We start from the raw sequence: 127,814 nt of genomic DNA, 5'->3' as shown, positions 1-127,814 counted from the left end.
AAAACGAAAGGGGTAACACTGTCGTTTTTTTTTCGGGTCGAAATTTTGAATTTTGATATCTCAGCTCTGGAAGGGTCTAGATCATCCATTTTTGCACTCAGGTCTAAGTCTCACAGCCCTCTATCATAATCCAGAGTTTTGAGAAGATTGGAGAAACTTAATTTTTCGCACAAAAATGAAAAAAAAAACGAAAGGGGTAACACTGTCGTTTTTTTTTTCGGGTCGAAATTTTGAATTTTGATATCTCAGCTCTGGAAGGGTCTAGATCATCCATTTTTGCACTCAGGTCTAAGTCTCACAGCCCTCTATCACAATCCAGAGTTTTGAGAAGATTGGAGAAACTTAATTTTTCGCCCAAAAATGAAAAAAAACGAAAGGGGTAACACTGTCGTTTTTTTTTTCGGGTCGAAATTTTGAATTTTGATATCTCAGCTCTGGAAGGGTCTAGATCATCCATTTTTGCACTCAGGTCAAAGTCTCACAGTCCTCTATCATAATCCAGAGTTTTGAGAAGATTGGAGAAACTTAATTTTTCGCCCAAAAATGAAAAAAAAACGAAAGGGGTAACACTGTCGTTTTTTTTTCAGGTCGAAATTTTGAATTTTGATATCTCAGCTCTGGAAGGGTCTAGATCATCCATTTTTGCACTCAGGTCTAAGTCTCACAGCCCTCTATCATAATCCAGAGTTTTGAGAAGATTGGAGAAACTTAATTTTTCGCACAAAAATGAAAAAAAACGAAAGGGGTAACACTGTCGTTTTTTTTTTTCGGGTCGAAATTTTGAATTTTGATATCTCAGCTCTGGAAGGGTCTAGATCATCCATTTTTGCACTCAGGTCTAAGTCTCACAGCCCTCTATCATAATCCAGAGTTTTGAGAAGATTGGAGAAACTTAATTTTTCGCCCAAAAATGAAAAAAAAACGAAAGGGGTAACACTGTCGTTTTTTTTTTCGGGTCGAAATTTTGAATTTTGATATCTCAGCTCTGGAAGGGTCTAGATCATCCATTTTTGCACTCAGGTCAAAGTCTCACAGCCCTCTATCATAATCCAGAGTTTTGAGAAGATTGGAGAAACTTAATTTTTCGCCCAAAAATGAAAAAAAACGAAAGGGGTAACACTGTCGTTTTTTTTTCAGGTCGAAATTTTGAATTTTGATATCTCAGCTCTGGAAGGGTCTAGATCATCCATTTTTGCACTCAGGTCTAAGTCTCACAGCCCTCTATCATAATCCAGAGTTTTGAGAAGATTGGAGAAACTTAATTTTTCGCCCAAAAATGAAAAAAAACAAAAGGGGTAACACTGTCGTTTTTTTTTTCGGGTCGAAATTTTGAATTTTGATATCTCAGCTCTGGAAGGGTCTAGAGCCTCCATTTTTGCAATCAGGTCAAAGTCTCGCGGCCTTCTATCAGAATCAAGAGTTTTGAGAAGATTGGAGAAACTTAATTTTTCGCCCAAAAATGAAAAAAAACAAAAGGGGTAACACTGTCGTTTTTTTTTCGGGTCGAAATTTTGAATTTTGATATCTCAGCTCTGGAAGGGTCTAGAGCCTCCATTTTTGCACTCAGGTCTAAGTCTCACAGCCCTCTATCATAATCCAGAGTTTTGAGAAGATTGGAGAAACTTAATTTTTCGCCCAAAAATGAAAAAAAAATGAAAGGGGTAACACTGTCGTTTTTTTTTCAGGTCGAAATTTTGAATTTTGATATCTCAGCTCTGGAAGGGTCTAGAGCCTCCATTTTTGCACTCAGGTCAAAGTCTCGCGGCCTTCTATCAGAATCCAGAGTTTTGAGAAGATTGGAGAAACTTAATTTTTCGCCCAAAAATGAAAAAAAACGAAAGGGGTAACACTGTCGTTTTTTTTTCGGGTCGAAGTTTTGAATTTTGATATCTCAGCTCTGGAAGGGTCTAGATCATCCATTTTTGCACTCAGGTCAAAGTCTCGCGGCCTTCTATCATAATCCAGAGTTTTGAGAAGATTGGAGAAACTTACTTTTTCGCCCGAAAACAAAAAAAAACGAAAGGGGTAACACTGTCGTTTTTTTTTCGGGTCGAAATTTTGAATTTTGATATCTCAGCTCTGGAAGGGTCTAGATCATCCATTTTTGCACTCAGGTCTAAGTCTCACAGCCCTCTATCATAATCCAGAGTTTTGAGAAGATTGGAGAAACTTAATTTTTCGCACAAAAATGAAAAAAAACGAAAGGGGTAACACTGTCGTTTTTTTTTTTCGGGTCGAAATTTTGAATTTTGATATCTCAGCTCTGGAAGGGTCTAGATCATCCATTTTTGCACTCAGGTCTAAGTCTCACAGCCCTCTATCATAATCCAGAGTTTTGAGAATATTGGAGAAACTTAATTTTTCGCCCAAAAATGAAAAAAAAACGAAAGGGGTAACACTGTCGTTTTTTTTTTCGGGTCGAAATTTTGAATTTTGATATCTCAGCTCTGGAAGGGTCTAGATCATCCATTTTTGCACTCAGGTCTAAGTCTCACAGCCCTCTATCATAATCCAGAATTTTGAGAAGATTGGAGAAACTTAATTTTTCGCCCAAAAATGAAAAAAAAAAACGAAAGGGGTAACACTGTCTTTTTTTTTTCGGGTCAAAATTTTGAATTTTGATATCTCAGCTCTGGAAGGGTCTAGATCATCCATTTTTGCACTCAGGACAAAGTCTCACAGCCCTCTATCATAATCCAGAGTTTTGAGAAGATTGGAGAAACTTAATTTTTCGCCCAAAAATGAAAAAAAACGAAAGGGGTAACACTGTCGTTTTTTTTTCGGGTCGAAATTTTGAATTTTGATATCTCAGCTCTGGAAGGGTCTAGATCATCCATTTTTGCACTCAGGTCTAAGTCTCACAGCCCTCTATCATAATCCAGAGTTTTGAGAAGATTGGAGAAACTTAATTTTTCGCACAAAAATGAAAAAAAACGAAAGGGGTAACACTGTCGTTTTTTTTTTCGGGTCGAAATTTTGAATTTTGATATCTCAGCTCTGGAAGGGTCTAGATCATCCATTTTTGCACTCAGGTCTAAGTCTCACAGCCCTCTATCATAATCCAGAGTTTTGAGAAGATTGGAGAAACTTAATTTTTCGCCCAAAAATGAAAAAAAAACGAAAGGGGTAACACTGTCGTTTTTTTTTTCGGGTCGAAATTTTGAATTTTGATATCTCAGCTCTGGAAGGGTCTAGATCATCCATTTTTGCACTCAGGTCAAAGTCTCACAGTCCTCTATCATAATCCAGAGTTTTGAGAAGATTGGAGAAACTTAATTTTTCGCCCAAAAATGAAAAAAAAAACGAAAGGGGTAACACTGTCGTTTTTTTTTCAGGTCGAAATTTTGAATTTTGATATCTCAGCTCTGGAAGGGTCTAGATCATCCATTTTTGCACTCAGGTCTAAGTCTCACAGCCCTCTATCATAATCCAGAGTTTTGAGAAGATTGGAGAAACTTAATTTTTCGCACAAAAATGAAAAAAAACGAAAGGGGTAACACTGTCGTTTTTTTTTTTCGGGTCGAAATTTTGAATTTTGATATCTCAGCTCTGGAAGGGTCTAGATCATCCATTTTTGCACGCAGGTCTAAGTCTCACAGCCCTCTATCATAATCCAGAGTTTTGAGAAGATTGGAGAAACTTAATTTTTCGCCCAAAAATGAAAAAAAACGAAAGGGGTAACACTGTCGTTTTTTTTTCGGGTCGAAATTTTGAATTTTGATATCTCAGCTCTGGAAGGGTCTAGATCATCCATTTTTGCACTCAGGTCAAAGTCTCACAGCCCTCTATCATAATCCAGAGTTTTGAGAAGATTGGAGAAACTTAATTTTTCGCCCAAAAATGAAAAAAAACGAAAGGGGTAACACTGTCGTTTTTTTTTCAGGTCGAAATTTTGAATTTTGATATCTCAGCTCTGGAAGGGTCTAGATCATCCATTTTTGCACTCAGGTCTAAGTCTCACAGCCCTCTATCATAATCCAGAGTTTTGAGAAGATTGGAGAAACTTAATTTTTCGCCCAAAAATGAAAAAAAACAAAAGGGGTAACACTGTCGTTTTTTTTTTTCGGGTCGAAATTTTGAATTTTGATATCTCAGCTCTGGAAGGGTCTAGAGCCTCCATTTTTGCAATCAGGTCAAAGTCTCGCGGCCTTCTATCAGAATCAAGAGTTTTGAGAAGATTGGAGAAACTTAATTTTTCGCCCAAAAATGAAAAAAAAACGAAAGGGGTAACACTGTCGTTTTTTTTTCAGGTCGAAATTTTGAATTTTGATATCTCAGCTCTGGAAGGGTCTAGATCATCCATTTTTGCACTCAGGTCTAAGTCTCACAGCCCTCTATCATAATCCAGAGTTTTGAGAAGATTGGAGAAACTTAATTTTTCGCACAAAAATGAAAAAAAAAACGAAAGGGGTAACACTGTCGTTTTTTTTTCATGTCGAAATTTTGAATTTTGATATCTCAGCTCTGGAAGGGTCTAGATCATCCATTTTTGCACTCAGGTCAAAGTCTCACAGCCCTCTATCATAATCCAGAGTTTTGAGAAGATTGGAGAAACTTAATTTTTCGCCCAAAAATGAAAAAAAAAACGAAAGGGGTAACACTGTCGTTTTTTTTTCATGTCGAAATTTTGAATTTTGATATCTCAGCTCTGGAAGGGTCTAGATCATCCATTTTTGCACTCAGGTCTAAGTCTCACAGCCCTCTATCATAATCCAGAGTTTTGAGAAGATTGAAGAAACTTAATTTTTCGCCCAAAAATGAAAAAAAAACGAAAGGGGTAACACTGTCGTTTTTTTTTCGGGTCGAAATTTTGAATTTTGATATCTCAGCTCTGGAAGGGTCTAGATCATCCATTTTTGCACTCAGGTCAAAGTCTCACAGCCCTCTATCATAATCCAGAGTTTTGAGAAGATTGGAGAAACTTAATTTTTCGCCCAAAAATGAAAAAAAAAAACGAAAGGGTTAACACTGTCGTTTTTTTTTCGGGTCGAAATTTTGAATTTTGATATCTCAGCTCTGGAAGGGTCTAGATCATCCATTTTTGCACTCAGGTCTAAGTCTCACAGCCCTCTATCATAATCCAGAGTTTTGAGAAGATTGGAGAAACTTAATTTTTCGCCCAAAAATGAAAAAAAACGAAAGGGGTAACACTGTCGTTTTTTTTTTCGGGTCGAAATTTTGAATTTTGATATCTCAGCTCTGGAAGGGTCTAGAGCCTCCATTTTTGCAATCAGGTCAAAGTCTCGCGGCCTTCTATCAGAATCAAGAGTTTTGAGAAGATTGGAGAAACTTAATTTTTCGCCCAAAAATGAAAAAAAACAAAAGGGGTAACACTGTCGTTTTTTTTTCGGGTCGAAATTTTGAATTTTGATATCTCAGCTCTGGAAGGGTCTAGATCATCCATTTTTGCACTCAGGTCTAAGTCTCACAGCCCTCTATCATAATCCAGAGTTTTGAGAAGATTGGAGAAACTTAATTTTTCGCCCAAAAATGAAAAAAAAATGAAAGGGGTAACACTGTCGTTTTTTTTTCAGGTCGAAATTTTGAATTTTGATATCTCAGCTCTGGAAGGGTCTAGAGCCTCCATTTTTGCACTCAGGTCAAAGTCTCGCGGCCTTCTATCAGAATCCAGAGTTTTGAGAAGATTGGAGAAACTTAATTTTTCGCCCAAAAATGAAAAAAAACGAAAGGGGTAACACTGTCGTTTTTTTTTCGGGTCGAAGTTTTGAATTTTGATATCTCAGCTCTGGAAGGGTCTAGATCATCCATTTTTGCACTCAGGTCAAAGTCTCGCGGCCTTCTATCATAATCCAGAGTTTTGAGAAGATTGGAGAAACTTACTTTTTCGCCCGAAAACAAAAAAAAACGAAAGGGGTAACACTGTCGTTTTTTTTTCGGGTCGAAATTTTGAATTTTGATATCTCAGCTCTGGAAGGGTCTAGATCATCCATTTTTGCACTCAGGTCTAAGTCTCACAGCCCTCTATCATAATCCAGAGTTTTGAGAAGATTGGAGAAACTTAATTTTTCGCACAAAAATGAAAAAAAACGAAAGGGGTAACACTGTCGTTTTTTTTTTCGGGTCGAAATTTTGAATTTTGATATCTCAGCTCTGGAAGGGTCTAGATCATCCATTTTTGCACTCAGGTCTAAGTCTCACAGCCCTCTATCATAATCCAGAGTTTTGAGAATATTGGAGAAACTTAATTTTTCGCCCAAAAATGAAAAAAAAACGAAAGGGGTAACACTGTCGTTTTTTTTTTCGGGTCGAAATTTTGAATTTTGATATCTCAGCTCTGGAAGGGTCTAGATCATCCATTTTTGCACTCAGGACAAAGTCTCACAGCCCTCTATCATAATCCAGAGTTTTGAGAAGATTGGAGAAACTTAATTTTTCGCCCAAAAATGAAAAAAAACGAAAGGGGTAACACTGTCGTTTTTTTTTCGGGTCGAAATTTTGAATTTTGATATCTCAGCTCTGGAAGGGTCTAGATCATCCATTTTTGCACTCAGGTCTAAGTCTCACAGCCCTCTATCATAATCCAGAGTTTTGAGAAGATTGGAGAAACTTAATTTTTCGCACAAAAATGAAAAAAAACGAAAGGGGTAACACTGTCGTTTTTTTTTCGGGTCGAAATTTTGAATTTTGATATCTCAGCTCTGGAAGGGTCTAGATCATCCATTTTTGCACTCAGGTCTAAGTCTCACAGCCCTCTATCATAATCCAGAGTTTTGAGAAGATTGGAGAAACTTAATTTTTCGCCCAAAAATGAAAAAAAAACGAAAGGGGTAACACTGTCGTTTTTTTTTTCGGGTCGAAATTTTGAATTTTGATATCTCAGCTCTGGAAGGGTCTAGATCATCCATTTTTGCACTCAGGTCAAAGTCTCACAGTCCTCTATCATAATCCAGAGTTTTGAGAAGATTGGAGAAACTTAATTTTTCGCCCAAAAATGAAAAAAAAAACGAAAGGGGTAACACTGTCGTTTTTTTTTCAGGTCGAAATTTTGAATTTTGATATCTCAGCTCTGGAAGGGTCTAGATCATCCATTTTTGCACTCAGGTCTAAGTCTCACAGCCCTCTATCATAATCCAGAGTTTTGAGAAGATTGGAGAAACTTAATTTTTCGCACAAAAATGAAAAAAAACGAAAGGGGTAACACTGTCGTTTTTTTTTTCGGGTCGAAATTTTGAATTTTGATATCTCAGCTCTGGAAGGGTCTAGATCATCCATTTTTGCACTCAGGTCTAAGTCTCACAGCCCTCTATCATAATCCAGAGTTTTGAGAAGATTGGAGAAACTTAATTTTTCGCCCAAAAATGAAAAAAAACGAAAGGGGTAACACTGTCGTTTTTTTTTTCGGGTCGAAATTTTGAATTTTGATATCTCAGCTCTGGAAGGGTCTAGATCATCCATTTTTGCACTCAGGTCAAAGTCTCACAGCCCTCTATCATAATCCAGAGTTTTGAGAAGATTGGAGAAACTTAATTTTTCGCCCAAAAATGAAAAAAAACGAAAGGGGTAACACTGTCGTTTTTTTTTCAGGTCGAAATTTTGAATTTTGATATCTCAGCTCTGGAAGGGTCTAGATCATCCATTTTTGCACTCAGGTCTAAGTCTCACAGCCCTCTATCATAATCCAGAGTTTTGAGAAGATTGGAGAAACTTAATTTTTCGCCCAAAAATGAAAAAAAACAAAAGGGGTAACACTGTCGTTTTTTTTTTTCGGGTCGAAATTTTGAATTTTGATAGCTCAGCTCTGGAAGGGTCTAGAGCCTCCATTTTTGCAATCAGGTCAAAGTCTCGCGGCCTTCTATCAGAATCAAGAGTTTTGAGAAGATTGGAGAAACTTAATTTTTCGCCCAAAAACGAAAAAAAACAAAAGGGGTAACACTGTCGTTTTTTTTTCGGGTCGAAATTTTGAATTTTGATATCTCAGCTCTGGAAGGGTCTAGATCATCCATTTTTGCACTCAGGTCTAAGTCTCACAGCCCTCTATCATAATCCAGAGTTTTGAGAAGATTGGAGAAACTTAATTTTTCGCCCAAAAATGAAAAAAAAATGAAAGGGGTAACACTGTCGTTTTTTTTTCAGGTCGAAATTTTGAATTTTGATATCTCAGCTCTGGAAGGGTCTAGAGCCTCCATTTTTGCACTCAGGTCAAAGTCTCGCGGCCTTCTATCAGAATCCAGAGTTTTGAGAAGATTGGAGAAACTTAATTTTTCGCCCAAAAATGAAAAAAAACGAAAGGGGTAACACTGTCGTTTTTTTTTCGGGTCGAAGTTTTGAATTTTGATATCTCAGCTCTGGAAGGGTCTAGATCATCCATTTTTGCACTCAGGTCAAAGTCTCGCGGCCTTCTATCATAATCCAGAGTTTTGAGAAGATTGGAGAAACTTACTTTTTCGCCCGAAAACAAAAAAAAACGAAAGGGGTAACACTGTCGTTTTTTTTTCGGGTCGAAATTTTGAATTTTGATATCTCAGCTCTGGAAGGGTCTAGATCATCCATTTTTGCACTCAGGTCTAAGTCTCACAGCCCTCTATCATAATCCAGAGTTTTGAGAAGATTGGAGAAACTTAATTTTTCGCACAAAAATGAAAAAAAACGAAAGGGGTAACACTGTCGTTTTTTTTTTCGGGTCGAAATTTTGAATTTTGATATCTCAGCTCTGGAAGGGTCTAGATCATCCATTTTTGCACTCAGGTCTAAGTCTCACAGCCCTCTATCATAATCCAGAGTTTTGAGAATATTGGAGAAACTTAATTTTTCGCCCAAAAATGAAAAAAAAAACGAAAGGGGTAACACTGTCGTTTTATTTTTCGGGTCGAAATTTTGAATTTTGATATCTCAGCTCTGGAAGGGTCTAGATCATCCATTTTTGCACTCAGGTCTAAGTCTCACAGCCCTCTATCATAATCCAGAATTTTGAGAAGATTGGAGAAACTTAATTTTTCGCCCAAAAATGAAAAAAAAAACGAAAGGGGTAACACTGTCTTTTTTTTTTCGGGTCAAAATTTTGAATTTTGATATCTCAGCTCTGGAAGGGTCTAGATCATCCATTTTTGCACTCAGGACAAAGTCTCACAGCCCTCTATCATAATCCAGAGTTTTTCGCCCAAAAATGAAAAAAAACAAAAGGGGTAACACTGTCGTTTTTTTTTTCGGGTCGAAATTTTGAATTTTGATATCTCAGCTCTGGAATGGTCTAGAGCCTCCATTTTTGCACTCAGGTCAAAGTCTCGCGGCCTTCTATCAGAATCCAGAGTTTTGAGAAGATTGGAGAAACTTAATTTTTCGCCCAAAAATGAAAAAAAACGAAAGGGGTAACACTGTCGTTTTTTTTTCGGGTCGAAATTTTGAATTTTGATATCTCAGCTCTGGAAGGGTCTAGAGCCTCCATTTTTGCACTCAGGTCAAAGTCTCGCGGCCTTCTATCAGAATCCAGAGTTTTGAGAAGATTGGAGAAACTTAATTTTTCGCCCAAAAATGAAAAAAAACGAAAGGGGTAACACTGTCGTTTTTTTTTCGGGTCGAAATTTTGAATTTTGATATCTCAGCTCTGGAAGGGTCTAGATCATCCATTTTTGCACTCAGGTCTAAGTCTCACAGCCCTCTATCAGAATCCAGAGTTTTGAGAAGATTGGGGATACTTAATTTTTCGTCCCCCCCCCCCAAAAAAAAACGTAAGGGGTAACACTGTCGTTTTTTTTCGGGTCGAAATTTTGATTTTCGATATCTCAGCTCTGGGAGGGTCAACAGCCTCCATTTTTGCATTTAGGTCTAAGTCTCATGGCCCTCTATCAGAATCCAGAGTTTTGAGAAGATTGGGGAAACTTAATTTTTCGCCCCCCAAAAAAAACGTAAGGGGTAACACTGTCGTTTTTTTTTCGGGTCGAAATTTTGAGTTTCGATATCTCAGCTCTGGAAGAGTCTACAGCCTCCATTTTTGCATTTAGGTCTAAGTCTCATGGCCCTCTATCAGAATCCAGAGTTTTGAGAAGATTGGGGAAACTTAATTTTTCGCCCCCCCCCCAAAAAAAACGTAAGGGGTAACACTGTCGTTTTTTTTTTCGGGTCGAAATTTTGAGTTTCGTTATCTCAGCTCTGGAAGGGTCTAGAACCTCCATTTTTGCACTCAGGTCTAAGTCTCATGGCCCTCTATCAGAATCCAGAGTTTTGAGAAGATTGGGGAAACTTAATTTTTTCGCCCAAAAAAAAAAAATGTAAGGGGTAACACTGTCGTTTTTTTTTCGGGTCGAAATTTTGATTTTCGATATCTCAGCTCTGGGAGGGTCTAGATCATCCATTTTTGCACTCAGGTCTAAGTCTCACAGCCCTCTATCATAATCCAGAGTTTTGAGAAGATTGGAGAAACTTAATTTTTCGCCCAAAAATAAAAAAAAACGAAAGGGGTAACACTGTCGTTTTTTTTTCGGGTCGAAATTTTGAATTTTGATATCTCAGCTCTGGAAGGGTCTAGAGCCTCCATTTTTGCACTCAGGTCAAAGTCTCGCGGCCTTCTATCATAATCCAGAGTTTTGAGAAGATTGGAGAAACGTAATTTTTCGCCCAAAAATGAAAAAAAAACGAAAGGGGTAACACTGTCGTTTTTTTTTCGGGTCGAAATTTTGAATTTTGATATCTCAGCTCTGGAAGGGTCTAGATCATCCATTTTTGCACTCAGGTCTAAGTCTCACAGCCCTCTATCATAATCCAGAGTTTTGAGAAGATTGGAGAAACTTAATTTTTCGCCCAAAAATGAAAAAAAAACAAAAGGGGTAACACTGTCGTTTTTTTTTTCGGGTCGAAATTTTGAATTTTTATATCTCAGCTCTGGAAGGGTCTAGAGCCTCCATTTTTGCACTCAGGTCAAAGTCTCGCGGCCTTCTATCAGAATCCAGAGTTTTGAGAAGATTGGAGAAACTTAATTTTTCGCCCAAAAATGAAAAAAAACGAAAGGGGTAACACTGTCGTTTTTTTTTCGGGTCGAAATTTTGAATTTTGATATCTCAGCTCTGGAAGGGTCTAGATCATCCATTTTTGCACTCAGGTCTAAGTCTCACAGCCCTCTATCATAATCCAGAGTTTTGAGAAGATTGGAGAAACTTAATTTTTCGCCCAAAAATGAAAAAAAAAAAAAAACGAAAGGGGTAACACTGTCGTTTTTTTTTCGGGTCGAAATTTTGAATTTTGATATCTCAGCTCTGGAAGGGTCTAGAGCCTCCATTTTTGCACTCAGGTCAAAGTCTCGCGGCCTTCTATCATAATCCAGAGTTTTGAGAAGATTGGAGAAACTTAATTTTTCGCCCAAAAATGAAAAAAAAACGAAAGGGGTAACACTGTCGTTTTTTTTCGGGTCGAAATTTTGAATTTTGATATCTCAGCTCTGGAAGGGTCTAGATCATCCATTTTTGCACTCAGGTCTAAGTCTCACAGCCCTCCATCATAATCCAGAGTTTTGAGAAGATTGGAGAAACTTAATTTTTCGCCCAAAAACAAAAAAAAACAAAAGGGGTAACACTGTCGTTTTTTTTTCGGGTCGAAATTTTGAATTTTGATATCTCAGCTCTGGAAGGGTCTAGAGCCTCCATTTTTGCACTCAGGTCAAAGTCTCGCGGCCTTCTATCAGAATCCAGAGTTTTGAGAAGATTGGAGAAACTTAATTTTTCGCCCAAAAATGAAAAAAAAACCGAAAGGGGTAACACTGTCGTTTTTTTTTCGGGTCGAAATTTTGAATTTTGATATCTCAGCTCTGGAAGGGTCTAGATCATCCATTTTTGCACTCAGGTCAAAGTCTCACAGCCCTCTATCATAATCCAGAGTTTTGAGAAGATTGGAGAAACTTAATTTTTCGCCCAAAAATGAAAAAAAAACGAAAGGGGTAACACTGTCGTTTTTTTTTCATGTCGAAATTTTGAATTTTGATATCTCAGCTCTGGAAGGGTCTAGATCATCCATTTTTGCACTCAGGTCTAAGTCTCACAGCCCTCTATCATAATCCAGAGTTTTGAGAAGATTGAAGAAACTTAATTTTTCGCCCAAAAATGAAAAAAAAACGAAAGGGGTAACACTGTCGTTTTTTTTTCGGGTCGAAATTTTGAATTTTGATATCTCAGCTCTGGAAGGGTCTAGATCATCCATTTTTGCACTCAGGTCAAAGTCTCACAGCCCTCTATCATAATCCAGAGTTTTGAGAAGATTGGAGAAACTTAATTTTTCGCCCAAAAATGAAAAAAAAAAACGAAAGGGGTAACACTGTCGTTTTTTTTTCGGGTCGAAATGTTGAATTTTGATATCTCAGCTCTGGAAGGGTCTAGATCATCCATTTTTGCACTCAGGTCTAAGTCTCACAGCCCTCTATCATAATCCAGAGTTTTGAGAAGATTGGAGAAACTTAATTTTTCGCCCAAAAATGAAAAAAAACAAAAGGGGTAACACTGTCGTTTTTTTTTCGGGTCGAAATTTTGAATTTTGATATCTCAGCTCTGGAAGGGTCTAGAGCCTCCATTTTTGCACTCAGGTCAAAGTCTCGCGGCCTTCTATCAGAATCCAGAGTTTTGAGAAGATTGGAGAAACTTAATTTTTCGGCCAAAAATGAAAAAAAAAACGAAAGGGGTAACACTGTCGTTTTTTTTTCGGGTCGAAATTTTGAATTTTGATATCTCAGCTCTGGAAGGGTCTAGATCATCCATTTTTGCACTCAGGTCTAAGTCTCACAGCCCTCTATCATAATCCAGAGTTTTGAGAAGATTGGAGAAACTTAATTTTTCGCCCAAAAATGAAAAAAAACGAAAGGGGTAACACTGTCGTTTTTTTTCGGGTCGAAATTTTGAATTTTGATATCTCAGCTCTGGAAGGGTCTAGAGCCTCCATTTTTGCACTCAGGTCAAAGTCTCGCGGCCTTCTATCATAATCCAGAGTTTTGAGAAGATTGGAGAAACTTAATTTTTCGCCCAAAAATGAAAAAAAACGAAAGGGGTAACACTGTCGTTTTTTTTTCGGGTCGAAATTTTTAATTTTGATATCTCAGCTCTGGAAGGGTCTAGATCATCCATTTTTGCACTCAGGTCAAAGTCTCGCGGCCTTCTATCAGAATCCAGAGTTTTGAGAAGATTGGAGAAACTTAATTTTTCGCCCAAAAATGAAAAAAAAACGAAAGGGGTAACACTGTCGTTTTTTTTTCGGGTCGAAATTTTGAATTTTGATATCTCAGCTCTGGAAGGGTCTAGATCATCCATTTTTGCACTCAGGTCAAAGTCTCACAGCCCTCTATCATAATCCAGAGTTTTGAGAAGATTGGAGAAACTTAATTTTTCGCCCAAAAATGAAAAAAAAAACGAAAGGGGTAACACTGTCGTTTTTTTTTCGGGTCGAAATTTTGAATTTTGATATCTCAGCTCTGGAAGGGTCTAGATCATCCATTTTTGCACTCAGGTCTAAGTCTCACAGCCCTCTATCATAATCCAGAGTTTTGAGAAGATTGGAGAAACTTAATTTTTCGCCCAAAAATGAAAAAAAAACGAAAGGGGTAACACTGTCGTTTTTTTTTCGGGTCGAAATTTTGAATTTTGATATCTCAGCTCTGGAAGGGTCTAGAGCCTCCATTTTTGCACTCAGGTCAAAGTCTCGCGGCCTTCTATCATAATCCAGAGTTTTGAGAAGATTGGAGAAACTTAATTTTTCGCCCAAAAATGAAAAAAAAACGAAAGGGGTAACACTGTCGTTTTTTTTTCGGGTCGAAATTTTTAATTTTGATATCTCAGCTCTGGAAGGGTCTAGATCATCCATTTTTGCACTCAGGTCTAAGTCTCACAGCCCTCTATCATAATCCAGAGTTTTGAGAAGATTGGAGAAACTTAATTTTTCGCCCAAAAATGAAAAAAAACAAAAGGGGTAACACTGTCGTTTTTTTTTCGGGTCGAAATTTTGAATTTTTATATCTCAGCTCTGGAAGGGTCTAGAGCCTCCATTTTTGCACTCAGGTCAAAGTCTCGCGGCCTTCTATCAGAATCCAGAGTTTTGAGAAGATTGGAGAAACTTAATTTTTCGCCCAAAAATGAAAAAAAACGAAAGGGGTAACACTGTCGTTTTTTTTTCGGGTCGAAATTTTGAATTTTGATATCTCAGCTCTGGAAGGGTCTAGATCATCCATTTTTGCACTCAGGTCAAAGTCTCACAGCCCTCTATCATAATCCAGAGTTTTGAGAAGATTGGAGAAACTTAATTTTTCGCCCAAAAATGAAAAAAAAAACGAAAGGGGTAACACTGTCGTTTTTTTTTCGGGTCGAAATTTTGAATTTTGATATCTCAGCTCTGGAAGGGTCTAGATCATCCATTTTTGCACTCAGGTCAAAGTCTCGCGGCCTTCTATCATAATCCAGAGTTTTGAGAAGATTGGAGAAACTTAATTTTTCGCCCAAAAATGAAAAAAAACGAAAGGGGTAACACTGTCGTTTTTTTTCGGGTCGAAATTTTGAATTTTGATATCTCAGCTCTGGAAGGGTCTAGATCATCCATTTTTGCACTCAGGTCTAAGTCTCACAGCCCTCTATCATAATCCAGAGTTTTGAGAAGATTGGAGAAACTTAATTTTTCGCCCAAAAATGAAAAAAAAACGAAAGGGGTAACACTGTCGTTTTTTTTTCGGGTCGAAATTTTTAATTTTGATATCTCAGCTCTGGAAGGGTCTAGATCATCCATTTTTGCACTCAGGTCTAAGTCTCACAGCCCTCTATCATAATCCAAAGTTTTGAGAAGATTGGAGAAACTTAATTTTTCGCCCAAAAATGAAAAAAAAAAACGAAAGGGGTAACACTGTTGTTTTTTTTTTCGGGTCGAAATTTTGAATTTTGATATCTCAGCTCTGGAAGGGTCTAGAGCCTCCATTTTTGCACTCAGGTCAAAGTCTCGCGGCCTTCTATCAGAATCCAGAGTTTTGAGAAGATTGGAGAAACTTAATTTTTCGCCCAAAAATGAAAAAAAAAACGAAATGGGTAACACTGTCGTTTTTTTTTTCGGGTCGAAATTTTGAATTTTGATATCTCAGCTCTGGAAGGGTCTAGATCATCCATTTTTGCACTCAGGTCAAAGTCTCAGAGCCCTCTATCATAATCCAGAGTTTTGAGAAGATTGGAGAAACTTAATTTTTCGCCCAAAAATGAAAAAAAAAAACGAAAGGGGTAACACTGTCGTTTTTTTTCGGGTCGAAATTTTGAATTTTGATATCTCAGCTCTGGAAGGGTCTAGATCATCCATTTTTGCACTCAGGTCTAAGTCTCACAGCCCTCTATCATAATCCAGAGTTTTGAGAAGATTGGAGAAACTTAATTTTTCGCCCAAAAATGAAAAAAAAAAACGAAAGGGGTAACACTGTCGTTTTTTTTTCGGGTCGAAATTTTGAATTTTGATATCTCAGCTCTGGAAGGGTCTAGATCATCCATTTTTGCACTCAGGTCTAAGTCTCACAGCCCTCGATCATATTCCAGAGTTTTGAGAAGATTGGAGAAACTTAATTTTTCGCCCAAAAATGAAAAAAAAAACGAAAGGGGTAACACTGTCGTTTTTTTTTCGGGTCGAAATTTTGAATTTTGATATCTCAGCTCTGGAAGGGTCTAGATCATCCATTTTTGCACTCAGGTCAAAGTCTCACAGCCCTCTATCATAATCCAGAGTTTTGAGAAGATTGGAGAAACTTAATTTTTCGCCCAAAAATGAAAAAAAACGAAAGGGGTAACACTGTCGTTTTTTTTTCGGGTCGAAATTTTGAATTTTGATATCTCAGCTCTGGAAGGGTCTAGATCATCCATTTTTGCACTCAGGTCAAAGTCTCGCGGCCTTCTATCATAATCCAGAGTTTTGAGAAGATTGGAGAAACTTAATTTTTCGCCCAAAAATGAAAAAAAAACGAAAGGGGTAACACTGTCGTTTTTTTTTCGGGTCGAAATTTTGAATTTTGATATCTCAGCTCTGGAAGGGTCTAGATCATCCATTTTTGCACTCAGGTCTAAGTCTCACAGCCCTCTATCATAATCCAGAGTTTTGAGAAGATTGGAGAAACTTAATTTTTCGCCCAAAAATGAAAAAAAACGAAAGGGGTAACACTGTCGTTTTTTTTTCGGGTCGAAATTTTGAATTTTGATATCTCAGCTCTGGAAGCGTCTAGATCATCCATTTTTGCACTCAGGTCTAAGTCTCACAGCCCTCTATCATAATCCAGAGTTTTGAGAAGATTGGAGAAACTTAATTTTTCGCCCAAAAATGAAAAAAAACGAAAGGGGTAACACTGTCGTTTTTTTTTTCGGGTCGAAATTTTGAATTTTGATATCTCAGCTCTGGAAGGGTCTAGAGCCTCCATTTTTGCACTCAGGTCAAAGTCTCGCGGCCTTCTATCATAATCCAGAGTTTTGAGAAGATTGGAGAAACTTAATTTTTCGCCCAAAAATGAAAAAAAAAACGAAAGGGGTAACACTGTCGTTTTTTTTTTCGGGTCGAAATTTTGAATTTTGATATCTCAGCTCTGGAAGGGTCTAGATCATCCATTTTTGCACTCAGGTCTAAGTCTCACAGCCCTCTATCATAATCCAGAGTTTTGAGAAGATTGGAGAAACTTAATTTTTCGCCCAAAAATGAAAAAAAACAAAAGGGGTAACACTGTCGTTTTTTTTTCGGGTCTAAATTTTGAATTTTGATATCTCAGCTCTGGAAGGGTCTAGAGCCTCCATTTTTGCATTTAGGTCAAAGTCTCGCGGCCTTCTATCAGAATCCAGAGTTTTGAGAAGATTGGAGAAACTTAATTTTTCGCCCAAAAATGAAAAAAAAACGAAAGGGGTAACACTGTCGTTTTTTTTTCGGGTCGAAATTTTGAATTTTGATATCTCAGCTCTGGAAGGGTCTAGATCATCCATTTTTGCACTCAGGTCAAAGTCTCACAGCCCTCTATCATAATCCAGAGTTTTGAGAAGATTGGAGAAACTTAATTTTTCGCCCAAAAATGAAAAAAAAACGAAAGGGGTAACACTGTCGTTTTTTTTTTCGGGTCGAAATTTTGAATTTTGATATCTCAGCTCTGGAAGGGTCTAGATCATCCATTTTTGCACTCAGGTCTAAGTCTCACAGCCCTCTATCATAATCCAGAGTTTTGAGAAGATTGGAGAAACTTAATTTTTCGCCCAAAAATGAAAAAAAAAACGAAAGGGGTAACACTGTCGTTTTTTTTTCGGGTCGAAATTTTGAATTTTGATATCTCAGCTCTGGAAGGGTCTAGATCATCCATTTTTGCACTCAGGTCAAAGTCTCACAGCCCTCTATCATAATCCAGAGTTTTGAGAAGATTGGAGAAACTTAATTTTTCGCCCAAAAATGAAAAAAAAAACGAAAGGGGTAACACTGTCGTTTTTTTTTCGGGTCGAATTTTTGAATTTTGATATCTCAGCTCTGGAAGGGTCTAGATCATCCATTTTTGCACTCAGGTCTAAGTCTCACAGCCCTCTATCATAATCCAGAATTTTGAGAAGATTGGAGAAACTTAATTTTTCGCCCAAAAAAAAAAACGTAATGGGTAACACTGTCGTTTTTTTTCGGGTCGAAATTTAGATTTTCGATATCTCAGCTCTGGAAGGGTCTAGAGCCCCCATTTTTGCACTCAGGTTTAAGTCTCATGGCCCTCTATCAGAATCTAGAGTTTTGCGAAAATTAGAGAAACTTAATTTTTCGCCCGAATAAAAACCCCGAAAGGGGTACCACTGTCGTTTTTTTTTTCGGGTCGAATTTTTGAGTTTCGATATCTCAGCTCTGGAAGGGTCTAGAGCCTCCATTTTTGCACTCAGATTTAAGTCTCATGGCCCTCTATCAGAATGTAGAGTTTTGAGAAGATTGGAGAAACTTAATTTTTCGCCCGAAAAAAAAAAACGAAAGGGGTACTACTGTCGTTTTTTTTTTCGGGTCGAATTTTTGAGTTTCAATATCTAAGCTCTGGAAGGGCCTAGAGCCTCAATTTTTGCATACAGGTTTAAGTCTTATGGCCCTCTATCAGAATCCAGAGTTTTGAGAAGATTGGAGAAACTTAATTTTTTGCCCGAAAAAAAAAGAAAAGGGTACCCTGTCTTTTTTTTTCGGGTCGAATTTTTGAGCTTCGATATCTCAGCTCAGGAAGGGTCTAGAGCCTCAATTTTTGCACTCAGGTTTAAGTCTCATGGCCCTCTATCAGAATCTAGAGTTTTGAGAAGATTGGAGAAACTTAATTTTTCGCCCGAAAAAAAAATCCGAAAGAGGTACCACTGTCCTTTTTTTTTCGGGTCGAATTTATGAGTTTTGATATCTCAGCTCTGGAAGGGTCTAGATCATCCATTTTTGCACTCAGGTCTAAGTCTCACAGCCCTCTATCATAATCCAGAGTTTTGAGAAGATTGGAGAAACTTAATTTTTCGCCCAAAAATGAAAAAAAACAAAAGGGGTAACACTGTCGTTTTTTTTTCGGGTCTAAATTTTGAATTTTGATATCTCAGCTCTGGAAGGGTCTAGAGCCTCCATTTTTGCATTTAGGTCAAAGTCTCGCGGCCTTCTATCAGAATCCAGAGTTTTGAGAAGATTGGAGAAACTTAATTTTTCGCCCAAAAATGAAAAAAAAAACGAAAGGGGTAACACTGTCGTTTTTTTTTCGGGTCGAAATTTTGAATTTTGATATCTCAGCTCTGGAAGGGTCTAGATCATCCATTTTTGCACTCAGGTCAAAGTCTCACAGCCCTCTATCATAATCCAGAGTTTTGAGAAGATTGGAGAAACTTAATTTTTCGCCCAAAAATGAAAAAAAACGAAAGGGGTAACACTGTCGTTTTTTTTTTCGGGTCGAAATTTTGAATTTTGATATCTCAGCTCTGGAAGGGTCTAGATCATCCATTTTTGCACTCAGGTCTAAGTCTCACAGCCCTCTATCATAATCCAGAGTTTTGAGAAGATTGGAGAAACTTAATTTTTCGCCCAAAAATGAAAAAAAAAACGAAAGGGGTAACACTGTCGTTTTTTTTTTCGGGTCGAAATTTTGAATTTTGATATCTCAGCTCTGGAAGGGTCTAGATCATCCATTTTTGCACTCAGGTCTAAGTCTCACAGCCCTCTATCATAATCCAGAGTTTTGAGAAGATTGAAGAAACTTAATTTTTCGCCCAAAAATGAAAAAAAAAAAAGGGGTAACACTGTCGTTTTTTTTTTCGGGTCGAAATTTTGAATTTTGATATCTCAGCTCTGGAAGGGTCTAGAGCCTCCATTTTTGCACTCAGGTCAAAGTCTCGCGGCCTTCTATCAGAATCCAGAGTTTTGAGAAGATTGGAGAAACTTAATTTTTCGCCCAAAAATGAAAAAAAAAACGAAAGGGGTAACACTGTCGTTTTTTTTTTCGGGTCGAAATTTTGAATTTTGATATCTCAGCTCTGGAAGGGTCTAGAGCCTCCATTTTTGCACTCAGGTCAAAGTCTCGCGGCCTTCTATCAGAATCCAGAGTTTTGAGAAGATTGGAGAAACTTAATTTTTCGCCCAAAAATGAAAAAAAACGAAAGGGGTAACACTGTCGTTTTTTTTTCGGGTCGAAATTTTGAATTTTGATATCTCAGCTCTGGAAGGGTCTAGATCATCCATTTTTGCACTCAGGTCAAAGTCTCACAGCCCTCTATCATAATCCAGAGTTTTGAGAAGATTGGAGAAACTTAATTTTTCGCCCAAAAATGAAAAAAAAACGAAAGGGGTAACACTGTCGTTTTTTTTTCGGGTCGAAATTTTGAATTTTGATATCTCAGCTCTGGAAGGGTCTAGATCATCCATTTTTGCACTCAGGTCTAAGTCTCACAGCCCTCTATCATAATCCAGAATTTTGAGAAGATTGGAGAAACTTAATTTTTCGCCCAAAAATGAAAAAAAACAAAAGGGGTAACACTGTCGTTTTTTTTTTCGGGTCGAAATTTAGAATTTTGATATCTCAGCTCTGGAAGGGTCTAGAGCCTCCATTTTTGCACTCAGGTCAAAGTCTCGCGGCCTTCTATCAGAATCCAGAGTTTTGAGAAGATTGGAGAAACTTAATTTTTCGCCCAAAAATGAAAAAAAACGAAAGGGGTAACATTGTCGTTTTTTTTTTTCGGGTCGAAATTTTGAATTTTGATATCTCAGCTCTGGAAGGGTCTAGATCATCCATTTTTGCACTCAGGTCTAAGTCTCACAGCCCTCTATCATAATCCAGAGTTTTGAGAAGATTGGAGAAACTTAATTTTTCGCCCAAAAATGAAAAAAAACAAAAGGGGTAACACTGTCGTTTTTTTTTCGGGTCGAAATTTTGAATTTTGATATCTCAGCTCTGGAAGGGTCTAGAGCCTCCATTTTTGCACTCAGGTCAAAGTCTCGCGGCCTTCTATCATAATCCAGAGTTTTGAGAAGATTGGAGAAACTTAATTTTTCGCCCAAAAATGAAAAAAAAACGAAAGGGGTAACACTGTCGTTTTTTTTCGGGTCGAAATTTTGAATTTTGATATCTCAGCTCTGGAAGGGTCTAGATCATCCATTTTTGCACTCAGGTCTAAGTCTCACAGCCCTCCATCATAATCCAGAGTTTTGAGAAGATTGGAGAAACTTAATTTTTCGCCCAAAAACAAAAAAAAACAAAAGGGGTAACACTGTCGTTTTTTTTTCGGGTCGAAATTTTGAATTTTGATATCTCAGCTCTGGAAGGGTCTAGAGCCTCCATTTTTGCACTCAGGTCAAAGTCTCGCGGCCTTCTATCAGAATCCAGAGTTTTGAGAAGATTGGAGAAACTTAATTTTTCGCCCAAAAATGAAAAAAAAACCGAAAGGGGTAACACTGTCGTTTTTTTTTCGGGTCGAAATTTTGAATTTTGATATCTCAGCTCTGGAAGGGTCTAGATCATCCATTTTTGCACTCAGGTCAAAGTCTCACAGCCCTCTATCATAATCCAGAGTTTTGAGAAGATTGGAGAAACTTAATTTTTCGCCCAAAAATGAAAAAAAAACGAAAGGGGTAACACTGTCGTTTTTTTTTCATGTCGAAATTTTGAATTTTGATATCTCAGCTCTGGAAGGGTCTAGATCATCCATTTTTGCACTCAGGTCTAAGTCTCACAGCCCTCTATCATAATCCAGAGTTTTGAGAAGATTGAAGAAACTTAATTTTTCGCCCAAAAATGAAAAAAAAACGAAAGGGGTAACACTGTCGTTTTTTTTTCGGGTCGAAATTTTGAATTTTGATATCTCAGCTCTGGAAGGGTCTAGATCATCCATTTTTGCACTCAGGTCAAAGTCTCACAGCCCTCTATCATAATCCAGAGTTTTGAGAAGATTGGAGAAACTTAATTTTTCGCCCAAAAATGAAAAAAAAAAACGAAAGGGGTAACACTGTCGTTTTTTTTTCGGGTCGAAATGTTGAATTTTGATATCTCAGCTCTGGAAGGGTCTAGATCATCCATTTTTGCACTCAGGTCTAAGTCTCACAGCCCTCTATCATAATCCAGAGTTTTGAGAAGATTGGAGAAACTTAATTTTTCGCCCAAAAATGAAAAAAAACAAAAGGGGTAACACTGTCGTTTTTTTTTCGGGTCGAAATTTTGAATTTTGATATCTCAGCTCTGGAAGGGTCTAGAGCCTCCATTTTTGCACTCAGGTCAAAGTCTCGCGGCCTTCTATCAGAATCCAGAGTTTTGAGAAGATTGGAGAAACTTAATTTTTCGGCCAAAAATGAAAAAAAAAACGAAAGGGGTAACACTGTCGTTTTTTTTTCGGGTCGAAATTTTGAATTTTGATATCTCAGCTCTGGAAGGGTCTAGATCATCCATTTTTGCACTCAGGTCTAAGTCTCACAGCCCTCTATCATAATCCAGAGTTTTGAGAAGATTGGAGAAACTTAATTTTTCGCCCAAAAATGAAAAAAAACGAAAGGGGTAACACTGTCGTTTTTTTTCGGGTCGAAATTTTGAATTTTGATATCTCAGCTCTGGAAGGGTCTAGAGCCTCCATTTTTGCACTCAGGTCAAAGTCTCGCGGCCTTCTATCATAATCCAGAGTTTTGAGAAGATTGGAGAAACTTAATTTTTCGCCCAAAAATGAAAAAAAACGAAAGGGGTAACACTGTCGTTTTTTTTTCGGGTCGAAATTTTTAATTTTGATATCTCAGCTCTGGAAGGGTCTAGATCATCCATTTTTGCACTCAGGTCAAAGTCTCGCGGCCTTCTATCAGAATCCAGAGTTTTGAGAAGATTGGAGAAACTTAATTTTTCGCCCAAAAATGAAAAAAAAACGAAAGGGGTAACACTGTCGTTTTTTTTTCGGGTCGAAATTTTGAATTTTGATATCTCAGCTCTGGAAGGGTCTAGATCATCCATTTTTGCACTCAGGTCAAAGTCTCACAGCCCTCTATCATAATCCAGAGTTTTGAGAAGATTGGAGAAACTTAATTTTTCGCCCAAAAATGAAAAAAAAAACGAAAGGGGTAACACTGTCGTTTTTTTTTCGGGTCGAAATTTTGAATTTTGATATCTCAGCTCTGGAAGGGTCTAGATCATCCATTTTTGCACTCAGGTCTAAGTCTCACAGCCCTCTATCATAATCCAGAGTTTTGAGAAGATTGGAGAAACTTAATTTTTCGCCCAAAAATGAAAAAAAAACGAAAGGGGTAACACTGTCGTTTTTTTTTCGGGTCGAAATTTTGAATTTTGATATCTCAGCTCTGGAAGGGTCTAGAGCCTCCATTTTTGCACTCAGGTCAAAGTCTCGCGGCCTTCTATCATAATCCAGAGTTTTGAGAAGATTGGAGAAACTTAATTTTTCGCCCAAAAATGAAAAAAAAACGAAAGGGGTAACACTGTCGTTTTTTTTTCGGGTCGAAATTTTTAATTTTGATATCTCAGCTCTGGAAGGGTCTAGATCATCCATTTTTGCACTCAGGTCTAAGTCTCACAGCCCTCTATCATAATCCAGAGTTTTGAGAAGATTGGAGAAACTTAATTTTTCGCCCAAAAATGAAAAAAAACAAAAGGGGTAACACTGTCGTTTTTTTTTCGGGTCGAAATTTTGAATTTTTATATCTCAGCTCTGGAAGGGTCTAGAGCCTCCATTTTTGCACTCAGGTCAAAGTCTCGCGGCCTTCTATCAGAATCCAGAGTTTTGAGAAGATTGGAGAAACTTAATTTTTCGCCCAAAAATGAAAAAAAACGAAAGGGGTAACACTGTCGTTTTTTTTTCGGGTCGAAATTTTGAATTTTGATATCTCAGCTCTGGAAGGGTCTAGATCATCCATTTTTGCACTCAGGTCAAAGTCTCACAGCCCTCTATCATAATCCAGAGTTTTGAGAAGATTGGAGAAACTTAATTTTTCGCCCAAAAATGAAAAAAAAAACGAAAGGGGTAACACTGTCGTTTTTTTTTCGGGTCGAAATTTTGAATTTTGATATCTCAGCTCTGGAAGGGTCTAGATCATCCATTTTTGCACTCAGGTCAAAGTCTCGCGGCCTTCTATCATAATCCAGAGTTTTGAGAAGATTGGAGAAACTTAATTTTTCGCCCAAAAATGAAAAAAAACGAAAGGGGTAACACTGTCGTTTTTTTTCGGGTCGAAATTTTGAATTTTGATATCTCAGCTCTGGAAGGGTCTAGATCATCCATTTTTGCACTCAGGTCTAAGTCTCACAGCCCTCTATCATAATCCAGAGTTTTGAGAAGATTGGAGAAACTTAATTTTTCGCCCAAAAATGAAAAAAAAACGAAAGGGGTAACACTGTCGTTTTTTTTTCGGGTCGAAATTTTTAATTTTGATATCTCAGCTCTGGAAGGGTCTAGATCATCCATTTTTGCACTCAGGTCTAAGTCTCACAGCCCTCTATCATAATCCAAAGTTTTGAGAAGATTGGAGAAACTTAATTTTTCGCCCAAAAATGAAAAAAAAAAACGAAAGGGGTAACACTGTTGTTTTTTTTTTCGGGTCGAAATTTTGAATTTTGATATCTCAGCTCTGGAAGGGTCTAGAGCCTCCATTTTTGCACTCAGGTCAAAGTCTCGCGGCCTTCTATCAGAATCCAGAGTTTTGAGAAGATTGGAGAAACTTAATTTTTCGCCCAAAAATGAAAAAAAAAACGAAATGGGTAACACTGTCGTTTTTTTTTTCGGGTCGAAATTTTGAATTTTGATATCTCAGCTCTGGAAGGGTCTAGATCATCCATTTTTGCACTCAGGTCAAAGTCTCAGAGCCCTCTATCATAATCCAGAGTTTTGAGAAGATTGGAGAAACTTAATTTTTCGCCCAAAAATGAAAAAAAAAAACGAAAGGGGTAACACTGTCGTTTTTTTTCGGGTCGAAATTTTGAATTTTGATATCTCAGCTCTGGAAGGGTCTAGATCATCCATTTTTGCACTCAGGTCTAAGTCTCACAGCCCTCTATCATAATCCAGAGTTTTGAGAAGATTGGAGAAACTTAATTTTTCGCCCAAAAATGAAAAAAAAAAACGAAAGGGGTAACACTGTCGTTTTTTTTTCGGGTCGAAATTTTGAATTTTGATATCTCAGCTCTGGAAGGGTCTAGATCATCCATTTTTGCACTCAGGTCTAAGTCTCACAGCCCTCGATCATATTCCAGAGTTTTGAGAAGATTGGAGAAACTTAATTTTTCGCCCAAAAATGAAAAAAAAAACGAAAGGGGTAACACTGTCGTTTTTTTTTCGGGTCGAAATTTTGAATTTTGATATCTCAGCTCTGGAAGGGTCTAGATCATCCATTTTTGCACTCAGGTCAAAGTCTCACAGCCCTCTATCATAATCCAGAGTTTTGAGAAGATTGGAGAAACTTAATTTTTCGCCCAAAAATGAAAAAAAACGAAAGGGGTAACACTGTCGTTTTTTTTTCGGGTCGAAATTTTGAATTTTGATATCTCAGCTCTGGAAGGGTCTAGATCATCCATTTTTGCACTCAGGTCAAAGTCTCGCGGCCTTCTATCATAATCCAGAGTTTTGAGAAGATTGGAGAAACTTAATTTTTCGCCCAAAAATGAAAAAAAAACGAAAGGGGTAACACTGTCGTTTTTTTTTCGGGTCGAAATTTTGAATTTTGATATCTCAGCTCTGGAAGGGTCTAGATCATCCATTTTTGCACTCAGGTCTAAGTCTCACAGCCCTCTATCATAATCCAGAGTTTTGAGAAGATTGGAGAAACTTAATTTTTCGCCCAAAAATGAAAAAAAACGAAAGGGGTAACACTGTCGTTTTTTTTTCGGGTCGAAATTTTGAATTTTGATATCTCAGCTCTGGAAGCGTCTAGATCATCCATTTTTGCACTCAGGTCTAAGTCTCACAGCCCTCTATCATAATCCAGAGTTTTGAGAAGATTGGAGAAACTTAATTTTTCGCCCAAAAATGAAAAAAAACGAAAGGGGTAACACTGTCGTTTTTTTTTTCGGGTCGAAATTTTGAATTTTGATATCTCAGCTCTGGAAGGGTCTAGAGCCTCCATTTTTGCACTCAGGTCAAAGTCTCGCGGCCTTCTATCATAATCCAGAGTTTTGAGAAGATTGGAGAAACTTAATTTTTCGCCCAAAAATGAAAAAACACGAAAGGGGTAACACTGTCGTTTTTTTTTTCGGGTCGAAATTTTGAATTTTGATATCTCAGCTCTGGAAGGGTCTAGATCATCCATTTTTGCACTCAGGTCTAAGTCTCACAGCCCTCTATCATAATCCAGAGTTTTGAGAAGATTGGAGAAACTTAATTTTTCGCCCAAAAATGAAAAAAAACAAAAGGGGTAACACTGTCGTTTTTTTTTCGGGTCTAAATTTTGAATTTTGATATCTCAGCTCTGGAAGGGTCTAGAGCCTCCATTTTTGCATTTAGGTCAAAGTCTCGCGGCCTTCTATCAGAATCCAGAGTTTTGAGAAGATTGGAGAAACTTAATTTTTCGCCCAAAAATGAAAAAAAAACGAAAGGGGTAACACTGTCGTTTTTTTTTCGGGTCGAAATTTTGAATTTTGATATCTCAGCTCTGGAAGGGTCTAGATCATCCATTTTTGCACTCAGGTCAAAGTCTCACAGCCCTCTATCATAATCCAGAGTTTTGAGAAGATTGGAGAAACTTAATTTTTCGCCCAAAAATGAAAAAAAAACGAAAGGGGTAACACTGTCGTTTTTTTTTTCGGGTCGAAATTTTGAATTTTGATATCTCAGCTCTGGAAGGGTCTAGATCATCCATTTTTGCACTCAGGTCTAAGTCTCACAGCCCTCTATCATAATCCAGAGTTTTGAGAAGATTGGAGAAACTTAATTTTTCGCCCAAAAATGAAAAAAAAAACGAAAGGGGTAACACTGTCGTTTTTTTTTCGGGTCGAAATTTTGAATTTTGATATCTCAGCTCTGGAAGGGTCTAGATCATCCATTTTTGCACTCAGGTCAAAGTCTCACAGCCCTCTATCATAATCCAGAGTTTTGAGAAGATTGGAGAAACTTAATTTTTCGCCCAAAAATGAAAAAAAAAACGAAAGGGGTAACACTGTCGTTTTTTTTTCGGGTCGAATTTTTGAATTTTGATATCTCAGCTCTGGAAGGGTCTAGATCATCCATTTTTGCACTCAGGTCTAAGTCTCACAGCCCTCTATCATAATCCAGAATTTTGAGAAGATTGGAGAAACTTAATTTTTCGCCCAAAAAAAAAAACGTAATGGGTAACACTGTCGTTTTTTTTCGGGTCGAAATTTAGATTTTCGATATCTCAGCTCTGGAAGGGTCTAGAGCCCCCATTTTTGCACTCAGGTTTAAGTCTCATGGCCCTCTATCAGAATCTAGAGTTTTGCGAAAATTAGAGAAACTTAATTTTTCGCCCGAATAAAAACCCCGAAAGGGGTACCACTGTCGTTTTTTTTTTCGGGTCGAATTTTTGAGTTTCGATATCTCAGCTCTGGAAGGGTCTAGAGCCTCCATTTTTGCACTCAGATTTAAGTCTCATGGCCCTCTATCAGAATGTAGAGTTTTGAGAAGATTGGAGAAACTTAATTTTTCGCCCGAAAAAAAAAAAACGAAAGGGGTACTACTGTCGTTTTTTTTTTCGGGTCGAATTTTTGAGTTTCAATATCTAAGCTCTGGAAGGGCCTAGAGCCTCAATTTTTGCATACAGGTTTAAGTCTTATGGCCCTCTATCAGAATCCAGAGTTTTGAGAAGATTGGAGAAACTTAATTTTTTGCCCGAAAAAAAAAGAAAAGGGTACCCTGTCTTTTTTTTTCGGGTCGAATTTTTGAGCTTCGATATCTCAGCTCAGGAAGGGTCTAGAGCCTCAATTTTTGCACTCAGGTTTAAGTCTCATGGCCCTCTATCAGAATCTAGAGTTTTGAGAAGATTGGAGAAACTTAATTTTTCGCCCGAAAAAAAAAATCCGAAAGAGGTACCACTGTCCTTTTTTTTTCGGGTCGAATTTATGAGTTTTGATATCTCAGCTCTGGAAGGGTCTAGATCATCCATTTTTGCACTCAGGTCTAAGTCTCACAGCCCTCTATCATAATCCAGAGTTTTGAGAAGATTGGAGAAACTTAATTTTTCGCCCAAAAATGAAAAAAAACAAAAGGGGTAACACTGTCGTTTTTTTTTCGGGTCTAAATTTTGAATTTTGATATCTCAGCTCTGGAAGGGTCTAGAGCCTCCATTTTTGCATTTAGGTCAAAGTCTCGCGGCCTTCTATCAGAATCCAGAGTTTTGAGAAGATTGGAGAAACTTAATTTTTCGCCCAAAAATGAAAAAAAAAACGAAAGGGGTAACACTGTCGTTTTTTTTTCGGGTCGAAATTTTGAATTTTGATATCTCAGCTCTGGAAGGGTCTAGATCATCCATTTTTGCACTCAGGTCAAAGTCTCACAGCCCTCTATCATAATCCAGAGTTTTGAGAAGATTGGAGAAACTTAATTTTTCGCCCAAAAATGAAAAAAAACGAAAGGGGTAACACTGTCGTTTTTTTTTTCGGGTCGAAATTTTGAATTTTGATATCTCAGCTCTGGAAGGGTCTAGATCATCCATTTTTGCACTCAGGTCTAAGTCTCACAGCCCTCTATCATAATCCAGAGTTTTGAGAAGATTGGAGAAACTTAATTTTTCGCCCAAAAATGAAAAAAAAAACGAAAGGGGTAACACTGTCGTTTTTTTTTTCGGGTCGAAATTTTGAATTTTGATATCTCAGCTCTGGAAGGGTCTAGATCATCCATTTTTGCACTCAGGTCTAAGTCTCACAGCCCTCTATCATAATCCAGAGTTTTGAGAAGATTGAAGAAACTTAATTTTTCGCCCAAAAATGAAAAAAAAAAAAAGGGGTAACACTGTCGTTTTTTTTTTCGGGTCGAAATTTTGAATTTTGATATCTCAGCTCTGGAAGGGTCTAGAGCCTCCATTTTTGCACTCAGGTCAAAGTCTCGCGGCCTTCTATCAGAATCCAGAGTTTTGAGAAGATTGGAGAAACTTAATTTTTCGCCCAAAAATGAAAAAAAAAACGAAAGGGGTAACACTGTCGTTTTTTTTTTCGGGTCGAAATTTTGAATTTTGATATCTCAGCTCTGGAAGGGTCTAGAGCCTCCATTTTTGCACTCAGGTCAAAGTCTCGCGGCCTTCTATCAGAATCCAGAGTTTTGAGAAGATTGGAGAAACTTAATTTTTCGCCCAAAAATGAAAAAAAACGAAAGGGGTAACACTGTCGTTTTTTTTTCGGGTCGAAATTTTGAATTTTGATATCTCAGCTCTGGAAGGGTCTAGATCATCCATTTTTGCACTCAGGTCAAAGTCTCACAGCCCTCTATCATAATCCAGAGTTTTGAGAAGATTGGAGAAACTTAATTTTTCGCCCAAAAATGAAAAAAAAACGAAAGGGGTAACACTGTCGTTTTTTTTTCGGGTCGAAATTTTGAATTTTGATATCTCAGCTCTGGAAGGGTCTAGATCATCCATTTTTGCACTCAGGTCTAAGTCTCACAGCCCTCTATCATAATCCAGAATTTTGAGAAGATTGGAGAAACTTAATTTTTCGCCCAAAAATGAAAAAAAACAAAAGGGGTAACACTGTCGTTTTTTTTTTCGGGTCGAAATTTAGAATTTTGATATCTCAGCTCTGGAAGGGTCTAGAGCCTCCATTTTTGCACTCAGGTCAAAGTCTCGCGGCCTTCTATCAGAATCCAGAGTTTTGAGAAGATTGGAGAAACTTAATTTTTCGCCCAAAAATGAAAAAAAACGAAAGGGGTAACATTGTCGTTTTTTTTTTTCGGGTCGAAATTTTGAATTTTGATATCTCAGCTCTGGAAGGGTCTAGATCATCCATTTTTGCACTCAGGTCTAAGTCTCACAGCCCTCTATCATAATCCAGAGTTTTGAGAAGATTGGAGAAACTTAATTTTTCGCCCAAAAATGAAAAAAAACAAAAGGGGTAACACTGTCGTTTTTTTTTCGGGTCGAAATTTTGAATTTTGATATCTCAGCTCTGGAAGGGTCTAGAGCCTCCATTTTTGCACTCAGGTCAAAGTCTCGCGGCCTTCTATCAGAATCCAGAGTTTTGAGAAGATTGGAGAAACTTAATTTTTCGCCCAAAAATGAAAAAAAAAAACGAAAGGGGTAACACTGTCGTTTTTTTTTCGGGTCGAAATTTTGAATTTTGATATCTCAGCTCTGGAAGGGTCTAGATCATCCATTTTTGCACTCAGGTCAAAGTCTCACAGCCCTCTATAATAATCCAGAGTTTTGAGAAGATTGGAGAAACTTAATTTTTCGCCCAAAAATGAAAAAAAAACGAAAGGGGTAACACTGTCGTTTTTTTTTCGGGTCGAAATTTTGAATTTTGATGTCTCAGCTCTGGAAGGGTCTAGATCATCCATTTTTGCACTCAGGTCAAAGTCTCGCGGCCTTCTATCATAATCCAGAGTTTTGAGAAGATTGGAGAAACTTAATTTTTCGCCCAAAAATGAAAAAAAAAAACGAAAGGGGTAACACTGTCGTTTTTTTTTCGGGTCGAAATTTTGAATTTTGATATCTCAGCTCTGGAAGGGTCTAGATCATCCATTTTTGCACTCAGGTCTAAGTCTCACAGCCCTCTATCATAATCCAGAGTTTTGAGAAGATTCGAGAAACTTAATTTTTCGCCCAAAAATGAAAAAAAAAAACGAAAGGGGTAACACTGTCGTTTTTTTTTCGGGTCGAAATTTTGAATTTTGATATCTCAGCTCTGGAAGGGTCTAGATCATCCATTTTTGCACTCAGGTCTAAGTCTCACAGCCCTCTATCATAATCCAGAGTTTTGAGAAGATTGGAGAAACTTAATTTTTCGCCCAAAAATGAAAAAAAAAACGAAAGGGGTAACACTGTCGTTTTTTTTCGGGTCGAAATTTTGAATTTTGATGTCTCAGCTCTGGAAGGGTCTAGATCATCCATTTTTGCACTCAGGTCAAAGTCTCGCGGCCTTCTATCATAATCCAGAGTTTTGAGAAGATTGGAGAAACTTAATTTTTCGCCCAAAAATGAAAAAAAACGAAAGGGGTAACACTGTCGTTTTTTTTTCGGGTCGAAATTTTGAATTTTGATATCTCAGCTCTGGAAGGGTCTAGATCATCCATTTTTGCACTCAGGTCTAAGTCTCACAGCCCTCTATCATAATCCAGAGTTTTGAGAAGATTGGAGAAACTTAATTTTTCGCCCAAAAATGAAAAAAAAAAAACGAAAGGGGTAACACTGTCGTTTTTTTTTCGGGTCGAAATTTTGAATTTTGATATCTCAGCTCTGGAAGGGTCTAGATCATCCATTTTTGCACTCAGGTCTAAGTCTCACAGCCCTCTATCATAATCCAGAGTTTTGAGAAGATTGGAGAAACTTAATTTTTCGCCCAAAAATGAAAAAAAAACGAAAGGGGTAACACTGTCGTTTTTTTTTCGGGTCGAAATTTTGAATTTTGATATCTCAGCTCTGGAAGGGTCTAGATCATCCATTTTTGCACTCAGGTCTAAGTCTCACAGCCCTCTCTCATAATCCAGAATTTTGAGAAGATTGGAGAAACTTAATTTTTCGCCCAAAAATGAAAAAAACCGAAAGGGGTAACACTGTCTTTTTTTTTCGGGTCAAAATTTTGAATTTTGATATCTCAGCTCTGGAAGGGTCTAGATCATCCATTTTTGCACTCAGGTCTAAGTCTCACAGCCCTCTATCATAATCCAGAGTTTTGAGAAGATTGGAGAAACTTAATTTTTCGCCCAAAAATGAAAAAAAACGAAAGGGGTAACCGAATTTTTTTTTCGGGTCGAAATTTTGAATTTTGATATCTCAGCTCTGGAAGGGTCTAGATCATCCATTTTTGCACTCAGGTCTAAGTCTCACAGCCCTCTATCATAATCCAGAGTTTTGAGAAGATTGGAGAAACTTAATTTTTCGCCCAAAAATGAAAAAAAAAACGAAAGGGGTAACACTGTCTTTTTTTTTTCGGGTCGAAATTTTGAATTTTGATATCTCAGCTCTGGAAGGGTCTAGATCATCCATTTTTGCACTCAGGTCAAAGTCTCACAGCCCTCTATCATAATCCAGAGTTTTGAGAAGATTGGAGAAACTAAATTTTTCGCCCAAAAATGAAAAAAAACGAAAGGGGTAACACTGTCGTTTTTTTTTTCCTGTCGAAATTTTGAATTTTGATATCTCAGCTCTGGAAGGGTCTAGAGCCTCCATTTTTGCACTCAGGTCTAAGTCTCACAGCCCTCTATCATAATCCAGAGTTTTGAGAAGATTGGAGAAACTTAATTTTTCGCCCAAAAATGAAAAAAAAACGAAAGGGGTAACACTGTCGTTTTTTTTTCGGGTCGAAATTTTGAATTTTGATATCTCAGCTCTGGAAGGGTCTAGAGCCTCCATTTTTGCACTCAGGTCAAAGTCTCGCGGCCTTCTATCAGAATCCAGAGTTTTGAGAAGATTGGAGAAACTTAATTTTTCGCCCAAAAAAAAAAACGTAATGGGTAACACTGTCGTTTTTTTTTCGGGTCGAAATTTAGATTTTCGATATCTCAGCTCTGGAAGGGTCTAGAGCCCCCATTTTTGCACTCAGGTTTAAGTCTCATGGCCCTCTATCAGAATCTAGAGTTTTGCGAAAATTAGAGAAACTTAATTTTTCGCCCGAATAAAAACCCCGAAAGGGGTACCACTGTCGTTTTTTTTTTCGGGTCGAATTTTTGAGTTTCGATATCTCAGCTCTGGAAGGGTCTAGAGCCTCCATTTTTGCACTCAGATTTAAGTCTCATGGCCCTCTATCAGAATGTAGAGTTTTGAGAAGATTGGAGAAACTTAATTTTTCGCCCGAAAAAAAAAAAACGAAAGGGGTACTACTGTCGTTTTTTTTTTCGGGTCGAATTTTTGAGTTTCAATATCTAAGCTCTGGAAGGGCCTAGAGCCTCAATTTTTGCATACAGGTTTAAGTCTTATGGCCCTCTATCAGAATCCAGAGTTTTGAGAAGATTGGAGAAACTTAATTTTTTGCCCGAAAAAAAAAAGAAAAGGGTACCGTCTTTTTTTTTCGGGTCGAATTTTTGAGCTTCGATATCTCAGCTCAGGAAGGGTCTAGAGCCTCAATTTTTGCACTCAGGTTTAAGTCTCATGGCCCTCTATCAGAATCTAGAGTTTTGAGAAGATTGGAGAAACTTAATTTTTCGCCCAAAAAAAAAAATCCGAAAGGGGTACCACTGTCCTTTTTTTTTCGGGTCGAATTTTTGAGTTTCGATATCTCAGCTCTGGAAGGGTCTAGAGCCTCCATTTTTGCACTCAGATTTAAGTCTCATGGCCCTCTATCAGAATGTAGAGTTTTGAGAAGATTGGAGAAACTTAATTTTTCGCCCGAAAAAAAAAAAACGAAAGGGGTACTACTGTCGTTTTTTTTTTCGGGTCGAATTTTTGAGTTTCAATATCTAAGCTCTGGAAGGGCCTAGAGCCTCAATTTTTGCATACAGGTTTAAGTCTTATGGCCCTCTATCAGAATCCAGAGTTTTGAGAAGATTGGAGAAACTTAATTTTTTGCCCGAAAAAAAAAAGAAAAGGGTACCGTCTTTTTTTTTCGGGTCGAATTTTTGAGCTTCGATATCTCAGCTCAGGAAGGGTCTAGAGCCTCAATTTTTGCACTCAGGTTTAAGTCTCATGGCCCTCTATCAGAATCTAGAGTTTTGAGAAGATTGGAGAAACTTAATTTTTCGCCCAAAAAAAAAAAATCCGAAAGGGGTACCACTGTCCTTTTTTTTTCGGGTCGAATTTATGAGTTTCGATATCTCAGCTCTGGAAGGGTCTAGAGCCCCCATTTTTGCACTCAGGTTTAAGTCTCATGGCCCTCCATCAGAATCCGGAGTTTTGAGAAGATTGGAGAAACTTAATTTTTCGCCCGAAAGAAAAAAAACGAAAGGGGTACCACTGTCGTTTTTTTTTTTTCGGGTCGAATTTTTTAGTTTCGATATCTCAGCTCTGGAAGGGTCTAGAGTCTCCATTTTTGCACTCAGGTTTAAGTCTTATGGCCCTCTATCAGAATCCAGAGTTTTGAGAAGATTGGAGAAACTTAATTTTTTGCCCGAAAAAAAAAGAAAGGGGTACCACTGTCTTTTTTTTTTCGGGTCGAATTTTTGAGCTTCGATATCTCAGCTCAGGAAGGGTCTAGAACCTCAATTTTTGCACTCAGGTTTAAGTCTCATGGCCCTCTATCAGAATCTAGAGTTTTGAGAAGATTGGAGAAACTTAATTTTTCGCCCGAAAAAAAAAAACTCGAAAGGGGTACCACTGTCCTTTTTTTTTTCGGGTCGAATTTTTGAGTTTCGATATCTCAGCTCTGGAAGGGTCTAGAGCCCCCATTTTTGCACTCAGGTTTAAGTCTCATGGCCCTCCATCAGAATCCGGAGTTTTGAGAAGATTGGAGAAACTTAATTTTTCGCCCGAAAGAAAAAAAACGAAAGGGCCCTCTATCAGAATCTAGAGTTTTGAGAAGATTGGAGAAACTTAATTTTTCGCCACGAAAAAAAAAAACCCGAAAGGGGTACCACTGTCGCTTTTTTTTTTCGGGTCGAATTTTTTAGTTTCGATATCTCAGCTCTGGAAGGGTCTAGAGTCTCCATTTTTGCACTCAGGTTTAAGTCTCATGGCCCTCGATCAGAACCTAGAGTTTTGAGAAGATTGGAGAAACTTAATTTTTCGCCCGAAAAATTTCTTTATTTTTTTTATAAAACTTAATTTTTCGCCTCATTACTCCACATAAAGTCAACATCTGAGATATTTTCATCAGCAATATGTTCAAGCACTTCAGAACTGTATATTCTGCACATGAAAAAGTTTCAAAAATGTATCGGTACTGTGATATATATTTTTTTTATAAAAGAAATTTCAATCAGCATCATTGAAAATGTGACTTCAGTAACAGGCTTTCAAACCTACTGTCCATTCTAATGGACAGACACATTTAAAAAAAATCCTGATTTAAAACGTGCAATTCTACAGTCGATTTTTAACTTTAATTAATAAGTTCAATCTTTCTATTTTACATACAAACTATGAAATACTGGCAAAAATCTATACAAAATGTAAATACACCTTCGAAAATGTTGCTTGCTTCTGTGTTTGGAGTGAAGTGCTTCCATGCTTCTCTTCAATGTAGAGTTTTTTTTATATAATTACTACATGCAGAGCTTTACTGACATTTGATTGGATGACCAACGTCCAATCTCATGGACTGCAGGCTTTAAACTAGGTGAAATGCCCCAGAAGTTAAAAAAGGGTGCTGACATGTGATGTCCATTGTAATGGACACAGGGTTGCGTTCTAGTTTACTGCGTGAGGCAAATGTATGTGCATTCTGGTTACATAAATCAATAAAAAACTGAAGAGACTATAACAGAGACCAGACAGTCTGCTCTGATTTATCCTTTTCAATACTAGACACTGAATCTACATCAGTCAGAACCTGCATGCTTCTGAGAAACAGAAAGGTTTCGCTTTAAGGATGTTTATCACGGCCTTAACATTAATGACCCAAACCTGATGTTTCAGACCCAAAATACACCAGAATGCTACGCGTGATGACTGATGACGGGTGCATTCTTAAACCCCTTCCCCAAATCCATAAGGCTTTCGATTGCCCTGTTTGCGATCTTCTGCTACGGTACACATGTGTTTCGCCTTAAGCAAGGGTATTTTTAGAAAGCGATTTTTAGAAAGAGGTGGCGAACTTTGAATGGTACACATGGGGGCAGAGGGTGATAGCTGGGGGCAATTACTAGAATTGTAATTATATAAGAGTTGGTTAAAGTTCACCTTGATTTATGTAAGGAAAATACGAAACATCCTTACAATGAAACTTGATGATGAGGGATGAGCTGGTAATTGGTTTAGTCTTTCAAAATCCTGTGTTTGTCTTCCATCTATATCCAGAAAGTGGAGTAAGAGCCTTTGTTACTCACACATACACAAAAATTTATTGGAAACACATGGTCGAGTCCCTGTTTCTGTGTGAAGTGGATAAACATTTCAACGTGCCATGCCGAAAACAACAATGTAAACCAAACGAAAGCTCTGCATTCCTGACTAACGTTTACTTATTTAATTTTATTTTTGGTAATTTGGATGCTTGTAAAAGAGAGATGGGATCCTCTGTTGTGGTTTTGCTTTGCTGGGGGCATAAAAAAAGAGTCTAGGAGGATGAATACTATGAATTGTGACATGGACAAAAAGGAGGGAGGGAGGGCGGTCAGCATTTAGTCTTTAAGGGGTCATTATATACATTTCACTGAGGCATGCTGTCACTCAGAAACCTAGTTTGCATGTTAAAACACCTGTTCTTGTTCTACATAGGAGGTCAAATCACATCACGGTTTACTATAATCAAAGAGGACAACAAATCTGGAAAATGTTCTCAGAACTGTTTTTTTTTCTATTCTTAAACTTTTAAGTCGGACAGTTAGGCTATCTAATGCTATTTAAATGTATCAGAATATTCAGAAACATTGAAAAGTAAAGTTTCCATAATGTTTGGGGGGAAAATGATAAATAGGTGTATTAGCAAATGTTCTTAGAACATATCTATTTGTTATCTGGGCTACAGAACAAAAACAGAGTTTGCGAGTAGACCATACAACGGTCCAATAAACAAGTCATTACAAGATACAATATTGCCAGTACTTTAGTATTTTTGTTTCAGCAAGGAGAACAGTTCAAAACGAAGCCAGAGCAGAATCAGCCGTTTTGCTGTTGAAATATTGATTCAATGACTTACTTGTTTCTGAATGAATCAGTGTTTGTGAACGCACCCTTTAAGGAAATTATTCAATAATTTATAAAGACTAGTCGATAGTTGCCTATTGGTGTAGAGTCTATATGATTAATAGATTAAGTAATACATGAATTGCTATTAATTGAATGTGTCATTGTGTATTAATTCATTAATGACATATTTTATTAACTAATAGTGTAAATTAATGTGTTAATTACCATAATTAGTCAAAGCTATGCACTTCAACTTCCAGTTGTCTGCTTTAATTAATCATTAGCTAATGATTCGCAATAGTATCATTATGTTATGACTTTACTTATTGGGGTACATCATTTTTAACTATTCATTTAGTAATTGTGGTAGTTTGCACATGAATTTGCCCTAATAATATAGTAATTAACCATGTATTAATGCATATTAGTGTACCTGTCATATTATCTGGAAGTTGAAATACAAGACTTTGGCTCATTCTGGTAATTAACATATTAATTAAAACTATTAGTTAAAAAATGAGTTATTATAGAATTAATCCACAATTACATATTTAATTAAAAACAATTAATTTATAAACTAATACATAAACCTTACAGACTCTTAATTAGTTCCTATTATGGTAATCATTAATGAATAGCTTAAATAATCATAAATTACACATTGATTCAGTATTATCTGTGGATTAGTTGATGCTTATTAATGTTTATCAAACTTCCCCACCAAAAAAGTTCCACTGTGTTTCCAAAAAATATTCAACATTGATAATAACAGGAAATGTTTCTTGAGCACCAAATCCATGTATTAAAATGATATCTAAAATATTACGTGACACTGAAGAGTAATGCTGAAAATCCAGCTTTAATCAAAGGAATACATTTTGCTACATTTTTAAATATCTATTGAAACAGAAAACAATTCCTTTAAATTGTTTCTTAATTACTGTATGTTAATCTTAACATTTTACTGTATTTTGATCAAATAAATGCAGTTTTGGGGAACATAGCTGAGAACTCTTTCAGAAAAAATCTTACCGAACCCAAACATTTTTACAGTCTATAGTATATACGCCTAATAATAGAATGAATGCTTCCAACTGACTGGAAAATGTGTGTGAGAACTTATTTTTGGGTTGACTGGGAGAGGGAAATTGAAGGCTATTCTCATAATCAGGTGAAGGGACATCTCTTCTTCTGAACTTCACCTTGACCCTCTCAGCTGTTCACCGCAGTGATCGCCAGGTGCTTCCTCTCCTCCTCCCCGAGCACATTCACACTCTGCTCATCTCTTATCTCCAAATTAACCTGCCCTCTCCCCCTCTTCGTTCATGATTTGCCCCTGAGCGGTGCGTTTTCCATGAAACTTGGCTTAAGAACATGCTCAGTCGCCACTTATAAACAAAGAAAAGATCCAGCCCTGCGGCGATAAACGGCACCGGTTAAACATGACACAATGTGCTACCTTACAAGATGACAGGAGCCAATCCAGCAAAAAAAAAAAAAAAAAAAAAAGAACGAATCTTGGTGCAGACAAGTCTACAGGCAGAGATAAAGTTCATTCAACTTAAATTTGTATGGCATTTAGAAACTTGAAATACAGATCAATGTCTTGGTTAGGTTCAAACACAGATGGTTCTTTTAAAAATGCTTTTAAGTGTGAACTTTCGGTTTGTCTTTTTGTGCCCCCCCTGCACACAGTTTCTAAATAGCATTCAGCTGGACATGATCAAACATATCCTTACAACCTCAACCTTAATGTTGTCTTTCAGCACAGCCCAGTGTACGTGCCATCTTCAACGAGTCCTTCAAAACCAGAGTTCAATCATGAGGGCATGTTTGTACAGTATCTCAGTCACTCGATTAAAGTTAACAGATATTGTCAGTTGTAAAGTTGTCTTCCTTAGTTTGGGTTGATCAAAACACCACTTCGCTTTAGTGAATGCGTCGACTTTATCTATTCTTTAGGGCAAAAGTAAGCTGTGTTAGTTTTTATTTAATTTATTTCAAATTAATATAAGGACAAGGCAAAAGAAATATGACACACAAAATGAATGTAATCAAGCAATTTTACAACTCTTTAATAATACTTATATTTGCAAATGTATGCATGTAGAGCTACTGGCACAGCTTACACTAGCATGATATGACAAACTTTCATGCAATAATCACAGATGTCTGAAACAAAAGCATGTTGAGTTGCACTAACTGAAAAAATGCACTGCCTTAACTTTACCCCATCGCTATACCATTTTGGAAAATATGCTCCATTTAATAATTATCTTTAGCCAAATAATGAAATACTGCCAATTCACAATTATGTATGGTATATATATTTTACTTTGAACAATTTTCTATGACATGTATTTTACCATGCAAAACAACTGACCTTTTTCTAGCTTTCATAAACATATTGTCCGCAGAAATGTAATGATTAAGGAGGCGAAACTGACATCTTTCCCATATCCCACAAATATGGCATTATTTTCTTGAGGTGGAGAACTTACACAATCTTTAACATAAACACCTTTAACTTTCTGATGGAATTCTGGATCCCCACATATTCTTAGTATAATCAGAAACAGACAGTATTATACATTCAAACGAGTCAGATAACTTATACAATACATCCTCCCTTGTTGCTATACATTCCATCATGTGTTAAATTTCTATTCTATTCTATTCTATTCTATTCTATTCTATTCTATTCTATTCTATTCTATTCTATTCTTTTATAAAAAAGGGTTCATTGGGGTTATGAAGCATATAGGGTTCTTTACTCAACTCCAAAGAACCTTTTATGCTAAAAAAGGTTCTATAAAGACAAAAAAGAAGGTTATTTATAGGCTATTATTCATTCATATATTACATTATTCTGCAAAATTTTGAAGTTGTAATTAAATTATTGTTTCTTAAACTGTTGTAACTTAATATTACATTTTAATCATGATGATTTTTGGAGGAGAAAAACTGAAATGGCACTCTTCGTGTGATATTGATTAAGTACATAAAATGATATAAATATATACATTTTCTAACCTCCATATTATGAATTTTGTGATCATTCACATAAATACATTTTAGGGTCTTGATGTTTGTCAATAATATGAAATATTTAATCTGGAAAGGATAAAACAAATGATAATGAATGAACCCAAAAGGTTCCATATATAGAAGGTAAAAAGCTATAGAAGGTTCTGTATAGAACCTTTTAGGGGTTCCAAATACGTAGTGCTGATAGAACCGTTTAAGGTTCTATATAGAACCTTTTACCTTTTCTCTCTATTCTATTCTACTCTCTATTCTCATGAAGAATAAAAAACATATCTATTGCACCCACATCATCCTGGGGTGCCAAACAATAATTCAATAACATATGAAACATCTCCCCTGACACAAAGCGAAGGACTTTCTAGTGCATTCCACAGCGCACATAATCTTTTCCATTGCTTGCTCTTTACTCTATGTTTATAGCATGTCCTTGTGCCCCATAAACAGTTTGAGCAAACAAGCTGCAACGGTTTAAGATGCTTAACATTTTTTGCCTGGTTCTCTGGTCTATGGGGGGTCATTAACTCAGCATTAATCAAATGAGGGGAAAAAAAGCCTGTGGTCTGATGGGAGGAAATAGCAAGGAACACAACAGTCAACACGCAACACTGCCGTATGCACACACACTCTTGGAATGGATGCTGTGCCGTGGATGCAGAGAGACTTCGAGAGAGGCTCTAAATAGGAAAAATGTGTCTGTGGCCTCACAGGTTCAAAGAGTTTGGCAATGTGATTTATTCTTTTATTTTCCATGTTGCAATGAAGCTTGGACTGATTTTGGGAAATATTTGCAGGGGTCAGAAGCAAAGCAAGTGGATGGCCTATTTGAACTTTTGGATGGAGACAGCTGGAAAAAAAAAGATCCTAAAATGCATCCAAATTAATCTGAATGTCCTGTTTACTTTTTTTTTTTTTTAGCCATAATGATGCATCATGCTAAAATATTTGGCACACATAGTTCATTCACACCCCACTCAGCCAAACACAGCATCTCTGAATCATCAGCAGTGACATCATTGCTATTCGTGCTGAAACCTGACAGGTCTCAAGGCAACTTTTCTTTTTTTTTTTTTTTTTTTGTAATTATGGTAATTACATGGCAACCAGCAGAAATGTTGTAAAGCAAAGGAACTTAGGTAGCACTACACTTAAAACCTGCATGAACAATGCATAATACGTTATAATCAGTGTTGGGTGTAACAAATTACAAGTAACATGACTTATGTAATCAAATGACTTTTTTCAAGTAACTATCACACATTACTTTTAAATTTACAACAAAATATTTAATAAGTAATATAAATATATATTAAATATTTAATATATAAGACCCATTTATTGACTGACACCTCTCCTGTCCCAATGTTGAGAGAAATCAGGAGGCGTTGTGTGTAGATATGATGGCTATTTTCTAGACTAAACGTGATGCATTTTATCATCTGACTTTCACAAGAACAGATTCAGTATTCCTCAGAATGAATAAAAAGATGATATGCACACTCAGAATATTACACAAACCTGCAATAATTAAATATGTTAAATAATTTGCTGCCGACCTTCGATGATCCAATTCAAAGCCCAGATGAGAATAAGTAACGCACCTTAAAAAGTAAGACAAACACAATTTTGTAATGCATTTCTTATAAAAGTAACTTTCCCCAACTTATAGTGATAATGCATTATATCTCATAAATAATTGCACACAAAGTTAAAATGCATTATCATTTTTGCAGATTCCTTGTTAAATCTGAAATTGGTTGTTTGTTAAGTGTTTTAATGCATTATACTTTCTAAAGGTGTAACAATTAACAGTAATTAATTGTAACTGTGGTACAATTATTATAAGGTTCATTCCGAGGCATAATTAATGCATTAAAAAGGCTTTTATAATGCTTTATATTTATAAAGGCTTTATGTGTTAATTAATCTGATCTATTGAACAAATTCACATAATCAAGGTCACAAATCTGAGATAAGAGCAAATTTTCTCTTAACTTTATGTCTCAACATCGCTTTGTTTAAAATCGGTTGACTTTCTATTTATTTCCCTCTCTCATTATTTTTTGACCCCACTGAGTTAGAGATAATATGCAAGAAGAAGAAAATGCTCATCTGTTGTCCCCATATTGGCCCCTGTTCTATCAAACATTTACATTCCTGAAATACACACACACAAAACATACAGGCACAGCGGTTTTTCTTAGATTCCAGTTTTGTTTTTCATATTCCATTTTAAACGAACGTAAATCAAATGTAATTATCTTGTGGGCCGTGGGGGGTGAAGTAATTATTTTTGAGATTACGGAAGACTGTTGTGAATTAAATGATCTGGCTCTGAGAATGTTTAACAAACATTAGAAGGATGACAACCGCTCCATCTTACAAAACATGGCACATGATTGGCATCCGTACTAACATAACATTTATCTTTTTCCACTGATAACTCTCCCGTTCTCAAACGTTTCCTGCTTAGTGTTCAATGTATCGTCATGAACCTTGCGTGCTGCTTTTATACGGACTGCTCATAACTAGTCCTTCATGTGACTGAAACTCTTTTGCAATATTTGAATGGCTTTACATGGTAATAGTCACAACACATACATAATGTGCAGGATTTATCACTTAAAAACTCACATGACTCTTGACTTATTACTGAAAAAACAGTTCAAAATACCCCAGAGGTATCAGGAAAAATCATCTACCGGTTGAAAAAAGATCCTGCTTAGCTATTTACTCAAAATCCAGCCACATAACCACATAACTGTAAAAGAGCAGAATTGAAGATGACAGTGCGTTTAATCATTACTACAATATGACGCATCCAGAGACCGCTCAACAGACAGATAACATTCTTCGTACTATTGCTGGCAAAATAGAAATTGTCTTTACGATACCCTTTGGACCCGCTGGAATGAAGGTCAAATTAAAACCAGAGGGTATCCTATTGAGGTGTCAGATGTTCCAACTGTCCCACGTCTGTCTGTTGCCGTTCACAGCTGTGCCCCCATTTATTAGTCGGACCCTATAAAATATGGAATGATCGCAAGTGTCATAGGCTATATTTATCACATTTCATTGTATTCATCAGCAGATGAGCCAGTTAGTGCTGACAGTATTTGTAAGGATGTTTTTCTTGTTACTGTTGCTACATTGAGAATACACAGATAGTTGGATTTTGTTGCAGCTCAGATCTAGAAATCACGGGGTAATATGATACACACAAATACAGATGGGTGTGCAGGTGTTTCGGTTTCAGCTTGTGTTCCCGTCACTGTTTGTCTGTGCGTGTGTTAGGGTGTAACTATGGAAACATAGTGGGAGCCTGGAGACAGAGGTGTGTCAACTGCAACAAAAGGGCCCCAAAGGTGTTTTGAACAGTATCAGCACCACCGTTCTGCAGAAAGTATCGGCAGGTGGAGGTGTAAAAACAAAGTGACGTGATAATGAGGTCAAAAGTTCAGTGTTTATTCCAAGAAATGCAAAAACAAAGGTTTTTCAGTGCAAGTTGCATTTACAATGAAAAGCCAAAAAAGACAACAGATAAATAAACTGTTTCAAAAGTTATATGCAAACAACCTTTTGGCTTTGCCAAAAAATTGACCCAAAATACAGCAATAACTAGCTTACAACCAACTCTGAGAGGCCATCTTGAAAAGTTCAAGCCCCTCCTACTTGGAGTTAAACCCTTTAGAAATGAAATAATAAAGTAATTTAAAGGAGTAGTTCGCTTTTAAAAAAAAAAAATGTTGCTCATGTTCATCAAAATTAAGAAATCTTTTCCCGAGTCAATTCGTTCATTTCCTTCGTTGAATGAAACAAATGACACGAAAAAAGATTTGTTCATTTTGATAAACGAGTTCGAACAGGAGAGTCACGAATGTGCATTACAGAACAGAGCAAGGCATTTAGCTTATAAAACTTAAACTGAATTAAACTGAATGAAATTCTGAACTTAAAAAAATGAATGAAGAGGAGGGGTAGTGAATGATGTCAAAGGTCACTAAAGACCCGAGGTGTGCTTAAGGGTTGATCTTAGTTAGGCTAATGTAAATTTCACAAACAGTATATGCCAGGAAATAATACTGTCGCAGACAAACATATAGGCCTACTTGCAAACTCAGAAACTTCGGCATATCAATATAATAATCTGTTCTCTATTTTTATAGCTCAATTTACCCCCAAAAGTGCACAGATGCTTCAGAGATGATGTAGTGACATCGCAGTCACAGTTTGCGTGGCTGGAGACATCAGGAATGAAGCAGTTAAGAGGTCCCCCGTCTCCTCGCACTAACTCCAATAAAGCGGTGCTTATCTCTGGCACGGTGTCAGAAAATGGCACGAGCCTACAGACCCCCCTTCATCCACGAGGAGCTCATAAGGAAACAGTCTCAGTGCTGCAGGCTATAGGCTGCTCCCACTTATGCTCTGCAGATCTACTGATAAACACTCTGATGGATGTCTTGTATTCACAGCAACAAAACGGTACAAAATGTTGAGTCAACACAAAGATTTTTTCCATGCCGAAAAAGATCATGGTCAGTACTTTATATTAAAAATAAAAAGTGTAGTATAAAACAAGCAAACAATCAATCCATTTATATTTCCAAGTCAGGTTGAATACAAGTTAAGCTCAATCCTGATAGGTCCTTAACTCAATCTGCTTGGTTCCTTCTGTATCGTCAGCAGCCAATGAGTTTGCTGCACCTTAGAAAATAACTGGTCAACATTTGCTTTAGCGGTCGAAGTGTGCTTTCATCCCCCTAGAAAGGTACTTCTTATCATCATGTTAAATGGTTAGTTCACCAAAAAAAATAAAAAAATATCCCATAATTTACTCACTCCCTAGGTGTATTTGACTTTCTTCTTTCAGCCAAACACAATCGGGGTTATATAAAAAAAATATCCTTGCTATTCCAAGCTTTATAATGGTAGTGAATGGTAAAACATTAGATTTTAAAGTTCCAAAAAGCACATCCATCCATCATAAAAGTAATCCATACGGCTATTTTAAAAAAAGGCCTTTGAAGCAAAGCAATGCGTTTTTGTAAGAAAAATCAATTTTTTTCTTTATAAAACACTGGCTTCCAGTATAAGGGCCATACGCAAGTCGAGTTCTGGCAGAAGAGTTACCTCTGACCCAACGCATGGTACCATTCACTCCCATTATAAAGCTTGCCAGAATATTTTTCAATATAACTCCAATTGTGTTTGGCTGAAAGAAGAAAGGACGGATAATGGGATAATTTTTGGGTGAATTAATATTTGAACACATTATTTAACATCTTGTGGATATATATTGGAAATGTTCCCTTTAACCCAGATTTGTGCTTTTTTTATTTATTTATTTTTTATTAAATGTTTGTGGTAATCACCATAATGCCACAAATGCAGTCCATTGACTTGCACTGAACAGGAAAAAATTTTCTAAGCAGAAAATAACTGCTGTAAAAACAACTGTATGCACATTATGCATCTGAAAGTGTTCTTTAAGAGTTAAATACATTCTGCGCTGCAGCTTGCCATTCATTTGACTTCTGACACCAGAGTCACTATAAATGCCACACATTCCATGCACAAGAGGTAATTCTGATTGGACACACATGTTCTAACAGTATCTGCTGTATCATTTCAGCCAAATCATATCTGAGAGATAAACAAGATGCATCTACAGCTATGTTGCATTTCAAAGCAATCATAGCATATTAGTGTAATGACTGAAAAATAGCCACTAAGCACATGTTTTGCATTTCAAACGTACATGTGCAATGCAGCTTTTTAATTACAAGATGACCCCACCTGACTCTATAAACTCAAAAGTTTCAAAGTGTCAGGGTTTCAAAGCCTGGCGGATTTGACGATGGATGAAGGGAGAACCACAAATGTTTTCCAATTATATGTCCATATTTGATTAAAATTAACAATGATGCAAATTCATGCAGTCTCAAAAACACATGATTGTTTCTCATTGGATGTGGTTTCTCATTGGACGGGGATGTTTTTTTAGGGCAATCACTTAAAGAGAACATTCTGTCATCATTTACTATTACCATTCACTTTTTTTTTGGTAACATTTTTACAATAAAAGTATAAATAAAAGGTCCAGTGTTGTTTAAATTCATATTAAATACTTTCATTTGTGTATACGGTGAGGCTTTCCAACACTAAAACATGATTTAATGTTTGTAAACCATCAAGCTTTGGCTATTCTTTCATTTTTCTCTTTCAAAAAAATCAGCATCAGGTTTAAAAATCAGGATGTAATTTAAAAAAAAAACCTGTTTTGAATAATTCTTATTGTACAGACACGTAAACAGCCTGACCTTTTGACGCTAAAAAACAAACATAATCCCAGAGTGACCGTGGTTTACGTGCGCTAAATAAACAGGCAGAAATTCTGAAGTGCTGAGTCAAAATTCATCTGGAGGAGCAAATTCAGTCACGGATCATAAATAAAGGGAAGAATTGGATTAAATCAAGATGTGAACAGGGAATGCGGTCACAGATTAAGAATGAGGAATAGTAAAGGGACAGTTAACAAAAAGCAGATTATGAAGTGCTAAAAATAAAGTCTCATCTTCACATTTTAAACTACACAGGTCAAGCCAAACATCAATCATTTATGTTTTCAACAAACAAGAATCTATGGCAACAGCCCATAGACGCTTTAATCCAACATTTTATGGACAAATGAACCATAGCGGGGGTACTCGTAAATTCAAGATGAGAGGTAAACAGACCAGTATCTGATCACCTAGTGTTTGTTTTAGTCACGTGATGGATTGGTCAAGAAGTACTAACTTGGATATTTATATAATAATTTCAATTTAAATCACATTAAACAATCAAACAAAAAAGAATGTTGTTTTTTTGTTGTTGTCATAACGTATTGATCTTTTTTTTTTTTACAGTGTACCATATGTCAGAAAGAATGACATTTCGTAACTCAATTCAGCAGATCTCCATCTGTTTTGCTGAGAAGCTCTGATGAAGCTGTCCCTGCCTGGACCGTGCGGGACGTCCAGCGTGACCCCTTTGCAGATGGACAGTCAGATGTTCTCTGTGGGGCCTAATTCATATTTCATAGTCAGAAGTTAGGAATGTACGAACAGATTTAAGGCAAAATTTCTCGCATTCCAGGAAGATTTTTTTTGTTGTGGCAATTAAGCAAATAGCTTTACATTTTAAACATGTTACTGAAATCCTTAAAAGATCCAACACACATGGTCACAGAACGCCTGAACAACATTTTTAAAGCTCCAGGGAACATGTGACACTTGTTTAAACATTATACATGCGTGTGTACAGTGCTTATATGTTCTCAGGAAGTTTATTTTAAACTTCAAGGAAAAAACACAGATAGCATAACATCAGCAAATCCATTCTGACTTTTGTGCTCAAAACATATACTGCCCTTTTAACGGATGAAGGGTCATTCACAAGGTGCAATACAATCTTTACCGAACTGTCCTGTCCCATAACAGTTACCAGCAGTGCTTTTACTGGAAATATTTGAGGCATAAGTCCTTCTGGTGTTAAATAAATATTGAATTGGATATTGAATAAAAACTCTTGATGATTTATAATATTTAAATTGTACAATACTTTTGGTATACTAAATTGGAACACTTAAAATCTGCTAAATTGGAACAACTAATTTTGTACTTAATTAGTTATCCAGAAGTATAGTGCTGAGGTCCTGATTGTGCTAAAATGCTTAGGTACACTTAAAATATATTGCATTTAAAGATTGATATTATACAGAGATTTTTTTCACTAAGATTGATATGCTCTAGACGTATATCTCATTGTTAGTTCACTAATGAACTAACTAATGTGGTTAACAAATGGACCCTTTTTGTAAAGTGTTGCCATTTTATCATTATTAAGATTAGAATATACGTAAAATAACCCTTAATGTTAGGGATTCTGTCTCAGATTACGTCTTGAACATTCACTGTTAAAGGATTTAACAATTTACCTAAAAAAAGCGAATTAATTGAAAGGAAAAACTCCATATCTGATATTGATAGAATCATGTTGTATAACTTCCTCTTGAATGCACTGATGGTAATAAGATAGAAAGAGGATGTGTGGAAAACCTTAAAATGGATCTCCAAGAAAGCCTGAAAATGAAATGATTCCTGCAGTTTCATTTTGTCCAAAGATTCTTTATAAAGATTACATAAGCAATATTAAAGTATAGTGTGATTCACACTAGGCAAAGTTAGACATGATACAACAAAGCAGATAACAAGCCAAGAATCAAAGAACTAAACTCCACATTACCTAACAAGACGTTGCCCCAAAAACAAAATTAGATGGCGTGCTCTGGTTAGACAAGTAAAAATATCTGGATTATGTGTCCTGATTACCAACACAAAGTCTGGCTACAATATTACGATTACATAAAGAGGAGCATGTGTCATCACTCATACAATCATTCACTCAGTTTCCAAAAATGCAATGGAAAAAAAAATGTATGGTACTTTGAAAGCAGGTCACAATAATTTTGCCTCACAAAAATTTCACATCTTAAAACTCGTAAGTTTACTAAATGGTCTTCAATGAATTAACTTAATTTCTGACTAAATTAAGAAATGAGTAGCAAGTAGACTTAACTCAGTATTGTAAATTAGTTTGTTTTTACTTAATAATTTGTATTTAAAACGATAAAAGACACTGTAACGTCCGTAACGCAATGAGGATAGACTCATGCAGGACTTTTTGTTATTGTAGATTATTTTCACCAAGTATATTTTTTAGATTATTTTACGTTCACCTACAGATACACTCACTTCAACGCCAACAATTATTTACAACAAAGCAATATCAACATCACTAAACAGACCTGTCCAGTGAGCCATAACCAATAAGAACTCACAAAAATAATACTGTTCAAAAGTTTGTGTGTGCATAAATTCTCTTATGCTTACTGAAGCTAAATTTATTTAATCAGTTAGTTTTAAATAGCTGTTTTACTCCTGTGATGGCAAAGCTGAATTTTCAGCATCATTACTCCAGTCTTTGGTGTTCAGAAATCCTACAGAAATCATTTTAATATGCCGATTTGGTGCTTATTTTTTTTTATCATTGTTCCAACATTGTGCCGCTTAATATTTTTGTGTAAACCGTGATGCGATTTTCAAGATTCAAGATGTTCAGCTTTTATTTGAAAGCAATCTTATGTAACTTTATATACGTCTTTACAGTGTTTTTTGTTTATTTAACAGAAATTACGGAGCTCAAATTTTTGAATGGTAGTGTACATGTGTATTTTCAAGTAGTAAATATTAATTCTGAAGAAAATGTGGGTGGTGCTTGGCCAATGCCAATGTTTGAGTGGTTCTTACTGCACAAAGCCAAAAGAGCCCAGAATCCTGGATATTAAAAGTGTGGGCCCCTTTTTAATTTCTTGTCTTTGCAAGCATATCTACTACATTATTTAGTATACAGCACATCGGTTTACAGTGGAGTTTTCCATGCCGGTATCTCCGCTCCACAACTCTACTGGCATACATTACAGGCATTTATTTGCCACTTATTAACTCTGGGCACTAAAAGGTGGACCTCTGGACTAAGAGAATGCTGGTAAACAAAAACAATATAAACATTTACTTGTTTCAAAACAATGAACAATTCAAGCAAACCAACAAACAAAAATGTTCCTTGTACTATTAAGGGAATAAAACCTATGGTTCTTTAATGATAAAATAATATAGCCATATAGATATAGCCATAACATAATCTAACACATTTTGCCACCCTTGAAACAAACTCCTTTGGTAAATTAGAAAAAAACTGCATGACAATGATATAATGTCACAAATGCCAACAAATGAGCACTAAAACAGCTATGCACGAAAGAACACGAGCAAGACAGCACAGCAGAAAATGACTGTGACAAGAACGGATGGATGACCACCTGGGGATCATGTTTATATTGCCAAGAATCATTACTTCAGGTATTTGTTCCAAAGCCCAATACTTCATTTCACATTCTGCTAGACACATAAGCGATCCACAGCGTCTTTAAAATCAGATTAGGCACAATGACCGACCAATCAAAACTGTGCAATACCAGCAACTGTGAGTAATAAAAAAATCCAGACAATAATAGCTAAAGATATGCCACGGAAGATTAGATGTAAGTGGTTCCAGAGAGCAAAAATGCTTTCGAATTGAATAGATGATGTGACTCAAACACAAAACAGAGAATATATAAGGATTATTAACTGCACGAACAGCCAAACTTAAATAATTACTGTAACATTTATAGACTTTAAAGTTTATTAAACAGCTTGTGTTAAGAAATTCATTCCTCTGAAAGTCACTTACCTATTTCAGGTGATGGTTCCCGGAAAGCTACTGCTGGTTAATTATCTGAAATGCCCTTTGCTGTTTTTAACTGAAATAAAAGGGTTGAGTCATCCATAGTTACACCACGTATACCACAGTTAGTTTGTATACGCTTCGGAAAGCTTGTTTTCCCTAGGTGCCGGGAAGTTATTTGATGTGTTTATTAGGGCATGCTTGGATCTTAAACATGTGAAAACATTTAGGTTTTGGTTAAGTATGCCATACTTCCATGAAAATTTGACTGACTATAACCTTCAAATACAACTGCACTACACTGTCGCAAACCGATAAAGCAGCAGTCTTTATGGTGTACCTTGTGGCATATATGAAGCATTGTGCTAAAAGAGAAAAACCATACACAAGAGTACTGCTGGAATGATGTGTTTTTGTAAGCCAAAAAAACGGGGATACGAATTAGCACTTCTGGTTCTACTGTCCCAAAATCAATAGGTTTTTAGTTAAAAAATAAATGCTTGAAATAAGGTCTGTGGTTAACACAAGCTGATGATATTTTCACGTTTTATTCTACAATATAAAACGCATATCAGTAATACCCCCTGTGATTTTTTTTAAAGCTTTACTTTGCAAAAAAAAAAAAAGTGGCTGAATGGGACTACATCATCACGCCATACAGAGACACTCATTCTAGTCTGCTTTCACAGCCTTTTTTGTGCTTATAATCATGCTCTTGAAAATTTTTCAAACTAAATATCAGAGAAAATGCTTCTTTAAAGAGTTGTTCCAAACCTGTATTAGTTTCTTTCTTCTGTTGAACCCCAAAGAAGATATGTCAGTAACCAAACAGTCAGTAACCCGCCTCCTAACTCATACATGTTAGGAACAACTTGACGGTAAGTAAATGATGACAGAATTTTCATTTTTGGGTGAACTATACCTTTAAATAAACACTCAGTTGTCCGATGCTTAGTGATGATGACATGTTCAGTTGTGTAGATTATCAGAATCATAACCTTTTGTTGGCAAAAGAGTTTATTTTCTGCAATAACTCTGCAAGCCAAAGGAACAAAACAAGAGCCAATGGAACAAACTTTTGGGTCAAGGGAACCAGAGTGATGCTAACTTCCAGGTTGGCATTAATCATCACTGCTGCGCTCCATTTCAATGCAATTGCTTAAACAGTATTTTTCTTTTTGTCTTGTTTTCAAATTAAAATATATAAATATCTGTAAAACAATATACGAAGAGTTCAGATGCAAAAGCCTCTAAGTGCCATTTGAAATTTTCTTCTAGAATGATCATTTTTATCAAGCTTGTATATTTAAGTTCAGTAATTTCACTTAAATGACAATTCATAGGTAATCTTCATTCCCATTTAAGTCAAATTAATGAATCAATTAATGAACTTCAAATGGCACTTAGAGGCTTTTGCATCTGAACTCTTCATACATTCACTCAAGAAGCAAAATTGCAATTTTCCAGAGAACATGTAATATGTAATTTATGCAAAAAAATCAAAGTGTAAAAAATGTGTATGCTTCAAACTATGCTGAAATGCGTTTAAAATAAACCATATGAAAACAAGTCAATAAATAAATGTATAGTGTGCATGATTTTCCAGAAAAAAAAAAAAAAAAAAAAAAAATCGAACAGAACTACTGCCACATAAACGCTTCCATGAAACAGAGCAGAAATAACCACACTTCTAAATCTGCTTGTGATTTATTTCTTAGCATGAAAACAGCATTCACACCATGCAACGTGCTGATAGTAAAAAAGATACGACCCACTTGTTTTGAATCAAATCCACTGGACATCCACCAGCGGCTGATTGTACAACCAGCCTGTGAGGATTTATATTAAATTTGATGCGCAGATTATTAACAAATAAATAACATGTGCTGTCCGACCACTCGGATGAGCAGATGCCAGCACAGTCATTATTACATCGAACCACTTACTCCTCCTATATATAAAGGATACACAATAGCAAGTGTCAAGTAGATAACTTACTGAGAACAGAGGGGATTTTGCTTAAAATGTCACGGTGGTTTCACGATGCATTACTTGGCAAGTGTAAACGAGAGCATGTATGTCACGACTCATGACATGGGGATGTGATGAGATGTGTCATTTTCATGGAGCAGATTCTCTTCCTGAGGCTTAAAATAATTTGTGGCTGTCTGTATTCATTGACTTGATGATGTTGCAACAACAATGCCTCTAGGGGACTTGCCCCATCTGCTTGGAATACACCCTTGAGTTGTTTTTTTTTTTTTTTTTGAGTCGTCGCTCAAGCACTGATATTGTATAACCAAAGTCTGGTTTCAACCTGCTTCAACCACATTCACCAGATAGGAGGAACATCAGGTAATCGCTCTATTACCAAAAAAAGGAAACACATCACAGCTGTGCTGTCATACTTGCATCAAAACATGTGGAGTTGACTCTGAACATAATAGTTCAATACTGTAAGAATCTAATTCTGTATGCTGTATTCCTCTCATAAAGTGACAATATTATGCATCTTCCAGTCCACGCAGCATATCAATCTCTCACTATTTTCATTTAGATTGTGTGGTACTATAGAAAACCACAAATTGATTCAGTTTGTCACTTACACCAAGAGCAATTGAGCAACTACTCTGCTGTCAGACTGGCAGAAACATCTGAGCTGGAGCGTTTTATCTTTCCAGAACACATTTTGAGAAATTTCGACACTGTGTTTTTACTTTCTACCGATAAAAAGACGAGAGGGAGAGGCTTTACTCAGGCTTAAATATAGAATTGGGTGCTGTTTAACTCAAAGGAAACTGGTAGGAGTAAAGTTGTCTTTCCTGAGCATGTCTTCACTTGGCAGGAACATTTCCAGCAGCCTTATGAGGCACTTAAAAGTAATGTTACCATAGTCACGCAGCCTATTTGCAATTCAATCGTGTCTAATGTGCTTAAACAGTGTATTTAAAAACCAAACAGATCGCAACAGTGTACAACTAGTAACACTGTTTTGCAGTTTTCGACAGAGAGTAAAGACATTTATGATGTTAAAAAAGATGTATATATCAAATAAATGTTCCTCAAAGTATCATTTTCAACAAAACGATTAAGCAGCACAAACGTTTTCAACATTGATGATAATCTTGAGCACCAAATTAGCATATTAGAATGATTTCTGGATCATGTGACACTGAAGACTGGAGTAATGATGCTGGAAATTCACCTTTGCCATCGATACAATTTTAAAATATGTTCAAATATTCACAAAATTATAATTTTTTTACTGTATTTTTATCTAATAAATAATCAGTCTTGCTGATCTATCTGACTAAATTCTACAATGTTAAGTGGGTGTAAAAAAAAACTAATTAAACTCTTATTTGGGTCAAAAATGGGCACCCATAGAAATGAATGGAAAAAACTGTAATTTAGAACATTCTAAAATAAGCCAAAATAAGACACCAGGTGACCGCAAAGTCGCTTCATCTTTAGGTTTTTAGCTCTAAGAACTTATTGGAATGACATTTTAATATAGTTAAAAAAAATTAAAATAATAAAACATAAAAATAAGCATAATTTACATAGAAAATATGGTACTTTTTGAAGTAAATAAATTCAAAAATACCCCCAAAATAAAAAAAAACACCATAAATGGATAGACAAAACTTTATTGAAGACAGACTGTGATATAATATGTATAATAAATAAAGATTAGGATCACACCTGAGTCCTCTGTGCCCACATTTGTCCTCCATTACAGGATTAAGGGCTAAAGTGAATACGGTTTGAGGGCTACAGCAGATGTGTATATATACAATCTAAATATTGAATTTGTTGTTTATTTATGGACTGAATAATATGCCAAATGAACCTGCAACAATCCAGAGAGAATAACCCAATCAAATTTTTGGGTTGGGGAAAATGTTTGAACAGAAATAATTACCATCTACTGTTTTTCTCTCTTCACTTACAAATTTGGGCATATTCCATTCTCAAATGATTTTGGCAAAGCACCTGGTGTCATATTATCTGTACTGAATATAGAAATCATTAATTCCACATTCCTAACTTGTTAACAAAATGTGTAGGTGGCTGGAATGTGTGAGGGCTCGTCCAGAGTCATTATCCCAAGGACAACATCTCCCATGCAGTCACATCATTTGAAATAAACTCGATCACCAATTAGATGTGCATTCCAGATGCTTCGCAGGAAGTTAATCATCAGATGTTTACAAGGCTGATGCTGAAGCATATTTGTCTGGGAAATGAATCTCGACCCGACAATTCAAAACCTCTCTGACCCTCCGAACACACCAATGCAGGAGATATAGAAAATGATTCGGAAACAAAACAAATGGTGTCATCTAATTAAAAACGATATTACAGGAATGCTGGAATGATGATTTCTCTCAGGGGTTATATTCTATCATTTTAAGACAGGGCACATAAAGTTGTTGGCTAGTTTGGAACAGGGATGTGGCTGCTTGTCACTCAAGACAACTCCCGCCCCTTCCCACCCCCAGTAAAGTATATAAAGCACTCAGGTTTTTCTGTGTAACTCAGACCATTAAGCAGTGTCACAGCTGAATACTCATCCTTAGCCAACTAAGATTTGGACACAACTTGGACCTACACAAAAATACTGACTTCAACATCACCACTTTTCAAGTGTGCAGTCAACTCTAGAGAGCGACCGGAGTTATCAGGTATGTTTTCTTGGTTTGTTCTCTGCCTTTTTGTTTCAAAGGTCAAGGCAAAAACATGGGTTAGCGAGACATTTGACCTTCTGGCAAGTCATTTTCATTGCACCAAGTGTGCACTTGTCTCAGGCGAATTTAAGACTTGCTACTGGGAAATGACACGGTTGAGCAAAACTTAACCTCTGTAACTTTCAAAATAAATGAATGACCAGTGTGGACTCAACAAGGAGCAGGAAGATCACATCATTGGGGCTTTTGTTCTGTTTTTCATGAGAAGAGCAAGTGCACTTTATATGATTAAGTATAACACTGCTATACATGTTCTTCCGCAGGTTCCATTTACAATGAACTCAGTGCTTCAGAAGGCTTTCCTGTGGTGTGTGCTGACTGCATTTCTGCCGAGCATCACGGGTGCAAAACCTCTGAATACAGATGGTTTGAGAAGGTACGCTCTCATGACTGAACCACTCTTGCCATTCAAAACTCTGATTTTGAATAAAATCTCACGGGTTTCTGTTGTCATCCGCTAGGCTCAGTGTTTGGCTCCAGGGTAAGGTGAGGAAAGATGTGTCTGAGAGAAGCGAGAGCGACTCGACAGCTTTGCTGACTCAGAGAAACAGCGCTACAGAGTCATTTGTAACACAGCACAGGTATGTCACATTCTTTGACTGGATCAACACGCATATCAAGGGCAAACTTGTGACTAATCACAAGGAAAACTAAATACTTTCTGTTTCCCTCCAGGGGTGTGAGGGTAAAGCGGGCAGAACCAGCCTACACGGTCAAAAGAGTCGAAAGAGCGGGCTGTAATCTGGCCACCTGCTCGGTGCACGAACTGGCCCACCTGCTGAATATGATGCACACGAAGACAAGCAACGCCCCCACTGATAAGATCGGCTCAGGGGGTTACGGACGGCGACGCAGGCGTTCACTCCCATCAAACCGCCCTGCACTGACTTTCCAAGAAGGCCGTCTAAAGCTGGCATGGGTTCGATCCATCCACAAAGGGATTTAAAGGACAACCCAGGAACACCTCTGTGGTTTGTCAAGAGCCTTTGGTTTATATTGGCTCTCTTTACTGAGATACTTCTCATACTTCCTTTGCTGAACGTTAGTGTACTCTCTTCAGGCACAAAGGAGCAAGTGGAGCATCCTTCTCTCCATCCTCTGCCTGATGGGTTGGACAGAGAAGGATTCAGGTCGCTTAAAGTGGTTGTGGAAAAAAGGAGTGCTATCAGTTGAGACAAAAAAATATAAATATTAAAAAAAAAAAAGCTTTGTGAGGGTCTAAGGCAATACGACAGGAAATGAGTGGTCAATGCGCTGTGCATGTGTTTAGCGTTCTTGTCATTCTAATGGAGCTTTGGGACTCTGTCTCTTCTGCAGCACTGATGCGCCCTCTGCTGGAGGAATGAAGGAACAACCCAGGACACTGCCAGCCCAAACTTTCAGTGAGGAGGACAGTGCGCGAATAGCGAGAAGAGCTTTCATGAAGCTATTTACCCTGGAGGACCAACGATGAAGAACAGAGAGAGAAATCTCTTCATGGAAGAAATGCTTTTTGTTGTCCTCAAGGACATCCACATACTTGAAGACTGATTAATACTGTGGGAACCGTGCAATAATTTACTTTAATATTATAATGTAGTCTTTTATTGATGTGTATAAAGATGTATATTATGAAAATACTGTACGTTTAAAAGTTCATATATTTATATCTAAAAACTGTACATGTATCCTTAAGAAATTGTTTATTTTGTGTTTATTTTGAAATAAGATGTTTATCCTGTGATTTCATATCGCTATATTGCAAAGATTTTTTTCCACATGAATTATTCAATAATGTGTTAATTGATAACCTATTAAACTCCTGCAAGTGTGAGTGAGAACAAATTGTATCTTATTTCCATGGCAGCTTTCAGGTCGGTACCTTGAACGCAAAAATAAATGAGTAGCTAAACACAGGCTGATAAAGTTGGTCAAATATTTTGTGTGGTGGACCGACTGAAAATACATTGTGTTGCCACCATCATTACTTTACACAAAACGTTTACGTTTTAAATTACCGTCACGCACGCTAACTTTTAAGTGAAGTAGCCACAGTAAAATATTTCATAAAAAGTCGTTTTTGGCAAGTGGACTGTGAGAAAAGTAACTTTTTGAACTACACTACAAACCCAGCAGAGGGTGCGCTTTCCCTATTAATTATTAGGCTATGGCTAAAGCAACATTTCACATTTGACAAAAGGAAATAAGTAGTTGCAAATAAAACATTTACCAAATAAAAGCAATAAAGGTAAGGTAATAAGGTAATTAAGATAAGCACAATACAGTCTTGAGCAACATCCTTCATGAAATGAGAGAATATGACTTTCCCCACATTTTTTGTTTCTAATTAAAAACTGTACACTCAAAAGAATGGTAGGCTACTTCTAAGAATTGTTTAAAATAGTGTACACGTACATTAAATGAATTGGTCTCAAGATGTGTTTTGTAAAGGATGAACTTCTTGTTTGACAAATCGTGTTAAAACCGCGGCGGTGCTCGGGCACGTGCGAGACGCCGAAAAAAAAAAATAGCGAGACGCAAATCAAGACGTTTTTGCATTTTTACATAAAGAAATTTAAAAAAAATCAGCAAAAAGGAATGGAATGAGTTGTGTGTGTGTGTGTGTGTGTGTGTGTGTGTGTGTGTGTGTGTGTGTGTGTGTGTGTGTGTGTGTGTCTGTAAGTAAACATTTGCCTTTATCTCAGTTCCCTTCTCAAATTAATGGGATGTCGTGTGTATAATATAAAGTCAAGCCTCGAGGTTGAACATAACGCGAAACATATCCATAAAAATGCTTTGTTGTAGTGAAAAAAAATTGTTAATTAGCCTATGTTTTGTTTTTATCAACAAATAGGCTAGTCGAAAATCTCTTTAAGCAGACAAATGAACACAAAAGCACAATAAAAGAAAACTGAGATTAAACACACCAAGATCCAAGTCTCAAGTTCAAGGTTCCCTACCACCAGCACCGCAAGGGTTAATTGCAGTGACATTTTTCAAGATTCAGCTTATAAAGGCATTGAGGCATTTATCTTCACACCCAGTGAGTGTTGCACTACTGAAAACAGCAGAATCTCCCAAGGGACTGTCACACGAACAGAGACCTTAAAGCAGGAAAGAGGTCAGCAGACTGAAGGTGAGTTGGTTTATATTGCTTTAAAACAAATTTCAGTAACCCTTTGGGTTACCACAGTAGAAGTGCTGTAAAATATGTGGCCTCTTTTCTTCCAAGCAACTCCTGCAGGTCTGAACCTGTTGAGGGGTGATGTCTTGTTCCAATACTGCTTCTCTGTAATCTTAATCCATGCATTATTACTCTGTCTCTGTCTCGTATCATTTACATACCTTTCTTTATAAAATGGAAGGATTAAATATCGAGGAGTTTTACCAGGTGTGGTGAGTATGTTTTTCAACATTGAGGCATTTCCTTATTCAGAACTGCATGCTGTTTGTGTTCTTGTAGATAAGCTAAGATGACAGCTCACAACGTTCTAGTGTTTATCAGGAGTTGTTTCACCCTAAAACATCAGCAAATGCAAAATGTTGCATTTGCTGTAAAGCAAAAGCTCAGGAAATTTAACAAACACACTAGGAAATAAACGTTTGACTTTGCAGAAGTAGTGTCCATCAGATTAAAGTTAGTTGGCTTACTTCTGAATTTCCTTTTCCTGTTTTTGAGCACCAGAAGACTAGCAGTTAGCTTTCATCTGCTCGTGGAGAGGTAAACAGTCCATGTTGCTGTAGAATTCTTATCAAATTAATCAGGGTGTTTTTACTTTGGATTTTTTTCCTTTCTGCAATGCATTTTAAGAACACAAGGAGTTTACTTCTGTCTTTCAGGTGGAACTTTGACTAGAGATCGTGTTGCATCTGCTACGCTGTACAAAATGAACAGGAAAGGAACCCCATTGTCTAAGCAACAATCAACACCCAACTTTGGGAGGGGTAAGTTTGGCACAGTAAATGATAATACTACATCTCAGCTGCTTCATGTTGGCTTGCACAATATGCTTTTTTTGTGTGTACAAGTTGTCTATGTAAAAGGCTGTTTAATGTACAGGTCCACTGCACAAACTCCTGAAAGCTGGCATGCAGACATGGGTATTGTCAAAATAGGTTAAATTTATAGCAAAACATTGTGTCCTCAACATTCTTTGCAAGCTTGTCATAAAGTGCTCTATCAAAAGAGCACTGAACCCGTTCTATAAATAACCTCTTTGCAATGAAGCACTTTGTGTCATGCCAGGCTCGATGACTTGTGCAATCATTAAACACAAAGTCATTGCAAAATTATTTCTGTTTTCATTTAAACCAAAGAAAGCCTTACTAAGCAATTATTTAAATTACACTACTGACATTCAATACATTTGACTCCATTATTTGCTACGAATATAAGTCTGTGAGAATGATGGCACTGTAATTTAATGGTTTACACTTTTTCAGTCAATGAAATGAGTCGATTTTAACCAAATACGACAAAACAAGAAGAATACTACAAATGTATGGCGCAAAGTGAGCTGAACTTGTGTGTCAAAATGAAAGTGTTGCTTTTCCGTCTCTGAGATTAAAGTAAGGGGAGGGGGCAGAGGCTTGGTAGGCACTGAACCAGTGCTACGCTGCAGGGTGGAGTTCTGCTTCTCTTATTTCTTTTCCTACAAATGAGTAAAGATCGGGGAGACACGGTTTTATAGAAACAAATAAACAGAGCTATCCAGACTGTCACCCCTTATACTTTCTCTGAGACACTGTGGTAGCCTGACCTTCTCAAAGCTCCAGGTAAATAAATGCATTTCTGAGCTGAGCTGTTGTGTTTTGAGAATGCTTTGCTCATTTACTTTAAGCCTAGGGTTCTTTCATGCTCATTTTAAGATCCAGCAAAATTAGGTGAGTGTAACTTCAGCCATAGGGATGGATGTATGAAACGGATAAGGACATTATTGGATGCTATTTGAAACAGAGTATTCCTCTGGGGTTTTGTGTGTGTCAGCGTATACTTTCCAGAAGCTTGTCAATAATACTGCACGTACAGTATCTACTGGAGGCGTGTGAGTTATGTTGACTTAAAAAGGAGTAACCTGTGCTTCTAGTTATCTGTGTTGGGGTAGGGCATAGCGTGAGCTGGTTTAAGTCAGGTTGAGCTGTTGTATATGAAGTTGCTATGGTTGTGGATGGGAATGTAAACAACCTGTTTTCAGTAATCGGTACATTGTAAGCCATAGCATATACAGCCTGTCTTTAAAGGGATACTTCACTGAATGTGTATGGAAACGGGTCATTTATGTAGAAGAAATGTGAAATTATTATTTTTGAATTTGGAGCTTTCTAGAAAATGTATTTTTGGCTCATGTGGATGAAAGACAACAACTCCCAGAATGCACTTGCTTCACAGCCCTAGGAGGCCACGCCTACTGGTAACAGAGCGCAGTAGTTAAACAACAAGTCTAGACTACTAGTGAGTCTCCATGATAAGTCTGCCAGAAAATGTCTGGGATTCGACTTTTGCGTTCTACAGTTGCCATTCATTATGTTTACTGTGGCGAGCAGGACGAGAGAACATACGGGACAGCCCCTACTAGTGGCCAAAAAATCCTCCAATGATGCAAAATGACGATTTTTGCATGATCGGAGGATTTTTTCCAAACAAACTACACATAAATCTCTTGTCTCAGGGGGATATGAGGGTGGAAAGCACGATAATTCGAAAATACTACAGGTTTTCTACTAATACAAAGCTTAATGCTAAATCCTAAAGTATCCCATTAAAGGTTCATTAATGTTCCTGGAACATGAGTTAGCTAATGCCAAGACAATGTTATTCCCTTATAAAAACAGCAGGTCGGGAATTATCCTGACAGCTTGCAAGTTCCAGAACCTGCCAGCACTTAGAAGGGTCTCAGGTTCAGCCTGCAGATTGTTGTGATGTTCATCCAGAACTCTCTGCTGATATGATGCTGTCAGACCCTTTAAATAGGGAGGAGAGGGATACTCAATGAAAACACTGAAGCGTCTTGATAAGACCTAGAACTGAAGACCACAGTTATAAAGCAACAAGAAAACAGAGAACTCAAACACAGAGATCCAGTAAAACCATGGCAAAAATAGCTAAAGAAGGTAAGAGAAAAAGCGTATATTCCAACAATAGGAATATGAATGTACAATAGGATCGGTCAAGCTGAATAATATGGGTCAGTGACAGTCAAAAGATTGCATATTGACAAGCTTTTCTACAGTTAAAAGTTGACAAGATGTTTTTGTATTATAATAGTGTGTGCTTAAAATAAACAATTCCTTATTTATTCAAATATAAATAGAGTAAAAATCAATTAGATATACATGTATTATTCTATTTATGACGTTTATAATATATTTACACCATGCCTTAAAAAAAAAAATTATATACATAATGTATTTGTTTTTTTACTGTATATATAATGCATATCTTACAGTAAAAATATATGTTTGATTTATATAACTGTCTTTCACTTTCCATGTGAAAGACACAGCTGTTCTAAATCTGACAGGCTTGTCAAGCTTCTAAATCGAAGGGCTGCGGTTTGTTGACAGTGCAGTGCAATATTCAGTTACATGTCAACACAGGTGGAAGTCAACAATATTGCACATGACTTTATAACCCTGCCTTCCAAGCTGTTTATAGGGATGGGCCTGACCTACATTGCCATGCTATATGAGCACTGGACCTTGTATACGCTGATGTAATATCCAATGTGATATGGGAAATTGAAAGGTGGCCAAGACATGGTAACTGATATGAAACTATAATCTACTGGACAGGATGCAAATTTTGAGTCTGTGTGCGAATGGAGGAAGGGTGGTGAAGTTGGCATAATGGAAACAAAAAACAGTGGTCAAGGCCTGAAAAATTATTTGTGAGATACCTTTTGAGAAAAATTCAATTAATTTTTGCACTTATCCAACATTATTGTTTTGAAATTTTTAAATGTCAAAAGTATGACAGGGGTTTTCAAACTTTTTGATGCCAAATATGATGATCCCCTTCCTAAAATATAATGGCAGCGATATAATTGATTCAATAAAATAAACATTTATACTGTGTGACGGAAATGTTAAGCATGTTTGTTTTCTGGGATTAAATCTTTGTCACTAAATATTTACTTTGTATTAAGTTCACAGCATATTTTGTACAGTACATATATGCATATATGTACAGTACATATATAAACCTAAAAATAACCAGATTTTCAAAAATGTCTTATTGTTTACAACTAGTGCGGTCAATTTAATAAAATTGTGACTAATGTCATGATTTTTGACCAGTTTTTCAAAAGCAACTTTGGAAACGCTAAAAGATAGGCAACATTTAGTAAAGTGTCAGATTTTCTGTAGACCAGACACCAGTTTGAAAACAAGACAATTTGCCTTTTCTTAATGTGTTGCATGTAAAACTAAACCACAAAGTTACACTTTGCAAATGTGCTGCTTCAGTGCATGCATAAAGGGTTAGTTCACCCAAAAATGAAAATTCTGGCAGTATTTACTCACCCTGATGTTGTTCCAAGCCTCTGTGTTTATTTGTTCTGCTGAACACAAAGGAAGATATTTGGAAGAATGTTTTAATCAAACAGATCTCAATCCCCATGGGGGTGAGTAAATACTGACAGAATATTCATTTTTGGGTGAACTAACCCTTTAATGCATCATTATATACAAGTTCAACTTCACTTGTGGTTTGTTCTTCATAATTGTGCCTCAGGGTATCTGCACACTTTTTAACAGCAAATTTAATGACTTTTAAGACCTTTTTAAGTCCTGTAAAAGGCAAATTTAAGACTTTACCACGAGAAAAAAAAAAAAAAGGGAAAATGTTCAGCACGACACGACAGTGCTAATTTTGGCAGCCATTTTTGTTTTAGTCTTCAGATGAAAATGCTTATTGGTCTTAGTCACATTTTAGTAATATTGTCTTTCATAAGTTTAGCCTAGTTTAAGTTGACAAAGTCATTGCATTTTTTTGTCAACTTTTAGTCATTACTTTTAGTCAAACTTCAGTTACCGACCTTAATTTTGGTAGTTATTTTATATGTAGTCTTTAGACAAAAAATGACATTATAATTTTTCGCTTTAGGCCAATTCAATTAAGCTTATGAAGACATTTGAATCAAGGTAAGAGGGTGTATCGACAATGCACTCTTTAGCAGTAGCACTTGTGCAATTCTGCATATCCCTGTTCCTTAGTTCAGTGGTTCTTAATTTTTTATAATACCGTAACCGCTCTTGGACTTAGACTGCAGTCACACCTTTTCCATTTAGGGACAATATCTGCCCCTTTTAATCGATTTTTTCCAGTTTTTTTTTTTACCTTTATAAATACTTGAATAAAATAAATAATGTTTTAAATAAAACAATGTTCAATAAATATCCAATAATGGTAAAAACGAGGTGATACTTTTAAATATTAAATTAAAATCGCCAGTAGGTGGCGGTAAGTCACCGTCTTTATGAGTGAGTAATCAGTCATCGAGTCATTCATTCATTAGTAACAAACATGGTAACAAAGCACGTGGCTGTATTTATGAACGGGTCATTGAATCTCACGAATTCGAATCACCGCAGTTCTGCAGTGGCTTTGGTTGCAAAACAGCATGCAATAATATGATCAACATTAAAAACACTGGATATCAGCCTGTATTGATCTCAGATTTAATTGCAGAAACAGCTCGTGACAGAATAAAGACCAACTGAATGACACTTTAATTAAGTAGATAATCTCAAATGAAGACCACTGAACTCCAGCTACTTGTCTGTGTTTTCAGATCATCCGCGCTTCTTCAGCAGTGTAGAGCGCGCGCGTGAGCATGGTTGCCAGATACTATTGACAAGACCGGGTAAAAAAGTGTTAACAGAAAAACTCTGGGGATTTAATTATTTAAATCTGGCAACCAAGATGAACGCTCGTAAACACAGTCTATAAACAAAAAAAAACAACAAAAAAAAAAAAAAAACGGATGACGAGTCGGACAAGAAATTTAAGGTCCGTCTGTGAAATTTAAGACGTCCTTATCGTAAATTTCAGATTTTAAGACATTTTCAGGCCATAAAAAGCGGAATTTTTTATTTAAGACGTTTTAGGCAGGGACCCGCGGGGACCCTGTGCCTAAAGTAATTATGATTGCCTACCAAGTAAACAAAGAAATGCTTGTTGTGCAGAATGTGCACCATGATGAGTAGTTTGCTGCCAGAAGACACAACAACTCATCTAACACTTTGGGAATCCAGCCTCTAATAGGACAGGAACTGGTGCTTTCACACTGGGCTCGTTTGCTGCGATCCGACTCTGAGCACGATTGTTCCTGGCGCCCCCCACAGGGTTGGTCTGGTTTCACACTTAACTTGATTCTATCAAACCCTGGTGCATTTGTGTGCATATTACGTCATCGAAAACGTGCACGGCGCATGATAGAAAACAGAACGCGGGTCAATAATGTGTCTTTTATTAATTCTGTGTAGTTATACGCAGCTAAGTGAAAATCATGGGTTTACTTTGTGCGTCGCATAATGTCTCTCTGCGTCTTGCAATCTGACTCTTTTGAGGAGACAATGGATTTCTATTAATTTGTTGACCTGATTCCACATGCTATGCGCGATCACACTGAAAGCTCACTCTCGCTCATATCTAAGGTAAGTCATCAACATCATCCCTGACATTTATTTAACTAAATACATCATCAGCTAAAACGCATGCGCAGGTCACTTTACTTCCTGAACAAGTGCGTCCTAAACAATTCACGTGAACCGCAGCACGTTTCAAGTGCGACCGAACTCAGACCACCTCCTCCAGGTAGTTTCAGGTTCAGTTCACCAGTGCACATCCGGGTCCGCATGACAGCTTTTTCATGCGAACCGTGCCCAGTTCCGAACTGCCAGTGTGAAAGCACATACCCAAGGTACAAGATGCAGAGTGAAACCTGAACTGTGGACCGATACTTGAGGACATGTTTACAATCATGATGTGTGCAGTTGCAAAACTGCCACGACTTACACATACACATAATTACCTCCAGTTTATTTTACCACCTTCAATAATGGTTTTACATTATGGCAAAAACCAGTAAATAATTTCTTAGCCAAAATATGACGCATAATAGGCTAGGCCTTCTAATAGTGCCATGTCGTTCATTTCAAAGAATGACTCTCAGTTGTCAGGTTTTGGCAACATGTTTGTGTACAAATGAACACCATGTACATTAGTTGTTACAACACCTGATGAAGAACATTGACATTGCATTCTTTCTGATGGCACCACTCCTTGCAGAAATGCCGCGTCAGTTCACGAAGATCTCTCTCCAAGAGGTGGATGAGAAAGTCCGACTCATGGCTGAGAAAGTGTACGCTTCAGCTCTGAAGGAAGAAGAGTCTAAGAACACTTTGTCCATGTTCACCGTCCCTGAGGACTGTCCCATTGGCTTACACCAGGCCAAGGAGTGGGAGCTACGCAAAGAGATTGAGGAGCAGATGTCAGAGAAATCGGTCAAGAGGTCAGTGAACTCAAATGTGCCACAGGTTGCAGATCTAATCAGCAGTTTGCATTATTGTGATATTCAATATGTATTTATTATTCTTTATGCTCCATTTTAGGAAAGAAAGTTTCAAGCTTATACGATCCCAATCAATTTCCTTGCAAATCCCGGCCGCTCAAGATTGGGCTATGTCTGTGATTTCACCCCTGCTGACCCCTTCCACAGCCACAGGCCTTAAGCCAGTCAATATCCCAGAATTCCAGAGGGTCACCATCAGTGGAGACTACTGCGCAGGGGTAGGAGACAAATCATATATGTATTTATATATACACTCACCTAAAAGATTATTTGAAACTCCCGTTCAATTTCTCAATAATGCAATTATCTAATCAACCAATCGCATGGCAGTTGCTTCAGTTACGGGTGTGGTCCTGGTCAAGACAATCTCCTGGACTCCAAAATGAATGTCAGAATGGGAAAGGAAGGTGATTTAAGCAATTTTAAACGTGGCATGGTTGTTGGTGCCAGACGGGCCAGTCTGAGTATTTCACAATCTGCTCAGTTACTGGGATTTTCAGGCACAACCATTTCTAGGGTTTACAAAGAATGGTGTGAAAAGGGAAAAACATCCAGTATGTGGCAGTCCTGTGGGTGAACATGTCTTGTTGATGCTAGAGGTCAGAGGAGAATGGGCCGACTGATTCAAGCTGATAGAAGAGCAACTTTGACTGAAATAACCACTCGTTACAACCGAGGTATGCAGCAAAGCATTTGTGAAGCCACAACACGCACAACCTTGAGGCGGATGGGCTACAACAGCAGAAGACCCCACCGGGTACCACTCATCTCTACTAGAAATAGGAAAAAAAGGCTACAATTTGCAAGAGCTCACCAAAATTGGACAGTTGAAGACTGGACAAATTTTGCCTGGTCTGATGAGTCTCAATTTCTGTTGAGACATTCAGATGGTAGAGTCAGAATTTGGCGTAAACCGAATGAGAACATGGATCCATCATGCCTTGTTACCACTGTGCAGGCTGGTGGTGGTGTAATTGTGTGGGGGATGTTTTCTTGGCACACTTGGCAAATTGGGCATTGTTTAAATTCCAAGGCCAACCTAAGCATTGTTTCTGACCATGCCCATCCCTTTATGGCCACTATGTACCCATCCTCTGATGGCTACTTCTAGAAGGATAATGCACCATATCACAAAGCTTGAATCATTTCAAATTGGTTTCTTGAACATGACAATGAGTTCACTGTACTAAAATGGCCCCCACAGTCACCAGATCTCAACCCAATAGAGCATCTTTGGGATGTGGTGGAACAGGAGCTTCGTGCCCTGGATGTGCATCCCACAAATCTCCATCAACTGCAAGATGCTATCCTATCAATATGGGCCAGCATTTCTAAAGAATGCTTTCAGCACCTTGTTGAATCAATGCCACATATAATTAAGGCAGTTCAAAAGACGAAACGGGGTCAAACACAGAATTAGTATGGTGTTCCTAATAATCCTTGAGGTGAATGTGTATATATAAATATATACATACCTATATATTGTATATTTAGGCCATGAAAAAATAAATAAATAAAAAAGGAGGATAAAAAGGTTTTGTTTTTTCCCCCCCACAAAATTACGTTTTATTTTGTACGTAAAACACACTCTCTTTCTCTCTTAAATGCGAGGTGCATTACCGGGTGTGCATTATTTTTCTAATAATTTAACAGCCCGGCGTCAATTATTCCTTACATATATTATAAATGAAGATATTTAATAATATAATATACTTAAATATCTAAGTATATGAAAAGTTGAAGAAAGTTAATAAACAGGGCTGGGTATTTAATTTGAGCCAAACAAATTAATTCATAGTACAAGTACGAGCAAGTCACACCTGTGCGACACAAATTAAGTTTGCATGACCAGTACAGGTGTGGTTTCATAATCAAATACTTTGGATGCAATGGTAGATTAGTAGACTAAATTATGAAAGAATGCAAGCAAGAAAGTGCTCATTGTACAGTGATTCTTATTTGATGAAAAGAGTATTTTATGCATACTTTTAGAAGTACACTAAATTTACATTTATTCATTTAGCAGATGCTTTTATCCAAAGCGACTTACAAAAGAGAACAATAGAAGCAGTTAAACTAACAGTAGGACAACAATACATAAGTGCTATGACCCCTCTCAGTTTAATTTAGTGCAGTTTTTTTTTTTAGAATAGAATAGAAAGGAGAAAGTGTTAGTATTACTGGATCAAGTGCTGTCGAAAAAGACATGTCTTCAGTAGTTTCTTGAATGTATATTATACAGTGAGTATACACTAGCATATTATGCCCCCAAAGCTAACAAGATATAGACTACAAGTCACAAACTTTTAAATAATACCATTCAAAAGTTTGGGGTCAGTGAGGTCTTTCTTTTTAAAGAAATGAATACTTTTATTCAGCAAGGACACATTAAATTGATTAATTTGACAGTAAAGGCATTTATAATGTTAGAAAAAAATGTATAAATGTTGTTCTTTTTACTTTCTATTCATCAAAGAATGCTGAAAATGTATCATAGTCTTTTTATTCCACAGATTAATAATCAGCACAGCTGTTTTTTGCCTTGATAATAATAAGAATTTTTGTCTTGAGCACCAAATCAGCGTATTAGTCTGGAGTAATGATGTTTAAAATCAATATTTCCATCACAGGAATAATTACATTTTAGAAATAGAAAACAGTAATATCATATTTCACAATATTAAATTTTTTTACTAAATTTATGACCAAATAAATGCAGCCTTTGTGAACATAAGAGACTTACCAACTTTTGAACAGTAGTGTATATGCTGTACTCCTAAAACCTGACAAAATTAATGAATCTATCATCACTTCTGACAGATAACAGTCGAGGACTATGAACAGGCAGCAAAAACTCTGCTTACAGCACTCTTCATCAGAGAAAAATATTCCCGGCTGGCATATCACCACTTCCCGAGGACCACAGCCAGGTTTCTAAGGAGTGCCAATAATGAGCAATGGAGTGAGGAGGATGAGATGCTGCCAGGTATGTCATGCTTGGTAGCAGTTCATGCACCAATAACTTAACTGTTCAAAGACCTAAAATGACAACAGCTTTGGGACATAAGAAATTAGAAGACTGCCCTAAGTCCTTAGTACTATTCTGTCTCAAAGACTGTAGTGTGTTCATTAGGTTTGGGAAAGTGATACTAAAAACATTTAGTCCTGTTTCTATTTATATCAGGACATCAATATTATACAACATTAGTATTCATCAGCACTACCATTATACTTTATTTCCATGGCAACAGAAATCTGCCCCCCTTTAAGTGAGGGTGAGGATCCCTACAGTATGGAAGACCTCCCACAGGATCTGAACTACTCCCTGAGGATGAAAGATGGAATCATATATGTCTATGATAATGTGGATGCTTTAAAACAGGATCAGCCACGGAGCTTGCCATATCCTGACTTGGAAACTTTCGCTATTGACTTGAGCCACGTCCTTGCCATGATTGCAGACGGCCCAACGTGAGTTCGGTTATATAATATTTATATAAACACTGCATGCATCTGTTGCTTAATAATAATAATAATAGGTGAATTCAATTCTCTTTTCTAGGAAAACCTATTGTCACAGAAGGCTTAACTTCCTGTTGTCCAAGTTCCAACTACATGAAATGCTGAACGAGATGGCAGAGTTAAAGGAACTGAAAGGCGTTCCTCACAGAGACTTCTACAATGTCAGAAAGGTATTTCAAATAAAGTTGCATAAATGCTAACATTTACACTATTTACTGCATAAAGACCCTTTTCACTTCAAAATGAACATATTTGTGAATACTCAGGTTGATACGCACATTCACGCAGCTGCCTGCATGAACCAAAAGCATCTTCTGAAGTTCATCCAGGACACCTATAAGACAGAAGCAGAGCGAGTGGTGGCGGAGAAGAACGGAAAGAAGCTCACGCTCAAACAGGTGTTTGACAATCTGAAAATGGACCCGTACGATCTCACAGTGGACTCATTAGATGTACACGCGGTACGTATTTCAGATAACCTCAGGACTTTAACCTCAGGCAGAATAGATCTTGCCGCAATAAGACATTGCTCTATTGTCTGTTACAGGGAAGACAAACCTTTCATCGCTTTGATAAATTCAATTCCAAATACAACCCAGTGGGTGCTAGTGAGCTCCGAGAGATCTACCTCAAAAGTGATAACTACATCAATGGAGAATATTTTGCACGTCTCATCAAGGTGAAATTGATCAACTCATATGCTGATACACAAGATAAAATTAACTATAACTGCCAAGTGAATACAGACTATTAAAGTGGGTAACAATCAATCGCATTGTTCCTATTGTGCAGGAAGTTGCTCAGAACCTCGAGGAGAGTAAATATCAGCACGCAGAACCCCGTCTCTCAATTTACGGCCGAGCTCCTGAAGAGTGGGACAGCCTGTCCAAATGGTTTATCAACCAAAAGTTGTACTCCCCTAACATGAAATGGATGATACAGGTGCCTAGGATTTAGTAAGTCCTCTTCTAATGTCAATTAACAAAATTTAACAACTTGAAAATAACTTGAAAATGGGCAAGACATTTTTTAATATATAGATACAAATGTTTAATAAATGTCTTATTTAAGTAATTAATTAAATATATTGAGGAAAAAAACTCATTCAAACAGCACTTCCTCCACTGGTCTACATTTTTTTTAAAGACTATTCATTATGTATGCATATGTCGTCCACCAATATTCTGCAAGCATTGATGGGCTCCATTTGCAGTTATCTGCACTGCAAAGACTATACAGAACTGTGTCCCTGTTTGATTGACACTGTTTGACAGGGATGAAAACTCAGTTCCAGGAGGGCCACAGCCCTAGTTTAGCTTCAACCATAATTAAACACACCTGATCCAGCTCATCAAGTCCTTCAGGCTTAATTGAAAACTACAGGATTGCGTGTTGGAGCAGGATTGGAGCCATGGCTGTGGCCTTCCAGGAATTCAGTTTTGATGTGAGCATTGTTATGATTGCATCATCCATGAATTCAAGGAATATTATACAATACCAGCTTCAGATCGCATATTTATTGTTTTGCCTAAAAAAACCAAGCACTGTCCAAACCCAGTTGTAAATGTATTCATAGATCCAGTCAAAAATGTATTTTAGTAATTATTCATTCATCCTCTGCCATTCCCACATCAATGTCCGTATATACTGACCTAATAGCATATTTAAAAAAAAAAAAACTAAAGCCAATCAACAATTTTAAGCACAATTTTTGGTCTCAGTGACCCAGAATTAGTAAAGTTTGACTACATTTATTTCAGAAGCATTTTGGCTATACTGTTGTCGTCTTAATGTTTAATTGTTTATGTTCAAACCAGTGTATGAAAGTTATATAATATATGTACTTATTGAAATTTTGCGTTCTACATTCAAATTACAATTCTACATCCTCTTTCTCTGTCAGTTAAAATTAATGTTTCCACTCAAACTATATTTTTATTTAAACTTGCTCATAATACATCATAATACAAATCAAAATATTCTTGATTTGTGTACTTTGTTTTTAGTGACATTTTCAGATCAAAGAAGATCATTCCCAACTTTGCCAAGATGCTGGAGAACATCTTCCTCCCACTGTTCCAGGCCACCATCAACCCCCAGAAGCACAAAGAAACACATGTCTTCCTGAAACACGTAAGTGCTTTTGTTATACTGGCAAGACCAGTCAGAGCAGATTCATGCCACAATAGAACATTTTAACACCAATAGTACAATTAACAGCTTAAACACAAAACAGTCATTTTACTAGGGAATCAAGATTTCAATACCAAATCCCTTATGAATACTTAAATGGTTCTCAGATGAATATGAGTTCATGTAAAATTGTCATGCACTATAAAATCACACAAAACATACGCAAAAGTCAGTAATGTAGTCATTGTCTATTCATTTTTCCCCCCCACCAAATGTGACCAAAGTCAATGGAACACCACCTTGCTTATATATCTGAACAGCCTGATCAGTCCTTATGTAAATATTAAGCCACAACCTGGGAAAATTAGGGCAAATGTGGCTGTAAAAAGATGTAAAAAAAGCTTATGTTTTTTCTGCAGGTGACAGGGTTTGACAGTGTGGATGATGAGTCCAAACATAGTGATCACTTATTCACCTATAAGAGTCCAAAACCGGAAGAGTGGACCATGGAGGAAAACCCACCATACACTTACTACCTCTTCCACATGTATGCCAACATCATGGTCCTCAACAACCTACGCAAGTAAGTCACTATAAAGATCAAGCTCTGATTTCAGGATTACAACCTATTGTCTTCACAGAGCAAACTAATATCAAGACAAGCTATAGACCTTATTCAGAGCAGCGCCATGACAGGTGTGATAGTGAGGCTGTGAGGGATAGACTTACCGTGTTTCCAATGGCATCCGCTGTAAAAAGCTGAATAAAGCTCTTAGATTACTTACAATTTTCCACAGCTTACATTGTAGGGAGATTTTTGTCAACTGACATTTCTTGGAAAGATATTTTTCCAGTGTTTCATGAGCAGAACAATCCGAAAACACATTAAATAACAGTACAGCCCATTGAAGAGATGCAAGTCTATCCCTCACAGCCTCGCTTTCATTCTCATTAAAAATCAAAGATGGCGCTGCCGTGAATAAGGCGTATTGCCTTCAAATTTATCCTCAAGCTTATTAACTGAAGTCACAAGCCATGTTAAATCGTGAAAATGTTTTTTGCAGGGAACGTGGTCTCAATACCTTCCAGTTCCGTCCTCACTGTGGCGAGGCAGGATCCATCACCCATCTGGTGTCAGCCTTCCTCACGGCTGACAACATCTCTCACGGACTCAACCTCAAGAAGGTCAGTCTCTATCTCTAAAACGAATTGTTCACATCAAACCATACAACATTGCACCCATAGGCAGTAGGGCTGGGTATTTTTACAAATTTCACAATTCGATTCGATTTCGATTTACAAGCTTGCAATTCGATTCAAATCAATATTGATTATTTTGGATATCAGTTGCAATAAATGGCTAATTTTCTCAAGGAAATCAAATCTCTTAACTAATGCTGTAAACTATCGGAGTCTAGTTGTAGCCTACTAGGCTTCATTAGCCTAATATGAAGGTACTAATGAACTGTTTTGTAGCTATACAAACACTTAAATTACACTTTTATTTATTTTTATAATAAGAAGATTATATGAATATAAACATTTAAGTGGTGGCTGTCATAAAAACTTGCCAGATTTATTCAAATATGCATTCAATATTGAAGAACATTAAGATTATAATGCATATGTAATATGGTGTATATATTTAGCAAAATGCTCCTCTCTAGAGTTATTTTTTCTAGCTGACTAACGAGTTTATGTGGGTTTTCTGAGGTTAATATGACGATGACGTTGATTACAAGCTGTTTAACTGACGTCTTTCCACGGTTGAAACGCTGATTGAGCGATTCAATGTGATATGATACGGATTTCGATAAGTTGTACTCTATCTTTTAACACACTTTCAGAAATTCATTCATGTTTATTTCGCACTGTAACTGGTATTATTAACCCGGAAGAGGGATCAGCGCAGCTGCTTCTCTTGAGCTGCGCCAGAGCGATCTTACGCCACAGCGCCAAAACGTTATTTATGTTTTTGAATTTCTAAAGAAAATGGACGTGATTTGAAAATTGAGATTTTGTTTCATATCAATAGTAACAAAGGACAAAGATTATTGCGATTTTTAGGATGCGCGCAGCCGCGAGACTGTTTCCATTCATTCAAATGAAACAGGATGACTAATCGATTCTTGAGATTTAAAAATGGATATTGGTTCGTAAAAATGAGAATCGATTAATATCGAGAAATCGATATTTATTACCCAGCACTAATAGGCAGTGTAGTACAGAATCCACTAAATAAACAAACAATTATTACACCACTTTCAACTGTAAGGATGGTTTCACTGCCAACACAAATTTGACCATTCGATTTAATATTGATTAATTGGGAACTATTAGGTACAGTAGGCTACATGGCAAAAAAATCTCTCAACTTATGCTGTAAACTATACAGGGACAGTGCTACTTAAAATAGGGGCATTTGTTTTTTTCAAATAGGCAGCACTTTCGCAGATTTCCATGTAAAATAATCATGTTGAAATGAATTATTTGTAATTACCTGTTTTATGACCGGAATATGGATATAGTATTGGATACGAGGCTAAAACAATTAATGAAATTATTTATTAGATTGGATGCGTGCTACAAATGTTCTTACTGACCCAATAGGATGAGTGATTGTCCTGTCAACTGACCATCATTATTATTGAGCCATGTATGCTAAGAATCTTAGAAAGGAGTAATTTAACCCACAAAAAAAAACAAAAGATACCAGTACTGATGTAGTATTTTCTAGTGGTTCAGACTGATCTCATGAAGTAGCGTGTGTATGCCACGCCAATTCGTATTTCCTTTTTTGGCGTGCTATCAAGACCCATAATCGCCTTTCAGCGTGTTTATGAACGCCGTTGACTTAACGTTATATAAATATATGACTTACCTCAACCTCGTCCCTAAACCTAACCGTCACTGGGGTTAATGGCATTTATGACTGTTCCCTTACCATCCTAGGTAAAAAAAAAGATATGACTTACCTCAACCCCATCCCTAAACTTAACCGTCACTGGGGTTAATGGCATTTATGACTGGAGATTTGACTGCGTGTACAGACACGCGGAATTACGCGGGCGTTAATGGCGTAGACATACACGCATACACGCGGATAGCTCAAAATGCGTAGAGATAACACGCCACCTGACTCGAAAGTGGCGTATATGTTTACGCAAAAGTCATGATGTCATGTTGCGTGGTTTAACATTGTTGTTGTTCATTTCTCAATACAGAGTCCTGTGCTGCAGTACCTGTTTTACTTGGCCCAGGTGCCCATTGCCATGTCTCCACTCAGTAATAATAGCCTGTTCCTGGAGTATTCCAAAAATCCCCTCAGGGAGTTCCTGCAAAAGGGCCTGTGTGTGTCCCTCTCCACAGATGACCCATTACAGTTCCACTACACAAAGGTCTGGGAAAGCAGTGCCTGTGAATGACACTGCCAACACTGAATGAGTTAATTATTAATCTACTTTGAGTGTGATCATCTTGAGCAGTCAGATGATGTGATTCTGTTGTTTATGTACCTTTAGGAGGCCTTGATGGAGGAGTATGCCATAGCAGCACAATTGTGGAAACTGAGCACATGCGATGTGTGTGAGATCGCCAGAAATAGTGTGCTTCAGGGCGGTCTGTCTCATCAGGTATTTTCTCTCTCTGTCTTAACCTCTAATAGGCTATTCTAGGTTCTGATTTCAAATCATCTTTGTTCATGTCTTTTGGCTATATAATTGAAACAGTATTTGTATAAATTGGCTCTATTCTCTTACATTGTAAGTGACTCACTGTAACTCAGATCAAAAACACTGTTGGCTGTATATTTCTTAAATGCATTCCAATGCTAAATTTTAACATCAAACCTTGTGTATAAAAAAAACTCACATTCATATTTCCCTTGCAGGAGAAGAAGCACTTCCTGGGTGAGAATTATCTACAGGATGGACCGGAGGGTAATGACATCCGTATGACAAATGTGGCACAAATCCGTATGGCCTATCGTTACGAGACCTTGTGCAATGAGCTCAGCTTCCTAGTTGATGCCGTCAAATCAGAAGCGTTGGCCGCACAAGCCCCGTAAATATGGCAGGGTGATCGATAATGAACATACGAGTCCATACGAGTGGACCAGACATCTGCATAAAACTTTATCTTGCACAAAAGAGCCATGGATATACATCATTCAGGTAGCAAGATGTGGAGTCATGTGACTTAATGCCCACTTAATGATGGGCATATCCCTCCCTTCCCACAGTGCCTTGTATGTGATGGATATATTTTATATCTCAAATGTCAAATATCCTTTTAAAAATGGTGTTCTTAACTGTTTCAGTATTTTGCATGGTTTCTGAAAATGGGAGCGGCATACATTTGTTACCTTTTCTTAACAAGGCAGTCTTTGGGTGAACAACGTATTCTTTTATTTAAAAAAAAAAAAAAAAAAAGGCACTAGAACTAAAATTTGCCTTGATAAACTAGTTTGTTTGCAACCGGAGATTCTGGAGCAGGGTTTTTTTTTTTTAGCACAAAATACACTTGTGTACTTGAACTTGCACATTTTGTACACCAGCAATGATGGTTAAACTGTTGTAAGGATGTTGTATAATGTATGGTTTTTTGGCCTCTGAAAAGCCACCTGAAACATGTGTGAATGCTTCATATCTTCGACAATATTTAAATACTGCACTCAAAGTAAAATAAATAAAGTGGTGTCACAAAAGCCTTGCTGAATCATTTCATCATGAGTACTAGTACAAGTGAGTACAAGTACTAGGACCTGCAGCCTTCAAACAACCTAGCTAGAACAAAATATTCAGATTACTTTAATATTCAAGATTTACACAAGACAGAACTGAAAACATCAAACATCCCAATTTAGTCCACAGATAAAATAAAAATATCCTTCAAAACAACATTAAGCAGCTAATGTCATTTTCTCTCTGATAAAACTATTAACATTCAGCCCAGTCTCTATAAATCTGAATATTGCTGAAATGAACATTTTCCACAAATTCAAAAACTCTTCTTATACATAAGTCCAAGATGAATAGGACTGAAAAAAAAACAAACACCACCACACAATTAAAGGCAACACACCTCCAGTGACAGTGTCAGTGATGCCCTATAAAATAAAGGTTTCATTTGCAAACCTAAATTAGGCTGCAAAAGAAAACAATTACATTAGTCAATTCTCCAATTTTAATCCATTTGAAAGATCCAATTATTTTTCATAATAAATGTAGTGTCATGTCCTATAATTAGAATTTGTTCCTTACACAGAAATAAAATTCATGTTAAATGGATATAGTTATTCTCGGTAAACCTAGATTATAGACAATACTTAATGTGTGACTCAATTATAGCATATATAAAGCTAAAAATAAGCATTTTTTTCCCTTACTATTAGGGCTACCAATTGAATAAAACTGTGTTAAAAAAAATTAATGTCATGATTTTTGACCAGATTGTCAAAAGCAGAATGAAACCACAATAACATTATGTAAATGTGTTAAACACTTTTGCATTAAACATTTAATTTGTCTTTCATCATCAATTTTGAAAACCCTAAAAGATACATTTAGTAAAGTGTCAGATTTTCTGTAGACCCAGACACCAGTTTGAAAACAACTTTGCCTTTTCTTACATTGTTGCATGTAAAACTAAACCACAACGTTACACTTTGCAAATTATGTGCTGCATATAGCCTACTGTATATACTTCTGCTTCACAGTGCTGGTTGTGCATGCATTCGGAAATATGAAAATGACTCAATATTTAACATGCTTTATTAGAAACAATAATGTATTATTATGAACAACTCCATGTCCAGAAGAGAAAATCTGTAAAATGCAAAATCAAGAATCTGTAATTTGTTAATCGTCTTTAAACTTTATTTAACCGACAAAAAAATGCACAGATTTCCAATGTTTTTCACTGACCAACTTAATTGTGTTTTTGTAAATATAAACAAAATTTGATTTTGTCTTCAACAAAGCAGTTCGGTGGATGAAGTGCGGTTAATTCTATTAAAGGGTTAGTTCACCCAAAAATGAAAATTCTGTCAGTATTTACTCACCCTCATGTTGTTCCAACCCCGTAAGACCTTCGTTCATCTTCGGAACACAAATTAAGATATTTAAGATATTAAGATCGCTCCTGCATACAGTCCATAGGCTTCTTGAGGGACTGGCTCTTGCTGTCCTCGAAAAGTAATTGAAGACATCGTTAAAATAGTCCGAGTGACTACAGGGGCTCAATCTTAAGTTTATCAAACGACAAGAACACTTTTGTGCGCAAAAAAACAACAAAAATAATGACTTTATTTCAACTATTCACTTCCTTCTCCATAAGCCTATAGTCCGTTAACGTAGTGTGATTGCGTAGAGCTACGTCACACGTAGGCTCACTATTGGTCGACGCTGGTCATGTGTGTGTGATGCGTGTGACGTACAATAACAGAAGCTTACGCTATTAAACTAGTTAGCTGACTCGCGCAGAGGGAGAAATAAACGAATAGTTGAAATAAAGTCGTTATTTTTGTTGTTTTTTTGCGCACAAAAGTGTTCTCGACGTTTGATAAACTTAAGATTGAGCCCCTGTAGTCACTTGGACTATTTTAACGATGTCTTTTATGACTTTTCGGGGACGGCAAGAGCCAGTCCCTCAAGAAGCCTATGGACTGTATGCAGGAGCGATTTTAATATCTTAAATATCTTAATTCGTTTTCCGAAGATGAACGAAGGTCTTACGGGGTTGGAACAACATGAGGGTGAGTAAATACTGACAGAATTTTCATTTTTGGGTGAACTAACCCTTTAAAGGGGTCATGAACTGGCTTTTTAAATTTTATTATATTGTTGTCTGAGCTCAACTTATGACGTTCACTTGGTTTTTACATTCAAAAACATCAAAATGAATAAGTAATAGGCTATTTTCTACCCTAATTTTGAGCCTAGCTGAAAAATGCTCGGTTTTTATGGGCACCTCACACTGAAGACTCGGAAGTAAACGCCCAGTCCTGTGAAGTAGGCGTTAATCTTCTTCTGCGGGGGTGGTGTTTTATCCTCTTTGACGTCATAGTTTCTCACTTTAAACAACGAGTCGTTTGCTGAGCCTGGTGTCAATAAAAGCTTTTATTGGACTAACAAGGATGTTTCCAGTTCTTAAACTTACAGGATATTCTTATAATATTATGAACTCTTGATGTCAAAAGCTCAAGGAAAATTTTCTCAGTTCATCCCCCCTTTAAGATATTCTGAAAATTACCATGGCCCATCTGCATATGATGTATATTCTTAATTAATTATAATTTGTTATGTTTAATTATCTGTATATCTGAAACAGACGTGTGGACTATGTAATCCCCTTTTTGGGTGATTTTTATTATCGTATTCATTAGTTGTTGATCATAAATTAATAAGTATTGCATACGAATTCCCCAAATCTGAGCTATAGTTCCCTTACAGTGATGAGCCATTACCCATCTTTGCTTGCAAAGACTGAGATGCTCCTTTACAGAATCATGATACCCCCACCTATTACCAATTCATCATTTTATAGTGGACTGTTTTAAAACAGTTTAAAACATTCTATAACCTTTTCACTTTAATTTAGCTTCTATCCTAACTTTTTTAGAGTGGGTTGCAGCCATCAGAAGCAAATTTGGTTGAATACCGAATTCAATTAAGTTGGTCGGTAAAAACATTGGAAATCTTTTCTTTCTTCTTTTGTCAGTTAAATAAAGGTTTCAAAAGAAATGAAACTGATTCTTGATTTAATAAAAATGTCCCAACTCTTCCGGGAATGGGGTTGTATATACATTAGTTCTCCTGTCGTTCTTTCTTCATGATTGTGCCTTAACTAATTATGATTGCCTACCGAGGAAATAAAGAAATGCTTGCTGTGCACCATAAGTATTTTGCTGCCCGAGAACACAACAACCACTCATCTGACACTTTGGGATGGGAATCCAGCCTCTAATATGACATGAACTTAGTTAACCTCATTGATACATGACTAAGACCAAGGCACAAGATGCAGTGTGAAACCTGAACTGTGTGGACCGATACTTGAGGACATGTTTACAATCATGATGTGTGCAGTTGCATAACTGCCAAGAAATACACATTACCATGTGTTATTTTTTTTACCACCTTCAATAATGGTTTTGCAGTGAGGCAGTTTTACAGTAGGCCTACTAATAGGACCATGTCATTCAAAGCATGACTGTCAGTTGTCAGATTTTGGCAACATGTTGGTAACTCAGTCATAAGTCATAACACAAACACACAGTAGTTTCTTTTTGTGAATTTTGTGGAATAGAAACTTGTGAGAAGCTGAGGGAAAATGGTACTGCCCAAATTAATGAAAGTTTTTAGAATAGCTAATGAACACTATGTACATAACAAGGTGTTCCACCTGATGAAAAACATGGGCTAATTATAGAAAGAACAGACATTCTTTCTGATGGCACCTCCCGTCAGTTCACTAAGATCTCTCTCCAAGAGGTGGATGAGAAAGTCCGAATCATGGCTGAGAAAGTGTACGCTTCAGCTCTGAAGGAAGAAGAGTCTATGAACAGTTTGTCCATGTTCACCGTCCCTGAGGACTGTCCCATTGGCTTACACCAGGCCAAGGAGTGGGAGCTACGCAAAGAGATTGAGGAGCAGATGTCAGAGAAATCGGTCAAGAGGTCAGTGAACTCAAATGTGCCACAGGTTGCAGAACTAATCAGCAGTTTGCATTATTGTGATATTCAATAATATGTATTATTATAAAGATGAAACACTCCACGGCACTCACATGATTAATGTAAAAAGCCTTTAATTAACTGGGTTAAGTGATTAAAAAACATGTTTTAACAATTTAGCCCAGTTAATTTTTTTTTTTTTTTTTTTTTACTTTCACCACACGAGTGCCTTGGAGGGTTTTGTCTTTATAATTTGATGTTTACCTCAAGTTTATCCAATGAGCACCAGTGGCTACGTAAAGACACCCACACTCTCTGCTTTTGTTGTTTGGTAAATGTATTTATTATTCTTAATGCCCCATTTTAGGAGACAGAGTTTAGAGCTGTTGCGATCCCAATACTTGCAAATCCCCATCACTTCAGATTGGGCTATGTCTGTGATTTCACCCCTACTGAACCCTTCCACAGCCACAGGCCTTAAGCCAAAGAACATCCCAGAATTCCAGAGGGTCACCATCAGTGGAGACTACTGCGCAGGGGTAGGAGACAAATGAACATGTATATATCTAAATATCTTACATATTATATATGAAATATACATAATAATGCATATTAAAAGTATATATAATAAAATATGATATAATATAATATATAAAGGGAAAGATCAAAAAAAGTTAATTAACAGGGCTGGGAATTTAATTTGAGTCAAACAGCTATGAAATAATTTCATGTAAAAAAGTACAAGCAAGTCGCACCTGTATGACACAAATTCAGTTCTAATTTGCATGACCAGTACAGGTGTGGTTTCATAATCAAATACGTTGTATGAGTAAATTATGAAAAAAGCAAGCAAGAAAGTGCCAATTATAAAGTGATTAATATTTGATTTACAAACTTTTAGAAGTACACATTAAATTGATTAAAATTGACATTAAAAGGCATTCATAATATTACAAAAGATTTATATGCTGTTCTTTTTAACTTTCCATTCATCAAAGAATGCTGAAAATGTATTGGTTTCAACAAAACATAAGATAATCCTTTCAAAAAAATCTTACCAACTTTTCCTAAAAGCTGACAAAATAAATTCATCTATGACGATTTTGGACAGACAACAGTCGATGACTACGAAAAGGCAGCAAAAACTCTGCTTGCAGCACTCTTCATCAGAGAAAAATATTCCCGGCTGGCATATCACCACTTCCCCAGGACCACAGCCAGGTTTCTAAGGAGTGCCAATAATAAGAAATGGAGTGAGGAGGATGAAGTGCTGCCAGGTATGTCATGCTTGGTAACAGTTCATAAATGCATTAATAAATTTAAGGTGACACATGAAAGCACACAGCAGAGTTTGCTAAGTGTCACGAGATGAAAGACGGTGTTCAATCAGAGTATAACATTAAAATAATAAGGATCAAATTAACCCTCCAGTTACCCTCAAATTCACCAACATATTTTTCCCACTGAGGTTAATTGGACTTCAGAAATTTAACCCTCCAGAATATGTTATTCTTTTTTTTTTTTAAAGGTTTATGCCGGGTGCTTTATGGCTGCGTTCACACTGCAGGGGCTTAATGCTCAATTCCGATTTTTTCATGCACAGAAGAATACTTAACGGTACTTTACTTTACTTAAAATACTTAAAGACATTTTTGCTGGAAATGTTTTCATAAACCGCCCGGTTCCGATAAAAGCCCTCGAGTTAGGCCTGAATAGAGCTGCCCTCGTCCCCCCTACCCCCTTCCCTTCCATTGACTGATCTTAGCATTGTCCGCCATAGTTCTTGTTTATCTTCTCATTCCCGCCTACTTCAACGCAGAATTATGACATTTATCGCATATCAATGACGTGCAGGTCGGATACATGTGACCTGGCCATTCAGAATGAAGTCGCATTTGAAAAGATCGGACACATATCGGATTTGAACCACAATGAAGTGGCCTGGGTTGCATTTGGAAAGATCGGATTTGTGTCATTCAGACTGTCATGAAAAAATCAGATAAAGGTTGCATAGGGGCAAAAAAAAAATCTGAATTGGGTTGTTTCAGCCTGCAGTGTGAACGTAGCCAGATTCTTTGTTGACTACTTAAACAGCCCTTTAAATCATGGTGACACGATTTCGTAGTTGACTCATTTAGGAAGAGAGTGTTCTGGCACTTGTGGACACCCAGGGAAGTCCAGAAGCCTTCTTCACTGCAGTTGACCCCCTACCCTTGAATTCTTGATCCGGTAAATGGTTCTTTCAGGTGCAATATTCTTTGCTCGCTGCAAATTCCTTGCATGTGAGGCCATTTTGATGCAAACAGAGGGACGTTTTTGAAGATTATAAAAACCTCAGTATCTTCTAACAACCAAAACAAATGTGTGTAAAATTTTATTTTATACAGCTCAATGAGCATGGGGTCAAATTGACCCCAAAAGGACACTGATGCTAAAAAATCTGTCCTGGATTTATAAGCCTAGGTATATCATCATTTTAATTTTGTGTTTCCCCAGTCGCCCTTATTAAATGAGGAAAAGTCATTAAAAATTAAGCGCAAAAAAAAAAATGTCAATCATATATTTAGTACCACCTGACTGCTGCAGATTCATTTCAGCGTTGATAGTCTTGCCACTAAAACGCATAAATTCGAATAATGCACAGCTCCGGGTACAGTATTACAGGTATCCATCTCCAAATTACAGTAATTATAGCTTGAATGCAGCATAAGCACATTGTTTTGGTTCAGGAAGAACTGTAAAAAGTGGCTGCTGTTTTGGTTGCGGTGCTTGCCTCCGTGAATTACGCCTTTCTAACCCTGCAAAGCATGAAACACACTGGTGCGCGGATGTATTAAAAAATACATCCATTGCCAGGCAGGTAGGATATTTTATAGTCCCATGTCATCTTGCACAGATACACTGAAATACGTCTAGATCACTTAACTTAGTGATTGCTAGTATCAGGACTTTAACCAGCATGACAAAAAATATTTCTCACTTACCCTGCCTTTACTGTTCAAAGACCTAATGACAACAGCTTTGAGACATAAGAAATGAGAAGACTGTCCTAAATCTTTGGTACTATTCTGTCTCAAAGACTGTAGTGTGTTCATTAGGTTTGGGAAAGTGATACTAAAAACATTTAGTCCTGTTTCTATTTATATCAGGACATCAATATTATACAACATTAGTATTCACCAGCACTACCGTTATACTTTATTTCCATGGCAACAGAAATCTGCCCCCCTTTAAGTGAGGGTGAGGATCCCTACAGTATGGAAGACCTCCCACAGGATCTGAACTACTCCCTGAGGATGAAAGATGGAATCATATATGTCTATGATAATGTGGATGCTTTAAAACAGGATCAGCCACGGAGCTTGCCATATCCTGACTTGGAAACTTTCGCTATTGACTTGAGCCACGTCCTTGCCATGATTGCAGACGGCCCAACGTGAGTTCGGTTATATTATATTTATAACACTGGATGCATCTGTTGCTTAATAATAGTAATAATAATAGGTGAATTCAATTCTCTTTTCTAGGAAAACCTATTGTCACAGAAGGCTTAACTTCATGTTGTCCAAGTTCGAACTACATGAAATGCTGAACGAGATGGCAGAGTTAAAGGAACTGAAAGGCGTTCCTCACAGAGATTTCTACAATGTCAGAAAGGTATTTCAAATAAAGTTGCATAAACATCAACATTTACAGTATTTACTGCTACTTCAAAATGTACATATTTGTGAATACTCAGGTTGATACACACATTCACGCAGCTGCCTGCATGAACCAGAAGCATCTTCTGAAGTTCATCCAGGACACCTATAAGACAGAAGCAGAGCGAGTGGTGGCGGAGAAGAACGGAAAGAAGCTCACGCTCAAACAGGTGTTTGACAATCTGAAAATGGACCCGTACGATCTCACAGTGGACTCATTAGATGTACACGCGGTACGTATTTCAGATAACCTCAGGACTTTAACCTCAGGCAGAATAGATCTTGCCGCAATAAGACATTGCTCTATTGTCTATTACAGGGCAGACAAACCTTTCATCGCTTTGATAAATTCAATTCCAAATACAACCCAGTGGGTGCTAGTGAGCTCCGAGAGATCTACCTCAAAAGTGATAACTACATCAATGGAGAATATTTTGCACGTCTCATCAAGGTGAAATTGATCAACTCATATGCTGATACACAAGATAAAATTAACTATAACTGTCAAGTGAAGTAACAATCAATCGCATTGCGCAGGAAGTTGCTCAGAACCTCGAGGAGAGTAAATATCAGCATGCAGAACCCCGTCTCTCAATTTACGGCCGAGCTCCTGAAGAGTGGGACAGCCTGTCCAAATGGTTTATCAACCAAAAGTTGTACTCCCCTAACATGAAATGGATGATACAGGTGCCTAGGATTTAGTAAGTCCTCTTCTAATGTCAATTAACGTAGGAATGCAAAATGGGCAAGACAATGTTTATTTATATATATATATATATATATACGTATATATATATATATATATATATATATATATATATATATAATAAACATCATGTTTTCATAATATTTAAGAAATTGATTAAATATTTTGAGAACATTATGACAAAAATATGTTCTCAATATATTAAGTTAATTTCTTTATATATATAATTGAAATGTTTTATTATATATATTATAAACGAAAAGTGAAATACAAAACTTACATATTTGTGTACTTAAGTGTTAGCCAACTGCATGTAAAACAACATGATTACATGCTTCATCAGAGATAAAATGTACTATTTATTATGTATTTGATGTGCTGAATTCAAATAAGACAACTGATTGGCTATGGTTAAGATTGGCTTGGCCAAGATATTTAAGTTTTTACACTTTACGTCTATGTATATTGTGTAGATAGTGCCTGTCTTGTTTATGTAACACTATAAAAAGAATCAAAAGGGTTATATATATTAAATTTACCATGAAACAAAAGGCAAAAAACTATTATGTACATACGTAGTTTAGTCTTAATCTGTGTCTACTCTGCGCTTCTTGGCTTGTCTCTTGCATTCATAAACGGAACATCTCGTCACTGTCCAGCATTATTATTACATTATTCCATATATAACTACGAGGCTTCTCTGCTCACTCTGGCAAAACAGAACTGTGTCCCTTTGCAAAACTGAAAAATAAGAGCACAACACTGTATGACTCGAAAACTCAGTTCCTGCAGGGCCACAGTCCTGCATAATTTAGCTTCAACCCTAAGTAAACACACCTGATCCAGCACATCATGTCCTTCGGACTAATTTAAAAAAGGTCTCAGGTTACAACTGTAACCATAGTTCCCTCAAAAAAAAAAGGGGGGGGGACGAGATGTTGCATCGCAGAAGACAACACTGTGGCAATACCTCTGCGTGATTGCGTTGTGAAGCATGTGTGAAATCAGCCCAATGCCATGATGGAACGTCATAGGTGGGTGACCTCATCATGACCAGGAAACTATAAAGCATACCAGTACCAAACAGCAATAGCTTCTGATAGGCTTAAGCAAGTCAATTACAGTCATGCAGGAAGTGTGGCAGGGCGACACAGCGTCGTAACAGTCGCAACGGTCATAACCTGACACTTTCCTTTTCAAGGGACCTCACGCTGCATCAGAATTCGACATTGAGGGAACGTTCATACCCACGCCTGTCTTGTGTGAAATCGTAAAGAGCAGCACTGAGACACCAGCACCTGGGACCCTGGTGTACAGCCCAAATTAAAGTTATAAAACCTCACAAAAGTGTGCGGAGAGGGCAAGCCCGCCACGTCATATAGATCTTGGAGGAAAACTCCCGATAAAATAGCCCGGTTGAGTGGGCCCGGACAGCCATAGGTGAAGGCTGGCCAGCTGACTCGTACGCAAAATAGATAGCCTCAACTATCCTCTTGCTCATCCTCTGCTTAGATACTGGGGACCTCTTCCTGGGTGACCTAAAACAAATAAACTTCTGATCAGATTTGCTCCACACAGCAGAGCGGTGGACATTCGCATCTAGTGCCCTAAATGGGCAAAGCATATTCATTTTCTACAGGTCTGAAGTTCAAGGACAAAAGGCCTGCAGTAGCCTCTGCCCACATTACTGGGGACCTTAGGAACATAACCCGGTCTAGGGTATAGAAAGTCTTTCACTATACCTGGTGCAAACTCCAAACACAAAGGAGAAACATAATAGCGTTCTGAGTGTCAGAAACTTTGCTGGAACCTCCTCAAGAGGCTTGAAGGGAGCCAGGATTAATCCTTCCAATACCACGGGCCAAGTCACAGGCCGGCACCTTTACGCGAACTGCCTGTACCATGGGGGGATGCGTCTCTCGAGACACGAACAAATCCACATCCGTCCGGCCAAACTACTTTCATAAGAAGCAGCTTTCCGTGAGCCAACAGAAGGATCTGATGCACAAGCGGGCGCGACCACAGGCCCCCCGATGATTTATGAAGCCGACGATTTATGTTGTCTGTGTGGACAAGAACATGGTGGCCCCTGAGGTCTGAGAGGAAGTGTTTCAGCGCCCGGAACACCACCATAAACTCCACGCAGTTTATGTGCCAGGAGAAATTATGACACCTCCACAGACCCAGCCCATGAAGGGAAATGGTGAAATCCATTTCCCCCAAACGAGGGCAGGAAGTGTTCTGCTAGCTTCCTTTTCTAACAAACTTCCTGCTTCTCGACCGGCCAGACGATTTAAAATGCTGTCCTTTTACCATTTTACAATCATACAAAGAATTGTATGTGACAGACAAACACCAAATAGATGATTTCACAGAGAGCACTTGTTGAAGACAGAAGATACCCACCTATGGCGTTCACATGACTGACGTTCACACGTGCAGTCAAGCAGCAGTAACACAGAGGCATTGCCATAGCATTGAATTCTCAGACACAGCTCAAGTTCTCTTGAAAGGGAACTACAGGATTGCATGTTGTTGGAGCATCATTGGAACTAAACTCTGCAGGGCTGTGGCCGTCCAGGAATTCAGTTTTGAATTCAGTTTATCATCTAGGGCAATTTGTTCAGCAGAGTAATGTGAGCATTGTTATGTTTGGATCATCCTTCAATGACATGCAATATCAGCTTCAGATTGAATCATTTATTGTTTTGCCTAACCAAGTACGGTTCACATGTTTATAGATCCAGTCAAAGATGTATTTTATAGGCATTTCAGGTTTAAACTGAGATCCTTTCGCTTTATTACTCAGGTAGCCTCTGCCTTTCCCAAGTCAAGGGTCATATACTGACCTAATAGCATCTTGAAAACTAGAGCCAATCGACAATTTTAAAGGGATACTCCACTTTTTTGGGAAATAGGTTCATTTTACCACTCCCCCAGAGTTAAACTATGTTGGGTTTTACCATTTTCGAATGTATTCAGCCAATTTCTTTTTATATTTGGAGAATATCAGTAACCAGACAGTTTCTGGTCTCATTGACTTCCATAGTATATTTTTTTCCTACTATGGAAGTCAATGAGACCAGAAACTGTCTGGTTACTGATATTCTTCTAAATATCAGAAAATCAGCTGAATATATTTGAAAACGGTAAAACTCAACTGTTTAAATCTGGGAGAGTGGTAAAATGAGCCTATTTCCAAAAAAAGTGGAGTATCCCTTTAAGCATTATTTTCGTTCTCAGTGACCCAGAATTAGTAAAGTTTGACTATTTATTTTAGAAGCATTTTGGTTGTAGACCAAGGTTTTTAATATTAGGCTACCTAATGTTCAAACCAATGTATGAAAGTTTTTCAAAATTCAAATGACAATTCTGTATCCTTTTATCCTTGTCAGTTAAACTTAATGAACTTACAAGGCATTCTCAATTAAATTCTGAATGGTACAATATATGCACTTATATGATGTTTCCACTCATACTATATTTTTCAAATATTCTTGACTTGTGTACTTTGTTTTTAGTGACATTTTCAGATCAAAGAAGATCATTCCCAACTTCGCCAAGATGCTGGAGAACATCTTCCTCCCACTGTTCCAGGCCACCATCAACCCTCAGAAGCACAAAGAAACACATGTCTTCCTGAAACACGTAAGTGCTTCAGAGTTTTGTTACAAAAAAAAAGGAAAGTTTGAATTTAGCAGTTGATGACGTGATACACTGACCGTTCTAATCACACCCTGCAGGGACCAGCCAAGACTGATCACACCGGTGTGATTGTACGCGTGAAAGAGTTAAAAAGCTTAAACACAAAACAGTCACTTTAGAAGGGAATCAAGACTTCAATGCAAAATCCATTATGAACAAATAAATAGATTTCAGATGACTATGAGTCCAATTGTCATTTACAAAAAACAAAACATTCATATGGTTAATTCCCCAACTCATTAATGTATTCTATTCATTGTGAGGTCGATTTTTCAAAGGATGGTCAAAGTCAATGGAACGCCACCTTGCCTAGTCTTTATGTAAATATAAAGTTGCAACTTTCAAGGAAAATGAGGGCAAAAAGTGGCTGTAAAAAGATGTAAAAAAAAAAAAAAAAAAGCTTTCTATGTTTTTTCTGCAGGTGACAGGGTTTGACAGCGTGGATGATGAATCCAAACATAGTGATCACTTATTCACCTATAAGAGTCCAAAACCGGAAGAGTGGACCATGGAGGAAAACCCTCCATACACTTACTACCTCTTCCACATGTATGCCAACATCATGGTCCTCAACAACCTACGCAAGTAAGTCACTATAAAGATCAAGCTCTGATTTCAGGATTACAACCTATTGTCTTAACAGAACAAACTAATATCAAGACAAGCTATTCCCTTCAAATTTATCCTCAAGCTTATTAACTGAAGTCACAAGCCATGTTAAATCGTGAAAATGTTTTTTGCAGGGAACGTGGTCTCAATACCTTCCAGTTCCGTCCTCACTGTGGCGAGGCAGGATCCATCACCCATCTGGTGTCAGCCTTCCTCACGGCTGACAACATCTCTCACGGACTCAACCTCAAGAAGGTCAGTCTCTATCTCTAAAACGAATTGTTCACATCAAACCACACAACATTGCACCCATAGGCAGTGTAGTTCAGAATCCACTAAATAAACAATTATTACACCACTTTCAACAGTAAGGATTGTTTCAGCTTTCCCTGTTTGGCGTAATGTTCACTGCCACCAAAAAAATAAAAGCATAAATTTAAATTTATAATTACAAATAAATCTGCAGAAGCACAGTTTACACTCGTACAAGGCATCTCTGCTCATTTTGGCTTAACAGAACTGTGTCCCTTTGCAAAATCAAACACTGACAAATAGCCTAAGAGAGTCTATGACACTGTGTGACAGGGATGCAATTAAGCTCCTTGGCAAGAATTTAAATTGTATTACAAATGATTATTTTGTAAATGTATAGTTTAAAAAATATATGGCAAACAAGTACCCCTTTTCCACCAAAAAAAAGAACTGGTTCGGAACTGGTGCTGGTTCAAAGTTGGCTCGGAGTTGGTTCAACTTGCGAACCCTTTCAGAGCCTGTTTGTTTTTCCACTGACTAGAGCGCCCAGGGAACGATGTCATTACGTCACTGTGTACGTCGCCATACGTCTTAGCTAGAAATGCTTGCAAGTACAACATTACTTTTGGATTATCTCTAACTCGTGTAGCAAGAAGGCTTTAAAAACAATTGAAATATCTAAGTCTTTTAATCTTTTCTTTTGATATGTAATATTTTCTGATTAGTTATGCATCCCTGTCTTGTGTCTTTTTTTCTTTCCATTTATTTGTTCTGTATTTTGACTGTTTTCTTCTTTGCATATAATGTTTTCAAAAAAATAAAAAAATAAAAAAGAAACGTTTGCGCCAACTTCAAGCATAACAATTACAAAGTTAGATGGTTTTACAAAGTTAGATGGTCAGAAAAGATGTTTAGAACACATCTAAACCCGCCCCAGCCCCCGACGTAAGCATGACGTGGTAAAAAAACGGTTCTTTGGCTGTCGAAACACAGATATGGTTTGCGCGCAGGCACCGGCTCCGAACCGGCTCTCAAAATGCTTTAGTGGAAAAGGGGTAAAGGTGACATACTAAGTCATTCAATTTTGTATAAAAATCTTTTATGTAAAAAAAGACCACCCATCATCTATGTAGACAGATAGATTCACCTAGTTGAAAAAAAAAAAAGATACAATACTGACCCAATAGGACAAGTGGCAGTTCTGCCAACTGGCCATCATTATTACTGAGTCATGTAAGAAAGGAGTCATTTTTAAAACACACAAACACACAAAAAAACTTGCAAATCATCAGTACTATGTTGTACTGGTGTAGTATTTTCTAGTGGTTTAACATTGTTCTTGTTCATTTCTCAATACAGAGTCCTGTGCTGCAGTACCTGTTTTACTTGGCCCAGGTGCCCATAGCCATGTCTCCACTCAGTAATAATAGCCTGTTCCTGGCGTATTCCAAAAATCCCCTCAGGGAGTTCCTGCAAAAGGGCCTGTGTGTGTCCCTCTCCACAGATGACCCATTACAGTTCCACTACACAAAGGTCTGGGAAAGCAGTTCCTGTGAATGACGCCGCCAACACTGAATGAGTTAATCATTAATCTACTTTGAGTGTGATCATCTTGAGCAGTCAGATGATGTGATTCTGTTGTTTATGTACCTTTAGGAGGCCTTGATGGAGGAGTATGCCATAGCAGCACAATTGTGGAAACTGAGCACATGCGATGTGTGTGAGATCGCCAGAAATAGTGTGCTTCAGAGCGGTCTGTCTCATCAGGTACTTTCTCTCTCTGTCTTCTTAACCTCTAATAGGCTATTCTAGGTTCTGATTTACAAATAATTTCAGCTCGTCCTCGTTTGTTAAAAAAACAAAACAATTTGTTCAAAATGTATGAGTGAGTACATCATGCACCCATCTCGAAACAGTGTTTAGTCTTATTCTGAATCACTATGGTATGCCTATAAGTGTTTTTTTTACAGTGTATGGTGTAGTCATATATAGTGTGTGGCCCAGTACGAGAGGTGGAAAGAGTAATAAAATATTCTACTGAAATAAAAGTACTACTACCTCAATGAATTTTACTTAAGTACAAATAAAATTACCCGTCTTAAAATTTACTCAGAGTAAAAGTTACTGAGTCACGTATTTAACAGCTGGGTGGGGTGGGGAAACTCAGAAAATATCACGGTTTACAGTATTAATGAATTATTAAATTATGGTAATTATTATTATAATTATTATCAGTTAAAATGACAACTAAATTAAAATAACGGTGGTAATTAAATGTAAATTTAAACTTTTGTCCTTTTATTTTTCTGGGAAGAGCTGCAAAAACAGATTTACTAAATCAAACCATGGACAAAAAATATTCCTTTAAATATTGTTTAAATAAAATGTAATATTATTGTTGTTATTATTATTATTTTGAGAAGTACGTTCTATTGTATATTTCTGTTAGAACTACTCCTAACGTTAGTAAACCGAACTTTTATTTTGACAGGTTGTAGTAAAGACTTGTTCCAAAGTGTATTTGACAATGCTTTTAGGCGTTCTCTCAGAGAGCAGCTCTGGAAATGTATGTATTCATATCCTCAAATTGAAAACATGGCTGAAAACACCATGACACATAGTACTTTTGTGATTAATTATTCACAGACCATGTCGTGATTGGATTTATTGCACAGCTCTACTTTCCATGTTTCATCCATCCATTATTTTGCTTATTTAAAGTGACTTATGTAAATCCACGACTGGATTCCGGGATTTCCTCTTCATCACATAACGTTAAATCATTCGGCTTTAAATTATAATCGGGACATACCTTTATCTGCTGGAGGGATGGTGTCCTATGGATCCTCCTTTTGCAGCCACTTTGCGTCCACAGTTTTTACTAATTGGATATCTATCGCTTTCAGCTGCTTCTATCACTTTTTTTTTTTTTTTTTTTTGCGCGCGCGCGTTTGTTCTCCCGCCCTTCAATTAATGCAGTAGTTTCAGTAACGGATATGATTTAAAATGTAGCGAAGTACAATACTTTAAACTAAATGTAACCTTACTGTACTTAAGTGAAAGTACAGATTTTAAAAACTTCTTAAAGTAGAAGTACATAAAAAAACGACTCCATTAGCCTAAATAACACAGTAAATGTAATCCGTTAGGGCCTGTTCTCATATCCCGTCCTTTGAGCGCTCAGTTCGTTATTTATTTCAAATGTAGACGAGCTATGAGGTATGGAAAGCCAAGAGGGTCAGATTTACATTTATATTTTTAGATTAATCGAGTTTACAGCCAAACCCCGTCAAATACTGTTCATCTCCCCATATGACGGAGTAAAAAACACAGATTTGGTTGAACAGAGTGTATTTTACGCCGTTTTGCTAATAGTATAATAAGCCAAGCCCACTGTTTTACACAGCCAGTGAGTTTGAACTGTTCTAAAAAAAAATAAAATACTATTGATTGGGCTTAACTTCTACTGAACCTGTAATATTTCCTTCAGAACAGTTTTCTAGTACTTATTTTTAACGCATTCCAATGCTGAATTTAACATTAGCTTTTGTAAAAGCTGACATTTAGATTTCCCATGCAGGAGAAGAAGCACTTCCTGGGTGAGAATTATCTACAGGATGGACCGGAGGGTAATGACATCCGTATGACAAATGTGGCTCAAATCCGTATGGCCTATCGTCACGAGACCTTGTGCAATGAGCTCAGCTTCCTAGTGGATGCCGTCAAATCAGAAGCGTTGGCCGCACAAGCCCCGTAAACATGGCAGGGTAATCGATACGAGTCCATACGAGTTGACCAGACATCAGCATAAAACTTTATCTTGCTAATGTGGGGTCATGTGACTTAATGCCTTATATGATGGGCATATCCCTTATCATAGTGCCTAATGTGTATATATTTATTTCTCAAATCAATTCTTTAAAAAAAATATGGGACTTTCTGATAAACTGTTGCAGTATTTTGCATGGTTTCTGAAAATGGGAGCATACATTTGTTGTCTTGGCTTTTCTTAACAAGGGAGTCTTCGGGTTTCTGATGTGAACAATGTATTATTATTATTTATTTTTTTTCAGATAAATGTTTTTGTAAAAAAAAGTCCCAGGAAGAGGAATTCAAATTTGCCTTGATAAACTAGTTTGTTTGCAACCTGAGATTCTGGGGCAGGTTTTTTTTTTTTTTTTTTTTTTTTTGGCACAAATACACTTGTGTACTTGAACTTTCACATTTTGTACACCAACAATGATGGTTAAACTGTTGTAAGGATGTTGTATAATGTATGGGTGTTTGGCCTCTGAAAAGCCACCTGTTCAAACATGCGTGAATGCTTCATATCTTCGACAATATCTGAATACTGCACTCAAAGTAAAATAAATAAAGTGGTGTCAAAAAAGACTTGCTGAATCATTTCATCATGAGATTGTAATAGTTCATATTTCAGATCATTAGAAAAAGTATTCTTTATTTGACACTGCAGCCCAGTGGAAGTATTACAAACTCTTGAAGTTTTCAAACAAACCAACTAGAAAACAAATTTCAATTTACTTTATTGTTCAAGATTTACACAAGACAGAACTTTGAACATCAAACACCCCAATTTAATCCATAAGTAAAATAAATCTCCTTAAAAACAACACTATTTAGTGAAGCAGTAATAATGTTATTTTATCTGATAAAACTATTAAGTTTCAGTCCAATCTCTATAAATCTGTGAGAATATTGCAGAAATTAACTTTTTTTTAAAACTAGATTAGTAGATCTTGATAAACTGGATTAAATCATCATAAACTGCCACACAAATTTATATACTGTAAATAGATGTAGAAAATTTGAGCTATACATTATCATATCTTTTATAATACAAGTGACTTCCACAAGTCCACAAATTCACAGTCTCTCTCTCATAGACACACAAGTGCAAGGATGAAAATTCTAGGATCTCAAAGTGAAAAATTAAATTAAATTAAAATGTAACCAACCTCCACTGAAAGTGTCAGTGATGCCCTATAAAATAAAGCTTTCATTTGCAACCTATTAAGCTTCAGAAGAAAACAAGCAAATAAATTAATTCTCAAATGTTAATCCATTTGAACGATCCAAATATTTTTCAAAATGAATGTAATATAACATTCATGCCCTATAATTAACATTTAGTCCAACTTACACAGATAAAGAGTTCATGTCAAATGGATCACTGTAATTATTGTTAAACCATAGATTATAAACCAACATAAACATTACTAAATCATGTTTGACTGAATTATAGTGTGACTGTGAACAATAGAATTAAACTGTTGAACATGCTGATACTGTGATGTTTTTTCAGGTATTACAAGGTCTTTACGGACAAACGTGATTAAGTGCAATTACTTCACAAACTAGATAAAACGGCAAGTGCAACGAGGGAATTACAGGGGATTGTTTTACAGCTACATGTTGTCTAGAATTTACCAACATGCAATCCCAGTTTGTCAATTGACTAAGTGTTATAATGACCAAAACAAAAAGTCAAGTAATCAGCAGTTATTGCCTCCAGTGAATGACACTATATAGTGCAACAAATACCCAGTCACCCAATAAAACAAGTATTTAATTAAGCTCATCTGTTATGGGGAGACGGTAAGAGTTTGACGGTGGCACAGTGCTTCATTTTAAGGTCTGTGTGGGTGCCCGGCTTCATCTGCAAGATTGAGAATGTACCCAGCTATATCTTCCTCCGTGGGAGCATCTGACATGACCCATGATTCATTAGCGGCAGTCACCTGAATTCGGCAGACGGGACAGTTTCGGCTCTGACCGCTCCTATATTGAGGCATAGACACACAATAGCACAGGGTTTGTCATGGCTGATTAAAATGATTTGTGAATTCTTTCATTATTTATTGTCATAATTTTGATCCAAATCAGTTTGTCCTTTTCAACTTCACCCCCCCCCCAATCGTGAGAATAAACGCATTAAATTTCGAGAATAAAGTTGTTGTGTTTCGAGAATAAAAGTCTAAATGAAATGTAGAGAAAAACGCATTCGATCAGTGGTCATTGCATAGCCAACTAATAGAGGACATGGCAGAGTTGGATCACTAGTCAAGCTATATTTTAGACTTTATTTCAGTTACAAAGAAATACTATTAACTTTAGCAGTAATGTATAGCATTAAAATTGTCACTGAATTTTCCCGTGCAGAACTTTACTGATAAAAGACAGCCCAAATAAACTCTGGCATATGGACAGCTATGATCAATTAAAACCGCATGTACGGTTATACGATATATATATATATATATATATATATATATATATATATATATAATTTGAGAGGACTATATACTACTAAATAAATAAATAAATATATATATATTTTAGTTAGTTAGTTAGTTAGTATATAGTGCTTAATAAACAGGGCAGTAAAGTCTTAAATTTGGTTTAAAAATTTAAAATGAATATGGGGAAAAACTAGATTTACGATGATGATGATAACTTAGGAAACGTGTCATCCCAGTCCGTGAAAAGGCTCCATTCCTGATTTCACGCCGACTTTAATGTGAAACGTCAAAAGGTGGGGTCAAAACGTGGCACTGTTGCACGTTCAATTCACTAAGTCAGTCTAAATTATTCATTTGGAGCTTGAAAGCCTAAATCCCTGACCAGAATTCATCATCAGATTACCTCCTTTTTTTTGTTCCACGGACAAAAGTAAGCCATAAAGATTTGGAACAATATAAGGGCAAGTAATTCCTTATTTGGGTGAACTAATCGATTAATCAGTCATGATAATAAATCGCAGATGATTCTTACCACTTGTCGATACACTTCTGACAGAAGCTGTGTGCGCAGGGCAGAATAAGGTCTGCTTTGCCATCCATACAGATGCAGCATTCTTCCTCATCAGTCAACTGTTTAACCCTGTTACAGAGCACAAATGGCATATTTTGCTGGGTGAGACAATGAGTGATCCATTATGCATAATTACATCCGGTGCAGATTTGGCAAACAAATGCAGTCTCTAAAGTACCTGCCCATCCACATGCTGGCCTGACAGGTGTCCTCTGATGACAGTGGTCCTGAGGATCCTTCTGCTGCCACCTCTAAACTCCAGACTTCAGCTGCTTGACTGGTGATGTCTTTGTAGAGCTGCATAAACTGGTACAGGTTCATAATACGGGAGGCCTCCACCATTCCATTCTCCTTGTTAATCTACAAGGACAGAGAGAACAGCAACAATTGCCATCCCACCCTAGATAAACATCAACCATGCAGAGCAAATGACTAATGTCTATTGCTTGACTTCATTGTAATTATAATAATATATTCCACTGATAAATGTATGGGTCTTTACATTGATCTCACCTTGGTGCACACTATTCTCACAGCAACCTTCCATAAAGCAGTTGAATCAGATCCAGGCTGCACTTCAAACAAAAGGTGTTTCTTTTGGCCAGAGGCTAGTTTAGCAGTTCTGTGGAAGAAAATTAAGTCATTCCACATCTGTCAAATGGGATGATGTGTATATTTTCAAAATAAATGTTATATCAGTGCTCCAATATCAATCGACCTTTAATTTGTATGGATTGATATTATTAGTATTACATGAACCAATATGTACATAAACCAATATCAGGCATGTGATCAGTTAAAGACAAGCAAGGAAAACCTAAATAGATATTTATATCACAGATTCAACGCCGTGAGCTTGTGGATCGCTGTTAGAATCAATCCATGCATTAAATAAATGTAATAGAAAACATAACATCCCATTTCCCATTTTCATTTTAAATTTTTAAACTGAATTTAAGACTTTTTACCAGTGTTGTAGTCGAAACCACCTCACCCGAGTCCGAGTCGAGACCGAGATCAGAGAGAGTCGAGTCCGAGTCAAGACCGAGTCCATAGAGAGCTGAGTCCGAGTCGAGTCCGAGACCAGAGACGGTCGAGTCCGTGACCAGTGAGGGTTGATTACCTAATTTACTTTTATTTACTAAGAGAAATCCTTTTTTTTTTTACTGAATTTACTTAGAGTTTAAAAAATATGATCAGTTTAGGGTAAAAAGGCCACCTAGTAGGTGGTGTTAAAAGTAATTTTATTGCAATTTGTTATGCACAGTTGCGCATTAGAAAATCACCAATCACTGGGCGTGTCAATCAATTTAAAGAAATATTTTATTAACATACATTAATAATCATGAAAAATATTTTGAATTGAACTCGAGTGGACTCGGGAATAAGTCCGAGTCCTAAAAAAATGTTCGAGTACGAGTCAATTCCGAGTCCAAATGCACACGAGTCCATGACAAGACCAAGACCATTAAAATATGGTCTCGAGACCGAGTCCGAGTCTCGAGTACTACAACAGTGCTTTTTAATGCCAGGTTCATTGAGGCCTATATACTACTAAAAATAATACATTTTATATGTAAAATAAAAAAAAAAAGTTCGAGGACTATATACAACAAAAATTATAAGTTATAATTAAGAAGGACATATAGTGATGTCATTCACATTTTTTAAAAATTCAAAAAATATTAATAGATTATATATTTGTAGTTATTTTTCTTTCAAACAAACAAACAATAATAATTATTTATTTATTTAATATATTTTTTTGTTTTATACATTATTTAATATTATAATAATATGTTATGGGACACCACATTACAACCAAACTCTAGGAGATTATTTCACCTATAATTAAAAAGTAACTGTTATTATCATTATTTACATTTACTTTAGTTGTTTTAAATATTATTTTCAATATTATAATAATATTATGGTTTATATGGGACGCCACGTTCTTATCTAACTCCAGCAGATTATTGTGTCACTATAATAAAAAAATTGCCTATTATTATAATATTAATATTTTGTTTTACATAGTTTTAATAACATTTTTAACATTATGGCCTTTATGAGACGCCACAATCTTATGCCAATTTAATTAAAATAATATTATTATTAGGGCTGTCAAACGATTAATCGCGATTAATCGCATCAAAAATAAATGTTTACTGTGTATAATTATTTTATATATATAAATACACACACATGCTTGTATACATATTTAAGATATATTTTAATGTATATACTGTATATAGATTTATAGATAATTTATATTATATATAAATATAAATATTTTATATATAAATTATATTTTTTTCTTAAATATACATGTATGTGTGTGTATTTATATACAAAATAATTATACACAGTGCACCCACATATATTTTGTGAACACAAACTTTTATTTTGGATTAATTGTGATTAATCGTTTGACAGCCCTAATTATTATTATCAATATTTAAATGTATTATAAGTTTTATTGTTTTCCATATTATAATAATATTATGTTTTTTATGGGACGCCATATTCTCTTCAAACTCCATCAGATTATTGTGTCACTATATTGATTTATCCTAAAAGCCTCACTTACACATCATTGAGCTCCGCCACACGACCCAAGAACTCGTCATAGTTGAGGTAGCCACTGTCACGCACTAGCCCCACATGTTTGATCAGTTTCTCAGGCAGTCTGGTCATTGCCTGGCCAGAAAGATGCTGGCCCATCCTGGCTCCAGATGGAGGTCTGCTCTGTAACAACTCTAGACCTCATTCACTGCTGGTGTGGCCCTAGTCAAGAGAGGATGCTGCTGACATGACATGCTGTACAGTATTTTCTTACACATGCAATTTTACTACCTCATTTTATTTCATTGAATACACTAAAATATCCGAACTTGTAAAAATGTATTTTGCCACACCAAATAGATATTAGGTGTAGTGAAACTTCACTGAAATGTGATTTTGTGATGAAAATGTGATGAAATTTGTTAAAAGAACTGGCGGCCAGTCACAGCAGCTAAAATATAGCCATTCCTTTATCTGTGCACTGTGGGGTGCTGACGTCTGAGACAACACTCAAAACTTGTTTAAACCTTTAAATAACATTTCAGGATTTGGGGGAAATAAATGTGTGATGATGTAGAATAGATATTTAATAATGTAATGTAGAAGAGTGCAAAAGGAAGCATTTTCATTAGTGCTCACCGTCACATGAATTTGGATCGCACACACTAATTAGTTAAACCTAAAATATTTATGAAAATTAAGTTTATGCTTATTAGGCAGCGACGCACTGAACAATATTAACTTCATGATGTGCTAAGTTACAATAAAAGTATACGGCCACAAATTGCCACAAGTTGTCAATTGAGATCAGCGGGACATTTAGCAGACTTTGAAATAATCCCTGAAACATTAATTCATAACAAATGTGCAACAATGCTTTCGAATTGAACAGGTGTTTATTTATTTTCTTATCAGCCCAATTTGATCTACCAAAAAACAAAACAAAAAACGAACTCTCTTTTAGAATAATTAGACGAGTGAACAATATAGGTATATTTCGGAATGTGAAAAGACGTTTTAAATACTGATGATGTTTGTATATCTAATATTACTACAAAAACAATCATCTGGCTACTAGTGTTAGCTTGCCTTACCAAAACAATACATAAATCTCTTAAAGCAAATACACCAAAAGTTAGTATTAGCGACAAATATACAAGAACTCATCGAGATGCAAATAAATTTGTACAAACCTGCTGACATTTGTTTTATCCAAGCAAATAGAGATGACAAGCAGGAATAGGATGATAACAAGGAAACCTTTGACGCGGAATGATGACGTAACGACCAGACTCGTTTGTAAAAACAAAAAACAAAAAAACATCGAACCTACTCAAGCTTTCCTCGTTTTTCTAATGAACCCAAAGTTCTTGCTGCTTCACTTTGCACCCTGTCAAATGAGAAAGCTTCAACAGTAGCCATTTTCTAATGAGCTAAGTGCTCTTTAGCGCCTTTAACGTTACCCCTTGCAACGTCTTACTTTACATAAATGTTATTATTTATTTATTTATTATTAGCCTATTATTATTTGTCGCGTTTGTAAATTTGTTTTCAGTCTGTGATTTGATTTGTATATGTCTGCCTCTGAGAATTGTTATTTCATATTGTTTGTTCAATACCTATTTTGTATGTAAAATTGAATTTCAATAAAAAAAATACATCGAACCTTGAAGCAGATACTAGCAAGTACAACTAAGGAAATTAAAGAGTCTAGGCTACACATTATTCTCATTTAGCTTATTAAGTTCATTAAGGGTCAAATGTGATTAAAAAAATGATCAAGAACAAACTAGTATTTATATCAGTTCTTAATATTTGATATATATAATCAAATATTAAGAACTGATGTAAATACTAGTTTGTAAATATATATATATATATATATATATATATATATATATATATATATATATATATATATATATAAACCAATGACTTTTTTTTTATTTTATTTTTATAGACAAAAAAAATACAAATAAAATAAAAACAAGTCATTGGTTTTTCACCCCAAACATGACAATGTTGTTTCAAATCTGCATGGCTTTCCTCTCTGGAACTCAAGAGGAGAAACATCTGATTAATGTGCAGGTTTACATGCAGACACAGTGACAAGACTTTTTTCTCTCTCTTTAAATACAAAGTTCAGTGTTTTCCTAGGGAGAGTTTGGGTCTTGTTCCATTTGAAGGATGATGTTGTTACATTTCCTATTGTTGTTGTCTTTGCTGATCTGTTCTGGCATACAATGCCTTTCATTTATTCGTTTCCACATCTCCGTTTCAATAATTTGTTTTGGTCTCATTCTGGTCCAAGATGGAAACCGTTGACTTCTTTTGCTGAAAAAAGCATGGAGAATAGACCAGTCAGTAATGCAAAGCCTATGCATGTCTCTCTCATAATAGTAATTAAAAGTAAAAACGTACATTTTGAGGTACCAAGCTGCACCTGCCGCTGCCAGCAAGAGCAGTAGCACAAAAGAAATGATGACAAATGTTTTGGGAGTTGCTAAAACATAAAAACATAAAAAAAGAGTGTGATCAAATGAATGTGTAAAGGGATTAAAAAGTTATGAAAGTTTTAAAACCCAACCTCTGGATGCTCTGTGAGGTGTAGTGGTCTGGGAGAGTGCAGGCTGACCTGTGGAACTTAAAGTATGCTGAAAAAGAAAATGAATGGATGAATAAGAGGAAGTCAAGGGGGATGGGGTTGAGAACTTGTGCGTGGTTCTGAAAGATTCTGGAAGTTCTGAAAGAGACAGAGGGCTTGTTGTTGCCTGAGAACTTTCACTGATGTCAGAAACACTAAGTGTTTTAAATGATGTGGAGGAAGTGTTGAAAGCAAAGGAAATGGATGGGGTGGATGTGTAGGCAGGTGAAGAAGTTGACTTAATAGATGATTGATGGGTTGTTTCAGAGGAATAATGATTGTTTGACAGTTTTCTTCCTCCTGTTGTAGGTTGAGGCCTGCTGGATGTTGTTTCAGATGATCCATCAGGACCTGAGGTGCATTGAGAGAGACATATTCTAATTATGTTGCACATTTTACTGACAAAATGTTAACAGATTTATGTAGCCTGATTTTATTATCATTATATGTTCTAAACAAAATCCAAAGTCCAGACATATTAAATAAATTTCTTTCAAATCACATGAAACATCATTGTTCCCTATTTTAGGATACTGATTATTATGATGAAAGCATTTTCAAAAACATATTATACATATAATTACCTGCTGGTTTAAAACAATAAACATCAAACTTTGTGCTGATGTCAGCTCTCCAAATAGAAACACCTGTACTGTTTCGACCACATTTTTCATTTCTCTCAACTCGAGGAATAACTGCAATTCGCTCTTCAATCCAACCAAACCTGTGTGAAAGAATGACATTGCACTCTTAGAAGAAACATAGAATGATATTGCACTCTTAGAAGAAATATGAACAAACTAGGCTATAGAGTAAAAAAAAAAGACTTCTGCTGGCAAAATACTATAAAATATGAGGACTTTAGATGCTTTAGTTATACTTTTTATTTTACTTTAAATATGAGAGAAGGAAAAAAACATAAACTTGGTTAAGGTTAAGATAATTATCTAAAAAATAATTAGCCAAAACAAGGCAATCTACAGCTACAGTTTATATTTTATTATGCAAAAATTAAACAAAACAGAACATACATGCATAGAAAACAAACAGCTCTCAGAAAAAGCTCCTTTCTCATTTTTGTAAGTTTATAATTTATTTGAATGACAGCCTGGCCAAAAATGATGTCTGCATAATATGTTTTTTTTTTTTTTTTTGCGTTATCACAGATAAAATAATTGACAACATGCAATATGCTTAACAAAAATTTTACAAACTTTTAAATAAAGGATGAAGATGTCAATTTTCCAAGTCCGGGCATCATGTTTGGCCACTACTGTAATTAATTAGACAGCATGTAACAACACACATAATATATGATAAAGCATGGGCTCATATTTTATTTCAGTGAATATTATCTAAATAAACATCATTTACAAATAGGAATCACATTTCCTAAAAAGATCAATATCATATATCTACAGTAATTGATTATTTGATTGTCTATATTGACTATTAACCAGACCATTAAATTTTACTATTTTACAACTTTTAATTGACTATTAAATGATTAATTAAGTCCCTCATTAAATAGTGCTTTACCTGCATGTCTGTAAGCCATTTCGGTTAGCTGTCTCCACGTCAGCTAGTTTTGCAATTCTCATTTTGATAGCCTCACATGCCTCATGCGCTGTGGTGGCATTAAAACTGTACTTGTTGTTCTTGGTTTGGACTAACAACACTCCAGAAATTCCATCATTTGAAGGGACTAAAAAAGAACCAACATTAAAATGCAAAAGTACAGATTCACAAACAATTAAAAGCAATACAGTGAAAGAAAGAGAGAAACCTACCTAGGATTTGACTCACGTCCAGACAGGGTGTGCTTGTAAATAAGAAAAACAGTAAACAAAATGCTAACCAGACTCTTGCCATGACTGCAGAACATGCCACCAAAACTGGCCAAAAGCTTAAAGACACTCAGTCTGTTGATGCTGCAGAAAAAGACCCATAAAAATAGGAAACAGGAGGTTGAGGATGATCTGTAAGATGACCTTCCCAAAGAGGGCATTTAAAGCTGGGTGAGAGGACAAATTAACATTTTTTTGCTTCCTGTGGTTGTGCATCAGTTATGTTATACATCTTTAAACACATCCTGCACATATAGACATTCTGGACAATTTGAAAAAATATCCAACTTCCAGGCAGCTATATCGGGCACTTTGGAGCAAATTTCTCTCAGGCACCATAACAGGCATAAATACTAAGCAAAAATAAAATATTTATTTGAAGTTTTTAAAGTTTTATTATAAAGAAAATGATATTGATATATAGAAAAAAATCTGATTCAATTCATTGTTGATATCCTTGATATTTTTTTTAATCCAAATATCCATATAATAAGTGAAAAATGTAAGCCTAATGTGTAGCATATACGTGACATCCGAAGTAGGCCTTCTTCCTTCTTCAGAGCATTCCATCCAGTGTTGTCTGTGATTTTGAAGGTTAAATAAACAGAAAGAATCATTGGATCATTACCAAGTCACTTTCAAAGCAACCAGCCAAGTGGCATGTTATTGCAAGAGACTGAGAACAGTGAATTACAGGCTATGTTAGTCTATAGCGAAGACCTGTCAGGCAAAAATCTTCTCCTCCTGAACCCACAGGGGAGATGTACAAAATGACAGGAAATTATTCAAAGCATCCTGCCATTTAGCAGATTCACATAATTTATTATCTCATCTCTAAATTCCTGACATAGAACATAAAAACATATTTCCCTGACTGTGTAGAGAGCACAGGAAATAAACCACGACAAAAGGTTTTGACAGGGACTTTCAATGTTATTCTTCTGACATTTGAAGAGGTTTGCACTCTCTGCTCCTTTAGTCACAAAATGGTATGACAAGAAAATCAGTTTTTGTTCAAATTGCAGAATCAAATTGAATTGTTAGGCATTTATTTATAGCAAAATCACAAACAAAGTGGCCAGTGGAACTTGTCCTATTTGTGCTGCTTCACTCTGCTTGAATAATAGAGGGGGGTGAGTTTCCATGTCTGTAAAGTAAAGGCATTCAATACTTGTAAACAGTGTCAGGGATTACAAATTCCAAGTAACGTGGGTTACGTAATCAGATTTCTTTTTTTAAAGCAACAAAGTAACACATAATTTTCAACTTACAAGTAAATATCTGAGTTAATTTTTTTTAAGGCACACTATGCAAGATCTGTACCTTAATATAACAGCTTCAAAGTCGTTTCGGTGGTAAACAAAGTCATAGTAGGGCAAATCATCCTGGGAGTAAAGCTTCGCGACAAATCTCGCGAGAAACACGACATGCTTTACGGCAACAACGTCACACACAACAACAACAACATATGCACGCATCCAAGAAAACTTGGTCAGAAGTGTCTAGAAAAAGGAAGAGAATCAGACCGTGCTAGAAACCGGACATGAGTCCCACTTGGTCAGGCTTTCACTCGTTGGCGCAAGCTTAAAAGCAGCTTTTGATTACCAGAGCTTAAGCAGACTTCCTAACAAACAGTTATTACTCTTAGTTTTGTTGTTTTTTCGTTATGTTTTAGTGCCTAGCTTAACCACAAGAGCTAGTTTGCCAGTTGAACTCAGGTGTTGTGATGTGTATTTATCACGTAACATTAGTCCTGTGTCTGGTACGGATTTCTTATGGCGTGTGTACTGTGCTTATACAAACTTTAGCTGACTAACAGTGCACTTCCCGACTGTAACTTTTCTTCAAATTGTGTTGATTATGAATCAATTAAATCCTGACGCTGTTTATGTTGATTCCTGCGATTATGAGGACAGAGTCAATATCTCACATTATTATTAGGACATATATAATCCTAGAGGTTGCTGTAAATAGTGTATGAGCACAATTCGCTAACTATTATGATAAATTGTAATAATCATGTCTAATGAAATCATAACGGGCAATGTTATGAAATAATGTGACAACTACATTTAACCCCTTAATGCCTGAATTTATAGCTGTATATAAAAAAAAATGTTTTATGTGTGTTTTTGGCTTTAAGTAGATGGTAAATAATGTTGAGATTATCAATTTCACTTTTGCACAACAAATAAATCGAAATTTTGGTATGTTTCAAATCTGCAACAGCGGGCATAATGGTCAATTTGGTATGTTGCAAATGTTCCTGACCGGAGTAATCCTCATGCGTAAACAGGAAATAAGTCCGTCACTTTGCGGTCCCACTAGAAACAAGTGCTTGTCGAAGGTCCTAGGTCCGTAGCGAATATGCACTAACCGGCATTGGGGGAATCCTGACGTTATCTCGGCTGGTTGACTGAGTCAAACGGTTTGTCGCATATTTGTGACAGTGATGTCGTCTGACATTTTGTAAGGTTTACATTACAATCGAAAAACACAAATGAAATTGAAACTAAATATTGGCACTTGTAAATATCCTTGAACTTTGGCGAGCAATGTGTCCAGCACTGATTGTGGATCAAACATGAATGATAACTCAAATTTAGTGGTTTATTTTATGGAGTGCTATTATTTTTTCAAGTGGCCAGGCTTAAGATTTTTGCTTCGGTGGATAATAAAATGGGAAATTGCCAAAAGGCTTATGTGGGGTGAGCCATATGTAATGATCAGAAAATTATAGACACATTTGAGGAACCACCCAGACACCATACCTTTGTAACAACATTTGTGTGCTAAACACCACTCACATTTGCATTAGAAAATTAAAAAAATCTAGTCAGTCTTCAGTCCTGGCATCATTACCAATATGTTAACCCTAGCCAGCTTATTTCAGGATGTTGAGTGGCACTATGGTGCAATTAGTCAAGGACAAGGAGAGCTGTGTTTCAGTCCTTGTGGTAGCATAGAGTTTCTGCTCCCTCTGTGGCCGTATAATATTTCCTTATAAATTATTGAAGTAGGCTGCATGTTGGTGAGTTTCCTTAGTTCCCATTGCATGCACTTCTACAGGAACTCTGGGTCGACAGAAGCAACAACAACAACTAAAACATTTTAAAACTGCACAAAATTTGCAGTTTGAAACTGGTTTCAGCATCCAGTCAGAACGATGACCCTAAGGGCCACCTCTCATGGAGAGCTCCAGAATATGACTTCAATGAAGACCTATGCTTCAGACAGCGGTATTTTTAAGTCCCTTTCTCACAGCAGCAACAACATGGGGGGACGATTCGAAAGCATTGAGGAGATTAAAGGAGTTTCGAAACCCACACACCCTCCTCGAAGACCTGTACGTGCAGTCCGACCCGTCAGTGCTCTGAGCGCCAGCGGATCCTTCCTGCAGATCAACCACCTGCAGGGAGAACTGGTGAGGAAGAGGAAGGTAGGTGCTGACATGATGGAGAACATTAGAGCAACATCCTGAGGGCACATTCTGAACATTAGGATGAATTTATACTGAATCAATAGAATTCTGTATTTGTGGTTTGACTTTTTTACTTATTCTGCCTAATGTTTCAGAACATTGTGAATGACGTACATGTGAAAATTAGCATGTAATTAAGTCATTTTCAGTGCCAGTAAAATGTAGGCCTACTTGTATTATCATGTTTAAGTTATGTTAAAGACTATATAATGTTTTTAAATACAATTAATTATATATACACACTCACCAAAAGGATTATTAGGAACAACATACTAAGACTGTTTGACCCCATTTCGCCTTCAGAACTGCCTTAATTCTACGTGGCATTGATTCAGCAAGGTGCTGAAAGCATTCTTTAGAAATGTTGGCCCATATTGATCGGATAGCATCTTGCAGTTGATGGAGATTTATGTGATGCACATCCAGGGCATGAAGCTCCCGTTCCACCACATCCCAAAGATGCTCTATTGGGTTGAGATCTGGTGACTGTGGGGGCCGTTTTAGTACAGTGAACTCATTGTCATGTTCAAGAAACCAATTTAAATGATTCGAGCTTTGTGATATGGTGCATTATCCTGCTGGAAGTAGCCATCAGTGGATGGGTACATGGTGGCCATAAAGGGATGGACATGGTCAGAAACAATGCTCTGGTAGGCAGTGGCACTTAAACAATGCCCAATTGGCACTAAGGGACCTAAAGTGTGCCAAGAAAACATCCTCCACACCATTACACCACCACCACCAGCCTACACAGTGGTAACAAGTCATGATGGATCCATGTTCTCATTCTGTAAACGCCAAATTCTGACTCTACCATCTGAATATCTCAACAGAAATTGAGACTTATCAGACCAGGCAACATTTTTCCAGTCTTCAACTGTCAAATTTTGGTGAGCTCTTGCAAATTGTAGCCTCTTTTTCCTATGTGTAGTGGAGATGAGTGGTACCCGGTGGGGTCTTCTGCTGTTGTAGCCCTACTAGCCCATCCGCCTCAAGATTGTGTGTGTTGTTGCTTCACAAATGCTTTGCTGCATACCTCGGTTGTAACGAGTGGTTATTTCAGTCAAAGTTGCTCTTCTATCAGCTTGAATCAGTCGGCCCATTCTCCTCTGACCTCTAGCATCAACAAGACATTTTCGCCCACAGGACTGCCACATACTGGATGTTTTTCCCTTTTCACACCATTCTTTGTAAACCCTAGAAATGGTTGTGCCTGAAAATCCCAGTAACTGAGCAGATTGTGAAATTCTCAGATCGGCTTGTCTGGCATCAACAACCAAGCCACGCTCAAAATTGCTTAAATCACCTTTCTTTCCCATTCTGACATTCAGTTTGGAGTTCAGGAGATTGTCTTGACCAGGACCACACCCCTAAATGCATTGAAGCAACTGCCATGTGATTGGTTGATTTAGATAATTGCATTAATGAGAAATTGAACAGGTGTGTGTGTGTGTAGTGTCCACAGACATATTAGCAGCAAAAGCTGTTAAATTAGTTATACTAGTAGCCCTCATTGTTGATGTATCTGTGTTCAGGAATGTGAGGACCTGAAAAAGGAGAACAAGTATCTGTCTAACGAAATTCACATGGAAAGGATCATGATGAGAACTGAGAGTGAGCTCACCATGCGAAACCTACGGAATCTTAACCAGGAACTCCAGTCCCAAGTTAAAGAGGTGCACATTAAACATCTTGAAATATAGAAGAACAAGAGAGAAAAAATAATAATACAAACTTTCTTTCCTCTGTTATAATAAGCTGAAACAGAAGCTCTATCTCAGCCAGCAGAGGGCGACACTGTGTTCCAGGGCAGCTGAGGATGCTGCTAGAGCTCGAGCCGAGGCAGACAAGAGCAAGGCACTGGCAGAGACCCGAGCACTGGACAGCAGGCAAGAAAAAGATCTTATACTAGCAGACAAAACACGGCTGGGCGAAGAACTACAGCTGCTGAAGAAAGAGGTATCATGAAAATATACACGGGATGCAAAATTACACTGGCTACTGAAATTAAACTAAATTTGCATTCTGTCATCCATAGCACAAAGATGTCCAGCTACTTTTAGCACAGGCTGAAAAGAATTACTTTGAGACCAAGCTTAAAGGAGCTAAACGCAAGTCTCTAAGTTTTTGCAGAACTACGCCCCCTCTGGCGACAAGCGAAACTGCAACCAGAGCTGTGCGCGTTCATGGAGGAACACACACACACATACGCACGTTTGCACGAGCTGTTCATAACCATAGACTGTTCATAACTAAGGAGCATCAGCCGCACACTGTGCGGCACACATCTTTTGTTACAGTCATAATGAGGTAATACAGTAATAAATCTGCAAGTCATTTAAAATATATGAAAGGAAAGGCATTCGAGTAAATTACACACTTGTGTAAGAGGGGGAAACGGGGGTAGTAGAAAACTTCGGTTTTTGTTTCCATCTATCTCCCTGTGCTTACTGTATCCACTTATGATTGAATTATTATGGAAACACGTTCAGTTATCACTTTGTATAGGTAATGACCCGTTTGAGCCATAGAGACGACCGGAGATCTCTCCGTTTGTTGAAAGCTTCCCGATGTTGACTCTCGTCTTATTCCGACGCATGGCACTGGACAGACAGAAGTTTTATTTTCTGTCTCACGTGGAGTTTGCGTTGGGGTTTGTAATGAGCTACAAGCCGGTCTCTTTCCGCGCCATATACAGATTTAATGAAGTGCACGTCACCGAAAGCAACAGATATGAGCTGGATTTTATTAATCATCGGCTAATTTCAAAATCAGCAAAGACAGCAATAAGAGAGATCGGCAACAGAACTGGTAAGATCATTTCATTTCTTTACTTTTAATGAAGATGGTAGTGTTAAGCGTCTGCGACTTACTTTCACTTTGATTTGCGATAGATTGCGGCGCTTGATGAAGGGGCTCAGCTCAGCTGCTCAGGTGATGCGCGTCGTCATATATGACTAAAATATCATGACATATAGCTTGGTTTCAACAACCAGATGCATTTACACTTGTCCAGTTTCGTCTGGAATGCGGCCCAGACCACGTCCTCAAGTGGTTTGAGCGATCGAATTCAAATCCGTCTCGAATGCGTTTCGGAGGGCATTTACACCCTGGTCTTTTCACGATCGAATAGCTATCCGATCACAGAAGACACATGAAGTGACCAGGTGTAAACAGCCCCTTTGAATCCATCGTCTACTTTTGTGGAAAGCTGACTAGAGTTGTGTCGCTCGAGTTGTCTTCTCTGATACGGAGAACGGCGGCGAACACGAACCTGCCAGACATAGCCAGGCGAGCGTGAACGCGCATGACGTCACGCCCAGTCTCAGATTCGAGCCCGAATCCCTCTTATATATTTCACTGTACAGGGTTATAGAGGCGATCGCAGTGATCAAAGAAGGGCTCATTCAGCCCATCAGGCGATTGTTTAAGCATGTATGGGTTAGAAAACGGCTATTTTTAACATGAAAAGTTGCGCAATGCACCTTTAAACTAGACAGGGTGTCAGGAGAAAAGCAGACTTTCCTGGAGGAGAACAGAATACTGGAAAATGAGAGGAACACTTTACGACACAAACTGAAAGAACTGACTGAGGAGAACGTGAAGATAATGGAAAAGTAAGCTCACAAGCATTTAGCAGTGTAATTTATCTTTTGCAATTTAAGCAAAATATCCTGGCTGGCATGCCAGAATTCAGGCCATTATAATGCTCATGATGCTATCCGTCTCCTCTGTAGGGAGGTGAACTCCAGACGCAGAGCTTTGGTTGCTGAAGAGCAGAATGAGAGGGCCAATAAAGCCCTGCAGCAAGCGGAGCAGGAAAGACATTTAGTTGAGCAGGAGAAACAGGATAGCACCAGGGAGTGTCTCAGCTGGAGAGAGAAACACCAGAGCCTGGCAGAAATCATCAGAGCCCAGGAAGAGCTAAAGTCCCTGAGGCAGACCAAAGCCGTAAGTCGCTAATTAAAGGGTCAATCCATGAGCGGTTCCTTTTGTATTTTATCATAAGTAAACAGAATTTTACTTGTATCTTTACTTTCATTACTCATCAAATGACTCTTTTGAATGTTCTTTGATGGTACTAATAACAAATACTCGCATCTCACTTCAGTGCCAAGCTAATATTAAGAGCTACTTCCTGTGTATGACTGAAAGCGACCAGAGGGTTAAGATCCTAAAAAATCAAGACGGCACACCAAGGAACTTCACGGTAGGAACTTTATTTTCAGCATTTTTAATAAAATAAACATTTTCTTATCATTAAATAAAATAAATAAATATGCCCCCAACAGGAAGGAGACCCTGTGTTTATCTCCACACCTGACCTGAACAGTGAGGATTCAGAGAGGTCAGGGAGGTAGGTATTTTCTATTCAATGCTAAATTAAGACAAATAAAATGTCTTGATTGTTAATTGTCTCATCCCTTCAGCAGAACAATGTATAGGGTGGCAGCGCCACGAGTTGGAAGAGACACTGGCCCACCCCACTTCAGTGAGCTGTCACCAATGACTGACTCCCACGATTCTGGATTTTTAAGGAGAAACAGGAAAGTGGAATATTTCTGGATCCCCACCGATGAGGAATAATTGCACTTAAAACACTTAAGCTGATCAAATTTTTCCTTTATTGTAAAATCAGCAATAGTGGTGAATGCAGCACTAAACAGCCTTACAATGACATGATCATAAGCCATTTCATTTGACAATTGGATCAGTTAACATGTTGGCAACTGTAAGTACAACAAGACGAACTGTAAAATACAATTAAACACCTGTCAATAAAAGGTTGTTGGAGAACCCCTTATTGACAAGGGCAAAAGCCTTTCCCCTTTAATGGACATTCAGGATTTTCATTTACGTTTAATGATCAATTAAAAGGCAGGTTCTAAATAATCCACCAGTTTGAGGGTTAAGATTGGAATAATTTGCAGCAGATCATTGGGACCTGAAGGGCAACATTACAGCCATCACACAGAACATCTCAGGTACTTTGTCAGACCACACTGCAGACAACATTAAGTAAGGCTGGGACAGCAGAGGCATGACAAATAGCTTGACTCTTCAAATGGAAAATACTTAAACTATTGCAAGCTGAGATATTAGGTAGTGTGTTGTGCAAAACTGAATGACTATGCAGTTGTTCTGGATCTTAATTCAAGGCTAAAATTGTCGACGTATCAGAAGCCTGTACTAAATAACTCTTATTCAGGAGGTAGAAGTGGAAACTGCTAAAAAGTTACAGTGATTACAGTTTTAGATGTTTAAATCATGCACGAGGGTTGAATAAAATATTGCAATCGACCCAGAATAACACTAAAAGTGTCTACAGCGTAACCTATGAAGACCTTTCAACTAGGATCTCATGATTAATGTTAATCAATCTCCCAGACAGACTGCAAAAAAAAAAAAAAAAATTTAAAAAAAAATCATTGGTTCTATATAGCGACTGCTCAACTTTTGCAGAGCCATCGAAAGGTTTCCTGTCCCGTTCCTGTCACCAGGCAGAACATGCAAGGAAAATTTTACTAACATTTTCTACCGAAAAAAAAAAAAAAAAACCCACGATAACAAGCCAGACACTGGTTAGGATACAAGCAAACAGAGACATTATGATATTGGTATTACTATGACTTTCATTTAATTCATGAGCCTAGCAGCAGTGTGATAAAGCTGTCTGAGTGTGAGCTACTGCAAAGAGTGTGGGAACCAAAGAGAAGACAGCAAGTCATGTAGCCAGAAATTAATATGTACTAGGAGAATTAGTCCCTCCTCAGTCGGCTTCCTCCTCTGACTCCTCTTCCTCAGCAGTCTCAAGCCAAGTCAGCCACTGGTTCACCTGAAATGAAAAAGATTTGTAAATGTACATGCTTGTACTGAAGAGAGATAGATAACCGTGTTAGAGAACACTGTTGAGTTTGCAGTAGTTAAATAAACACCTGGAATAAGGCTTTCCCTTTTCCAGGAAATTCTTGGGAAACGTCTTCTTTCCATGCGATGAAAGCTTCCTCCTCAATGATCTCCAGGTCATAAAAGTGGACAAAGTATCGAAGCAACATTCCTAAATTGCAATAAAAAAATAAAATAAAATAAGACCATCATAGCACAAATAAGAAAGTCATGTTTTATTGATCACAACGCAGTTTCTGTACCTTTTGGGAAAGCGTTGGAATTGCAGTGCACCTGCAGGGCGTACAGGGCACTGACCTGTAGGTCAGTGTGATCATGGAGGAACTTCTGCATGACTGGCTTGAAGGCGAGTAATAGCTGCTTTTCCAGGTCCAGCTGCTCTTTAGAAGGTGACGAAAGTTGCTCGTCACCTTCGGCCACACCAAGCTCAGCAAAGAAGTACTGCAGGAAACTGTTAAATGAAAAAAAAAAAGACCCGCAAGGCTTGTAAACTACAACATTAATAATAACAAAATCCAAGTTGCAGTTTGTAGATGAGAAGATACAGTGGGCTGTACCTGGTCATAAGTATGTTGACGAAGCCCTTGTCCGTGTGGAGTTTGAGAGAAATATTGTCTTTGATCCACTTGTAGATGGTCTGAGGGGAGGGGTCTGCCTTGATTTGTTTCAGCAGTTCCTTCTCCAGTTTTAGCAAGGGGAAGAGGAAACTCAGACCTTTTCCTTCAAGAACCTCCAGCATACGATCCTTATTCTGGTCAATTTCTAAAAAAAATTAAAAAAATCCACTAAATCAAATCATACTTAATATCAAAATATCTAACAAATAATATTTAAAAAAAAAGGCTTTCAGAGAAGAGTTCTCATGATACAGCAAAAAGCAAAGAAAAACAATTTTCACTAATAATAAAAAACAAAGAACTAAGTCAAGTTTTATAATAAAAACCTTTAAGTGTAGGAGGAGACTTACCAGGAAGCATCTTCTGCATGTTGACTTTGCTCTGCTGGAAGAGATCCGTGAGCCACTCGCGGTCCTTGAGTTTGGAAGCTTGCTGAAGGCATAGCAGGAAAAGAGGAAAGTGGTTGCCATTCTCCAGTGGATGAGCCAGTTCTGCCACACTGACCAGCTCAGAGATGATGGCTCGCGCAGCAAACTGGGCTAGGTATGACTTTACCAGAGGAATGTCCACCTCAATCTTAGGGCACTGATCCAAGACATTCAGCAGAGCCTGATGACAAAGCACAATTACTGGAATTAACAGTGAAATGCTAAATGCTATCCTTATAATTGCCTACAAAAAAGAAGAAAAAAAAAATTAAACAAACAAAAAAGCAAGGTAACTTACACACATGAAGTTTTCCCCAGTGATGAAGCCCTCTGTACGCAGCGTATTGATAAGAGTGCTAGCTTGTTCTCTGTCTTCATCAGTTCTTTCCAGAGAACAGAGGATGATCTTACTCAACATCTCTGGCAGAAAATGTTTGGGAGCTTTCATTTCTCTCACACCAATGACAGCATCCTCCATGTTCTTGCTGTTCAGATACTCAGTCACAATGTTCTCCTGTTGTAAACAAAATCAGTGAACCAATAGAAAATCCTCCAATCTGTGATAAATACTTTGAACATAAGAGTAATACAACAAAGATACCCACAGTAGTTTTCAGCAGCTCTTCCTTAGTAGGTGCTGGTTTCTTAGTAGTCTTCTGAGGTTTCTCCTGGATCAGAGGTGGGTTGGATTTCAGACCAAGTTGAGGAGGCTAAAAAGAACACATGAAAAATGAGCAACACACTGGCAAGATAAGATTAAAACCTTACAATAGCAATGAATTGCTCCCATATGTAATCAGTTGTAAGCTTGGAGAGATTTATACCTGTCCAAGTGGTGGAGTCTGTGTCCGTGGAGGCTGAGCACTGGGAGGAATCATGGTGGGAATCTGGGGTTGCAGTTTTGGCACTTGGTTTTTATTTAAAAGGAAAGACTGAGCAGGTCTAAGGCTGATCTGTAAGAATGGATCATGAAAAGAACAAAACAATGTTAGGTTAACTACAAAGATTCAAATTTTTAAGACCAATGTAGCAATTCACACCCTCATATCTCATAATCGCAGTCAGCGGACTGGGTAGGAGTTCAAGAATGAGGGATAGTAGAGAAGCAAAAGGAGGAGATAAAGAAAAGGAAGAAACAGAACAGACAAAGAAAGAAAGAAAACTACTATCCAGTTGAGTCCCTCAGAATAACGCGTCTTTTTATAATCACAGGGTGCGAGAAGTTTTGGTTTTACTCAGTAATTAGTGTCTCCGGTTACCTCATCTGCATTGAGCTGCCCCTTCTTGAAGCGTGGAGGCATGTCTTTAGATTGAGCTTGCTGCTGGTTCGAATGGTTCTGGTTTTGATTGTGAAAATGCTGATTCTGTCCCTTAGGATATACAGTTATTTAGCAATCTCATAAACTGCTTTGAAAAAGGCAAATTATTGCTGAAAAAATGTTTATGCTTACCTGGTTAGACTTGATGAAAGGCTTCATACCCAAGTCAAACTGTGACTGTGGTTGGGAGGTCATATGTCCACTGTGGCCATTGAAAAGAGGATTTGTACGATGACGTCCTAGGGTGGGGGAAAATCTGTCCTGAATCACACCTGGACCAGTTCCTATGCCAATACCTGCACATATAAACGCAGTTAATATGAAAACATAGCATTTACCTAAAGACAGTTGATCAATACAATTCACAGGTTCTTAACTCACCTGGAATCTGCCCAAACATATCAGCCAATCCTCCGAGAGTTTCTCTATCCAGTTTCATCCTGTTCGGCATGAAGGGGCCTTCTAGGAAGAAGTCCATTCTCATTCCCTGGTTCATGGGTGGAATAAAAACACCCAAATCCTTTACAAAAGAAAAAAAAAACTTTTAATAACCAGCACTATATAAACTCGCATCAGTTTATAATATCAGTCAATGACAGCCTTAGCCTAAAAATAATATTTGACAGTATTTACTTTGTAAAAAAACACCACTGACTCACCTTCACTGCATCTTGACGAATCTGGTTAATCGTCTTTGGTCCATTGTCGATGAAAGCTTTGCGAGGAACCCAATTGTTCTCTCTCAGCTCCACAGTGTCCTGCAGTAGGAAACGAATCCTTGCAGGCAAATCCTTGTTGTTCATTAAGGATCGCATACGGCCAAAGTACTGATCCATTAAAGACTGTGGGAAAGGCAACAATAAATGGAGTAATATTACTAATTACAATCATGCTACTCAATGGCTATTTGTTATCCTCTTAAAACTGCTTAGATTTGTATTTTTTATTTATTTTTAACTCTTAAAGTGCTTCAAACCTGCTTCCAAAAAGTTACAATGCCATTATTCCAATCAGTCATGGTTTGGCTCTTTCCAATGTAAGGCCAATTTCAAGAAAACTGACCAATTTTAGAAACACAGTGAAATTAAGCAGTCTATTTTAGAAAGAACAGGAAATCTGCCACAATTGTTTTATGGTTGAAACTAGGGGTGGACGATATGCCATAAATATCAAAGCATATTTTTTTTTCCCTGGAAAAACCACTACTCACGATTTTATCACGGTTCTTTTTCATATTGGTTTTACTATTTTGCTAGTGAGCATTGCAGCAAAACTAATGTCCCTATATTTAAAACAAAGCCTTACAAGGTAACAAAATATAAAATAATTTTCTTTGTTATTAAAAATTAAGAACAAAGATAGACATCACACATACACACCTTAATAAACAAAATGAAATTAATGCTTAATTATTTCATCTACAGCAGGTGCCTTTAACGGTAGCATTGAAGTAATTAAATGCACAAATATGAAAATAAAATAAGACTTCACTGTATGAATTAATACATTTATTTTTGGGTAAATTATCCCTTTCAGGACAAGCATTAGAATGTTTACTATTAGGCTACTGTCTCTTTAGTTCACCCAAAAATTGAAATTCTGTCAGTAATTACTCACCCTCATGTTGTTCCAACCCCGTAAGACTTTTGTTCATCTTTGGAACACAAATTAAGATATTTTTTATTAAATCTGAGAGCTGGATCAGTCCTCCATAGGCTTCTTAAGGGATCGAAACTGGTCGAAAAGTTATGAAAGACATTGTTAAATTAGTCAAAGTGACAACAGTGGCTCGTCACACACATCACCAGTATTGTCAGATAGTGAGCCTATGTGTGACGTGCAACCACATAGTTTACCTACGTGAAATCTCAAGGCCCAAAGAGAAGGAAATGAATAGTTGAATAAAGTCATTATTTTTGTTTGTTTTTTTTGCTCACAAAGTATTCTCGTCTCTTGATAAACTTAAGATTGAGCCACTGTGATCGGACTATTTTAACAATGTCTTTCATGACTTTTTGGGACGGTTTTGATCACTTAAGAAGCCTAAGGAGGAGTGATCCAGCTCACAGATTTATTCAAAAATATCTTAATTTGTGTTCCAATGATGAACGAAAGCCTTACGGGGTTGGAACAACATGAGGGTGAGTAATTGCTGACAGAATTTTCATTTTTGGGTGAACTAACCCTTTAAATGTATTTGGGCCAGATGGTACCTTGGCTTTTTCATGGTCGAGTCTGGGCCCCACAGTCCTCATTATCTGGCAGAGACACTCCAGATCCTCTCCCATGTCCTTGAGCTGGACCCTCTTCTTTTTCTCCAAAAGCTGCAAAAAGTGTAGAGAATGACACATCAAAATAACTGACCCACCATGAACCAAAGAACAAAATGGAGTGGAACTAAATGAGTGGGATATGTTGAGTGAAATTGAGTAGGATACATACTGTTTTGATGCACTTATGAAGGATAGATTCATGGATGAGGTCAAGTTTTCCGAGTTCTCCGATGAATTTAATATTGCCAAGCATCTTGATCTTGGCAATGGCACGCTGCTCCTCCTCCTCAGAGGTGAGAGGGTTGTCTTGTTTGTCATAGACTTAATGCAGAGACATTTAAATATTAGAAACCTGCCAAAGAGCATAATGCCTTGCAACAAAACAAAACAGTGTATGTTTGTGTGTTGAAATGGGTTTGGCGGCGGAGAAGTGACTCACTGTCAACATTTTTGGCGCGGTTCTCAAATTCATCTTGAAGCTTGGAAATTAGAAGTCTTCTGAAAGTCTGCAGGGAAATACACAATTATGGTGCACAATGAGAAAGTAAAACTAAAGCAGTAACCAATCACTTGTTTGGAAATGAACAGCTCAACAAACCCTTAAGAAACACAGATATGACATTCAATTTATAAATGACATTTAGGAACTCACTGTGCTTTGCTTTTGCGATGACTGGATTTCAGGTGTTGGGCCATCAAAGTTTGGTGCATCCTCTGCCAAACGCAGACATAGCTGAGCATAGAGTGAGCTGTATTTGGGCTCTTCTAGGGCTTTGTCTACGATCTATGGGAAACAACAATCATTATGTGGCCACAGGTATTTCAGTATTGTTTAGAATGTTTAGCTATATGTATAGCTTAATTTCATTCTGTAGAATCACTTAGTCAAGATGGTTTTTGAGTTTCAAACACATAAGAAGCTCTGTTGCTCTTTAAAAGGTAGTAATCTGGCTTAGAACTAATATGTAAGAGCAGGGTTGTATGATAGTCAAAATATTTGTATTATAATAACTAACGCAATGAATCAGTCGATTACATGAGCAAAACCCATAACCAACACTATCATTAAAAAGTTAGAGGTCAGTAAGATTTCTTTTTGAGAAATTAATTTCCGCTGTTGTTTTGAAATTTAAAGAATCCTTAAGTCGAAATGTCTGTACAACCACACATACACAAAAAAAGATTAGAATGATTTATAAAGAATCATTTGGCACTGAAGACTATTGTAATAATACTAAAAATTCAGCTTCGCCAATACAAGAATAATTACATTTGAAAATATATTAAATTAGAAAAGAGACATTTTAAAAACCAGCTTACCAGCAAGATGATTCCTTTGAGGACAAGTTTAGAGTCTACGCCCACATTGAGAAGCTCAAGGCATAGCTTGTCAAACTTTTCAGGGGTCAGCTTATTAAGTATGCTGCAAGAGAAAAGCAACAGCAAAGAATAAACATTTTGTACCAGTTTCAACAAAGACCACAGTTTACCACATGTAAAGATTCGTGCTTATCTGAGATTGAGAGCATCAGCTGACACAACCACAATAACATGCTCAAAAGGCCAAGAGCACAACGAACAAAGGAGCTCAAAAACAGAGGCTTCTTTAAGCTCATCACTGCTGAATTGAATATTCTGAATCAATATGCACCAATACTACATTTTCTACATAATCCAATCATTGGTTAACATGTATTCATTTCTTCAACTAGCCATTTTTTTCTGCCAGAAATTAATACATTGTTAGCTAACTGCACAATTTGAATAGTACATTTCTAAAATACATAATTTGGACACAATCACCTCTAATAAAAGATCATTGATCACCCATGCATTTTCTGTAAAGCTGCTTTGAAACGATGTGTACTGTAAAAAGCACTTTACAAATAAATGTAAACTACATTTTTTTTTTTTATATTCATGCTCCTTACCCTCTCACTTTCCTAAATATTCCATCGTGATGTTCTTTTTCATTGGAGGAGTTGACATTGGAGGAATTGACATCTCGTCTAGTGCTTCGTGAAGGAACCCATCTCTGAACGCTAAGCCCTGGGGTTTTCCCCAGGTACTCGCTAAAGACAAGCAAAGCAATTAGTCTCTAAAGCATGTTACAAAGATGGAATGTTCTTGACTTTAGCATGGCATACCTGTTGCCGACAGTCTTGGGATAGTGCTGAGGTGCACCCCTACCTCCTCCTCCGCCCGAAGAAGCACTAAAACAAAAGTAATATTAGATTAAACAACTTCAAAATGCTTTTCACACAAGCACCACAAACCAATACTTAACTGGCTTACAGTTATCCAATTTCTTGTGGTGTGGAAACCATTTTAAATAGCAAAGCAGAAGACAAAGAAACTAGTGGACCAGTTAATACACCTTATGACTTTTTATCTTTAACGTGGTAAGAACCCCAATATCGGAGTGACTCTCCCATCTTGGTCAATTATTTCATTCTTCAATTAAAAATTCAGGCAAATGCTTTACCCCTCTGTCATGAGTTAAGTTAAATCGACTGAATTGTCCACTTGCTCAAGGCGATTGGTGCGGCGTCAATGCAGATGTTCGGGTCTAAAACGCAACTGAACCAGTGTGCGATAGAGAAAAATGCCAGTCATTACACAATGTTCATGGGTGTTTAATCTGAGTAGATCTATACATATCATTTTGACCCGAAAAGCTTGTGAAATTAAACATTTTGCAGAAAAGAAAAAAAAAAAGATTTAAACATAACCAGGGCAACAAATGCCTATATTTTTAGGTAATAACTAACCTATGTTTTGTTTCTATAGATGTTAAGAAAGACTGTTAGCCAAATCCTGGCCAGTGCTTGATGTTTGATCTCACCTGAAACGAGAAGCACCCCCTTCTGCAATCACACTCTCCACTTTGGCGGCTTGACAACGAAGAATCTTCAAAAAAATTATAATCAAAGGGCGGGATGGGAAAATCCGAACTGTATGAGAGAGAAAGACAGTCAAGAAAACGTGAGAAAACACAACATAACAGATTAAGAAATGATTGCGTATTATAAACACACAGGAGGAGGTAAGTTACTAACGTTAGTCTGGTCAAATATTACTGATTTCCTCTTCCTTAAAATGAAAAGGCCTGACGTTACATCAGAGATTGAGGTTTAACTGTTAGCAAACATTTTATAATAACGTTGCGAATATTTGGTCGGAAACAAAATGGTTTTCTACCTTCCATAGCAAAAGATGCGAGACATTTAGCTTGATAACACAGTAACGAAGGTAACAAAGAAAAAAAAACAGAAAAAAATGAAAATAACGACATTTAGTTTTCATTATTTTGAAAGCATGAAATATGACCGAATCACACGTTAACAATAAAACGTAAACATATAACGTTAACGTTATATCAACATATATTTGGCGTAATGGCTAGCTTGCATGCTATCTTTGGTCACGTGGCATTTTAAAGATTTAGGACAAGGAAAGAAGCCAAAATTAGACATATATATTAATATGTCGGACGACTGACACGTATTTTAATATTTTACATGAACAGTAATACATACAGGAACGCTCTCAGGTGTTTGTTCTATAACGACGCCATTTTCTGCATTCACGCTCTCACACGAGCAGCCATTTTATCTTACGTTTTAGCAGCTATACAAAAGAACTTACCTTTACTAAGTCAACCTCAGTTTGGATTTTGGTTTCGTTCTTCTAAAAGAAAGAGAAAAGGATAAAAAATAAAAACAGATGTGTTGGGAGAATTGGGACGGTAACCGGTCAGGCACGATTGCAGCTCACTCTGGGTTGGAAATGCTATTGCGCGAGCCTCCTCCTGACTGACTGCTTGACGTCACTCGGGAACTTGATTTGTATTCGTCAGGACTAAGTTGTCAGTATTTTTCCGTTATTAACCACATACATAGAGAGAGACCTATGGTCTCCTAAATATTCAGTTACATTGTTGTTCATTTTAGAATATTTGATTTGATTATAAACAAAACGGTTGGTCTTGTCCATAAAACTATAGGCTATTTTGGTTTACTCCTGGGGCCATTTGTACTGCCATTTGTTAAGACTGTCTTAAAAACTAGTATGAACAGCTACCAGATAGTTAGGGGTAATCTTGCTGTTGGGTATCAAGTAACAACAAAAGTTATGAACAAAAAAAATGCTGACTAATTTGTAAGATTGATTGATTGATTGATTCCTTTATTGTCATTGTACTTGCATACAATGAAAATTTTAATACACAGTAAAGAGTAGTTAGTTCATATTGCAAGTTGCCCGTTATAATAAAGTGCTTAGTGCTATCCACTTAATTGTGTGACATATAACATGTCAGAAGAGTCTTGTGGTAATGACATACCTAATGACTAGTCGTAGTGGCGATTAACATCCAATGTCACAATGGTACATCTGGTTTGTGTCAGTGGATAGTGGAATGTCACAACAAGTGACATGTGTTGATATGGTAGCATTTAGGCCTACCACTGACACTAATTCAGAGGATGCGTTCTTTGAGTACTTCAACTTGGACTTCAGAGGTGGAATCCTTTGAAGGCCGGCCCTAGCTGCCGTTGATGAGTGGCAGCAACGTTTGTACTAGACTTTTTTGAAAGTTATATTTAACCGTCTGAAAATATATATATAATAAAGAGTATAAACTTACGATCTATCTGTTGTATCCTTCATTTTACGGGAAACAAAGGCATATGGAGGCCACATTTAAAGGGACACTTCACCCATTTGCATTAAGCTTTGTATCTTTAGAAACCCAGTCATATTTTTGAATGGTCATGTTTTATTCCCTTATTTTCCCCTGAGATGGGAGAAATAAGGATTTTAAGTGTTTTACTTCCTGCTTATTATGACGTAAAAATCGCCATTTTGCGTCATAATAAGGCGTAAAAAAAAAAATTGTTTGTTTCCGGTTTCCGACCGACCCTGTCAATTTATGTGCGACCCAAAATTATTTTATGAGCTTGGGGAAGAAATTATAAAAATTAAATAAATACACAAATAAAAAACTCTGAGGCGAACTATTAATTTACGTTTTTGTACAGCTCCGTCTTTTTATAGCACGCGATGTAAGATGCATCTTGTCCTCCAGCAATCTATTAACAAACGAGGCAGATATCGTTCGTCAAACTGAACTATAATACATATTATACAAGTATTTTTTTGTAATTTATGATATTTTTATTCATATTCGCACACATACAAATACATGCATTCATAGGCATGCACACACCACATACTACCTCCATCCGCCTAGTTTTATTAAAAAATCATCCTATCATGATCCAATCATGATCCCAATCCCATCTTCTGCTGTCTAGCACTTCTTTCGCCATGTATTTGTTCGTTTCTTTCATTATTTTATGCAATCCAAAACACTCTAACCTGCCGCGGTTCGTATCTCTAGAGCCCGTCTAACTTGTCCGCTTTTCCGGGACAAATGGATTTTTGAAGGACAAGTAAAAGAGAATTTTACTCGCCCCAACGGACAAGTAGCCTGATTAGAACACCAATAACAAACAAAAAAATAACTAGGGAATCACTAAACCGAGAGAATGATTCTGATTTTATTACATTTATTGCAAGTTGCGATCGATTGTGGATAATAAATGTAGCAGGCCTACTGTATTACTGATGGTAAGGTTGCGCTGTTGACGCTCGCGCAGAGAAATCTACACACATGAGCGGAGCACGCACACACACACAGTTAACAACATACTCTGCCTATAAAAAATCTAAATGTGGAGTTTTTATATTTTAACATATGTTAAGCACTAAGCAGCCTCAATTATTTTTCCTGAATACCATCGCGATTGAGAAAGTGACACTGATTTTCTACAACAGTTCAATAAACAGTTAAGATTAAGTCACTTACTGTTTATAAGCAATATTGGGTGTTTTTGTTCCATTTCAGCAGCGAAAATAGTTCCAAAGAAAAGTCACAGCAGAACCACGACGCATCTCACAGGAACTCATCCTGTTTTCATTACTGAATGATTCAGCATTTTGAACGAATCGGTTGAGTCAAGGATTCAATGACCCATTCATAAACATCAACATCTGTCTCATTCTTGAATGAATGAACCGTTTGAACGAATCGTTTGAATTAATGAATCAATAACTCACTCATTTATACGGCCGCCTGCCGCCACCTATTGGCAGTTTAGTGTTATGTTTATAAGTAGTCTAGTATAATTCTTTCCAATATTTCTTATTTGCACATTTAAATCAATTTCATAACATTATTTTATGAAATTGTAATTTTTCAGTGTAAATGGTTTAATTTCATCAGCCCTACCTAGGGTAACAGTATGCTTCATCTTTTATTTTAAATTCCTAAATTTGATCAATAAATTCAATTATTTAGAATAATAAGACACTATAGTATAGGGCATTTAATAATATTGGTGGAGGCGATGCCCTTAAAGGTGCAGATATTACAATTTGCCTTTTTAAATATCAAAGCTGATTGAACACTGATAAGAATATTGCTTCAGAATAAAAAATAAATAAATTTTAAAAATCCGGACAAGCAACTTTTTTACTCGGACAAGTGATTGACAGATTTACTTACTTGTCCGGAGGACAAGCACGTGAAAAGGCTTAAGGGGATAGTTCACTTTGAAATTAATTTTTGATATGTTTTAGCTTAACTCAAGGGCATCCAAGATGTAGGTGTCTTTGTTTCCACAGTAGTTTCAATTTTGATATTTTTAGGTTTGACTATCCCTTTAATGTCGAGCCCTGAATAATTTCCTACCCATCCCTTGCTGCCACTGAAAAAAAAAAAAAAAAAAAAAAAAAAAATTCCCTACCGACCCATGACCTCAACTGACAACCAACCGGAACCAAACTTTTTTTTTTTTTAGGCCTGCAGTCACATTTCATTGAAACGTCTAGAGACTACAAACTTTAGCTCCTCATTATTCCAGTGTGTGGGATTACAGATCAGTGGGTGGGACTTCACTTTCAGATGAATCAATATATCAGCCATCTTGTTTGGAAGCTAAGCTAACAAGCACTGTGGAGATAGTAAGTTATGACAATGATGGAAGAAACTAAACATGATATGGAAGAAGAGGATTTTGAAATTCTGTTGCTTGAATCCGATGTTTGTGGCTATCTTCACGAGCCACAGTATAGTGAGCAGCTGAGGCCGATGGCAGAACAGGAGGCGGCTGCTGCGGACAAGGAGCCCGGACTGGCTCGAGCTGAGGCGGACTGCTGGTGCCTGTGTTCTCTCAGACACAGATAGAGTCCGTCTGTTGCAGAGACTTTCAACGATGGCAATTTCTCCTGGACGAAATCTCTGAATCAGAGATGAGCACACGGACGTTGTGTTGTGACGTGAATCTCGCCTGACTGAACATCCAGGTACCATGCAGTTATTCACCATATAGAAATAAATATAAACGAGGAGTAATTCACTAATGAGTTTGCCAATGTAATGTTAACGGGGTTTGTTGTTGTGGGAAGAAGGAGGCGGGAACCGGCGAACATTGAAACATTTTATTAATAAAATAAACAAATACAAAACGAAAGTATAAGCCAGCAGTCCCTCATTGACGACTGCTGTAACGTTACACACAACTCTGGTGACAGCTAACGTTAGCCTTGTAGACGGAAGAGTGATTTCTCTGATGTGTGCGCAGTTCTGGATTAGTGGGTGTGGCTTGCGGAACTGTCCATCGTGTTGCATTGTGGGAGTTGTCTTACATACAAATGCCCCCTTCAGTTATTTTCTGTCTTTTCTCAGTCAAGAGGGCACCAAATTCAAAAATTATTTTACATTTCGACTACATATATGATCCACTTTCAATAAAGATTAATGTTAAAATGGGTGAAATGCTCCTTTAAATTGGGGCACACAATCAGCTTTCAAAGGATGCAGCCTTTGGGATGCAGCTTGTGGCGTGGAACATGTCGCCGTATGTTGTTACACCTCCAGTAGTGACTGACAGGTGAGCTGAGCAGCTGTACTGATGTAATTGTGACACAAAGTCCTCAATAAATAGCCTATTTTAGTGATATTTTTAAATTACACAATTAAATGTATGTTAACTTAAACATATTTGTATATTTATTGAAATGTGGCACTGGATGTTATAATGCCAATGTTGTTGATCACGCAAACTGCCCATAGGAAACGCAAGAAATACATCATAAGTCATGCATACTGCATTAACAGTCACATCCATCCTGTAAACCAAACCAAAACTTACCAAAACTTAAGACAGTTGAGGAACATCTATGGTGTATTAGTCGGACATTGATCAAAATAGTTAGTATCATTTAAATAATATACTATTTATTTCAAGTAACAAAAAGGTTGAATATTCAAGTGTTCTTCATTTTGAACTAAACAAATCTCTGCACATTTAATATAAAGCTTTTTATTTTCAACAATATGAATTTTAAAAGGTAATAGCAAATATATAATAGAATAGATTTAGATTGTAGTTATTTATTTGGATGTATTTAGTAATACAATTTATAAATGACACAATTATGATTTATTTTTTTCTGTCAGAAAAAAAATCATTCTTCTATGCAACAGGCAAGAAGAAGGGTGCATGAATTAACTCCTCCAATGATAAAAGTGAGAACGAATTTGACATTAAAGCATGAGAATGCCACAGATTTGAGTTTCTTTTGACTGCAGATAAGAGGAAAAAATGGATATCGGAAAACTAGGCTTGAGCATGTGAGTGTTTAGTGGATTCAAGACAGAAATTGCCCATTATCTTTAAAGAGTACAAAGCCAGCAGCGTTAATCAAAAGGTAAAGCTTGTATTACAAAGTGTGACTGAAACCCAGGAAGGAAGATAAGAAACAGGTGCACTGATCAGGAGCACTTGGACAGAAATGCATACAGGCTTGAAATAGACAACATAGAGAGGTGAGTATCCTGGCTGTGATGGAATAGCTGGATCAAGAGCAACAGTTACATCTTTGCATCACATTAAACATGGAGTTTTGTAAGATGCCATGGGTGGAAATGATAACTTGGACCTATGCTCATGGTTTGTAACATACACATATCATAAGACTTTTTTTTTTTCATTTGTAAGTGAATGTTTCTTCACTTTAAATACTGTATAGGCTAAGACAATTAGTACTTTTAAGAACCGTTTTATAAATAGCTATGTATAAATTATTTTGATTCACCCAATTGTAGTGTCTCGGGGTTCAAAGAGCATTTAGTGTAGAAGGGAAATGTATTTCTTTTTTCTTTTGTAGTCCAAAGCTTTTGTGGCAAAAATCAAACGAACATGTTGAAATTGCATTTCTGACTTTAACCACTAAATGGCAGTAGACACTTAAATATCTTTTCAAAAAAGAAAAAGCCCAAGCATGTGCAATACAGTGGTTCCCTTATAGCACTATGGACAGATCATTTACACAAAGCTTTAATAATTAAATTGTTTAGACTATAAATCTACACTGAATGGGTACTTCGAACACTTACAATTTTATAATGCATTCTTGAGTTTTTTTTATTTTATTTTATAATATAATCCACAGGAGCTTATATATATATATATATAATCCACAGGAGCTTAATGTTCAACAATTGCAGAAAGAGTCAAATATTTGTTTTGGTATAATGGGATGTCATAATTGTAGGCACTCATGCATGCACTGCTATAATTAGGCTACATGTAATTTGGATAGCCTAATCAGATTCCTAAAAAATATTTATATTGCATTTTAAAATATATACTCTTAATCAGACTTCAGTACTTTTTTATTGTTTATTATTCTCACAATTGCAGTACATCATTATTGATTCTCCCACACTATTTTTTAAATCTTTGATATTTTTATTTCTTAAAAAAGCTACTGCCTATAAATGTTCAAAAGTTGGAATTGCACACACAAAGTAGCCTCTTGACATGTGACTATTGCTAAAAATTGAGACCCACAGCTTTTGATCACTGGATTTACAGAAATCGTTTCACTTTTAAAAATTGTTTTCAAACACGTTAATGTTTATTTGAATGAATGTATATTGAATGTTTATTGAGATTGTTCTATTCAAACCAATGAGATAAATGAGTTAGGTCAAGTAAATTACCGTAAATGTGTAATGTAATGGATTATTATTTATTTGGAATCAGGACTACAATTTGAAACAACAACCACTGACTGAGCATGAAAGTTTACTCTGGTTAATTAAAGACCTTTAATTAAGAGAAGTCTGGTTAAGTCGCAGACCTATAAACCTAATCCTCTTAGTTTTTACATTGAGATTATTTGACCTTATTCTCCCCCAAAAGATAGATATATAAAAGCCATCAAAATAGTTGCATCAAATTATATTCACAAGTTATATTATATTTGAATTCATCCAATTCAAAGGCTTATAGCATATCAGCGTAGCTGATTTCAGTTATACTGAACTCTTGGAAATGTCTCTATTGTAGCCATAATGCAAGTGTGAACCTATTCAGTGTGAAAATGTTAAGCTGCCCTGTAGAGTATAGTCAACTCTCACGGTGCATTGCATTCCCTTGTTCCTTTATAATTTGCCATGTTTTCTTTCCAGAGAATGCAAATTCTTTAATCAGTATTTCAAAGGCCTTTAAGCCAGCAAGTAAACCACAAACACGTTTCTGAAATTGGGTATCGGCTTTCTCTGGCGAGGACATTTCCACACAATCAAAGAACATGCCTTCATCATGGGAACATAACACATTACCTCTAGTTTAAAACAATATGTTCATAAGGTCCCTGATGTAATATTGTTCAAAGTCAAATCTAGTCTCTCGGGTGTCCCTCACTGTATGACTTTGCATTGTGTTTGTACTGCAAGCCCATTGAACTACGAAGGATATACACAGAGTGACAAAAATAAATTTGCTTTGGTAACAGCCACTTGATTTCTTGTTTATGTCCCACTGCTGGGTTGTCCTTCAACTGCGACATGATTTAAAAGTAATGATGTAACCTAAAGACATCTTATTTGTTTTCAGATGTGCTAACTCAAGCACTTGAATAAGAAAATCGGTTTAATATAAATGCCCCCCCCCCCCCCCTTTTTTTTTAACCCATAGGGAGAAATTAATTTGTTGAGCAGAGCAAAACAACAATAAGGATTTTTTTGTATGAATACGGAGTAGTGTGTCTTTTATCAATTCAATGTAAAAATGGCATTGGACACACATCACATTGGATTTTCATGTTTTACGGGGACATCCCCTTGATATTGGGCAAGCTTTTTCCTGTGTCTTGTTTTGACATAAAAATCTCATAACGATTAAACAAGTGAACTTTTTCAGGTTTGTATGTGTGAGAGATGTGATGTTTTTATGATAGAACAAAAGTCTGTGAACCCTGAAGACAAAGGTTAGCCAGACGTTTTCTCACGTTTTCTCATTCAAATAGTCAAGGATGGCCTTGTTGAGAACCGCAGAGAATGTTTTCCTTTGGTTATTTGCACAAAACTTATATTTATGCCTGCTTCTACATTCATAAAGATGAAGTAAAGGAAACTTTGGTTGCTGGGGACCCTCATTTTTACCCAATATCTGACTTGCGAAATCACAGTCACTGAGGTTGACTAAAAGGCTAAACCTTAATGTATTTCTCCAGGTCCTGCCATAATAGTGCCAAAAAGCTCACCAAGATTTGATGCATCCAATCATTTCATTCCCCTCCTGAAGACGAGCGAAG

At 36.9% G+C, this 127,814-nt stretch overlaps 7 protein-coding genes and 1 non-coding gene across 14 annotated transcripts; 4 read left to right on the top strand and 4 right to left on the bottom strand.

Moving 5' to 3' along the window:
• The first annotated feature begins 54,153 nt into the window (after window positions 1-54,153).
• admb (adrenomedullin b) lies at window positions 54,154-56,270 on the top strand. Of its 2 annotated transcripts, XM_089116399.1 has the most exons (5): window positions 54,154-54,311; window positions 54,638-54,750; window positions 54,836-54,955; window positions 55,050-55,345; window positions 55,692-56,270. In XM_089116399.1, the coding sequence occupies exons 2-4, from the start codon at window positions 54,650-54,652 to the stop codon at window positions 55,318-55,320; spliced, it is 492 nt and encodes a 163-aa protein (XP_088972525.1). In that variant the 5' UTR covers window positions 54,154-54,311; window positions 54,638-54,649; the 3' UTR covers window positions 55,321-55,345; window positions 55,692-56,270. The 2 variants fall into 2 exon arrangements, with proteins under 2 accessions (XP_088972525.1, XP_039547799.2); XM_039691865.2 differs by having other exon boundaries at window positions 55,050-56,270.
• A 1,078-nt stretch (window positions 56,271-57,348) lies between these two features.
• LOC120494106 (AMP deaminase 3) lies at window positions 57,349-75,289 on the top strand. Of its 4 annotated transcripts, none has more exons than XM_039693226.2 (16): window positions 57,349-57,489; window positions 58,194-58,298; window positions 64,645-64,867; window positions 64,968-65,145; window positions 67,748-67,913; window positions 68,179-68,398; window positions 68,490-68,619; window positions 68,716-68,910; window positions 68,997-69,128; window positions 69,242-69,405; window positions 70,456-70,582; window positions 71,002-71,165; window positions 71,647-71,767; window positions 73,807-73,980; window positions 74,104-74,214; window positions 74,472-75,289. In XM_039693226.2, exons 2-16 carry the CDS (start codon window positions 58,241-58,243, stop codon window positions 74,646-74,648), a joined length of 2,340 nt encoding a protein of 779 aa, XP_039549160.2. In that variant the 5' UTR covers window positions 57,349-57,489; window positions 58,194-58,240; the 3' UTR covers window positions 74,649-75,289. The 4 variants fall into 4 exon arrangements, with proteins under 4 accessions (XP_039549160.2, XP_039549162.2, XP_039549161.2 ...); XM_039693228.2 differs by lacking the exon at window positions 57,349-57,489 and adding an exon at window positions 57,713-57,749; XM_039693227.2 differs by lacking the exon at window positions 57,349-57,489 and adding an exon at window positions 57,812-58,074.
• Window positions 75,290-80,407: 5,118 nt separating this feature from the next.
• Window positions 80,408-92,389, top strand: LOC120494107 (AMP deaminase 3-like). The gene is made up of 12 exons (XM_089116398.1): window positions 80,408-80,533; window positions 82,473-82,692; window positions 82,784-82,913; window positions 82,996-83,190; window positions 83,277-83,408; window positions 83,495-83,658; window positions 87,185-87,311; window positions 87,790-87,953; window positions 88,112-88,232; window positions 89,589-89,762; window positions 89,886-89,996; window positions 91,810-92,389. Exons 2-12 carry the CDS (start codon window positions 82,514-82,516, stop codon window positions 91,984-91,986), a joined length of 1,674 nt encoding a protein of 557 aa, XP_088972524.1. The 5' UTR covers window positions 80,408-80,533; window positions 82,473-82,513; the 3' UTR covers window positions 91,987-92,389.
• Window positions 92,390-92,756: 367 nt separating this feature from the next.
• Window positions 92,757-99,371, bottom strand: rnf141 (ring finger protein 141). Its single transcript, XM_039693232.2, has 6 exons — window positions 98,819-99,371; window positions 97,651-97,847; window positions 95,574-95,682; window positions 95,239-95,420; window positions 95,022-95,129; window positions 92,757-94,028 (listed from the first exon to the last, which is right to left on the bottom strand). The coding sequence occupies exons 2-6, from the start codon at window positions 97,782-97,784 to the stop codon at window positions 93,878-93,880; spliced, it is 684 nt and encodes a 227-aa protein (XP_039549166.1). The 5' UTR covers window positions 97,785-97,847; window positions 98,819-99,371; the 3' UTR covers window positions 92,757-93,877.
• Window positions 99,372-99,555: 184 nt separating this feature from the next.
• On the bottom strand, window positions 99,556-102,452 carry lyve1b (lymphatic vessel endothelial hyaluronic receptor 1b). Its single transcript, XM_039692034.2, has 6 exons — window positions 102,060-102,452; window positions 101,809-101,974; window positions 100,854-100,993; window positions 100,213-100,620; window positions 100,047-100,128; window positions 99,556-99,959 (listed from the first exon to the last, which is right to left on the bottom strand). The coding sequence occupies exons 1-6, from the start codon at window positions 102,139-102,141 to the stop codon at window positions 99,779-99,781; spliced, it is 1,059 nt and encodes a 352-aa protein (XP_039547968.2). The 5' UTR covers window positions 102,142-102,452; the 3' UTR covers window positions 99,556-99,778.
• A 2,717-nt stretch (window positions 102,453-105,169) lies between these two features.
• LOC120493618 (uncharacterized) lies at window positions 105,170-110,482 on the top strand. Of its 2 annotated transcripts, none has more exons than XM_039692323.2 (9): window positions 105,170-105,555; window positions 107,133-107,273; window positions 107,356-107,556; window positions 107,636-107,698; window positions 109,090-109,214; window positions 109,335-109,548; window positions 109,709-109,807; window positions 109,890-109,954; window positions 110,031-110,482. In XM_039692323.2, the coding sequence occupies exons 1-9, from the start codon at window positions 105,283-105,285 to the stop codon at window positions 110,182-110,184; spliced, it is 1,335 nt and encodes a 444-aa protein (XP_039548257.1). In that variant the 5' UTR covers window positions 105,170-105,282; the 3' UTR covers window positions 110,185-110,482. The 2 variants fall into 2 exon arrangements, with proteins under 2 accessions (XP_039548257.1, XP_039548256.1); XM_039692322.2 differs by having other exon boundaries at window positions 105,172-105,555; window positions 110,028-110,482.
• On the bottom strand, window positions 110,205-119,966 carry eif4g2b (eukaryotic translation initiation factor 4, gamma 2b). 2 transcript variants are annotated; one of them, XM_039692321.2, is made up of 21 exons: window positions 119,790-119,966; window positions 118,987-119,095; window positions 118,289-118,354; window positions 118,073-118,213; window positions 117,462-117,564; window positions 116,794-116,925; window positions 116,581-116,647; window positions 116,311-116,462; window positions 116,082-116,192; window positions 114,528-114,710; window positions 114,250-114,388; window positions 114,001-114,164; window positions 113,809-113,919; window positions 113,374-113,502; window positions 113,155-113,259; window positions 112,848-113,063; window positions 112,472-112,730; window positions 112,062-112,266; window positions 111,747-111,955; window positions 111,534-111,655; window positions 110,205-111,433 (listed from the first exon to the last, which is right to left on the bottom strand). In XM_039692321.2, the coding sequence occupies exons 8-21, from the start codon at window positions 116,392-116,394 to the stop codon at window positions 111,368-111,370; spliced, it is 2,103 nt and encodes a 700-aa protein (XP_039548255.1). In that variant the 5' UTR covers window positions 116,395-116,462; window positions 116,581-116,647; window positions 116,794-116,925; window positions 117,462-117,564; window positions 118,073-118,213; window positions 118,289-118,354; window positions 118,987-119,095; window positions 119,790-119,966; the 3' UTR covers window positions 110,205-111,367. The 2 variants fall into 2 exon arrangements, with proteins under 2 accessions (XP_039548255.1, XP_088972523.1); XM_089116397.1 differs by lacking the exons at window positions 118,987-119,095; window positions 119,790-119,966 and adding an exon at window positions 118,627-118,652.
• Window positions 113,586-113,766, bottom strand: LOC120494329 (small nucleolar RNA SNORD97). Its single transcript, XR_005625846.2, has one exon. It is a non-coding gene; the product is annotated as a small nucleolar RNA SNORD97 (small nucleolar RNA).
• Window positions 119,967-127,814: the final 7,848 nt, after the last annotated feature.

Source organism: Pimephales promelas, chromosome 10 (genome assembly GCF_988280905.1).
Source record: "Pimephales promelas chromosome 10, fPimPro1.hap1.1, whole genome shotgun sequence".
Lineage (NCBI taxonomy): Eukaryota > Metazoa > Chordata > Actinopteri > Cypriniformes > Leuciscidae > Pimephales > Pimephales promelas.
The sequence above is the reverse complement of the archived record's forward strand: the minus strand, read 5'-3'. Positions and strand labels throughout refer to the sequence as shown.

What these genes read in the sequence shown, in the direction of transcription:
- rnf141 (XM_039693232.2), bottom strand. Translation starts at nt 97,784, where the DNA reads ATGGGCCAGCATCTTTCTGGCCAGGCAATGACCAGACTGCCTGAGAAA. An exon ending in GTGGCGGAGCTCAATGATGT is followed by an intron (nt 95,683 to 97,650) that starts GTAAGTGAGGCT and finishes TTTCTTCCACAG; the next exon opens with AACTGCTAAACTAGCCTCTG. An exon ending in TGAGAATAGTGTGCACCAAG is followed by an intron (nt 95,421 to 95,573) that starts GTGAGATCAATG and finishes CTGTCCTTGTAG; the next exon opens with ATTAACAAGGAGAATGGAAT.
- LOC120494107 (XM_089116398.1), top strand. Translation starts at nt 82,514, where the DNA reads ATGGAAGACCTCCCACAGGATCTGAACTACTCCCTGAGGATGAAAGAT. An exon ending in ACTCATTAGATGTACACGCG is followed by an intron (nt 83,191 to 83,276) that starts GTACGTATTTCA and finishes TGTCTATTACAG; the next exon opens with GGCAGACAAACCTTTCATCG. An exon ending in ATTTTGCACGTCTCATCAAG is followed by an intron (nt 83,409 to 83,494) that starts GTGAAATTGATC and finishes CGCATTGCGCAG; the next exon opens with GAAGTTGCTCAGAACCTCGA.
- LOC120494106 (XM_039693226.2), top strand. Translation starts at nt 58,241, where the DNA reads ATGAACAGGAAAGGAACCCCATTGTCTAAGCAACAATCAACACCCAAC. An exon ending in TCAGAGAAATCGGTCAAGAG is followed by an intron (nt 64,868 to 64,967) that starts GTCAGTGAACTC and finishes GCTCCATTTTAG; the next exon opens with GAAAGAAAGTTTCAAGCTTA. An exon ending in ACGGACTCAACCTCAAGAAG is followed by an intron (nt 71,768 to 73,806) that starts GTCAGTCTCTAT and finishes TTCTCAATACAG; the next exon opens with AGTCCTGTGCTGCAGTACCT.
- eif4g2b (XM_089116397.1), bottom strand. An exon ending in AGACTCCACCACTTGGACAG is followed by an intron (nt 113,260 to 113,373) that starts GTATAAATCTCT and finishes TGTTCTTTTTAG; the next exon opens with CCTCCTCAACTTGGTCTGAA. An exon ending in AAGAGCTGCTGAAAACTACT is followed by an intron (nt 113,064 to 113,154) that starts GTGGGTATCTTT and finishes TGTTTACAACAG; the next exon opens with GAGAACATTGTGACTGAGTA.
- LOC120493618 (XM_039692322.2), top strand. Translation starts at nt 105,283, where the DNA reads ATGACCCTAAGGGCCACCTCTCATGGAGAGCTCCAGAATATGACTTCA. An exon ending in CCCTGAGGCAGACCAAAGCC is followed by an intron (nt 109,549 to 109,708) that starts GTAAGTCGCTAA and finishes ATCTCACTTCAG; the next exon opens with TGCCAAGCTAATATTAAGAG. An exon ending in GCACACCAAGGAACTTCACG is followed by an intron (nt 109,808 to 109,889) that starts GTAGGAACTTTA and finishes TGCCCCCAACAG; the next exon opens with GAAGGAGACCCTGTGTTTAT.
- lyve1b (XM_039692034.2), bottom strand. Translation starts at nt 102,141, where the DNA reads ATGGCAAGAGTCTGGTTAGCATTTTGTTTACTGTTTTTCTTATTTACA. An exon ending in AATGGCTTACAGACATGCAG is followed by an intron (nt 100,994 to 101,808) that starts GTAAAGCACTAT and finishes TCTTTCACACAG; the next exon opens with GTTTGGTTGGATTGAAGAGC. An exon ending in GCAGCTTGGTACCTCAAAAT is followed by an intron (nt 99,960 to 100,046) that starts GTACGTTTTTAC and finishes TGCTTTTTTCAG; the next exon opens with CAAAAGAAGTCAACGGTTTC.
- admb (XM_089116399.1), top strand. Translation starts at nt 54,650, where the DNA reads ATGAACTCAGTGCTTCAGAAGGCTTTCCTGTGGTGTGTGCTGACTGCA. An exon ending in AATACAGATGGTTTGAGAAG is followed by an intron (nt 54,751 to 54,835) that starts GTACGCTCTCAT and finishes GTCATCCGCTAG; the next exon opens with GCTCAGTGTTTGGCTCCAGG. An exon ending in TCATTTGTAACACAGCACAG is followed by an intron (nt 54,956 to 55,049) that starts GTATGTCACATT and finishes GTTTCCCTCCAG; the next exon opens with GGGTGTGAGGGTAAAGCGGG.